Source organism: Primulina eburnea, chromosome 15 (genome assembly GCF_022965805.1).
Source record: "Primulina eburnea isolate SZY01 chromosome 15, ASM2296580v1, whole genome shotgun sequence".
In the NCBI taxonomy this organism is placed as follows: Eukaryota; Viridiplantae; Streptophyta; class Magnoliopsida; order Lamiales; family Gesneriaceae; genus Primulina; species Primulina eburnea.
In genome coordinates, this window is record NC_133115.1 from 34511390 (window position 1) to 34634643 (window position 123254).

The window sequence follows — 123254 nt, forward strand, 5'->3', positions numbered from 1 at the left end:
GAAACGACCACACAAAAAAGACAACCTTTGTTGTTAATTATATATATAATTTCACATGTATTCTATTATATACATATACAATTATTAATTAATTTTTATTATTTGAAAATTTTCACAAATTAAAATTTCAAATATATATTTGATTTAATATTATAAAAATATTTAAGATAATGAGGTTAATTATTGTGATATAATGATATTGGATCCTTAGGGCCCGAGATAATTAAGCCAGTCGTAAACGGAGAAAAGGAAAAAATAATAATAACTTAAAATCCAAACACCACCACATGTACGTCGGATATATGAGGTATGGACGAACAAAACTAAGGCAACGACATCAAAATATGGAATGTAAACTTAGGCACCAAAAATATCGAAAGAAAAAGTGCACGATGACTCTGATAGTAACGCTTAAAGCTGAAACAATAGCTAGAAAAGATGGTGAAGATTGAGAGTAATTCTTGACTGGAACTCACCATGTGTACTACTGCGGTAAAAAGCTACTGACAGAGCTGCTCAACTGCGGTTACAATCTGCGGCGGTTGAACCACGGTCCATTCCTCCAAAGTGCCAGCATAAGGAGTGGGAACATCCTGTGAGGAAAGGCAAACAATCGGGGCATCCAAATAATCATGGAAATTCTCATTTATAGCTGCAGTAAGGCTGGCCCCTATACCTCCTGTTCTCATGCATTCCTCAACTATAAGCACTCGGTGGGTTTTCTTCACAGAGTTCCCAATGGTGTAGAGATCAAAGGGTTTCAATGACCTTATGTCAATCACCTCAGGATCATACCCTTTGTTGACAAGAGTCTTCGCTGCTTGCATCACATGGTATCTCATCCGAGAGTATGTCAAGATCGTAACATGCTCACCAGGCCTCACCATTTCGGCCTCTTCAAGTGAAAGAACATATTCTTCGTCGGGAATTCTCTCCTTCAGGTTGTAAAGAAGTACATGCTCGAACAAGATCACAGGGTTCTCACTACGAATGGCTGCTTTCATTAGACCTTTGGCATTGTATGGGGTTGAACAGGCAACCATCTGTATTCCAGGAACTGACTGGAAATAGGACTCGAGCCTCTGTGAATGCTCTGCCCCAAGTTGGCGCCCAACACCTCCTGGTCCACGAATCACAGTTGGAATCGTGAACTGCCCACCTGAAGTATAGTGTAGCATGCCACAGTTGTCGGATATTTGGTTGAAGGCCAATAAAAGAAATCCCATGTTCATGCCTTCGATAACTGGTCTTAGGCCTGTCATGGCTGCTCCAATAGCCATGCCTGTAAAAGAATTCTCCGCGATTGGGGTATCAAGAACCCTCAGATCTCCAAATTTCTTAGCAAGGTCCTTGGTGACCTTATAGGAACCTCCATAATGGCCCACGTCTTCACCCATGACACAAACTCGAGGATCTCTTTCCATTTCTTCCCGTAGTCCTTCTCCAAGAGCTTCAAACAGCAAAAGTTCATGCCTGAATACGTAAAGACATTGGATCCATGAAATATTAATTGTTAATATTGAAACATAAACGACATGCCAAATTTTTTACATGATATATATTCAGTTTTATGTGATTAGAATTTTTTTTCGCACAATGCTCTGATATATAACACCAAAGAATATCATAGGGCCATCATATATCGAGAATTCCTACAGAAAATATGAGATACATATTAGTTAAAAATCCAACCACATCGCTGATACCTCCAAGCCAGGCCAAAACAATTCCTCTCCTTTTCAAGGAGGGTCAAATACAAGTTCAGCTACATGTGTATGTTTCTGTAACTGAGATATCAATCCACTTCGATTCTGATGTATCACCGTGGATCCTTGAAGAAATGTCTGAGTTTCATTTTTCATGCAAGAAATATGAGTGCGCATACCTACAGGCTTAACTAAGTTTATTCCTAGTAACTAAGTGAGACTTTACTGCAGAATTTTTATAGCATCCATTCCCAAGTAATATATCTTTAAATATAAGCTATTATCGAAACTCTTAGCGAGATAATGGTACAAAATAACAAACGAAAACAACCTTATACCTTGTCTAGAACTCTCATGAAGTAATTTCAATTTTCCCGTTGTTTCAATCACCGTCAATAAATTTATAAAATTTCAATTATCCATAACTTCTTTGAATGCTTTCTAATTATCTTTAAACACTTTAATAATGAACATAGGGACTTGATATTGATGTGTTGCATATGTTCTCTTTCTCCATGTTTGCACCTGCTCCAGGTGTAATTCACCACACAAATTTTTAAGATTTTGAAACTATCTTCATAGAATGACATCTATGTTTAACTTTATCAACTCCCCAGGTATCATAAAAGTAGCTCAACCTTCTGGTAAAATAAAGGGGATGGACGGAATAAAATCAGACAGTTCTCCAGAAATTTATATCACTGCAAAACTAAATGTCCAACCAATCATGCTCTATGAGTCAGAAGAAAAAAAAAAGAAAGATGGTGAACCTCTTTCAGAAATAAATAAATGATTTAACCAAACTACCACAAAAATGCATTAATTATCTTAACATGCCAAGAGGAGTAGCCTTCAGATCCTGTTAAAAAATATTCATAATCACGTCCTTAAGTTGGAATAGGCTCAAACACAGTTTAAAATTTTGATAGGTTCTGGTTGAATGAAATGTGGAATAGGAACCAAACCACTTGGTTTCAGTTTCGGTTCCAGTTCCTGACGGTCTCAATTCTGATTTGGTTATGGTTTGAACTAATTTGAACTAAAATTTATCAGTTCAATTTTTAGCAATCTGGGGAAAAAAACTGCAACTCGTGAAATAATCAAACTAATCAAAGTTAATCATTTAACAAGTATATTATAAAATATAATGAATATTTATTTTTTATCAACTAAATAAATTAAATAGAGGTTAAATTTGATTTACATAAATTAAGGTTGTGTTTGGTATGGGTGACAATGTTGAATAAAGTGAGAATTTAAGGCTTTGTCCCATGCTTGGTTCAGTTTTTGGTAAACTTGTTTTCTTCTTCAAGGATGGACAATCTTATATCAAGACTGAATAATTAAACCCACCAACAATCAATGACTAACAATCCATATTTTAATAACACCACTCTTATTCCCAAAATACCCTTTGCCTACCCCAAAAAAATGTTGGTTAGAGTTGTAATTTTAATATGTTCGAAGGGTAATTTGGTCCAAAAATACAAAGATTCTTAATTTATCCCACCCAAAAAAATCATATCAAACACAATACTATTATATAGTCATATATTACATTTCTCTATCAATCATTCATTTACTAATCATTCCATATTCGCATCATCCGAATCAAGCATGTCCCAAGTAGTTTAATCATATATATAAAAGTTGTTTGTGCTTGCTATAGAAGACCTTAAAATTTAAGAATAATTCATGTCTCAGTTTATGGTTCTATATTTTTCTGTTTCCGATTTTTTTTTTAGGAACTGAAACCAGACTGTGAGTCTTCGGTTCCGTTCTAGTTTCTATTTTAGAACCAAAAACCAGTTTCTGTTTTTGAAAGGCAATTCAGTTCATGGTTCAAAGAGAACCATGGTCTAGCCTACTTTGAAGAACATATCATAAACTGAATATGGCATTCAAAGCATTTACACATTATCATCTAAGTAACCCACCTGAGCGAGCACTCATGTTTTTCAAGGTTCTTTACACAAATAAAAAAACTGATTTCCCAAAAGCCATGCAATCTCAAGCCCAAATCCTGCTTTCTAGGGGTGAGCAAAACCGAAATTGGTTCAGTTTATGATAAAAACTCGAACCAAATCAATGCTATCAGTTTTGAAAAATTGCAAACCAAACCAAATCATTGATAATTAAAAACCAAACCAATTTGGTTTAGACAATCAATTTTAATTTTTGTTCAAATAATTTTTTTGATTATTTTTAAACATAATTTAAAATTTCTAAACTAGCTATTATAAAAATATAAATATCAATATGCATGCATATATTAAACAATGTAACATTATAACGTATGAGAATGACATTACAAATATCATTTCAAAAAAATAATTCTCAAAATGAAGTAGTTCAACTTAAGAAAAAAATTCACCATCATTCATTATCACACTAAGGAGATATATTTAACTTCTATGTCCATTCAACTTTAGTTTAAACGACTGGAAAGCCTAAAATTTATAAAAGGAAAATCTATTATCAAAATTTTAAATACTAACGATATGATATAAACTAAAAATCAAATAATCTATATACATATATAATAAAAAAATATTATGTATTGATGAAATCGGTTTGGTTTGGATTCTTTTAATCAAAACTTTGAACCAAAGCAATTTTTTCGGTTTGGCTAACTTTAAAACCAATCCAAACCATGATCTACTAAAAACCAATCCAAACAAGCCGCTTGGTTTGGTTTCAGCTCACCCTTCTGCTTTCTAGATTTCCAAGGTAAAGTTAATATTTTCTTGCGAAAACGAAGACTCTAACAGTGTGACCTACCTTGATGTATATTTGGTCATTTTATTGTACATTTATTAGTATATACCGTGTTTCCCAAATTCATGCATTATCTTCATCATTATTTCACATACTATCAAAGCTGGGGACTGGGACCAGTCGCAAACATCACAAGTTCTTAAAGATATAGGCACCAAATAGACTGCTGTGAGACAGGATTTCACTGTTTTAGCCTTGATCTTCATGAAGCCTAGATCTGAAGCAGAAGCCACTATATTCAAACGTAGTAAGGTTCCAAGCTACTTCAAAAGCTACAATTAGTTACTATCGACATCATTACTAGAAAGGCCAACTGCTCTTTATGCAGATATAATTCATCAATAGTCCTATCTCTAATAAGCAATAAAAAAAAAAACTCAGAGGACCTTTTATTCTATGCAAAAATACACCCGCTATTTCCTCACACGGGGAATCAATCCAGTTGTTGGGGGAAAAACGTGAGTAGTTTATAATCGAATGTATCATCATATTCTTAAAACCTTATAAGCATATCAACAAGGGTATACTTACTAAAGCCAGAAAACAAGGATAAACCCAAAAAAGAACTGAGAATCAAGTTTTATATTAGATATTTTACCCAGTTTTTGAAGCTGCTGACGAAGCATTTTCCGACGGTGCCTGAGACCCAAAAACCAGAAACATAGGTAATGAGGAATTTCAGTAAGCAACAGCCACATAAATTTTATTATAAGACGGGTGTAACAGCACACTGACCGCAACTGCTTTAGCTGTGATTTTTCCTGCCTTGCGGGTTCCCCGAATCCAACCCGGGACTGAGCTTGCATCAAATCTGATAACTAACAAAACAAAAAAAAAAAAATTGGGCACCTTCAATATAACGTAGATACTGAAAAATAAAGCAGCAGGTATAGAATCATGAAATACAGTTGATAGTAAGATCACGCGAGACCCAAAAGAAACTTTTAATAAAGGCTTAAAAAAAAGTAAAAAGCCGCTGAATGAGCAAAAAAAGCTGAATAGCGCATAATTTCCCCGAACAGTTGCCATCAAAATCTAATTTTTTTTAACCTTTTCAATAAATTCTTGGATTTAGTCAGCAACCATGATTCAACATATGTAAAATCGAAGTCTAGAATACAACACCTGGAACGGAACAACGAACAGAAAATTTATCGGAGAGGTCAGGGAACGTAGCCGAGATTGATGCCATTCCAACTGACTGCAACATGACGGCCATGATTCCTGTGCGAGATGAGGAGCACGTGTTCGTATGGATGCGTGAAAGAAAGGGAAAATAAAATGGGTCAGAATCAGATGGTGGGATAGAAGAGACAGTGCTTCTATAATAAAGGGAAAGTTGGGGCGGAGATACAGATGCGAATTGGTGGCAATGGCGATGAAACCAAAGAGGATACACACCCGTATTTTTTGCTCTCTATTTACTTTGCCGTGCGTGTTTAATTGGGTTCAACTGTCACACCAATTAATTAACCAACTCATCACCTTTTGCAAGTATCTCTCTATTTAGCCTTTGTTCCCGATTTCTCATATGTATTTTCATTAAAATGTTTTTTTATGTACAACGAGCTGAAATTTCTGAAAATCTGTGGAGATATTGATATGAGGGACAAATTTCGGATCAATCAAATTAATATTTAGAACCTACAAATTCTAGTCATCCAATTCTTGGTCTAGTGACACTGTCGTCCCAATAAGAAGTTGGGTTCTTGAATCAGAAAATTTTAGTCACCTGTCTCTTAGCCTAGTGTCACCAGCGTCCCTGTTAGATTATTCACCGATTGATCACTTTATCAACACACACAAGAATGTAACCCCTTTTGTCACAACTCACGCGAACACGAGAGATTACGTGGTTCGGTCAATCGACCTACGTCCACGGGAGGAACAAACCAAATATTATTCACCACACTTGAGTGTACAAAATACAAGAGTTCTTCCTATCCGAGCAAAAGTATTTTTCCTATCACTCAACAACATACACTTTCTTCTTCCTTGCTACACTCGTGTATTCTGTTTGGTTTCTTAGAGCTAGAATTGATTTCCCTTGCACGCATGTGAAAATCCCTTATCCCCATATATGTGTAGCCTCTGCCTGTTAGTTTCCGAACAGATCTTAAGCTGGCCAACCGTTCCCAACTGTCTTCTAACTTCCGGTAGTTGCACACACAGACACCTACAATCCACCTCTTTAGTGTTTTGGTGACACATGCATCCATCAATCTTCACCTTGTGTCCAAAACAAGCTTTCCTGGTTGCTCCTCCTCAATCCCCCGAAAGGGAGATTTTTTTTTTTCTGTCAAGTTTACCAAGTCTAGGCATTTCCTAAATTTGGTTTGAGGTAAAGCTTTGGTTAGCATATCTGCTGGATTGTTGTCCGTAGATATCTTCTGGACTCCAACATTTCCCTTTAAGATTATATCTCTCACAAAATGTAGCTTGACATCGATGTGCTTACATCTTTCATGAAACACTTGATGTTTCGTGAGATGTATAGCACTTTGACTATCACAATTCACCACTATCTGCTCTTGCTCCATACCGAATTCTTCCACTATTCCTTTGAGCCAAATTGCTTCCTTTATAGCTTCTGTAAGGGCTATATATTCTGCTTCTGTGGTTGACAAGGCAACCACTGATTGTAATGAGGCTTTCCAACTTATGGTAGTCCCAAAGAAGGTGAAGACATAACCTGTTAATGACTTCCTTGTGTCTAGGTTCCCAGCATAATCTGAGTCTACGAAACCTTCCAGTGGCTGGTTTACCCTTTCTTGTTTTCGGAACACTAGACCTAATTCAGTAGTTCCCTTCAAATATCACAAGATCCACTTCAGTCCTTCCCATTGCATTTGCCCTGGATTAGCCATAGACCTCGATATTAGGCTTATTGCATATGAAAGATCTGGTCGGGTGCATACCATTCCATACATTACACATCCCACACCATTTGCATAGGGCACACTTCTCATTATCCTTTTTTCTTCTTCTCCGTGCTCATGAACGTCTTCCAGCACCAACTCGACAAAAAAAAATACATTCCTTCATGTAAAAGAAGAAAAGCTTTGGGTATGCCCGGTATGCTGATGACATGCTTTTTTCTATCAAAAGGGGAGAAGATTCCGAAAGAACATATCGCGTGTTTAGATCCTTTTTTCAAAAAGCGGTAACAGATTTAAAGCTGTTGATCCATGGATAACTTGAAGTGTTGTCCTATTGGTGTAGAGACTTGTTTGGACTCATGCATCCTAAACCTTTCTAGGACCTTTCTGATGTAACTTGCTTGATTGAGGAACAAGGTTTTCTCTCTTCTGTTTCTGATATTTCCATGCCCAAAATTCTTCTGGCCTCCCCCAATTCCTTCATATCGAATTCAATGTTCAAGAGCTTCTTGAGGACTTGAAGTTCTTTAGTGTTGGTGCTTGTTATTAGCATGTCATCAACGTATAGTAATAAGAAGGTAGTGGTTTTATTGCTTGTCCTTTTCATGTAGACACAGCTGTCAAAAGAGCTTCTGATGAAATTTATTCTTGTCATAAACTCATCAAATCTTTTGTACCACTGTCGAGGACTTTGTTTTAGGCCATAGAGTGATTTTCTTAGCACACAAACCTTATTCTGGTCCTTTGTTTCAATAAAACCTTGGGGTTGATCCATAAATATGGTTTCCTCAAGATCACCATGAAGGAAGGCAGTTTTTACATCAAGTTGCTCTAATTCAAGATCAAATTGTGCCACTAGTGCCAGCAGCAATCTTATAGACGTATGTTTGACAACTGGTGAGAAGATCTCATTGAAGTCCACCCCTTCGACTTGAGTGAAACCTTTGGCAACTAATCTCGCCTTGAACTTTGGTCTTTTGTCTTCCGTGTTAGCTTCCTTGATTTTGTATACCCACTTGGATCCCACCACTTTATGTCCCAATGGTTTATCTACCAGCTGCCAAGTTTCATTTTTTATTAGAGAGTCGATTTCTTCATTCATGGTTCTCAACCATTCGTGCTTGAATTTTCCACTTACAGCTTCATGGTAGTTGGAAGGTTCGTGTAGATTCACACTTTCAGCTGTAACTAGTGCATAAGATACCAGGTCAGCTTGTCCATACCTTTGTGCTGGTCTTATGATTCTCCTCTCTCTGTCTCTTGTAAACATGTATGTGCTGGTGTCCTCATCACAGTGTATTCCCAAATCCGATTCCTCAGTTTCAGTACTGTCATTAGGTGTTGCTTCTTCACTTTTATCTGAAGGTTCCTTTGGATTCTTCACCTCAAATTGTGAGCTAGGATTTGGACTAAGGTTTCTCTCAGGAGTGTCTTGCATTTGTTCATATCCCACTTTTGATTCTTCAAAAGTGATATCCCTGGTATTAAAACATCTTGGTCGAGTAGCTTCAAGATTCCATACTTTGTATCCTTTAATACCATCGGGGTATCCAATGAAGATGCACCTTAGGGCCCTTGGTTCAAGTTTATCTTGTTTTACGTGGGCATAGGCAAGGCAGCCAAAAACTCTTAAGTTTGAATAATCTGATGGGGATCCACTCCAAAGTTCCATTGGAGTTCTGTAATTCAATGCTGTAGAAGGGCATCTATTGATCAAGTATGCTGCTGTTGCTACAGCTTCCCCCCAAAAGGATTTTGGTAGCTTTGCATTTAGTAGCATACATCTGACTCTTTCAAGCAAGGTGCGATTCATCCTTTCGGCTGTCCCATTTCCTGCGGTGCACCCGGGACTGTCCTATGCCTCGTAATTCCCTTAAGTTTGCATAGTTGGTTGAACTGATCTGACAGATACTCAAGGCCTTTATCGGACCTTAGATGTTTCAGCCTTTTGTTCAGTCTGGTTTCCATCAATTGCAACCACTCCTTGAATTTTCCATAAGCTTCACCTTTGGATTTCAAAATATATACCCAAAGTCTTCTCGAGTAGTCATCTATGATGCTCATAAAGTACCTTCCTCCTCCATGTGTTGACGTTCTTGCAGGCCCCAGAGATCCGAGTGTACATACTCAAAAGGGCCACTAGTTGAATGTTTTCCTGTCTCGAACTGAACCTTTTAGATTTACCAAGTATGCAATATTCACATGATTCTAAACTTTGGATTGAGTCACCACAGAGAAGATTTTGTTTAGCTAGCTCAGTCAATCCTTTTAAACCCACATGACCAAGTCTCCTATGCCATAATTTTGTTGCATCTTCACTTCTATGGACGGCTGATGAAGATCCTATCACTGTATTTGCTTGTAGAATGTATAATGAATTTTTCCTGACTGCTTTCATCACTACAAGTTGTCCACTTGAGACTTTAATAGTTCCTGCATCAGATTTGAAGGAGTATCCTTGTGATTCGAGAGTTCCCAAGGATATTAGGTTTCTTTTGAGTTCGGGTACAAATCTGACTTTATGTAAAAGTCTGTCCACCCCATCATACATTCTTAATCTTATGGACCCAATTCCTTTTACCTGGCATGACTTGTTATTTCCCAAGAGAACAAGGCCTTCCTCTGAGTCAGTAAGGTGTTCAAACCACGATTTTGTGGGGCACATATGGAATGAACAACCGGAATCTAAGATCCATTCATTCTCTGACTCTAGATTAGTGACAACAAGTGCTTCAGCTTCTTCATATTTATCCAATACTACTGCTGCCTCTCCGTCCCCTTTTGGTTTCTCATGTGGTATGTACTTTCTTTCAGGGCAGTTCCTCTTGAAGTGTCCTTCTTTATGACAATGAAAACACTTGTATTTTGTTTGGCTTTTCGATCTCGATCTGCCCTTTAGATTAGGCTTGTGGTTTCTTCTTTCCGGTCTTCCCCGAACAGAGAGTCCTTCACCTTTGATTTCTTCATTTTGGAGTTTCCTTTGAAGTTCCTTGGCATTTAGTGAAGCCTGAACTTCTTCAAGTGTAATGGACGATTCTCTTCCATACAACATTGTATCCTTGAAATTCTCGAAGTTCTTCGGCAGGGCATTCAACAAAATCAAAGCCTTGTCTTCATCTTCTAACTTTACTTCAAGGTTTTCGAGATCATCAAGAATCTTTATAAACTCATCAATTTGGTCTCCAAGATTCTTGTCGTCCCTAATCTTGAAGGAGTAGAGTCTTTGTTTCATATACAAGCGGTTGGCCAAGGACTTTGTCATGTATAACTTTTCAAGTTTCAACCACATAGCAGCAGTCCTTTCTTTGGCCACTTCTCTCAGTGGTTTATCTCCAAGACACAATATTATGGCACTCTGGGCTTTAGCAAGAATATCATCACCTACGCTGGCTGAAATTTCTTCTTTTCTTTTCAAGGCTTCACTCAGCCCTTGCTGCACGAGAACGGCTTGCATCTTGATTCTCCACAGTGAGAAATCATTCTTTCCGGTGAACTTTTCTACATCAAACTTCATGGATCCCATTTTGCGAAATTCTTGATTCGTGGTTTCGATTCCCACATACGGCGCCACTTGTTAGATTATTCACCGATTGATCACTTTATCAACACACACAAGAATGTAACCCCTTTTGTCACAACTCACGCGAACACGAGAGATTACATGGTTCGGTCAATCGACCTACATCCACGGGAGGAACAAACCAAATATTATTCACCACACTTGAGTGTACAAGATACAAGAGTTCTTCCTATCCGAGCAAAAGTATTTTTCCTATCACTCAAGAACATACACTTTCTTCTTCCTTGCTACACTCGTGTATTCTGTTTGGTTTCTCAGAGCTAGAATTGATTTCCCTTGCATGCATGTGAAAATCCCTTATCCCCATATATGTGTAGCCTCTGCCTGTTAGTTTCCGAACAGATCTTAAGCTGGCCAACCGTTCCCAACTGTCTTCTAACTTCCGGTAGTTGCACACACAGACACCTACAATCCACTTCTTTAGTGTTTTGGTGACACATGCATCCATCAGTCCCAATAAATAAATGTGATCTCGAACCGAAATTTTAGTTACCTGTCTCTTAGCCTAGTGTAGGAATTAGTTCAAACAATTATGGGATTCTACTCATATTATAAGATATCTGTACAACGTTGGTTCCTATCAAAGTATCCTATAATTATAAACCAAGGAAGAAGACAGTGATGTACAGCTACTGCGAACCTTTGAGTAGAAATAAATCAATCAATCCATCGTCACAAGTACATCACTTTCAATATTTATGCAACTCTTGGTCATGATAAATTAAACGAGCAATCAAAGTGGGCTCTTAAGAAAATATAGTATGAATATTAAACTGCCGCTGGCATGGGAGGCAGTTGCCCGAGTATGGAGCCACAGTTCTACAACCTGGGCGCTAGAAGAGCACGAGGGGAGTCCCACTCGGTGACGATGTGATTACGGGTTATCTCACTGAGTGAACGACAGCCGGACAAAGCCATAGTCAGCTCAAATTCATCACGTAGCATTTGGAGCACTTTTCTCACACCAGCTTCTCCGTCAGAGGCCAACGCAAAAACTACAGGTCGGCCGATCTGAGACGAGCCCAACAAATATCTTAGAATCGTTACAATGACACTTTTGAGGTTGGGCCAAGAAAGAATCATGGTTTTTGTTGGCTTGTGATACTTACAAAGATGCCGGAGGCTCCCAACGCCAAGGCCTTGAATACGTCTGTTCCACGCCTGACGCCTCCATCCAAGAAAACTGGCACCCGTCCTTGTGCAGCTTTCACGACCTGAAAGTGCAACGGATAATTAGGAAAACACAGATGGGTCGTCATAAAGCCTCGTAAAACAGGAGGATACCTCTTCCAGAGCCATGATAGTGGAAGGGACGTAATCAAGTTGGCGAGCGCCGTGATTGGATACGATAATACCAGCTGCTCCATTCTGAATAGCGATACTTGCTGTGAATTGAGGGTTAGGAAACTTGTTTTCACGAGTATTGGATGAAGAGAAAGATCAAAATTTGTAGCTTCTTACCGTCCTCAGCAGTGAGTACGCCCTTAACCAGGATAGGCAATGAGGTAATGGTTTGCAGCCACTTCACGTCCTGTCAATATTCAAAGGGAAGCAATTCTATTAGTATTATCTGTGCTTGCTTGAAGTTGAACAACGCAAAACCGGGCCATGTAAGTTGCTAAAAACTAGAACCGTTACTAACAGGAAATTAAAACTACTTATTCAAATGCCATGTTTCGAGCTCTTGACTATAACTCGACCCATGCACCCACCAGGATTATAGCACAAGGGTCGATGGTAATATAATTTACCTTCCAGCTCAAAGAACGATCAATTTGGCCAGCAACGTATGAAGCTAAACCAGAGTCATCAGCCTACACCACAGAATGAGAGTAAGTCGACATTTAAAACTCGTCAATAAAGCATTCAGCTAAACAATGCTGTTGTGCCACTTGCTTTGTCCATCTTCCCTAGATCCAAACCTTCGAAATTCTTCAATGTCAGAAAAGGTGGCAAAGTAAACCTGTAAAAGACAGAAAAATAAAGATTCTTTTGAGACACCAAAGCTCATAACCTTATGCTTCTGTTTATTATGATGTTTAAGTTAGAGCTCCAACCTGTTCTTAATATCAGCTTCTCTGCGTCCCAATCTTGGGGTATCCACCGTAAGTGCTATGGCCTTAAAGCCTGCCCTTTCTGCTCTTCGCACCAGTTGAGCCACAACGTTCCTGTCCTTATAGACCTAAAACCAAAAGTAGTATGTTTAACTCATATGGAAAGAGAATTTGGAAAATCTCGAATTGCAAATTCAGACTTACGTAGAGCTGAAAGAATCTTAAGCCAGGTCCGGTTGAAGCAACTTCTTCAACACTGGAGGTGGCCCATGAAGACAATGTCTGAAATAGAAATCAAGATTCATAAGTTCACCATCATATATTTTCTTATTGGTGAATAAATGAAAAATTGGTGTGCAATGGGAAACATGTATCTTTGAGAACTGTTCAAAGTACTATTACATGGTATTATCAGGGATAGCTTCCCATGTTTTCCGACAGAATATGACTTTTTTTTAAAAAAAAAGAAAAGAGCAGCATAACCGTAGTGTTTTCATGCTATTTAACCCAATTTGTATCATATTTTCCATTAAAAAATGCACCATGTCTGGGGTTCCAAAGACTGTTTCTCTAGTTAAAATCCTGTTTGAACATAATATTTTCATGTCCTGCTGTGCGGAAAACAGTGGTAGAAAATTTCAATAGAACTTGATACGAGAGAGACCAAACCATGATTGTTCCAGCTGATGATGCGGCTCTAGCGGTTGCATACTCTCCTGCATAATGGATGACCATGTTATCAGCACCATTCACGGCTAAATGAAGGTACAGACATGGGAAATGTGGTCGAGCTAGCATCTGATCCATGTAAGTGCCAACAAGCTTGTGATAATCAGGATGCAGAAAAGTAAAATAAGCAGAGCCGCAAATCGGCCAAGATTGAAACAAACATGTGATCATAAGGATTCCGAAAATTAAAATCACCTGAGCATCAACTTGGCCAATATATACCATGTCCCAAGAAACACCTCTTTCATGAATAAATTAAAGTCCAAATGATAAATCTTGGACATAAACATCAACTTCAGCTCACACATTTTGAATTATCTTAATAAATCATCTTCAAATCACATATCTCCAAGTACTTTCCACGATGAATTGTCCATTAAATGCAAGAAATTACTTTAATCATCATTGATGATAAATTCCAGTACATAATGCTTACCTTCGGGGTGAGCCATTTTTTGCATAGCAGTTGGGGCGATCATTATGGGCATTGAAATCTTGAAGCCCAAAACAGTGGTACTCACGTCAATCTTGGTTACATCAATGAGAATCCGGGGCCGAAACCTGAATTTAGGTTAATGGTGTCTCATTACAAGGAATGACCATTTCATTAAAAGCAAGTAAAAAAGAAGGAAAGAAGTAAAAACTCAAAAGTCGCGCTGGTATGGGGCCGTTTGATAGATGATACGAAGAAACATACAGAATTCTCGAGAAGGCATTTCTGTTCTCAGCCAGAGTCCACTGGTCCTCGGCACCTGATGCATAGTAGTCGTACACCATTTTCGGCAACTTCTCCTTGGCAATAGCTTGATATTCGGTTACATTTGCTACCTCTTCCATCTCGGTAGATGATGAACGTCACAAGTTCCCTTCGGATCTTGATTAAAAAAATGGAAACGAAATACATATCAGATCATCGATATTGTATTGGTTTTTAAGCCAAAAATATATTTCTCCAAACATTTATTACTGCCTGGTGGGGAAAAACGAGGACACTATTATAGTCACAGTACAAAATCAGCAACACTTTCATCTGAGCTATTAAAAACTTGTCCCAGGTTTCCTTACAACTACCGAAAGTCAGATATATGCTCAAAAAAAAAAAAAAAAAAATCGTGCACGAACCAGAATTTTGTTCTTGAAAACTCGTAAGCGTCACTGTGACTAACAAGGCATAAATACAATACTCATGCATCGGAAAACTGTGATATCTCTGATCTTAATTAGCTGGTTAAAGGGGTAAGCATTTCTTATGATTCAGTATTGCCAGAAACAAAGACAGACACCGATTCTTCAAATAGAATTGATCAAGTCAAACAAGAAACTGACAAAATTAAATACACCAAGCTCAATGTTCACATGAGATAAATAACTTAATCCGATAAGAATCAAATTCTTGAAGTAATAAAGCCCAAAACCAGAACTTAAACAAAACATAACAACACTCTTCACTTCCAAGAAAGAACCATTTCACCAAAAACCCACCACTCGAAATAGAAACATTCTGTAAATGAAAGAAGAGAGAAACAGAGGAGCCAAGATTAGCAGAAACAAACCTTTTGACTCAACAGTAATGAGATGAGTGACTGCAAGGAAACCAAATAAGGGAACTCTAGTACCGTAGTACTGGATAAGCTTGAAAGAGAGGAACAAGGAAAACACCGATAAATAATTATTATATAAAATTCACGAGAATCTTATATAATATTGATGATGAAGACAAATTGGGTGAGGTTCACAGAAGGAGTGGCACAAAATTGAGGATGAGTATTTGGAGGTAAGAATTCGAAACCAAATCCCGTCAGGACCAATTTCTGCCACACGCTTCATTTGTGCTTCAAAGTCTCTCTTCATAAATCTTCCCTCTTTGTATTAATTTTTTCAACTCATTCGCGATGCTCAAACACATCATGCCTCATAATTATATAGATCATCTCTTTACTTGTCTCAACCTCCTAATTTTGTAAAATATCAACTGTTCCTTCTTACGACACACCATTTTGGACAAAAAAAAATCATATGAATTGGAAACAATTAATGATTTTGAAGAATGTAAACGCGTAAATCTGGAAAGCAGATAAAGAAAGTTTTTTTTTTTTTAAAGCAGATAAAGAAAGTTGCGAAGTCCGCGAACTCTTAGGAATGAGCGCATTCAATCTCCAACAAGCGAAACGTGAACTGAGAATTATGCGTGGCAAATGAAACTGGTCTTTGCGTAGCAGGAAACAGAATAGGCGACGCAGTTTTAAACTACCCATTTCGATTGGCGGGTCGCCTCGTATCATTCACAACAATATGCCATTTCTGGCGCAAAGGAACATCCTCTGAGAGGTCACCAAAAAATAACGCATGTACGCATGTCGTCGCAATTGTCATTAATACCAAATACATTTTGGATGAGGGAATTTTCATATTCGAAGGAGACGAAATACAGGTTTTACAGAAAACATTTGCATTTTTATTTTATAATCCTTTTACGTGAAGAGATGGCGACCCCTGCTGGTCCTGGAAAGTGCAATGGCAAATATTTAACATAAGACCCCTCGTGAAAGAACACTGACATGAATGGAGACGAAGCGTTTCATGTACGGATGCAATTTGGTTGCACACTAAGCTTAACGCATGTCTTGAAAATTCACATAAATAATATTTTGTTGATGCTGATATAGGATAGGTGACCTTTCATCTTCCCACTCAGTACCCAACTCAATGAGCTTCCTCTATTATTCCTTTATTCTGCACACAAAATCGATTTTGAGAAGTGAAATATAAAATTATTATCTTCTGGCAGTATAGATTTCGTCTACATCTTCGTTAATCGAGCTACGCAACAACCTACGCAGATGATGCGAAAAAGGCTTCTTTTTATCCAAGCTTTTCTGATTTGTGTTCCGGAGTTTGGTCAAATCAAAACTTTCGCAGACCGATTTCCAGTCGAACATGTGGTGAAATTCTTCAAGAAACATTTGCAACTGCAAGTGTAAATGACAGTAGATTCGCGGAAAAGCTACGGTTCAGATTATACTATCAACTATCAAGGGCGTGCAAACGAACTCACGAATAAGCAATAGATAAAACAATCACTGTGTCACGTTTAGAATTTTAATCTCTACAATTTTTAAATATATTAAATTGATATATCCAGATTACTATCATATTATTTTAAAATTATATAAAATTTACCTGTAAATTTTTTCAAAAGAAATTGGAGCACCTGGGCTTACAATCTAATGTCCCTCCGCCCCTGGTCACGTTTCGAGCTAGCTCATGGTTAGTTGACACTAATATTATTTAACAACCACATAATTGAAAACGACAAGACTCTTATATAAGAATGTCTAATCAACGAATTTATAAATCATAAATATTTTCTTTAAAACGTAAATATTTCAAAACATAAATAAACTTGCGGCGTCTAACAAATAGAATTAAAATAAAAACTTATAAAGAGCCCTAATTAAATTAAACTTCAGGGATCATCTCTATCACCGACCTCAAAAAATCTCTTGTTACTTGTCCTCAACTTATTCTTCGGACTTGTATGAGGAAGTTAGAGCAAGAAATGTGTTATACGATCGTCACTTAAAAAGTGAGGATCGCACATGAACAATACATATATACCTTCAAAATTTTCGAAAAACATGTCGCAACACATATCAAGGCATAAGTTGAGCAAAATTCGAAATTTAGCTTCATAACAAAACATAACACATAGATATAACGTTAAAATTCATCTCACTATATGTGGCTTACAGATTAGTTCTTTATATATAATCTCTCTAAGTGGTGAGTTCATAGAACGATTTTTGTGGCCCACCCTATCAAGGCCATAACTTATAAATTATCATATTTCAGAAATTTATTTTCTGACAAGGAGATTGAATAATAACATTTTTTTGGACTCAATGGACCGAATCCCAATTAAATATATTGTTTTTTTTTTTTGACTGTTTTTTTACCTAAGACCCCACCATTCTTTAAAGATCAAATCCTCCTCCTCCCTCCTGGACAAAATCTCCTATATCCCCAATAATAAGTAAAAACAAATGGCGAATCGGGTGATCCTGCTGGACGTCGAGTGCAGTATGTTTGGCATGAGGGCTAGGCTTGCATTAGCTGAAAAGGGTATTCAGTACGAGCGCAAAGAGGAGAACTTAGCCGACAAGAGTCCACTTTTGTTGGAGATGAACCCGGTTCACAAGAAAATTCCCGTTTTGATTCATGATGGGAAACCCATTTGTGAATCACTCGTTGTTGTTCAGTATATTGATGAAGTATGGAAGGATAAGTCTCCGGCGTTTTTACCTTCAGATCCTTATGGCAGAGCCAAAGCTAGGTTCTGGGCTGATTTCATTGACAAAAAGGTATTTATCATTTGATCCTTATGCCAACTCGGTGGTTAGTTTTATATATCATTTCGCTGAAACTCATCCCCCTTTGGGCTAGTTTAGATCCTTATTCCGGGGCCAAAAAGCTAGGATCTGGGCAAGCTCTGTTAGATATACAAAAACTTACTTGAAATTCATCCCTTTAGATATACAAAAAGTTACTTGAAATCCACCCCTTCAATTAAACATACAACTCCATCCCAATGTAACACCTAAGTGTTCAAGATTTAAGAATAAACACGGGATTTTAAGCTAATTGATTTTTTGTGGGGTAAATGGTATTTTTGCATTAAAACAGAACATCAGAACGGTTCTTTTAGATTTACCTCATGCTTCACACCACTCTGTTTGGGGTGAAAAACACACAATAGACCATGGAGTTATGTATATAGCTTCGTTCAATGAATATCCTGATCATGCATGCTCAAGCAAATTGACGAAGTTGTCTTACAAGAGAGCATGGGCATGAACTCGACATTCTGAGATGTACATTTATCATGGTTATATTCCTTGTTATATTGTTGAGGTATATGATGCTGGAAGAAGAATATGGTCAACAAAAGGGGAAGATCGAGAAACAGCCAAGAAAGACATGATGGATGCCTTGAAGTTGGTCGAAGTTGAGTTGGGCGATGATACTTACTTTGGCGGTGATAACTTTGGGTTTCTCGATATAGCCTTGATCACATTTTGTAGCTGGTTCCATGCGTACGAGGTTTTTGGCAATTTTAGCTTTGAAGATCACTGCCCCAAACTGATTGCGTGGGCCAAAAGGTGCATGGAGAAGGAGAGTGTTTCCAAGTCTTTGGCTGATCCCAACAAGGTTTGTGAATCTCTTTTGCTTCTGGGGAAGAATTACGGCGGCGTTGATCAATAGAGTATTATATGCCGATTCATATTTGGCCTTAAGATGGTTTATTTGTCTTTAAGGATAGATAATTCTGCAAAAAATATCACTTTTCTCTGATACTCAGAGCGATGACGCAACAAACTGCTTCTTCCAAACATAACAGATTTGAATAGCCCACTCGATTTAAATCTATCTAAGAAAGGAAAAAGGATTTGGTATTAAAAAGAGAGAGAAAAGGAGGAGGAGGATTCCACGTAAAAGCTAAGTCATTCCGACACTCATCTAAGTTAAGGAATAGAAAAAAAGAAAGAAGGAAATGATGGTATTTTGCATAATCAGTGATGCACTTCAATGAGGCTTACGAGCTCGTTATTTATAGAAACAGAGTCTTAGTTCATGTGAAATTTTTGATAATAATGGTACTAAGATCGCGATATATCTTTAAAATATAAATAAAGATTTGATAGGATTTTATCCCGTCATCACTTTTCCCCTGAATGTCACAGGATGACGAATGAAATGAGTGAGTAAGTTGAAGTTTCACAGAGGATGTAAGGTAACGATACGATTGCATGATATGATATCATTTGAGCTGCTGAGATGGAGTGGGCCTTTCTTGAGTCTAGCCAATAGGTAGAATGGTCGATATAGTGGATAGGAAGAGAACCAAAGTAATATAAATCTGCGACTTCCTACACGCTGCATAGTGCGGGCTTATGAGAAATACAGGGTAGGCAGGCCTTAGGAGAGTGATGCCTCAAGTGCTATATATAGCGGGCTTACGTGGGATGTGATTGTGCTGCTTTATAGAGAGCTGTGAGAGTTGTCGCGTATCGATATTCAAGAGCGCTGTGCCCGTGGTTGAAGATACTTAAAGACTTACTGCCCTATGCATGATTCATTAGGCGCTGAATGAAGTCCGAGCACGATGCTCTAGAACAAAAAAAAAAGAAAAAAAAACTAGTAATTCGATACTCCATAGTGACTCAACAGAAAATTTTAATATGAAATCTATGAGGCCCAAGCGAAGAGCCTGGTTCAAGAAATTTAAAAAATTCACAGATTTTGTGCTACCACCTCAATCCGGGAAATTCAGTAAGCAATGGAGATGATTCAAATGTGAGCAACGAGCTTCAAACAACCATCCCAATATATCTGATAAAGACACTGATGACAAAATTTTACGTTCTTCTGGACTGTTTTTTTATTTTTATTTTTTTAAAAAAAAAAACAGTCGAGAAGAACGTAGAATTTGTCTGAAGTGTTTGTTATATTTTCATTCTCATTACTTGTAAAAAAATAAAAAATTAAATCTGAAGTGTTGTATTTTCATTATCATTACTTGTCTATGATAATTTTCTTACATGAATGGATTCTTCATTTTTACACGATCGCTTTTCTTTGCACGGTTGCACCTTAAAAAAAAAGAATTTTGAGATTTAATCCTACTTCTTATTTCAGTCCGAGCCAGGCACAATTTGCGATTCGTCACACTTCATCCATGTGTTGGATTGAAGGTTTTTATCCATTTTGATGGACGTTGCTTTGAATGATATTTTATAATGAAGTTTGGGTGGATCCTAAAAAGTGTCGAATGGGTGGAGTAAGTGGACATTTAACATTTTTTTTGGATGAGATTGTCAGTTGTCACATATGATTTGTCTAATATAGTTTACTTAACTATCGCAATTTGTAGGGTTAACAGATCTCATGTCATAAATAATAATAAAATTGCATTAATTTTTTAGATCAAATTGAAACACATAATTACGAAGATATATTATAATAATTATTGTTAAAATTACCCAAATGAAGTTTCATTAACGGTCACCATCTCGTAAACGTGTCATGTCTCAAATCATATAAACAATTACTCCAATAAAATTATCTTAAAATTAGAAAAACTGATACAATTAATAAAATATTATTTTTAAAATACCGATTATTTGAGGCAAGCAAACAATTCGATAAAATATTATTTTTAGAATACCGATTATTTGAGGCAAGCAGAAGGAAAATTATATTTTGGAAAATAAAATAAAAAATGAAATTTATGATAAAATTATTCTCGGAAAATTAAAGAAGCGAGCCCTTTGTTAGTAAAGAATTAAAATATAATAACCTTTTAAAAAAGTTCGTTCTCGGACAGAGATACTTTATTCGAGTATATCCTATTATGGTAAAATAAAAAAAAAATCATTTTCCTAAATAATAATAATAAAACAATCATTCCAAATTTCCCACCTAGGGATGGCAATGGGTAGGGTATGGGTCGGATTTCATACATCCATCTTTAATTGAAACGTAAAAGTGAAAGTGAAAGTGAAAGTGAAAGCGAAAGGGAAGAGAAAGTGAAAGCGAATGGGAAGAGAAAAAAAAAATATCGATTTACTTGAATTTGAGAAGATGAATCTTTAATATAAATAAATATAATTACTATATACATATATATATATATATTTAATTTAAACGGATATTCGGGTCGGGTGTGGTCGGATTATATCAAACCCGTCTCCATACCCAAACCCGAAAATCCTCATACCCGAATACCCATTTATTTAATCGGATCTAAAAATCTTATTATATCCGACATCGGATTCTCCAACGAGTTCGGAGGAAATTGACATCCCTGATCCCACCTCAAAAATTTGAAATTCTAGAGTGTTCCTCTTCCATGACGCACCGCTTTGCTTTAATTCAGAGATAAATTCGAATACCCGGCTCACCCCCTCTTCACATATATTACCCATAATTTCTCGAAAAAGAACAATGGCGGACGAGGTGGTTCTGCTGGATGTCGAGTATAGTATGTTCGGCATGCGGGTTAGAATCGCGTTAGCTGAAAAGGGTATCGAGTACGAGTATAGGGAGGAGAACCTAGCTGACAAGAGCCCACTTTTGTTGGAGATGAACCCGGTTCACAAGAAAATTCCAGTTTTGATTCATAATGGGAAACCCGTCTGTGAATCGCTTGTTATTGTTCAGTACATCGATGAGGCGTGGAAGGATAAGTCTCCGACTTTTTTACCTTCAGATCCATATGCCAGAGCTAAAGCTAGGTTCTGGGCTGATTTCGTCGACAAAAAGGTGATATTTTTGTCCATACATTTGACATTTTCCAGTGTCCTAGCCTTCGGGTTCTTGTTTCTTGTTAATTTTGAAGTATGCTTTCTCTGCTTTTGTTTAAATTAAACATATGTTTTCAGTTATACGATTAAAATTAGTAATACATTTTTCAAAATGACACGACAGATGTCCATGGGATTAATTAGGCACGAGATATCATTTCAAAAGGTCGAACTGAAATTAGCCACCATAAGTAGTTCCTATCACGAACAGAGCCGTAGAACACGAGAGGCGGAGGAAAATATCTTCTCTGTTATTATTTCCAAAATGATCAATCATTAATATATACAAGTGAGATTAGTACAAATGTCAAACTAATTAAACCAACTTAAACTAACTAAACCAACTTAGTACTGACTAATCTAACAAATAAGTACATGTGCTTAAAACTCCTCCTCAAGGTGGTTTGTAAAGGTCCTTTATAGCCATCTTGGACGTTAGAGGTGCTAAACGAGCAATAGCTAAGGACTTGGTAAAGATGTCTGCCAGATGGTGTTGTGAGCGGATAAACAAAAGTTTGAAATTCCCTTTATGTACTTTGTCTTGGACAAAATGACAATTGATTTCAATGTGTTTTGTGCGTTCATGTGAAGTTGGATTTGACGCTATATGCACCGCAACTACATGGTTGCTGAATAAGTAAGAGGAATCGAAAAATCTGAGAGTAATTGGGTCATCCAAACTATCTAACTGGCTGTTGTAGCAAGTGCTCTATACGAGCGAGACATGGTTGTTAGTTTCTTGGCTTTCCATGACACAAGGGAATTTCCAAGAAAGATACAAAACCCAATAACCGATCTCCGAGAGTCCTCACAAGCAGCCCAATCACGTGTCACAGAAGGCTTTCAGCTGTAGGGGAGATGATGATGGGAAGAAAAGTCCTTGACCTGGATTCTCTTTGATGTATCGAAGAAGATGATGGAGAGTTTGTAATGGGGTGTGCGAGGTTGAGACACAAACTAGCTTAGTTTGTGAACAACAAACGAAAAATTTGGCCTCAAAAGTGTGAGATATAGTAAACGACCCACAATATGCATGTATTGGGTAATATCCTCGAGAGGCTCACCATCAATTAAACTTAGACGAACCTTAGGATCCATGGGTATCACAACATGCGTAATAGCCAAAAAGCCTGTGTCAGCAAGAAGTTGTAAAACATATTAAAATTGTTGTTGCGAAACCAGTCAAGCAAAGGAAAATCCGAATCATCTGGTTGAGGAATAGAACCATTGATGAACCCTAGTTTGTTTTTTACTGAAAGCGCCATACACATCGCCTGACTCCAGGAGGCATAGTTTTCTCCGGTGATGGGCTGAGATGCTAGTGAAATGCCTGGATTATCAGGATGACGTAAAAAAATTGGGATTGAGCGGATCATCGATTGCATATCTTGATTGCGAACTCTGATCGGATGGCGCCATGATCACCGATCAACATCTGATTGCAAGAGAATGAAGAATCAACTATGCTTCCCCACCGAATCAAGAATATCAACAACAACGACATGCAATTTCTTCTGATACCATATTACAAACAAAGCCGTAGAACACGAGAGGCGGAAGAAAATATCTTCTCTCATTATTTCCAAAACGATCAATCATGAATATATACATGTGAGTTGAGTATAGCTGTCAAACTAACTAAACCAACTTAAAACTAAACCAACTTAGAACTGACTAATCTAACAAATAAAGACAGTACATGTGTTTAAAAGTTCCAGAAAAATGCTCACGGTTGAGGGAGTTATAAATTTAATGATACATTCGTTCAACAAATATAAATTCTCGTGCTTAAGCGATGGACATGAACTGACATTATGATGTGTGCGCTTATCATGGTTATGCCTTGTTATGTTGTTCATTTGATAACTAAGGTATATGAATCCGGAAGAAGACTATGGACTACAAGAGGAGAAGAACTAGAAACCGCTAAGAAAGACATGATTGATGCTTTGAAGTTACTCGAAGCTGAGTTGGGCGATGATTCTTACTTCGGTGGCGACAACTTCGGGTTTCTTGATATAGCCTTGATTACATTTTATAGCTGGTTTCATGCGTACGAGTATTATAGCAAACTCAGCTTTGAAGATCACTGCCCCAAACTGATTGCATGGGCCAAAAGGTGCATGGAGAAGGAGAGTGTGTCAAAGTCCTTGGCTGATCAGAACAAAGTTAACGAATTTGTTTTGCTTCTGAGGAAGAAATTTGGCATCGCATAGGAGAATTTTGTTCATGCCGGCCGGCGATGTGCTTATGAACCATGTCTGGGCCATAACATGGTTTATTTGTCGTAAACCATCACGGTTCGACGCCTCCCATATTGTCTTTTAATATATTTTTTTATTGCAAATAAAGGTGTTTGATCACCTAGAAAATGTGTAATTCACCAGGTGGTGAAGAGGAATTATGTGATACAGTTTTATATTGGGGAACATGTGTATGTTTGTGTTTGGTGTGGCCTTGCTAATCTGCATGGAATCCGTGTAAAATTGTTTTTACTTGCTACTTCAATTGTCTGCATATGTCAATGTCATTCTGGATAGTAATATTTTCTTCGTTTCTTTGAATTCTTTCATATTAAAAAAACAATTAATAGCCGGTAATTAACATGATTATTTGAATTTCATTTCATCACATGATCTTCACGCCTAAAGATTTTCTTATGCTAAGTTTTCATATACTAAGTAAATACTCCGATCCCATTAATTTGTGAGCCAAAGGTGTTAATAAATCTGAGCAAGTGTGGCAAGAGACCGAGTCAGCAACTTAAAAGTTAGTTGAGTCAAGAAGATGGAATCTATATGCTTGGACTTGGGTCAGCGGTTGGGGCGAATAACCATACATATTACTCCATTCTCCTCTGTTTTTTTGAAAACCCCTCCGGAGAACAGCTTAGAGAATCGATTGTTCAAGAGTGTATATGCTTGTTCATACTCAAGCCATACAAGAGTGAAGCCGTCATTTTCTTGTGAGCGTTGTGAATAGCTCGTGAGTCTTGTATATGGAACTCATATTCCAGGGAATTGTTTCTTCCTAGTTACTCCCGTGGATGTAGATCTTACAAGATCCAACCACGTGATTCCGGTCTTCCTAGTTACTCCCGTGGATGTAGATCTTACAAGATCCAACCACGTGATTCAGGTGTTCTTACTTTTATACGTTAGTGTTCTGTGTGATAATTCTTGATCCGTATCAAAACTTGATAATTTCTTGCTGCTTGTGTTTGTGCTCTGATCAATAGAAGTGGCTTAATTCTATTAATATTCACTGTAGTAATGATATTAAAATTTTTTATATGCGGGCAGCGGGATGCCTACGCCCATGGGTGTTTATATGTTGTTCACAAACAGGTGCTAGGATAACATAGCGGTTGATTTTTATATTTAATTATATAAAAACTTTTGTAAACGGTCTCATAAATCAATTTTGTGAGAAATCTTCTATTTGAATCATCTATAAAAAAAAATATAATTTTTTATGTAAAAAATTTATTTTTATTGTAAATATGAGAATATTTGATCTGTATCATTAAATAAAAATCCGTAAAATCGTCTCATAAAAGATTATTTATTAATTATGTGTATTATATCAATTACTATTGTAAATCATTTTGTTTCCAGAAGTAAGAATAACAAATGATTAAACGATCATAATTTTAACAGGAACACCTTATACATACATCATGTTACAAAATGACTAAAGTTAAAAAATTTCATTTTCTTTTTTTTCCCCTCATATCAATATCATATTTTCTAATGGACTAGAGAGTTTATTTAATTTCTTGAATAGAAAAGAAAAGGATTGATTTTAAGAGTACACATAATCTATGTATCTAACTACGCCCCACCTCGGTTCTCACAAACCTTGGAACCAACATCATAATCCGGAACCAAATTCGGAACAAGAATCATATTCAAGTTCCGACACCGAAACCGGATCGAAGTTGTAGAAATTGTAGAGACATTTTTATAAATCGTTCTATAAAGGCAAAGTTGCGTTTACTAGGCCTACATCTGTATCATACTTTTAGCACTTCATTATCATGTTAGTGTTGTGTCATTTGTTTATTTTTATTAGAAATTGTTGATGCCAAATTTATTTTTTCCGAAATGAATAATGAAAGAGTTTAGATTTTAGTATAAAAAATCCTTCATCTGTCAGACATTTTAACTACTTGAAAAATGAAAAGTTGGCACATGGAGGCTGATAAAAAAAATTTATGGTGCTACAGCATTATCCAAGGTTGCCAAGCTCAACACCTAACAAAAGTCGTAAAAGTAGGAAATAAATAGAATAGATGAAGTGAAAGATAACTCCAATGCATCCACTCAGGAGAGCCGCCTACTCTTAGTCTACCTGCAAATCATCACATTTTGGACTATTTATTCTCAGCAGCTTCAAAAAGCAAAGAAAACAACAAATAAGAGAGAGTCAATCTAGAAAAAGAGGATGAATGTGCACAATTTATTCAGTCAAATTTTATCTCCTAATATTAGGTACAAAAACAATGGCAAAGATTGTAATCCTAGTATTCCCACGTCCCATCTCCATCGCTGCCTACAATCCACACAAACATACATAGAATAAAGCAACAGATGATTTTTTTTCCGATCACATATTGCATACAATAATAGAGAGTGATGATGATCTTGAGAACAATCAAAAGGAGGGAAAAAAAGAGGAAAAACGGGTGTGGAGTTTCAGAATACAGCACTGGGAACTGATCACATGCAGCACACAACTCAATCTCGCTAAGATCACTACTTTAAATTTATGGTTGACTCTTTCATTGTGTGCCCTTGTTCTGGATTGTAACCTTCACGGTTCATTTCCAGCTTCTTGCCTTGTCAATCAGACCCCTTTTTTCACATTTTTTTCTTCCCCTCTGTCAAATGATATAGCCCACGCACAAGCCTGACACATCGCTCTCTGTGTTAGGACCTTTGGTTTCCCTTTATTTTTGCTTATTTAGTTTCAGCATTTCTAAAATCGAGTAGTCCAAGAAATAAATCCCTTTCCTCTGTATTAGTTTCTTGATCTTCTGCATGAAGTTTTGAGTTTAGATTTTTTGGAATCGTCCCTATTTTATCGTTTTCTTCAGTGATCAACCTTAGGTAAGATATGCTGTAATCCAGCGAAGAAATTTTGAGCAATTATTGGTCACTTCCGAAATGCGTTGCTGTTGCCCATATACCTGTAAGTAATCTTGACAGCCCTTTCTATCATATTTTTTCTTCTTTCCATATTTAAAAGGTCCATCTTTCAATATTTGACTGTTACATGGCCTCACTGGACTGAAAAATTGATCTTGCTTTATGGCCTTTTATGTTTTGTCCTGATCTTATTTCCTTGTTAAATCCCCTCATATTTTTCTGTCAATAATGGGAGAGCGAAAGATTTGGCATTGGACATTACTATTCTGTTGTACAATTGTTTTGGTTCTATCATTGAATGACGAGGGAACTATTCTTTTGGAGTTCAAAAAATACCTTAGTGATCCTCATCTCAATCTTCAAGATTGGGATGCTTTGGATTCTAGTCCCTGCAATTGGACAGGTATCGGTTGTAGCTTAGATTCCAAGGTAATCTCCGTACATCTTAGTGGCCTGAATTTATCTGGGAGTTTATCTTCAAGCATTTGTCAACTCCCATTCTTGACCGAAATGAACATGTCAAAAAACTTCATATCCGGCCCATTCCCTCATGATTTCAATTCCTTTCACAATCTTAAGGTTTTAGACCTCTGCACAAATCGTTTATATGACCCATTCCCTTTCCAACTTTGCAATATTACCTCTCTTAGAAAGCTCTATCTGTGTGAGAACTATATGTTTGGAGAAATCCCAAATGAAATTGGAAACATGATTTCACTTGAGGAGCTTGTGATATATAATAATAATTTAACGGGGGTTATCCCTTCATCCATTGGGAAACTGAAGAATCTTGGGATTATCAGGGCTGGTAGAAATTTTTTATCAGGTCCCGTTCCTGCTGAAATTAGTGAATGTGAGAGTCTGACTGTGTTAGGCTTGGCTGAAAATAGGCTGGATGGTGGTTTCCCCATTGAGCTGCGAAAGCTTGAGAATCTTAACTCATTGATTCTTTGGAGCAATCTTCTTTCTGGTGAAATTCCTCCTGGGATAGGTAGTTTCACTAGCTTGGAGTTACTTGCTCTGCATGGGAACAAGTTTACGGGAATTATTCCGAAAGAGATTGGAAAATTGGCTCAGTTGAAGAGACTGTACCTTTACACTAATCAGAGTAATGGGACCATTCCACTAGAATTATCCAATTGTTCAAATGCCATTGAAATTGATCTTTCGGAGAACCGTTTGATGGGATTCATCCCAAAACTTTTGGGTCGGATGTTCAATCTCCGTCTGCTCTATCTTTTTGAGAACTTCCTCCAAGGAAATATTCCGACCGAGTTAGGGCAGTTGAAGCAGCTGACAAAGTTAGACCTGTCCATGAATAATTTAACTGGTTCGATCCCTTCAGCATTGCAAAATCTCCCACTCTTGAAAGACTTTCAGCTGTTCCACAATCAGCTTGGTGGCATTATTCCCCCGTTTCTTGGAGCTTCTAGCAACCTCTCCATTCTCGATCTTTCCAAGAATAATCTTGTAGGCAGCATACCTTCACAAATTTGCGGGTTTCAGAAATTGACTTTTCTTAGCCTGGGATCGAACAAGTTGTCTGGAAACGTTCCCCATGGCCTAAAAACTTGCAAGTCTCTTGAGCAGTTAATGTTGGGAGACAACTTGCTTACAGGGAGCCTTTCTGTTGAATATACGAAACTTCAGAACCTTTCTGCTCTCGAGCTTTATCATAATCAATTCTCGGGACTGATACCGTCAGAAATTGGGAATTCCAGGAACCTAGAGAGACTGCTTCTGTCACATAACCATTTTACCGGGCACATTCCTCCTGAAGTAGGAAATCTTGTCGAGCTTGTTGCCTTTAATGTTTCTTGGAACAGGTTATTTGGTAGTATACCCCAAGAGTTGGGTGACTGTGTAAAGCTCGAAAGGCTTGATCTAAGCAACAACTTCTTTACTGGATCTCTTCCAGATAAACTTGGAATGCTAGTGAAACTGGAGTTGCTGAAGTTATTGTTGGATCCCGGTTTTCTACACGCCCAAACGCAGCGGAAGTTTTAAAATTTTTATTTTATTTTGACAATCAAAATATATTTGATTTGGACGCTCGTATGATTTTCATAACATTCATAGGGAGTTTAAAAGTTATACATTTGGTGATTAAATCACTGGACACCAACTGATCCGGTATAACAGATCTAGCTCTTCATGAATCCCAACGAACTTTCTTCAATGAACTTCTTTATTTCCTTCTAATTAGGTCCACGACTGAATCGTTTGATCCTCTTCCAAATTGCACTAGAAAATTTGGAAGAAGTTTTGCGTAGGAGATAAATTAATTGAGAGATGGCTCAAATTTTCCTTCAAAAAGGGGGAGTGGCCGATTTTCTCCTTTTTGAAAATGGGTCTCTCGAAAATTGAGGTAGGTGGTAGGCTAGGGTTTTGCTTTTCAACCCTTTATTTATAATTAGATTATAACCTAATTACATAATTAACATTAATGGGCTTGATTTAATTAATTAGGCTAGTCCAACTAGTTTAATTAATTTAATCAAAGTCCATTAAAACTTTAATTATTTAATATGTTGGACTTGTACCCTTACAAGCTCATTAAACATATTATCCACCATATTTAATTTATTAATTAATTAACTCAACTTTTGAGCTTAATAAATTAAATACATTATAAATTCAACATTTGAATTTATTATTTAAATTATAAATTCAACTACTTGAATTTACATCACCTCCAAAATTTAATATTTAATAAACCCAACATTTGAGTTTAATAAATTAAATTCTCAAATTTTATAAATTCAACTCCTTGAATTTATTCTCTCAAAATTTAATTATCATAAATTCAACTCCTTGAATTTACTATATAATATAAATTCAACTTTTGAATTTATTCTATCTACGGGAACAAACAATCCAGTACTTGTGTGACCCTCAATGGTTCAGGGATACAGCTAGCCGTGGGTTCACAACTCTTTGTGATTCAGGACAGAATCCTTTATTCGGGCTTACCCTAGTTAGCCTCATTCTTTCTATCAACACCTTGATCAAGAATGTTAGAACTCATTTCTGATAGCACCCATCGGATCATGGTAAGAGCGTCTAGTAGCATCGTCCCATGATCCCCTAGGTATAACTGATAGTGCCTGCAAGAACCAGTCGATTATGATTAACGTACAGTACGGTCCTTTCATCTCATATATCCCGATCGAATCTGCAACCATTGGTTCATCGAGAGTTGCATAATAATTCGATAACTATGTGATAACTATAAATAGTGGCATCGCATGTACCATTGGAGAACTCCTTCTCTAATGTACATCTCATACTCTGGCCAGAGATTCCACGCACTATAATTTCATTTGATCGCATAGGATATCCACACCCGTAGGTGAGCGGTGAATCCCCGACTACAATGCACTGGCTCCTATATGTGTCGCAACTGTACCCAACCTCGCCACCTGATGACTCTCCTGGAGCCGGTAAACGAGTCAAAGCACAGCCCTAACATATAGAGCCTCAGTGTTGTCCCGGGTCGTAAGGACTAATGGTGTACAATCATAACCACGAACTTATCCTCTCGATGAATAATAACCACTTGGAAAGTCCGAGGGAAGGTTGTTCGGTATAATCATCATATGACTACTCATCTGTATGTTTGGACATCTCTATGCCCTTACCAAGAAACGCAGTACACAACATCACAGATGCTAGTCTCGAGCTCAAGCGACCTTTATCCATGTTTTAGGCGGCTGAATCGACTAGGAACGAATTTAGAATATGCAGTGTTTACAAATGAGTTTCAACATCGAATTACGATTCATTTGTATTAAAGCATAATCAAGGACTTTATCTATGCTGCTTGCATGGGTATACAGATAAAGTATAACGAAACTATTAAAAGTTAAATTATATTAAAATAAAGATTGTTTATTTCACTTGAGTCAATAAATTCCCTAGCCAACCGTTGGCTTGCAGGGCATCTACTCTAACAGTTATCTGATAATGTATTCACAGGTGCAATTCCTGCAACTTTTGGGAGCCTTGTTAGGTTAACCGAATTGCAAATGGGAGGAAACTTGTTTTCAGGGTTTATCCCTATTGAGCTAGGACGGCTCACTTCCCTTCAAATTGCTCTCAATATCAGCCATAACAATCTCGCTGGCTCAATTCCAAGCAGTTTGGGTGACCTGCAGATGCTTGAATCACTTTTCTTGAATGATAATCAGCTTAGTGGTGAAATTCCTGACGTGGTAGGGGGAATGCGCAGCCTCTGGATATGCAACCTTTCGAATAACAATCTAGTTGGAATGGTACCAACAACTCTTGTATTCGAGAGGATGGACCAGAGTAATTTTGTGGGAAACAAGGGGCTATGCATATTAGGTTCGGATCATTGCCATGCATTTCAAACTTCATCAGTTCCTTCAAGATCAAGCTGGTTCAAGAAGGGTTCTTATAAAGAAAAACTAATCACCATTCTCTCACTCTGTGTCGGACTAACGTCGTTGGCTCTCATTGTTGGGGTATGTTGGCATATGAAACGACATAAACCTGCTATTGCTTCACTCGAAGACCAACTGGAGAGCGATGAGTTAGATAACTACTACTTTACCAAAGAAGGTTTTAGTTATCATGATCTTGTTGAGGCAACGGGGAACTTCTCAGAAACATCAATTATAGGAAAAGGTGCCTGTGGAACTGTGTACAAAGCAATAATGGGAAATGGTCGAGTGATTGCAGTTAAAAAGTTGAAGGCCTACGGTGAAGGAGCGAGTTCAGACAACAGTTTTCGTGCGGAAATATCAACTCTTGGTAAGATAAGGCACAAAAACATAGTAAAACTATATGGCTTTTGCTGCCATGAAGATAGCAATGTCATCTTATACGAGTACATGGCAAATGGAAGCCTCGGAGAAATACTACATGGGAATGAAACGGCATGTATGCTCGACTGGAATGCGCGATACAGAATAGCTCTTGGGGCTGCTGAAGGATTATGCTATCTCCACCATGATTGTAAGCCTCAAATTATTCATCGTGACATAAAATCAAACAATATCTTACTAGATGAATATTTGGGGGCACATGTTGGAGATTTTGGCTTAGCGAAGATGATCGATTTCCCCTTGTCAAAGTCTTTATCTGCTGTAGCGGGTTCATATGGCTACATTGCTCCTGGTGAGAACTTATTCAATAAAGTTTTCAGTACATGCATGGTAAGCATTATACAAAACTAATATTACACATTAACTTGAATCACATTTCTCCTCATTTCAGAATACGCATACACCATGAAGGTGACAGAGAAGTGCGATATATACAGTTTTGGGGTGGTTCTATTGGAATTACTCACTGGTAAATCTCCAGTTCAACCGCTCGATCAAGGAGGCGACCTGGTAACAATGGTGAGAAGATCTCTTAAAAAACTAGAGATAGAACCTCACATATACGACCAGCGAATCGATCTTACTGTCAGAAGAACAGTCAAGGAGATGTCTCTGGTTCTGAAAATCGCTTTGTTTTGTACCAGCATGTCGCCTCTCAACAGGCCAACGATGCGAGAGGTTACTGCAATGTTGAATGATTCCAGAGAGGGAGTGAGTAATTCTCCACCTTCTCCAACATCAGAAACTCCTTCAGATAGGGAAGATAGTTGCTAAGCCATGTATATATAATTAGTACACTATTTTGGCATCTCCCTAATTTCCATACATATATACTTGAAAGTTGAAACAATTAACGTAGAATTTTCAGGTCTTATGGAGAAATTGACTGGTTTTCTTCCTACTTTTCTTACACACTTCAGTAATAATAGAACATAACTCATATACTAATTTAATCAAATAAATCATCATTATACAACATTTAAATATTTTATCTTTTTAATTTTTTTCTACTTTTTTCCTAGTTATTTTATTGTAATTTTGTAAGTATATTTTTAGTTTAATTTCTAATTAAATAATGAATTATAGTATTACAAAGAGATAAATGAAAATTTTATAATTATATATACAGTAGTAGAATAGCTCACATATTTTATTGTTTTTTTAATAAATGATTGAAAGTAAAGAATTTAATTTTGATTTTAAAAGATAATACGATTTCAAAAAAAAAATATGAAAAAACATATATAACGAAGATATTTTAAATTCTATATTTAATAATTATTATATGAGTTTATTTGATATTTATCATATAATCTTATTTAAATGTACATTTTTTTATATATACTGATTAAAAATCAATTTTTTTTAAATTTTTTATAATATAATTAATATTACGTGCAATGCACATACGTCTTGTTAGTATGAATATCTCTATCGATCATGTTTACATATATAGTGGACACAAACGTATCATGCAGTTGGATTCTTGGTATTAATAACTACCGATAATTATTGTACCCCCAAATTTTTTTTAATGTAGAGATAATTATGAATATTTGCAAAAATGTGGAATCTTTTGATTTTTATATATATTTTTAAAATAATATATTCCGTACTAGGTGAGCTGTGGCACAAAAATGTGTGCCATTTTCGAAAACTGTCGGAAGATTTGGGTGAATAAATTAGAAATTATCATGTACTCCTTAATCCTCATTTTACTGTTGATTAATTAAAAGTCAAATATTTCCATAAAACGAACTCCCCCATGTTACTCCGCACATAGCATGTGTTCAATATTAAAGAATAATGTTCTGATCTCTGAGTTTTTGCAGAAAATTAATAATTGAAATTTACTATAACAGTAACAATGGCATAAAATTTTACTCAAACCTGAGATTTATTTAATTTTTTTACAAGAGTATATGAGTGTTTTTTTTGCCCATGGAACCAACAAGAATTGATATATTATTTTTGTGTATAATTTAATAATACCCGTATTTTTTACGAGAAATTGGCCTTCAGTCCCCAGTCATCGATTTTTTTGTGTTCAGGTCCCTAGGTACTTTTTTAGTACCACATTTCACATGAAATATACCACATTTTGTATAACATAGTACCACAATTTTGTGGGTATGGAGTGGACCCAAAAAAATATTTTGATTGAGTATTTTTCACCAACTTCTCTTTTTTAATAGTGCCAAGCATAAATTAATGAATAATAATATATAATGAGAGATGAAAAACTAATTTGTCTAAAAATAAAAAAAAGATTATAAAAATATTGTTAATTATCGAAAGGAATATAATTTTTTTTTAAAAAAAGAAGCAAACATAAAGAGGATTTTTACTATCATTATTTGAGCATGGACGGAATTTAAAAGTATCAAAATTTGCCTAATTGTTTGCCTTACAATGGTATACATGAAATATAAATGTCATATTTCACAAAACCCAAACCTGAATTACGGTAAGAAAAATAAACCTTAATTACATTTAACATGATGTGAATGATAATAGTTGTAATTAGAATTTAAGCTATGTTTAGACGCTTTAATGCTTATCAAACAAGCAAGCCTCTTCCAAAAGCAGCGCCGCCGTCTGGGGGACGAAAGTCTGGTCATGTGCTCCTTGCTTTTACTCCGTTTAACGGCGAGGCCACGCACCTCCGGCGGTCGGTAGTTCCGGATCAGTGGCCATTTAATCCCGTCGAAAAATGGGTGGCGTTTGATGTCCGTCGCACCTTTTGCGCACCCTAGCCTCCTTCTGGGGTCCTTCACCAACAGTTTCTCGATCAAGTCTCTGGCCTCCGCCATCCCGGACTCCTTAATAATATCTCCTTCCACCTCGTGGAATCTCACCTCTCTTGTCGATGCTATATTGCGCAGTGTTGACTCCTTGCTCCTACCCTTGAACGGCGTCGTGCCGTACAGTAACTCATAAATCAATACCCCGAACGCCCACCAGTCTACTCCGTTTCCATGACCGTATCCGGTGACCAGTTCCGGCGCCAAGTACTCATGAGTACCGACACACGATCTCGAAAACGCTGCTGTTGGCTCCGCCACGAATTCTGTAACCCGTTCCACCCGTTTCCGATCTATGAGACATGAATATCTAGTGGACCTGGCCTTAATCTGTGTCCTGTTTTCCAGTTTCAGAGAAACGTCAGATTGGAAGCACAAATCAAAGTCGGATAACATAATGTGACCATCCTCACGGATTAATATGTTCTCCGGTTTAAGATCACGGTACACAATGCCCTGTGAATGTAGATACTCTAGAGCCAAGAGAACTTCAGCTGTGAAGAACCTGACAGCCTGAACCGATAACCGGTTCGTGGGTTGCTTACGAAGCAATGCATGTAGGTCTCCGTTGGGGCAGAAATCCATGAGAAGGCAAGTGTAATGCGAGACCTCCAAGTGGGCGTATAACGTAGGGAGAAAAGGGTGGTCGAGAGAGGAGAGAATTCGCGCCTCAGTTTTCACGTGAGAAAGTTTCTTAGAAGTCAAAGAATTACGATCGACTACCTTCAGAGCAAAGTTAGCATGATCATTGTCTCTCAGGCGACAGAGGAAGACACGGCCAAGGTTTCCAGCCCCAACGAGACGTAGCAACTTGAGGTGGCGGAGGTGGAGCGAACCATCATATGACAATGTGGTCGCAGCCTTAATGGCAGCCCAGTTGGGATTGTCGTGGAGGCGGTGTGGGCGGTTGTTAGCATTTTTTATGGCGGTGGAGGGAGTAGTGGTACTGGAAGTAGTAGATAAGCGGGACTCATAGCAGCTCAAAGCTAAGCTGCTGCGGGCACTAACAGTACGGTCGGTGGTCGTTGTGGTGGTGGAGACGGAGGTGAAGCTCAGGTCCAGGTCTGAGTATCCTAAATTGTTGTAGTAAGCAGATTCTTCAAGCTCCATAATTTTTATTTTTATGTAGATGATCGTATCACCAACTAGTGTGTGTATATATATAGAGTAGAAGAAGGGATGGTAACGGGGGACAATGTAATTAATTTTAGTAACGTGTTTGGTTGACAATTATAGAGGAACGGATCGGAAGAATAAAATAGGTTAGGATTAGGACAAAAATTTGTGTAATACGGTTTCACGGGTCGTATTTTGTGAGACAGATTTTTTATTTGAGTCATCATGAAAAAGTATTACTTTCTATGCTAAGATTATTACTTTATATTGTGAATATCGATAGTGTTTTGTGAGACCGTCTCACAAAAAACATACTCTAGATTTAGAGAGACTGACCACAGTAATAACAAATTATTTGTTGTTAAACAAACAGTGATGCATGGATGAAGATTCGCAGAATTAAATGATGTTGGGATACTCTTTTGATTCTTCAGACAGGATTCTTTGTTTTTGTAACATCCCATCAACAATTATATGTATATCCAAAAACAAAAACTAATTTTGCTATATAAATTTTCAATTTAATTTAATTTGATTCATAGAAAAATATTACATATTACTTTTAACTTTATATATATATATATGTTAAGAGATAATATTTTAGAAGAAATTATTGTAATAAACTTAATTATTTATTCAAAAATAATAATAATGTAATTAAAGTTGAACAAGTGGTCCAGCAGCTATTACTGAATAAAATCTTTTGAATTTAAGTTTAATAGTAATAATAAAAATGTTACATGATTATCATCTGTCTCCGGGATCATAAATTTTAATAAAATATAAAATAAAATTGGTGTCTCTCCAAAAGTCATTAAACCGCGTCATTTTCTTCCTAATAGTTTAAATTTATTGGCTATTTGAATGCATGGTTCTCCCTATTTTAATTTATTATTATTATCATTTGAAATATCTCACTATTTTACTATATTCATTCAACAATATCTACTTCCCCCATATCATTTTGTTTTTCGATCCGGACAGAGTTACATACCAACTCGTGATCATTCATGCACCAAAATTAATAGATATATTTAAATTATCATTTTTTAGTAGGTTTCTTGTGAGACGGTCTCATGAATCTTTATCTGTGAGACGGATTAATCATACAGATCCGTCTCATAAAAATACGATCCGTGAGACCGTCTCACACAAATTTTTACCATCGTTTTTTTTTCCAAAGCTTTCTCTGCTCAGTTATATAACTTAATAATATCACATTAACTCTTTGTAAGTAGATTTAAAAACGTGAAAGTGACAAAATTCGAAATTGACCTAATAAAAAAAGTAGGAGGCTTAAATGTGATAAAGTGGGGGTGGATGAATAGCTAGCTGATCAGACCTATGGACTGAATCAGTCTCCAGCTCTGGCTAGCATGTAAATTAATGCACTCTCTGAATTCTGAAATTTCCCATCCCAATAATAACACAAACTATGGGATTAATCCTCCCAATTTTCGAATTCACAAATTTATTTCAGTCATGATATTTGAGCTGTGGTTAAAGCCACACTGGACCCAACAAAATTTAAGTGCATATATATATATATATATATATATATATATATATATATATATATATATATATATATATGACAATATTGCATGCCTTATTCTCTATACTAAACTAAAAAAAACAAATTTTTTTCTTGAATAATTTATAGACCTGAATTTTAAATTTCAAAATTTAGATTTTTAATTGATATTATTACCAAGATTGACAATGTGTACACTTTTTTTCTTCAAGGATCACAGAATTCATAGGTTGTTTGATTAATAGGCTTTTAATGTTTGTCTTTTCATTCATTGTCATTCGATGAATCAATTGTACTTTTTTAATTTTGTGTCTTTTTTGCGATCATGAACGAATTCATGTATATTTTCCGACTGTATTAGATTTTATTTTGATTACGGGTTTTGTACTTGTTGTTCTTCGTAAATTTTCTGACGTTTCTCACCAACTAACAAGTGTTTCTAATCTTGTATAGCTTGTGTTTAAATCTTATGACATATTATTTATAATTATCGATTAATTAATCGTTTTTTTTTAATTTTATTAAGTATAGTATATTGTTGATGATTCTGGCTTGGTCAAAGCATTGGTGGGTTTTCCAGAGTTGAATTACTTAAACATTGACCAAAAGTAATCCATGCAAGTTGTATAGGTCCAACTGGCACGTCTCTGTATTTAATAATAAAAAATATTTTAAAATATACATGTTACGTACGGTATGTAACTCAGAAAATTTACTTTGAATTAAATTAAGCATGTGTTTATTCATTCACCGAGTAGCCTATACAAAATCGATCGCCACCTTCAGAGCCTGAACAAATTGAAGTCACAATTCTTTCTTCTTTGTTTTTAAATGTATCATACACTCAAAATTTTGTAGATCTGGATCATCTACTGTATTGAAAACACAACACTAACTTTTAAAATTTATCTTTTATGGTGTGATGTCTACAAGATGATCACGTAATCATCTCGTGTAAAAAATGCACAGCATCAAATATTGTGTTCTCAACACAGTAAAAGATTCAAATCCAAACTGTGTTGGATACGTAAAGAAATAAGTTTGCATAGACAACTTTATTTCAGTAAAAATAAATTCTTAATCAATATCATTTATGCAAAAATATTAGCTCCATTTAAGTGCCATTTTTGACTCAGTATGCATGGGACCCCACGTGGATGCTGCCAGCCACGTGGTCGACACCGGCCATACTATGTCGCTGATTCAAGTAAATTTTATGATTAAATAATGTCAGATGCATATATATGAATCAAAGTAGTGGAGAGTATTCGTCAAACGATGCCATACCAATCCACTTAATGCGTATGATTAATTCAGTCTCGTTTCAGGATTATTAATTCTAATTTTCTTATTCTCACTAATCTTTCCTCGCGATTATTTATTTTTAGACAAAAACTTATGTGAGACGGTCTCGTGAGTCATATTTTGTGAGCCGTATATCTTATTTAGGTCATATATGAAAAAATATTACTTTTTATTGACCTATCTCACAGAAAAAAGTTTATGAGACCGTCTCACGAAAACCCTAATCTTAGTTTTATGGAAGTTTCGATCGTTTTATTTGGAGACAATTAAGGTAAGTTAATTAGGAGAATCCGATGCTAGCTGTCTTAAGGCTAAATCCAACGGCCTAAATGGTCGTTCATGCTCCCGATAGTATGAAAGTCAAATCAAGATTCCAAATCGAAGCTTGCTAAATGCTAAGGGCGTAGACGCGTAGTTTTGGCTGATCCAATCGTAAAACTTCCATATATAATTAAGTTTCAAATTATATATCTAACTTCCCGACTCCTAAAATAAAATCGTACGTGTATCAAAATTTTAAATTTGAGATGATGAAAAGTCGTCATTTGAAACATGTCACGTATACACATGGCTTCAAGCATAAACAATAACTAAATGCATAGGGTTTCCCAATGAGCTATGATACAAATGAGAGGAAGATTTTGACAGGATCGAATATTTCCACATTTGCGCTGTATCATTTTAATCGTGGTTTGGATTTTAATTAAACATTTTTAAATTAGACAAACTCCAATAAATAATATTAACGTTTTCAATTATTCTTGCTACTTGTCTCTCCACTTCTCCACATTGTCACATGCATAAACGCCTCCATTGTTCCATTACCTCGTCCAGACCGAACATAATCATACACTTTATATTTTATACTCTCAGCGATATATATACACACTCTTTTTTTTTTTTTTTTTTTTTTATAAAGATAGTTGTGTTACAATAAATATAAGTATACATCTCAACAATGAAATGATATTGTGTTATTTTAAGTCTATAAACTCTCATATATATATATTAATTTTGGACATTATCTAAAAGAGTTCATACTAATGAAGATATCTTTCATCTTATAAACATGTGATCTTCTCATATATATATATATATATATATATATATATATATATATATATATATATATATATATGCATGTCCAAAATTAAATATGAGGATTTTATATTGATAAAGACAAGATTAAATAATTAGTTGCTCATATGTTTAATAATGTATGTTCGTATATACAAAAGGTTAAGAAAAGGGATACTGTCGAAAATACAGATGTGACTGGCTCCAATTTGTCTGCTGACCCTCAGGATTGTGCACATCAAACATCAACATAGACAAGCCATATATGATCAGCAGCAGGAGATCGATAATCTAATATAATATAATACGTAATATATATTAGGTGGAGGTTGTGAATAAGACGAAATATCCAACACTAGATACTTTTTCCGTTTCAATTATACAATTCATTTTTTTTATTTGTCCCAAATATATACTCATATATCTATATTTAGAACTATTCTTCTGATAGTTTCATAAATACTACTGTTTAATTTGAGGTTTTGTAATTAACTACTTATTGGAAATATGACAATTTATTTATATAAACACTCATTAAATAAAGATGAGATTAGAAAATTGTTTGTATAATGGATATTTTCAATGAATTTCTTAAGTTGTCTGGAAAAAGAAACATACCGATATAATTGAGACTAATGTAATAGTATTATCGGGATACACATACACATACATCGTGACACAGTCTCACGAATTTTTATTTGTGAGACGTGTCAGTCCTACCGATATTCACAATAAAAAGTAATACTCTTAGTATAAAAAATTATAATTTTTCATGGATGACTAAAATAAGATATTCGACCACAAAATTGATCCGTAAACCTTCTTACAAGAGTTTTTAAGAAATAAAGTTAGCCCACTTTTATTGGGGCCTGGTTAGACTAACAAAACCACCACCTTAATCGGAAGCCCAGATACATTGTACCGGCCCTTACATATCCAATTCAAGATGCGCTATCCCCAGTGTACGTGGTGAAACCTTCATTTCCTATTGGTCCGATTATCGTCATTTCGTAACGGGTATATTCTTACAATTTACCTAGCTTCATTCGTGTTTCCAACGCGCTTTGTGAAATTGACACGTTTCCTATCGTACTCTCACGCGCCAGTGCGCCGATTGCGGGATCCCGACACTTACCGCCATACGCCAAAACCCGTTGGCATAGAAATCAGTATGTCGTCTCCCGCCGTCTGCTTTGACCCAAACCCAAGACCTTTTTTCCTCGACGAGTGTAATTCTAATGCCTTGATCGCTTCTATATATTACTTTCCATAATGCAATATTCATGTATAAAGCTCCAGATATTGGCCCACAAAATTGTAACGCGTTTGCTTATTAGAGGTATTTTGTATTTCTTGGCGGTTTTTTTTTTTGTCGATAAACACATACCGAGAGTATTCACAGCGGAACGAACTGTATGTTATGAGTTGATTTGGCATGGCGGAAGCTAAGGTCCTTGTGGATAATAACAAGAAGATAAAGAATTTAATAGAGGTGAAAGGGTGGTGGAAGAGGAAATGGGCTATAACAGGAGCGGTGGTGGTGTTAATGGTGGCGGTATCCCTAACAGTGAAGCATGATCGTGACCATAAATCTTGTAACTGTTCTCAGGTCCCTTCTTTTCCCTTATCGTTTTTCTTTTTCATTTTCGTTTTTCTTTTTCATTTTCCAGTCGTGCAGTTGAGCTCCTCTCTTGTTTATTATGGGATTCAATGCTTGATTTGTTCTCTCTCTCTTTTGCATTTATTTCTTCTTACGGCTGCTTGATTGTATTTCTGTTATACAAAATGTATACGCAGAAACGGAAAGGTAATCGAAAAAGAGAACAGTATTGCGATAAACAAAACAGCAGGACAGTGCAACAAGTAAAGCAAACCGAGGCTTGTATGAAATACAGTGTTCTTAAAACAGATTTATCCCCTCCTGTGCGTGCTGCGAGGATGAACGTGGACGTCTGTTTCCCAGGATACAACGGAAAACCAGTAGTACTGTAGCACTAGGCACGACCACGGCGAACTGAAAAAGTACCTGAACTTTTTCACGAGAGTAGAACAACAACAGGGGAACAGCAACCGGTGAAGCAGCAGCAGCCGAGACAGTTGGAAGCAAAGCTACGAAAATCAGAAAGCAGGGGAGTGTGTTGGATGATCTGAATGACTTGAGGCTGCACCTATATATAGGCACTCATATGGACAGTTACGGCTGGCCATTCGAAAGGCCAAAGGTCAGCAGCTGGAACACCAAAGGTTTTCAGGTACAACCCCAAGGGTCAGCTGAATCAGTTACAACACCAAGGGTCAGCTGAGATACCAAAGGTCTTGGTCCATAATTCCAATTTTCGAAAATTAAAAAAAGCCAAGTGAACCTCGGTGGGAAATTTTGCTTTGATCGGTCCGACATTCGACGCCCCAGGTCGCGTACGTACGCTTGCACACAAGTCAAGCCTTTTCCACTGCAAATCGGGCCCATGATTTGGGCCTCCCCTACGCCTGTGCGCGCGAGAGAGCCTCTTGACCAATCATTGTTACACTTCCACAAAGTGCAACTCAATATAAGTTCACCAATGCTATGTTCATTTTCCAATGTGAGACATTTCTCACTTGCCATCTATTAGACCTTGCTTGCTTATCTAATTTCCCATCCAAAGATCAAGCACAAAGCCCAATAACCTCTAAGTCCAACAATTTCTTCTTACGGCTCTTTGATTTGTGAATTTATCAATTTCCCTTGCTTCCGGTCGGACAGTAAGAAACTTTTTTTCTCAATATTTTACTCGCTTCTTGTGCAGGATTCCCGAAAATATACAGGCATGGTTGAGGAATGTTGTTGTGACTATGAAACAATGGACTCTATAAATGAGGCAGTTCTGCATCCTTTACTTCAAGAGCTCATTAAAACTTCATTTTTTCGATATTTTAAGGTTTGGCATCAACTTTTGTTACCAAATTTAGAATATTCTGAATGGTTTGATTCCAAAATGGTTTCTGTTAGAGATAAAACGATAACTTACAATTTGTTGGGATTGATTTGATGAAAACAAGATCAGAATCGTTTATTCACTAAATTAAAAATATCCATTTGATACTGCAGCCCGAGTCCTTAATCTAACGTAACTCATTAAATATAACAGGTTAAGTTGTGGTGTGACTGCCCTTTTTGGCCTGATGATGGCATGTGCAAGTTACGTGATTGTAGTGTATGTGAATGCCCAGAAGATGAATTTCCTGAACCCTTTAAGAAGGCGATCCTGTATGGTCTTCCATCAGATGATTTAAAATGTCAAGAGGGGAACCAACAGGATGTTGTTGATCGGACAATGGATTCAAAGGCCTTTACAGGATGGATTGAAGCGGATAATCCGTGGACTCATGATGATGAAACCGATAACCGTAAAATTTCTTTATCCTTTTCCTAGCATTCATATTATAATTATGTATTGCTGTTACTTGCTTTACAAATTTTTAGGGTCTGACCATCAAAAATAAATTGTGGTTGTCTCTTTTTTCTGTTAATCATGTTTATATTCCTCCGTAAATTCGAGTTGAAATTATCTACACCTTACAATAATAATTGAACCATTTGGATGCTTGCTGATTACAATCACTTTGTTTTAGTTGCTTATACTTTTTTTCAAGTGCATGGAGAATTAAGCTGATAATAAAGAATATTTTCTCTATTTTGCAGGTGAGATGACATATGTTAATCTGCAGTTGAATCCTGAACGATATACTGGCTATACTGGGGCATCAGCCAGGAGGATATGGGATGCTATATATTCTGAAAACTGTCCTAAATGTCCGTTTCTTATATCTTCGTTGTTCTATGGTTTGGATGTCTGAATTTTCGCAAACAGATTATAGCAGTTGCCTCATTAATCGAAGAGTTTTTTTTTTCTTGTTTCTCAGTCCTATATGATGCCAAATTGCCAATCATTCTGTGCGATGCTTATTCTTTACTTAATTTTCTTCTGGAGTAAATAAAGTAATTTTATTTAGCTGATGCTTTGTATAGTGCACAGATCAAGAAGTTCCTACACGTGCGTGTCCGATTCTTTGTTTCTTTGTTATTTTTTCGGTGGCTACCAAACCTGATTTCTGTGGCTGCACGCCGATTTTAGAAACAGTACTTGACTACTTGAGTAATAAATAGAAGTTCTAGATAATTCCCAAATTGTACTTGGACTGAACTTTCTTTTATTTATTTTTATTTATCGAAGATTCGTCTGGAGAAATTTGCCCGGAGAAAAGAGTGTTATACAAGTTAATATCAGGGCTTCACTCCTCAATCTCAATTCACGTTGCTTCAGACTGCCTGCTTGATGAAACTAAAAATCTGGTTTGCTTCAACTTCCCCTAGTATCGTCAAAAATTTAATTAAATTCTTGTTTTTCTTTTGTTATTTTTAGCAAATCTTTATCGAATTTCCTGTAAAAGTACACAGTTGAACTTTTGTGGCATTAAATTTTGCCTTAAAACTGGTTTTGAACCATTATTTCAACTCCGCGTAGACATGTAACCATCCTACTTGGACTGTGCTAACCGAAAATCCTTTTTTTATGTGTGCAATGTCAGTGGGGCAGGAATCTGGAGTTGATGTATGATCGCGTTTTTCGATTTCCGGATCATGTTAGAAACTTATACTTCACTTTCATGTTTGTTCTCCGAGCTGTGGCAAAAGTAAGCCTTTAATTTTTCTGGATTTATAACGATTTCCCCTAGTTATACAGGGTGTAATGTTCATTTCTCTTTGTATTTGATCTAGGCCGCAACTTACTTGGAGCAGGCAGAGTACGATACTGGTAACCTTGAGGAGGACCTGAAAGCACATTCTTTAATGCGACGACTAGTTTACAATCCCAAACTGCAGGCTGCATGTCCACTTCCATTTGATGAAGCTAAGTTGTGGCAAGGTCAAAGTGGACCTGAACTGAAGCTTGAGATTCAGAGGAACTTCAAAAACATCAGGTCTGAATTTAACTTCTTGTCACTGTATAGAATTATCATATATTGATTTTCACGAAATTTGATGCTTTGTTATTTAATGGATGATGGGTTTTTGAGTTTTAGGCAAATGAATTCAAAGATCGTGATATCTGCTTTAAAATTTGGCACTTTCTGTAGCATGTGTATAGTATGTCATAAATTCTATGAACGATTTGTAGTTTAGTATTTTTTGTGCTTGATTTTTATAAATCTTGAAAGCGTTGCTTCGCCTATGTTCTTGATATTACAGTGCTCTGATCAATTCTATGAACGATTTGTAGTTTAGTATTTTTTGTGCTTGATTTTTATAAATCTTGAAAGCGTTGCTTCGCCTATGTTCTTGATATTACAGTGCTCTGATGGATTGTGTTGGATGTGAGAACTGTCGTCTTTGGGGCAAACTTCAGGTGCTCGGCCTTGGAACCGCATTGAAGATTCTCTTCTCTGTTGATGGCAAGAACCAGCAAAACCAGCCTGTAAAGTTTCATGTGAAAAATCTAATAATCCCGTATCTATCGAAAACAATTTTCACAATCGATACATGCATTTCTAAATCTCTATCTTCTCAGCAGCTGCAGCTGCAAAGGAACGAAGTAATCGCCTTGGTGAACCTGCTTCATCGTCTGTCAGAATCTGTGAAGCTCGTCCAAGATATCGGCCCTTCAGTCGAGCAAACAATGGAGGGGTTCATATCATCACCGCCCGCAACAAGAAAGAAACGCGTGTTTGGCAAAGAATTCGCCAAGCAGTGTGTATAAATCATTGGCTGATACTCTTATATGAAATATAAATTACGAATAATTTTTTTTTAAAATAATAGAATATTTTGTGATTATGAAGAATTTTTTTTAATAACAAAATAGAATATTTAATAATTTGAGAAGAGTGATATTTATTTTTGGCTTATTGCAAAATACCGTGATTTGCATATTAGTTACTCTAAAATCATCTACTGCAATAATGTAGTAGTGTCTTAGTGCACACATTGCTATTTGTACAATTGATTTTTTTTGTGAGATCTGTGATTATTTTTTTTATAAATTTTTATTTTATAATAATGATGTAATTATATTAACACAAAAAGTAATGTGAGATGGTTTCATATGTCAAGTTTATTAGATGAATCTTTTATTTGGGTTATTTATGAAAAATATTACTTTTTTATATCAAAAATATATTTTTTTTATTGTAAATATGAGCATAGTTCATAAATAAAGATGAGTTGGTCTCATGTGAGGTGATATCACGAATCATTATCTGTGAGACGGGTCAACCCTACCAATATTCACGATAGAAAGTAATTTGGTTGAGTGAATTAAATAAGGATAGATTAATAGTCAAATATTTATCGTTAAAATTTTAAGTTGTTTTAATAATCGTTTTGACCCGATTTAAGATCCAATTTTATGGATAACTATTTGATTAATAAAATTGGATTTTAAACCGGGTCAAAATGATTATTAAAACATCTTAAAATTTTAACGATAAATATTTGACTATTAATCTATCCTTATTTAATCCACTCAACCAAACACATCCTTAGCATAAAAAGTAATATTTTTTTTCATGGATGACTCAAATAAGAGATCCGTCTCACAAAATATGACCCGTGATACCGTCTCACACAAGTTTCTTTCAATAAAAATATGTGAGATCGTATCACAGGAGACTACTTTTATATTAAATATGTCGTTTATAGATCATACTGTGTGGATATTTGAATTTTAGAAAGTGAGTGATGGTAGTTATGGGTAAATAATATATTTACTAAAATAAGTTTTATTGTATTTTATAATAAATGTTTTTTAAAAAAAAAAAAATTTTCAAGGTTGATATATGAATTTTTGTAAAAGTCGATTAATATCATAAAATCATATCACCATAGACCTTATAAAATTGATCTTCCATGGGTACTCCGGCCGCTTCCATGGGTACGTTTGTAAGTGTCAAAACGTCGGGTAACGTCCACTTATTGGATATAGTTTAAACGTTATCTCAATATGTGTCTGCGGAATGGCGTTAGAAATGTCAAACAGTGGACATATATATTATTAGATATAAGATATATATATTATATATATATATAGACACACAAAACATTATTAAGAACAAACAAAGCTCTGACGGCAACATAGATTTATGTTAGACTATGTTAGTAAAGTTGACTGACCTTGGAAGTCATTAAATTTTGGTGTTATAAGATTATTTTTTATTTATTAAAAGCCCACATCTTCTCAAATTAATAATTTTTTTATTATAAAAATATCATAAAAATTATTATAAAACTTTTTTTAAAAAATTTTCGAATTTTATTGTTTCCTCTATATTTTCTACACAAAATTTGTTTATATATATTATACATGTGGTGGCGAGGTATATAAATTAATGTAACGGAAGAAAAATTCAAAGGCGTAAAAGTAACGGTATGCCTCTAAGTTAAGAAAAGGCCTCAAGTCAAAGAATTTATTTATTTATTTATTTTTTTTTGAATGAAAATATTTTATTTTAGGCTTGATGTGAAGCACTGAAATATCTGGGAACCCCGTGGCCTCAAAATTTATCGTTTGAATCAGTCAAAAATAAATAAAAAAATATTATTGATTGAATCTTCAACACTGATTGTTTTAAAAATAGATCAGCCATTGAAAAATAAGCCACGATAACAAAAATCATATTCTATTTCAGTCTTTCCATACGTAATAATAGAAAAGGTTTTTCCATTGTCTCGATCCTAAAAATGAATGATAAAAAATACCACCAAAACCCAATACTTCAAACGAAATTGAATAAAATACTTCATATATAAATATGAAGTATTAAAAAGTATCTATAATTTCTCTTTCAAGACTTGAGTAGATTTCTTGTGAGACGATCTCACGAATATTTATCTGTGAGACGGATCAACCCTACCGATATACACAATAAAAAGTAATACTCTTAGCATAAAAAATAATATTTTTTTATGGATGATCCAAATAAGAAACACATCTCACAAATACAATCCGTAAGACCGTATCACACAAATTTTTGCCTCAAAGACTTATCCCCAACCTAAAGTAGTTAAGACCGTCTTTATATATATATATATATATATATATATATATATATATATATATATATATATATATATATATATATATATATATGAGACGTGTCAATTCAATATAAATTTAAAATAAAAATAATATTTTTGACAAAAAACTATTTCAATACTTTTTTGGATCGAATCAAGTTGATGATCAATATCCTAATGTATATATTCATATATTTCTTTTATTAATAATAGGCGTTCCACTTTCGAAAAATACAGTTCAAAATTCTGACCGGACTTTTCTAACCGGACGCACGTATGTAATGAATTATAAATAGAAGGTTGTATATATATTTTTGGTATAATTTAGTGGTAGTAGAATAAAATAGAGAAATTAATTTAATTTGCTAAAATCCTTATATTTAAATAATATTTTTTGATCACAATTTGGTGGGACAGGTACAACCTTTGCAGAGTTCAAATGATATGCCTGAGCGACTTCCCATTTATTGGTCGAAAATCAACCTTTTAATATCCCTTATTCAACGATTCTAGATGTTATCCTGCCATAAAAGTCGGCCTAACCAAATATTACCAAATTACCAAACCTCCGACGCTATAAATGACAAAGAAACTAAACTCGCCTTTTTGCAAAAAATCTTTGACTCAAAACACAAACCTTTTTCTGCACTTCAACATGATCAGTACCATGTCTTTCCTTCTCCTAGCACTATCTGTCTCGATAATTTTCCTTTTCAATCTCTTTAGACCAAAAAAATCTAAGGCTCGCCTCCCACCAGGTCCAAAAGGGCTCCCGTTGATTGGGAACCTGCATGAATTCGATCCCATGCATCCCCACCTCTACCTCTACGAACTCGCCAAGAAGCATGGCCCGCTCATGCGGATGAAATTCGGTTGTCGACCCGCGATTGTGATTTCTTCAGCCAGAGTAGCTAAATTAGCCTTGAAGAATAATGACCTAGCCTTCTCAGGCAGACCACCACTTATTGGCTTCCAAAAATATTCTTACAATGGAAAAGATATTACTCTATCTAATTACAACGAGACTTGGAGGGAAATGAGGAAACTGAGCTTGATTCATCTGTTTAGTGTCAAGCAGGTGGTTTCGTTTCGTCCTCTTCGAAAAGATGAAGTTTCTACCATGATCCAAGATATGATCAAGAAATCTGTTTCGTCCGAGGTGATAAACTTGAGCCGTGCTGCGTTCTTTTTAACTAATAGGATCATATGTCGAGCTGGATTCGGGAAGAAGTACGATGAGATGGGTAAAAGAAGGTTCGACGAATGTCTGAAAGAAACTCAAGAACTATGTGTAGCCTTCTTTTTTGGTGATTATTTCCCTTTCTTGGGTTGGCTTGACAAATTGACTGGGATGAATTCTAGACTTGAAAAGAACTTTAGGGATCTGGATAATATTTATCAAGAAACTATAGACGATCATCTTGATCCAAATCGGCCCGAGTCGATGAGGGGAGACATTCTTGATTTGCTGATTCAGTTGAAACAAGAGCAAGCCGCTCCAGTTCCAATTGAATGGGAAAATGTCAAGGGAATTCTCATGGTATGACTTTCAAATCTAGATTTATCTCAATACATATTTCAAAAAATTTAGAAAGCAAGTATTAAAATATTATATTATACCAAACTAATTATGTCCCTTGAACCATTTTCTACTATTACTGCGCATTAATTGATGACTCTTTAAACGATAATTCTCCGAGATTCTTGATTTTTTTGTTATGTGTGCTGAATTTTTATCACAGAATGTATTCATAGCTGGAACCGATACAAGTGCATCGCTGATAGTTTGGGCTATGACCGCTCTCATCAAGAAACCCGAAGTAATGAAGAAAGCACAAGAAGAAATCCGAAATGTGTTGGGAAACAAAGGTACCGTGGATGAAGATGATATCCAAAATCTTCCTTATCTAAAAGCAATCATCAAAGAAACACTAAGATTGTTCCCTCCGACTCCGCTCTCGGTTCCAAGAGAAACTATACAAAAGTCCACTGTAGATGGGTTTGAAATCCCAGAGAAAACCATGGTGTATGTGAATGTTCATGCAATTGGTTTAGATCCTGAATATTGGGAATATCCGACTGAATTTTTACCAGATCGATTCTTGAATAGTGCCATCGACTACAAGGGGCATGATTTTGGGCTACTCCCGTTTGGATCGGGTAGAAGAGGATGTCCCGGAATGAATCTTGGTCTCGCAACTGTGGAGCTTGCACTCGCCAATCTTCTTTACTCCTTTGACTGGGAACTGCCTCATGGAATGAAGAAAGAAGACATTGACATGGAAGTGTCTCCTGGAGTTACAAGTCACAAGAAAATAGATCTTTGCCTTGTGGGCAAATGCTACGAATATAACAATTAGTAAGATGGACTTGATATGGCATTTGAGTTACAGAGATGCATAAATGGCTGTGGTTTTCATTGTAATATAAACTGTGCGAGAAAATATCATTAGCGTTAGCCGTTAAGTAACCGCAATAAATATGTATCATCGTAATTTTCTCAAGTTGTCAACTCTTCCACTCCGTTTCATCGCAATTTCAGGACTCACAACTGAGACTCAAAACTACCCTTCCCTAGTTCCCTTCGTTACAAATTAATTTATAATTTTGCAGAAGTCGCTTCACGGAATTCTGTAAGTTCATGTTCAGCAAATTTGATACCATTTTAGATTCATGAACTAGAATTCATGAGCTAGTTTCTTGGCCAATTCATTAATTGATCTGTTCACAATGTATCAGAATTCAGGATTATATGAAGCAGCACAAGACTGTAGACACTACTCAAGAAAAATAAGCACGCAACAATTATTTCTACCTTAATATTATTATCCGTTGCAACCATTTTAGTATTTTACATATGGCTCTAACTTGTCAGATTCAGTCCGAATCATGGGTAGATCTCATCAAGTCTGAAAGGTGGCGATTTCAATCCCTTTATTAGTGTGCACCACGGGTGCGTCGAATTTGCTGAAAAGCCTGTAGGAGGAAATGATTGAAAGGCCAGCATAACAAAGGGTTACGATGAACGTGATGGCTATGGATGCAGTGGCTTTGCGGCAGAACCCGCCGAACGAGCTGCAAGTTTCACTCCATGTTATGGTCACGTCGCCTTTGTATGCTAAGTACACCACTTCAGTAGATATGGCTCCCGCGACAAGGATGATGTAAGTGAGCAGCTGCACTAAGCAAAGATCAAGCCATGGACATTTTCTTTCTGAATAATTTCATCAAGGGAAATGAGACTACTACTTAAATTTCAAATGAAAGAAAATAAAATTCTATACGTGAGAATTTTTAGACTAGTATAAGTTTTGCTCCGAAATTACATCAGATAATTCAAATTGACTAATTAAAAGACGTTTTTTGTTTGTATTCTACAAATGGTATCTGTTGGAATAATTTTGTTATTATAACATATTTTCTGAAAAAATCATAGAAATATTGAACAACGTCATACTTACTAGGGATTATTTTCAAACTTAAAAACAGAGTGCTTAAACGTGATTCTTCACTTTTCACTTGAATTGGAAAAATCAGACTCCATTTAATTCAAATCATTAATCTCTAAGTCAAAATTAGGTAGTATTTGCAAACTAAAGAAACGGAGTGCTTAATCACTTTTTTCCCGAGGTAATTGGATCCAATCAGTCGCAGGCAAACCTGGTCGAGGAGAAAGAAAACCCACGCCATGGACAAGTTGGACGGCCGGGGGACAGCCGCTGCAATAGCCGAAAGAAGGGAATAGCCGGCACAAATGCCACTCGCATGCACCAGATATCTACAAAAATTAATTGATTGATTTTACCATTTTATATACAACACATCCCAAAATATATCTAATTTCAAAATTTCCAGAAAATTACCTGAAGGCTCCAAGATCGGAATAAGACAAGGAACCATACTCGTTACTCTGTGAATTCTTGAGCATGACAACTAGCGCCACCACGCAAAGCCCCATCGGAAGAATCCTTAGCAGCGTCTCCGCCGTGCGCATGGTGGATCTCCCGCCGCTTCCATCAACCTCATTCGCACCCATTTCTGACGGGGAGGAACCTACCGGAATCGCACTATCTTTACTCATAATAACTCGAGAAATGGCCCTCTTTTTGACAGAAGTATACTAACTGGTGCAACCACACTTATAAATGCGAATGGGTGAAGTTTGGTGGTAAATTAAATGCCCATTAATGGAGACCACGCTTTCCCATGTAAGTAAAATTTTAGCTGATCCATGGACAAGTACTCGACATATAAAATCTTGAACGTTGTCATTTGCCTCGATTGGATATATTATGGTAAAAGTGACGAAGATGTGAGGATGCATGCATGAGTGCAGTGTCATATAATATAATTATATATATTATGTGTCTATAATTATATATCTTATTATGTGTGTCTATAATTATATATATATATATATATATATATATATATATATATATATATATATATATATATATAGTCCTATATATTCGAATTTTTTTGCAATATACCGAAATTTTTGTATTTATTGTACATACAAAAACTTTCGATATTGAAAAATTATACCAATATCGTATCTAAAGTTAATTTATATCCTCGATTTAAATAGTTTGCTTCACTAATTCCAGTGTTCACTCCTCTCCCAATGCTCTATATATGTGAGAATAATTTAACAATTTGGAATTTGAATAAAAATTATATGTCATGAATGTGGGAGTGCCTTTTGGTTCTCCACATTTTTGAGTTGGTTGTGGCTCATTATTGTGGAATGTCTTTTGACTTTCCACATTCTTGAGTTACTTGAAAACTTGTGGCTATTCATATTCTTGAGTTAATGGGAAGATTAATTGAGTTAATTAATCTTGCATGACTCTTGGTATGCTTTTTGGGGGCTTATAAATAGTGTGCTCATTTCCCCATTTCAAAGTGCATGAAAATCTTTTCTCTTTCAAGTATTCTCTTGCATTTCATATTGTTAGCTTTTCTTTTGGCCTCCGTTAAATCTCGGTGATAAAGTAAAGGTACGCTTTCAGTTCGTCATAGTAGTGTCTCGTGCTAAGTCACTGCTGGTTGTTTCGTTGTATCCTGGGAAACAGACGTCCAAGTTCATCCTCGAAGCACATCCCGGAGGGGACGAATCTGTTTTAAGGACACTGTATTTTCATACAGGCCTCGATTTGTTTTATTTTAAGCATTGTGCTACTGTTTTGTTCATACTACTAGTTCGTTGGTTTTAGTATACCTTTCTGTTTATTCCATACATTTTGCATAACAATCTTAAAACAGATTACTCATTACGTGTTGTTTCAGATATGGCTACTGAAACCAACGTGCAAAGGGAAACTGGTCATGTTGTCCCTCCTCAAGTTGTCCCTCATGGTACCCCACGTGCTGCTGCGGTTACTGTTTCAGCAAGTCACGGTGAAAAACCTGAGAAGTTTACTGGTGTGGACTTCAAAAGGTGGCAGCAGAAGATGCTGTTTTACTTGACGATGCTGAACCTGGCTAGATTCCTCACGGAGGATGCTCCTAAACTCAACGAGGGTGAGGGAGATGTTGAATCTGTTAGTGCGGTTGAGGCATGGAATCATTCTGATTTCTTGTGCCAAAACTATGTACTAAACGGATTGGCAGATTCGCTCTACAACGTGTTTTGCGAAAAGAAAACGGCTAAAGAGCTGTGGGAATCCCTTGACAGAAAGTACAAAACCGAGGATGCCGGGGCCAAGAAGTTTTTTGTTGGTCGCTTTCTGGACTTTAAAATGGTGGATTCAAAGCCGGTTATAAGCCAAGTTCAAGAACTCCAAGTGATTCTTCACGAGATTCACGGTGAGGGGATGACTTTGAGCGAATCATTCCAAGTGGCTGCTATTGTTGAGAAGCTACCATCAGCTTGGAAGGATTTCAAGAACTACTTGAAGCACAAACGAAAGGAGATGAATGTTGAAGAGTTCGGAAAGACGATTATTTTCTCCTGTTGCCGCTAAGGCAAATGTTGTCGAGCATGGCCAAAGCTCGAAAAAGAGAACATTTTCCTCCTCCAGCAAAAGGTTGAACATGGGACCCAAAGGAGGCGTGTCAAAGAAAAAGTCCTCCGGAAAATGCTACAACTGTGATGGTATGGGTCACAAGGCATCTGAATGTAAGAAGCCGAAGAGAAACCGAGAGGCGAATGTGGTAGAGAACATTGCTCATGAGGTTTCGAACATGAATCTCTGTGCTGTAATATCAGAGGTTAATCTGGTGGGTTCGAACACCAGGGAGTGGTGGATCGACACTGGTGCCACTCGCCATGTTTGCTCCGACAATGAGATGTTTGCTACTCTTGAGGAATCTGAGAATGGTGAAAAACTATTCATGGGAAATTCTGCCACTTCTGAAATCAAGGGTCAAGGGAAAGTTGTTCTGAAGATGACATCTGGAAAAGAACTGACTCTAAACAATGTGTTGTATGTACCGGACATTCGCAAGAACTTGGTATCCGGGTCGCTTCTTAACAAGCACGGTTTCCGCATTGTCTTCGAGTCAGATATGGTGGTTTTGTCAAAGAGTGGAATGTTTGTTGGCAAAGGTTATGTTTGTAATGGTTTATTCAAACTAAATTTAATGGCTATTAAGCCCGTGATGAATAAAGTTAACACTTTTGCTTACTTGCTTGAGTCTTCTTGTTTATGGCATGGTAGACTTGGACACGTTAATTATGATACAATTCGTAGATTAATTAACATGAAAAGCATTTCTGCATTCCAAATTGACAAACAACACAAATGTGAAACTTGTGTTGAGGCAAAACTAACGAGATCATCTTTTCGAACTATTGAAAGAAATAGTGAACCACTTGATCTAATTCACAGTGATGTATGTGATTTAAAAAGTGTACAAACTCGTGGTGGAAATAAATACCTCATTACTTTTGTTGACGATAGCACAAAATTTTGTTATGTGTATCTCCTTAAAAGTAAGGATGAAGCTATTGATAAATTTGTCCAATATAAGAGTGAAGTTGAAAACCAACTTAGCAAGAAAATTAAGGTGCTAAGAAGTGATCGTGGAGGTGAATATGAATCACCATTTGCTGAGTTTTGTGCTCAACACAGTATTAAACACGAAAGAACTGCACTTATTCTCCTCAGCAAAATGGCATTGCAGAGAGAAAGAATCGCACATTGAAAGAAATGATGAATGCGTTGCTATTAAGTTCTGGTTTACCACAGAACATGTGGGGGGAAGCTGTTCTAACAGCAAATTACCTTTTAAATAAGGTGCCCCGAAAGAAGCAAGATAAAAGTCCATATGAGTTATGGAAATGTAGGAGTCCTTCCTACCAATATTTGCGAGTGTGGGGGTGCCTTGCCAAGGTAGCAGTACCTACTCCAAAGAAAGTAAAGATAGGACCAAAAACTGTGGATTGCATTTTCATTGGATATGCTCAAAACAGTAGTGCGTATCGTTTTCTTGTATATAAATCTCAAATACCTGATATTCACAAGAATACGATAATGGAATCAAGAAATGCTTCGTTCTTTGAACACATGTTTCCATGTAAATCTAAGGAAGAACCAAGTTCATCCAAAAGATTATATGAAACAATTGATGAAGAACAAGAGCTTGATCAAGACATTGAACCTAGACGTAGCAAAAGAGCTAGGACTGAGAAATCATTTGGTCCGGATTTCATCACTTTCATGATGGAAAGTGAACCTCAAAGCTTCAAGTAAGCAATTAGTTCATCTGAGGGACCTCTATGGAAAGAGGCTATCAATTCCGAAATGGAATCAATTTTACAAAACCATACGTGGGAATTAGTAAATCTTCCTCCGGGAAGCAAACCACTAGGCTGTAAATGAGTTTTCAAAAGGAAAAAGAAATCAGATGGAACAATAGATAAGTATAAAGTCAGATTGGTAATTAAAGGTTACCATCAACGTGAGGGGTTTGATTACTTTGACACATATTCTCCTGTATCGAGAATAACCTCTATCCGTGTGATACTTGCGATTGCCGCCCTGCGGAATCTTGAAGTACATCAAATGGACGTAAATACTGCTTTTCTAAATGGAGATTTAGAAGAGGAAATTTACATGGAACAACCTGAGGGATTTTTTGCGACCGGTCAAGAAAATAAGGTATGTAAACTGGTGAAGTCTCTGTATGGCTTAAAACAAGCACCAAAGCAATGGCACGAAAAATTTGATAAAGCCATGATGGAAAGTGGATTTAAATTCAGTGAATGTGACAAATGTGTATACATAAAAAACACTGAAAATGGATATGTCATTTTATGTCTTTACGTAGATGACATACTTATCATTGGTAGTAATGATAAGATGATCAAATCCACTAAGAAGTTATTGAACTCAAGATTTGACATGAAAGATTTAGGCTTCGCCGATGTGATCCTTGGAATTAAAATCCATAGAACATCAGAAGGGATAGTCCTAAGTCAGTCACATTATGTTGACAAAATACTTGAGAAATTCAATAACGATGACTCTGCATTGGCTAGAACCCCGATAGATACCAGTCAACATCTATCAAAGAATCGAGGTAAGTGTATGTCTCAATTAGAATACTCTCGAGTCATTGGAAGTCTGATGTACCTAATGAGTTGTACAAGGCCAGACATAGCCTATGCAGTAAGCAAATTGAGTAGATTCACGAGTAATCCAGGAGTTGAACACTGGAAAGCAATTATCAGATTGCTAAGATACTTAAGGTACACTCGTGATCATGGGCTGCACTATACAAGATATCCTGCTGTTATTGAAGGATACAGTGATGCTAATTGGATATCTGATATGAAAGATTCAAAATCTACAAGTGGATTCGTATTCACTTTAGGAGGTGCAGCAATTGCGTGGAAATCTTCTAAACAAACTGTAATAGCCAGATCCACAATGGAATCTGAGTTTATAGCTCTTGACAAGTGTGGTGAAGAGGCTGAATGGCTGCGTCACTTCTTAGAAGATGTTCCAGGATGGGAAAAACCTGTGCCGGCTATATGCATACATTGTGATAGCCAATCTGCGATTGGAAGGGCACAAAATAATATGTATAATGGTAAGTCTAGGCATATACGTCGTAGACATAATACCATTAGACAACTACTCTCAACTGGAGTTATCTCTGTGGATTATGTAAAGTCAAAGGATAATATAGCGGATCCGCTAACCAAAGGGTTAAACAGAGAGTTAGTTGCAAAATCGTCAAGGGGAATGAGGCTCAAGTCTATAAAATAAATTGGTGCGAAGGAAAACCCAACCTACGCTGACTGGAGATCCCAAGAACTAGGTTCAATGGGACAACCTAATCGCATTAATTTGGAGAATCACTGTGGGGGTTATCCCTAGTCCATTCCTATTATGAAACAGTGAATGTTGAGGATAAGCTTACGGCTTTTAATGATTCTGATGAGAAGAATATAGAATCACCTATGTGAGAGAGAAGTGGGGCCGCTTCGAAGGAATTGCAAGGCTCAATTCTAGACCCTCTCGCAGAACCAGGCGTGTGTTCATGGCCAAAACGAACACAATCATGAGAACTGAATAGTATCAGGGAGAGTCTTGTGTGAAATATATCTTAATTTACATAAATGGCAGAACAGTTCAAGGACATCATGTCTACTGGTCAGCTAGTAAAGCAAATATATTTCATGAGGGAAGGTTCAAAGGATAACACCTACCTATCCTATGCAGGATTCAACTGTAGAACTTTGTCACCGAGATTTATATCAATTTTCATTCATGTGGGGGATTGTTGGAAATTTGAATAAAAATTATATGTCATGAACGTGGGAGTGCCTTTTGGTTCTCCACATTCTTGAGTTGGTTGTGGCTCATTATTGTGGAATGTCTTTTGACTTTCCACATTCTTGAGTTACTTGAAAACTTGTGGCTCTTCATATTCTTGAGTTAATGGGAAGATTAATTGAGTTAATTAATCTTGCATGACTCTTGGTATGCTTTTTGGGGGCTTATAAATAGTGTGCTCATTTCCCCATTTCAAAGTGCATGAAAATCTTTTCTCTTTCAAGTATTCTCTTGCATTTCATATTGTTAGCTTTTCTTTTGGCCTCCGTTAAATCTCGGTGATAAAGTAAAGGTACGCTTTCAGTTCGTCGTAGTAGTGTCTCGTGCTAAGTCACTGCTGGTTGTTCCGTTGTATCCTGGGAAACAGACGTCCAAGTTCATCCTCGAAGCACATCCCGGAGGGGACGAATCTGTTTTAAGGACACTGTATTTTCATACAGGCCTCGGTTTGTTTTATTTTAAGCATTGTGCTACTATTTTGTTCATACTACTAGTTCGTTGGTTTTAGTATACCTTTCTGTTTATTCCATACATTTTGCATAACAAACAAAAGCTGGTGTTACACTTGGATAGATAGAAAGACTAACTTTCTGTGTTTCCCTTTTTTTCTTGGCAAGAAGAATTCCACGACAATACTACTTTGATGATCAATTCATCTTCTTGTATAAATCCAGTACTTCAGCTCAGCCAAAAACCTGGTGAGCTGAAACTCTTCGAAATAAGTGAGTAAAAGAGACAATTTTGATCCTTTTTTAAATATATTTTGCTTCCAATGTCAACATTTTCTTGAACGACATACAATTTTAACATATAGCCGACAATTGTACAGAGAATACCACGTGTCCTTATCTTCATTAATGCAATAAATATTCTTGGACATGAACTAGATTCGAAAGTAAACGACTCTTAAAATTCGTGAGATGATAGATAATAATATGTGAATAATTTGTCTTTTTTTTCTCATGACATTGTCACAATGGTTTGACATTGATGCAGTGCACATATGTAGAGTCGGACCTCTATATATAAGTTATTGATGTCCCAATGAATAAAAGCTCAATAAGGCAAACAAATCAATGAGACCTTGCTTCACTTGCCCTTGCTCTCTCATGTCTCAACTCTCGCGTTAGATGTGGCTCCTTCACGTTTCATGGCTGCAGCATCTCTTCCCACTGCTCGCTACTTGTCGGCCGCTCTCGCCTCTCTCTGACTTATGTTCTCTCTAGTAAGGTAAATATTTTCATTATTTAAAAAAAAAATATGAGTTTGATTCTTGTTTTAATTTGTATAATTTATGGATTTTGATGAATGTTGAGCTATTTCTATTGTTTTGTACATGTTACTTGAGAATGATTGATTTTGTTTGAGGTTTTTTAAAATTTTAATACATAATTTAATATGTCGTTGATTAAAATTTTTGAGAATTATTCTATTTTTTAATCACGTATAGGTACAACAAAATAAAACTAAAAATGCCTCCTAAATATCGGTTTGAAGCTCGGAAAAGAAAAAAAAATAAAAAAAAGTGACATTAATTCAAAGTCAAGCTGGTGATATTAAGTATTAACAAATATTTTAGCAGAAGTAAAAGAAAGAGATGAATTAGTGGATAGTTTTGTCATTTGTGATTGAAGAACAACAAAACCCCATCAAGAGGGCTCATTTTTCAATTTTCGCCTCAAAAATCATTCAACACGAGTACGGTTTCTGCACTTATCTAATGTCACATCAGCGCTCTCAATAAATAAATAAAAAAAACCAAAGTTAAAAAAATCGAAAAATACATAATTAATATTACTACAAGAAAACACTGAATACACAACACTTAAAAGACAACGATATTTTGAAAAACCGTTATCTTTTACTTTTTAACAACGATTTTAGTGAAAACCGTTGTTAAAAAGCAATTTTTTTATGCAAAGACAAAACATAAAATCGTTGTGAATTATCGTGTTTTTTTTACAAACAACGACTTTGTTAAAACTGTAGTTTTATTTTAAAATAGCAAGTAGCAATGATTTTAAACAGAAATCGTCGGTAATAACGACAGCTTTATAAACAGCGACGGTTTTAAAAAAAACCATGGTAATATTTTAAATATCGACAGTTTACACATTTCTCATCTATCGATTACAGTCAAGACTCATTCCTATTGATACATTACTACCACTAATAGATAATTGACAAGTGGAACAAATCCGCATAATTGTTACAACCCAATAACAAACTAATATTCCTCCACAAAAGAATATATCTATCTATTAAATTCTCTCGATTCTTCTGATTAATTGGCCTGGATCATTCTTGCAAACTTTATGGTGGTAAAGATTAAACCTTGGTATAACTTAAATTAAACCTTGGTATAAAAATTAAACCTTGGTAAAAATTAATTAACCGTCACTATTACCAATTTTTTTTTTACAAAAAAAAACAACATATATACAAGATCAAAATTTTAATTTTATCATGTTTTTATTGACACTGTAGGGTGTGTCTTGCATTTCATAAATATGATATTGTGGTAGTGATGACCTCCGAAATTGGCTGTAAACATGATCTCAACTCACAACTAACTATATTGTACCGTTGATGATTTTATGATTCTTCAAAATCATTTATATATTATTAAAACGCATTCGATGTATATATATATATATATATATATATATATATATATATATATATATATATATATATATATATTCTAACTCTGACATTTTATAACTATTAACTATAGAAATTGTCTTAGTTTAATTTTGACCCTTGATTTCATAAATTAGAGAGGTGAGAGGAATAAATAGAGAAAGTCAAAATATTTCAACGAAGGAAAGGATTCTGTATTAATTATATATATCGAATATATGCTTCTAAAAATAATCACTCGAGATTTTCTTATAAATTCAGTCTTTTGATATTTTATGCTATTTACCATCACTTCCAAGAATATACCGAACATGTTGATCGCAAAGGACAACAGCACCACCACGTTGAAGAGGAAGACCACCCAGGGTCGGAAAAAGATTGAAATCAAGAAAATCGAGAACCTGAGCAACCGGCAAGTAACCTTCTCCAAGAGGCGGGTGGGACTGTTCAAGAAAGCGAGCGAGCTCTGCATCCTCAGCGGCGCAGAAGTAGCCATTATCGTCCACTCGCTGGGGAAGCGCGTGTTTGCGTTCGGACATCCCACGCCGGATGCCGTGGTCGACCGCTTCCTGAAAGACATGTCGGAGCCCGGAAGCGGCGGCGAGAGTTGGGAGAACTGCGCCTCCACAGCAAAGGCACGGGAGTTTAACAAGCATTATATGGATATGTGCAAGGAGCTGGAGGCGGAGAAGAAGCGGAAGGAGTTGATCGAGGCGCAGAAGAGGACTGCGGAGGGCTATGGGTACAACGTGGGAGGAGGGTTCTGGTGGGACGATCCAGTGGATTCTATGGATGTGGAGGAGTTGGAGCAGTACATGGCAGCTCTTGGGGAGTTGATTAATAATGTAACGATGAGAGCCAATGATTTGATGCATGCACAGAGTTCCAATTCTCTGTCGGTGCAGCCTTTGCCGATCACCACCTTTGCAGGCCTTTCAAGTCTCGACGTGGAGGGGTGCTCGACTTTCGGCGACACCACGTCGATTTTGAACCAGAATCCGGCTACTGGTAGCTTTGATTACGGTAACAATAGTAATTGTTGCATGTTACCGAACCTTGGTGATTTTGGACAAGGGATGGGGTGAACGCAACAAAGTTTCTGCTCCATTACTCGATATGAGTTTCAAATTAGTTTATGCTATAATTAATTTCGTTTAGGTACATAACATATTATGAATCTTTCCAGTTAGAGCCTTCGTTTTTATGTGGAAATATTGTTTAATTATGGGTTTACAGGGTCGACGAGTTTCATAGTTATTATCGAATTTAATGCCACACTTCCTCCAATCAATAGATTAATGCTATCTATCATATGAAATTTAAACAAGATTATTTATGTACATAGGAATCCCATAATCTATATTAATTATATGTGGAATTTAATTAGGTTGTTCGTTTGCAATAAAACTTTTGAATCAGCTGCTCATTTTTTATCGAATTAATTCGAGACTAAGATATAAAGAGTATGATTGATTTATTACCATATTTAAATGTGATTGCGGATAAGTAGTTATTTTTTATTTAAGATTGGATTAGAACTAAATTAGGACATAGATTTCTTTGTCGATTACATAGAAGGAAACACTTAATCCAATCTTAAAGTAGTACCTTTTAATTTTGGAGTATGTCTCACCTACATCTATATTCTTTGTTAATATTTGTCAACTCGTTTATATAATATTTTTGACATAAAAAATATTTATGTCACAAAATTGATTTGTATATCATAAGATCAGTTTTTGTGTTAATTTTGATGTCCACAAAACTTTTCTTTAATTTATTAATACTTTCACCAAATCAAAAGGTTAAATTCCTTGATTAATATGGATTAAAGTTTAGATCCTTAGAATTTTATCAGTGTATTTTTAATATAATTTTTATCAGTATATTTTTAATATATACAATCCCTTGTTTAATATATTTTTCAGTATATTATAAATTTATGGAAAAAAATTAAAACACAAACTATGCAATCAAATTAGATAAAAACTAAACAAAAAACTATTTAAGAATATATTTATTTTTATATAAATATCCAATATATAAAAATAATATACTCCAAATATGCGTAATGCATTATTCAAATTAAACACGAGTACAACGCCCATTTTGAGTTGATCTTTTTTCTTTGATTTGAATTAAGTTGATATTTTTCTCAGTTTTCAAAATAACCCCAAATATAGCCAATATTGCACAACATGAACTTGAACTTCATTGTCTCGTATAGGTTATTGTCCAATAAAGTGTGATATCAGCTACAGAAATTGCTCGAGAATACCTGTAAAATCTGCTGTTTCTTTTGATGCCACTTCAGTCAAATAAACATCTGCAATGGCAAAGACTTTGCCCCCAACGCCTTTTTCCATGAAGAGATTGATCTGACTCCATCAAGAATCAACTATATGTCAGCATATACACCAATCATTTTATCCGTCTCAAGTTAAATTTCGCCTTTTGTTCAAGTGCCAACTTGAAGGAACTAGATCAGGGTAGACATTGAAGATTTTGAACAGCTTCAACAGCCTTCTTTCTTGCCAAATCTTGTGCCCTTTCAATCCCACCACAGTTCTTAACAATATCAATGGCCTCTTCAAGAGAACCAGTATCGGAAAATTCGGATTCGATTATATCCCTCAGTTTTGTTTCTTTCTCCAATGCAAAGATCACGGGTGTTGTCAAATTTCCCTTTACTAAATCACTTCAGCAGGTTTACCTAGTTGCTCTGCTGATTCAGTAAAGCCTAGTATATCATCCACAACTTGGAACGACAAGCCCAAATTCTTCCCGTATTGATACATCTGCTCAATTGTATCAGCATTGACTCCACTGAATATGGCAGCTCCTTCCGTGCTAGCAGCAATCAAGGAGGCTGTTTTGTAGCAACTCTTGATTAGATATTCGTCAAGATCAACTTCACAGTCAACAAACCGGATGCCTGCTTTATTTCACCACTAGCAAAATCTTTAATGACCTGCAACACAATTCATCAAGTGAATTATGAACTTATCTCATGAGTTCACAAAAGCATATCAATTAGGGCAGTCTGGCCTCCCATTTGGGTCTGTCTGCCTTGTTATCATAGATAATCATAATAATTTTTTCTTTATATTTGCCTAAAAAACTCCGACTTCAAGAGATAAAAATTCATAAAAGTGGAATAGTATTCAGTACACCTGGCTGATAAGCTTCAAGATTTTCAAGGTGGTTCAAGTACCATGACGATTGTGCAAACATGAAATCTCCAGCCAACACAGCTATTCTTGTACCGTAAAGTTGATGGGCGGTTTTTCTCCCTGCACAGGAATCAGCAAATCGGAAGCATTCAAAGAACTTGGAATAATTCAGTGACCAGTGTTATACTACAGAATGTAAATGAAATATATCTACTGAAGCAATGCATAGAGATGGTCAGTGATTTAATGAAGGGATATGCCACAATTTTCTCAAGGAGTTGAGCTTAGCAAGCTAACCTCTCCGCAGGTCACTTTCGTCTAATACATCGTCATGTATCAAACTTGCGGCGTGGATCATTTCAATAATTTCTGCCAATCTTCTATGTTCTTTGGTGAGATCCTTGATTCATCAATGGTAAGCTATAAGCGTGTGGACTTTAGTTTTGCCATAAATTGGATGCCAAATTCTGCTTACTTCATACCAGCAATCCATGCTGGTTCATGAAGGCAAACCCCAACCTCTACGTATAAGAATGACAAACAAGAGGGGATCAAACATTAACTCTGAGATATATTTCTATGCAAAGGAAAACATTAAACTGAAAGTTATAATCCAGAAAGAATAATACGAGAATTCTATGAACAATTTCCTCAAGTCACAAATATCCACATTCCAAAACAAATAATCACATATGTAGATCAAATATATACCAGTAAAATCCATCTTTTAACAGTAATACCAAGGTTAACCACCTCGAAGAAGAACATTGACGAACTAGTATCTGTAGGAAGAGCAATCAAACTTCTCCGACCACATTTTACGTTGTAAAAATTACTTTGGGATGTTTTGACTACCTAATTATTACAGTCTTATACCTCTCAAGGGGATATCCGGTAGCAAGTAATATACACTGGTATTGCCCCATACATGAAACGATAAAGCACGTTCACCGTTAGTTGGTTCCGGTACATTTTGTGCCAATTTAAGAATGCGAAATATAAGTGGAACAAGAAATGCCACACATATATGAAGTTCTGATATTTTGCAGCACACAAAGGGCACCAAATTTTCTCCTTAATTTTATAAAAATACTTAAATACCTGAACAGAATTATCAGAAGTGGTGCGCGCGGGACAGTGATGTTTTAAGACACATTTTTTTTAATGAAACTAGGAATGTTCACGTGCGATGCACGTGGATGACTAATATTAAAAATATAATCACGATATTAAATAATGTTTAAAATCGTTTAAATAACATATTGTTTGTGAGCTTTTGTGAATCTAAATAATCAAAACACAATAGATATATAAATTATATCATGACTATAAATCATATATATTCATTTATTCACATGACATTTTTCAATATTATAATGACAATTTTCTCAAATTAACAAATATATTTTTCATTCAAATATAATTAACAATGGAAAAATAATAAAAATAAAAATAAAAGAATAGTTAATTTACCGAAACCAAAACCACAATATACTCAAATTGAATACACTTAGACAAACGATTGTCAAATGAAATTCTCTTATTTAACTAAATTGTCATAATATTATTAAAATAAAATCACTAATCTTGTTATTAAGTTAAATATCAATTGTGATTTTGCTAATTTTTAATTTTGTTTACTTTCTCTGTTTGTTTTTAGAATACATATTATATATAGTTAATTTTATATCAGAATAGATCATTTGTAAATCAATAATGATTTTAATAATTTTATGTGAAAGAAAATTTTAAAATAATATCATTCAAATATATATGTATATATAGTAAAACACATATATAAATAAAATAACATAAAAAATTTATGAGACGATCTTACGAGTCAATTTTTTGAGGCAAAAATCCTAATTGAGTTATTAATAAAAAAATATTACTTTTTATGCCAAAGTATTATTATTTTAAATATGACAAAGTCAATCTGTCTCACGAATAATTTTTCTTGAGACCGTCTCACAAGAGACCAATTAATAAAAAATACGTAGTACTCAGTTAAAAATATCATATATAAAAATTTTATATCTAACAAATGCTAATAAAGTATCACTATAATTCATATTTATTATAAGGATTATCTTGGTTAAAAAATTATAAGGATTATTTCATAAATATAAAGAAATTTCCATTATTTTTAATTTCTCATTAATTTATCTTTATATGAATAAAGTTGAAATAAATCAAACTAATCAAATTAAATTACAAATAAAACATTAGAAAAATTTTCAAAAGTGCATATAGAATCTACATACTCTCAGTGTATAATTTTTTTTTGTGGAAAATTACCATGAAAAAAGATATTTACTGACATGTTTTAATCACACTTGTAGAAAAGCATAAGCTTGATATATATACTGATACAATTATTTAATATCACAATGTAAGAAATTAAAAATAAAAATATAGTATCATATTAAAGTACTTTTGTAATATTTATCTTATTTAAGGTCAAATATTGTTATAAATTATTCAATAAAAGTATAATGAGATTGAAGTTGAAAATGAGAATAAATTTCTTTCATTATTTAGTTGAGGAGAGTTCAAAATGGCTATCAAAATAAATCATTAGAAACTAATATAATTTATATCAGAACCGCAAAAATTGTTTAAGAAAAAAATGGATTCAAAACACTTACCATTGATTAATTAAACTAATTAAATCAAGGAAACCAACGTAAAGTTAAATAACTAAGTAAAAAAACTCATAGAAGGAGAAAAATAGATAATCACTAAAATAAAATAAAACCTTAAAAGATCCAATGCATTAAAAAAATTAATGTAATAAAAATCAAATAAATATAGACTAATATATAGTTTAGATTAGGGGAGCTCAAAATAACCAACAATAAATCCTGAAAAATCGATATGTAAACTTCAAATTTTGTGACAAGTTTCAAATATATTTTACTATTTAATTAATAATTAACCAAACTCTGAAAAAAAAAACAAAAAGAAGCCACGTAGAATAACAAGGAGGGAAAAGTTAGGAATAAATTCAATGTATTAAATGAATAATATTGCTCATATATATAATTCGGAAGAGAAGAGCACAAAATTACTATCAAAATAAATCTTTCCAGACTACTATAATCTCATAATTTTGTGAAAATAATAGATATATTATATAAATTAATCAAACCGTAAAAAAAAATTAAGAAAAAGAAACGGAAACAAAAACGAACCATCGATAAATCAAATTAATTAAATCAAAAAAACCAACATAACAATTAAATAATTAAGTAAAAAATAAAATTAGATAATCACTAAAATAAAATGAAACCCCAAAAAATACAATATATTAAATAAATTGATGTAATAAAAATAAAATAAATATATACTAATATATAGTTGAGATGAGGGGAGTGATATATTTATAATAACCATAGAAATAAATCCTTAGAGACATAGATGTAATTTTTAAATTTTGTGAAAATTGACAAATATATTTTACTAATTCATAATTGGAAGTATTATATTTTTATGTGTAGATTAATTAATCGGGAAGTAGGAATAAATTCAATGTATTCAATGAATATTAAGACACACACGCACACATATATAAGAAATTACAAGTTAACCCATATAAAAAAACAACTTGTTAGGCTAAATAAATAAATAGAGAAGGACAAACATGGAAATTCATGATTGAAGTAGGAATAAATTCAATGCATTTAATGAATAGTAACAAATATATTTTACTAATTCATAATTGGAAGTATTATATTTTTATGTAAGTAGATTAATTAATCGGGAAGTAGGAATAAATTCAATGTATTCAATGAATATTAAGACACACACACATATATAAGAAATTACAAGTTAACCCATATAAAAAAACAACTTGTTAAGCTAAATAAATAAATAGAGAAGGACAAACATGGAAATTCATGATTGAAGTAGGAATAAATTCAATGCATTTAATGAATAGTAATCATCATATTTTAATAATTAGTTAATTAAGATAAAAGAAGTAAATTACAAGTTAACCCATACAAAAAAACTACTTGCTAAGCTAAATAAATAAATAGAGAAGGACAAACATGGAAATTCACAATTGGAAGTGGTATATTTATATGTAAGTAGATTAAACATTCATTAAAGTGGTAAGAATATGTTTGTGTAGAAATACACTTGATACTATAAAGATAGTAATATAATAACATCGAACCAACTAAATCAATGCATGAAACATATCACTAGCTCCTGGAATACACACGAAGATGTGGACTTTGATCTTCTTGATAATTCGTACAATGTTAATTTTTTCCTCTTCGCATATGATTGTATTCCTTAAGCTCCAAATGTGCTAGACCGTAGCGGCTAGCGCTGCGCTTCGCTTCTTCGATAGTGTAGAGTTGTCTCTATAAACCGTTCTAAACGCTTTTAGAACTGCTGAAGGTGATCCCATAAGTTTCTTCATGTCACCAACTCAGAGAAGCCTCTGCTTGACGCACTAACGCACACAAGGCTGTTGGTTGCGGGATAAGGTCTTTCATCTGTGCTTTCATTCATTGCCTCTCGATTTTCTCTACCCATTCGGTGGTGTGTGCATATGAGAACCAAGAAAAATTATTACTGATTTTTTTTTATTACAAAATTATTACTGATTTGACGACAAAAGAAATCTTGGATTAACCACACGTGTGATAATTATTGGATTGTACGTTTTGAGTTCCGATTATTAAAGAATTACACATTTGATTTGTATTTTTTAAATAAATAATTGTGTCACGATATTAATACCCCGATCAATTATAAATTTTCAAAGTAAGTAATAATTCTGTAATTGTCTCAATTATAAATCATCAGCGCCAAATCCTTAATTTGATCACGATTTAACATAGGAATATCCACTTGACAAAAATATATAAAGTAGTCAGCACCAATTTATTGTAATATCACGATATATATCTTGTAATTTGTACGTAGTAACCATCTTCTTTACACACTAAGTACTAAGTAGCAGCATCTGTATGATTACTTAAATTTCTGGTATACAAAGCTTCTAGCTAGAACTGTTTCCCAGTATCATTGTAGCTGCAGCTTCCATAGCCTGCATGCAACCCAAGAAGATTATTTTGGGGCCAATTTCTGTATTAAAAACTGCAGATTGTTTCTTTATTACAACATATATAGAGGCGGGGACTTACTTGGATCAGTGATGACACGGAGTCCAGTGCCTCCAAATTCACAGTTCCAGTTATTCCTGCCCCTGGACTGGAAATACAGATTCATGACTACGGAAGCGTGGTTGATGAGATTATTCGGTAAGTAGCAAGCACCACCCGGCTGAATCACCCTGCAGTCGGCCAGATTGTTGCAGGCGTATTGGATGTTGTCATTCAGCGCGGCCTGCTCGCTCGAAGGTTTTGCCACGCACCAAGTCATCTGCAAGAAAATATATGTGTATATATCTTATGTATTGCTTGTCTTTTACATTTTAATTTGAGCTGAATATTATAAGTTTTAGTATTAAGCACACCTCCTGTCCTCTGGCCGATCTCATTTGGAATAACGCTGCATGCATGCGGATAAATGAGAATTTTAGATGTAAATATGAGCATTTTCAAAGCTCTGAATTGATTGGAAACAAAACCTACCCGAGACTGAAAATAGCAGGAAGAAAAGAGAGACGAATGCTTTAGCCATTGCTGCGATATCTACCAGATTAAGAGTTGTACGAGGATTATAAAGAACGGACGCCAACTGCTCATTCCTTAAACAACGAGACATGGCATTTAAGTATATCTGGCGAGGAAAACAAGAATATTGCCTAGAAGGGAAAGTTACGCAATGGAGTATTTCATATTTAACTGCAATAAATAATTGCCTTGGATCGGAGGCGTTTCTTCATTTCATATATGTAACAATTTTCAGACATTAACTTCAAATTCCAACTACCTTGAAAAGCCTAAACAAACGAGGCGAAACGTATGTTTCCACCAAGGCCATTTGAGGTAATTAACCCGTAGGAGCCTTCATTTTTTAATTTATTTTTTGAATAATAATAATAATAACACGTTATGTTTATGTGATGAATATTATTTTTTTAAAAATAATATATTCTTGTTATAAATTTATTTAGTAGTTTGTCAAATTAAGTTTTTGTTTGCGTCATTTTCATAAATAGATTCTTAATTTGAGATAAAATTATTTCATGACTTGATAAAAATTAATCAATAAAAAAATTGTATTTCTAATAATTTTTTACACCTTATAGATAACAAATCGTCGTAGAATATACTTTTAAGAATTTTTTTATATAATAAATTTTTTGCATCGATCATAGTACGTTGAATGCATTTAATTCTAATACAATGAATCCATAGATGCAAGTGGTATGGTAGATTTTATTTGGTAATTTGTAATGAATATTATTTAATAATTAAATATTACTTTGTTTTATAAATATATATGTGCAATGCATTTTTAAAATTTCAAATTTGACAACATTTAATTTATTATTGATTTTTCACCATTTTGTTTTAAATAGACATAAATATATAAATTATGTTCAGTTTTAGAGGGAGAAAAACTTTATACACGAGTGGAAAAGGTATATTATAGATTTTTTACATGATAAAATTATAAGTTGGATAGAGAAATAATGGTTCTTTTTTTTAAAAAAAATAATTATGCTTAAAATTCAAATTTATTTTGAGCAGATTGGAGATTAAAATTTTGTTGCTATATATTAATATCCACCTATTATCCATATCTATATATATTATACTCCGATTGAATTTCACAAAATATCCTCTTAAATATCAAAATATTTTATTTAAAATAAAAAAAATTACTAAAATTTTTCTTAATACTTATCTATATTTTATTTTTAAAAATAATATTAGTTTTAGTAATAAGTTCTCAAGGACAGAATGTTTGACGCTATCAAAAACTATAACAGATCATGATGTTATAAATCAAATCTTTTTAATCATACAACACTTCAACTAGCACATTTCAATTGGTTTGACATAATGATTGTATATTAACAATCTATCTCTCAATAATTATATTTTTGGTAAAAACTTGTGTGAGACGTCTCACGAATCGTATTTGGATAATCCATTAAAAATTATTATTTTTTATGCTAAGAATATTATTTTTTATTGTGAATATGGGTAGAGTTGACCCGTCTCACAGATTGAGATCCGTGAGACGGTCTCACATGAGACCTATTCTATATTTTTTTGCTCTCAATAAAAATCGAAGTCATAAATTTGATTTTGATATCGATTATAGGACCGAACATTTACGAGATATCAAAATTATATTCGATAACAATCGTGTAGGTCAAATCTTTTAAACTTATCGACCAGACACCAAAAGCAGGGCCTCATTCTGTTACAGTCTGATATTGACACTAGAAGATGTACACTGACTTTACCGTCCGGCGGTGGAGATTTGTACAAAGACACCAACTTTGTTCAAGTTATTATCACTAGAGTTAACCTACGAGTGATTTATACATATTTATGGCACACCTAATCCTAAAGTCTAGCATACATGCGTCATATATTTTCCTAAATGCAGCTGGGATTAGTAATCCAACTCCTTCAGACAATCACATTTACAGAAAATGGCTTCAATGGCGGCAATGCCCACCCAACTTTGTCTTTCCTCGCCCACCAAAATCAACTCCCTTGATGTGAAACCCAGAATCTGCTATCTTGAAAATACTCCAAGCAAGCCGTTATCTTTCTTGAACAGGGGCTTAGCCTTTTCCTACTTATCCACATTTACGATTGTCCCTATCAAGAGGAATTCCAGACTTCACACTCACGTCTCACCAAATGCTGCTTCTTCTTCTTCTGGTAAATTATTGTAATTATTGTGTTTGTTCAGGAAATTCTTGTGGACCTGTTAGTTTATTGTCCTAAGTAAACACAAGAAAAAGGTATCCTTTTTGTTGACTTGTTTGGAATGCGTGCTTTGCTTTCTCAAAGTCCTGGCAGTTCCCTTTTTCCTCCAAGTATCTGATTTGGTTGGAAGTGTGTGAGGTTTACCTTTGATGGGCCTGTTGCTCCAATGAAAAAAAATATTTTATCTGTAATTTTTCTAAAATTATTAATGTCGTCCCCCTCACGGATTAAACTCGGTCCTCGACTTATTTTACAATTATTTTATACGACGATGAGTTGCCAGTAATATTAATCATGATTTTGAATGTAGATTGTGATAATCATGGACATGTTAATCTCAAGTGGTAATTTAGTATTAAAATTGAATGCTTAAGTAGTGTAAATTGCACTGTTGTTGTGAAACACTTGCAGGTTAGTATAGCAATCTTGATTTGATGTTCAAATCTGCTTAGAGGAGAAGCTAAATGGATGGATTTTGCTTATATTGAACAGGACTTCGTGAAATTTGTAACATTAAAGATCTAACGTAAAATTTTATAATGATACTGCATGGCTGATCAACATGAAATCTTTGTCTTCTGGTGAAAATCCTCTATAGCCTGCTGGATAGTTAAGCCTCATGAGTTTATAAGTCACTCTTTAATAGACTAAGGGATCCAACTTATTCTGTTAATACTCCTCGCAGATTTAATAATTTGGCATATGCTAGGACAAAGATTATGAGTTGTTTTATAGCAAATGACTACTGGTACATTTATACGCATAGACATAGATCATACTTACTGAAACTTGTTTTTAAAAACATGTCTTCTTTGTCACGTTCAGCAGTCTTGTCAATTATCTAATAACATTAATGTCTTGACTTCAGTTGTGGATCCAGAATACATAGAAGAACCTGGAACCAATGTGAAATTTCAATCGTCACTTAGCCTTCCTGGCTGCTCCTCTTTATTGTCCTTTCTAGGAGCTGGTTAGTTGCTTCATCTATTCCAAAATGTAACACATTGTTGCAGAAGCTTTTCGAAATAAATTATCTTTATTTCTCATGCTTTTATGGGCTATAAAATCTTTGTCCTGTGTTTTATTTCTAGGATATAGGGAAAAAGTCTTTGCAATAATCGGAGTTAAAGTCTATGCTGTGGGACTATACGCAAATCCAGCAATCTTTAGTAAGTTAAGTGACTGGAAAGGGCGTTCATCTAATGAGTTACAGCAGGATTCATTGTTCTTTGATGCTATTTTCCAGGGTAATTATCTTCAAAATAAGCATTTTCAGGTAAGAGAGAGAGGGGAGGGTTACCAAAATTGACTCTGTTCATTTTATAAAGTGCAGCTTCTCTAGAGAAATCACTTCATATTATTCTGGTTAGAGATGTAGATGGTAAAACGTTTTGGGATGCCCTCAATGAGGCTCTCTCTCCCAGAATCAAATCACCAAGTCCAGCAGATGCATCTGCATTATCATTATTCCGTAGCATTTTCCAAGGGAGGCCCTTAAACAAAGGAACTTCCGTATTTTTGACTTGGTTGGACCCAACCAAAATACTTGTGAGTTTGAAATCTTTTCTGTGCAATAAATTTTACCTATTTTGGCACTGAAAATAGGCAGTTCTTTCCTTTGAGCGGTGTTGGATAGCAGCTATTGCATCCATTCCCTTTGTCACATGTGGCACCCAATGTGATATAACAATCAAAACATGATGCCTACATTTGAGTTATATCATTACAACTAGTTAGAAAATGGCGATGAAGATCAAAGCAGAGATGAGTTGCATTATGAAAGCCAAAGTATATTTCTCATCTATCGATTATGGTCAAGACTCCTTCTTATTTTACACTACTACCATTAATAGATAATTGACAAGTGAAACAAATCTGCAGAACTGTTACAACTGAATAACAAACTAATATTCCTCCACCAAGGAATAAATCTATCTATTAAATTCTCTCGATTCTTCTTGGATATGGACTGGATCATTCTTGCAAACTTTATGGGCTAACTCGAGTATGTTTTGTCAAGGGTCTGGACTTCGTATTTCTTTGGCTAGATCCTTATCTCAACTAGTTATAAATTTTGATACAGGTGCTTGGTTCTTTGAGGTGACTGAGAAAATGATATATTTATTCTACTTAATCAGTAAACCTCCCATTCTAACATATCTAAATTATTGAGTTCTGGTTTTGTAGGTTTGTGTGTCTTCTGAGGCTATGCCTTCTTCAGTTGATGCTACAATTGAATCGTCAAATGTTGCATCTGCTCTCTTTGACGTGTTTCTAGGAAGCAATCCAGTTTCCCCGTCATTGAAAGATTCAGCTTCTAATGGATTAGCCGCAGCTTTAAAGTAAATGAACATTTTTTAGTTCAAATTTTAGTCGGTTTGTTCCCATGTTAGTTTGGTTTGACAAACCGGAACTTTTGTCATTGAATCAAGTTTTGATGTATCTATTTATGTAAACGTACTTGGTATCAATACATTCAATGATACAAGGCTTCATATATCTTAAGAAGTTTGAGTACAGTTGCAATCCTGATCTAAATTATTCTGGTCTTATCTGCACTAGAATCTTCACTACTTCAGCCATTGTGGGTCGCTGGGTGGGCTCTGACTCAAGGCACATCAGTGCTATACCAAACACATGGTTAATTTCGTCAGCTGGACAACCTTCCAAAATGCTGTCTAGTACACATTCTTCTCTCTTTTCTTGGACAACTGTCTTAACCTGCAAAAATATGATGTTTGACCAAGTTTATCCTTGAGAGAAGATTGAAAATATGTACTTCGGGAGATTCGAAAAGTTTTACCCAGGTCACCAGCTTTGTTCCCTCTTCTATGAATGATTCATCCGTTGGCTTTTTCCCCGTTAGAAGCTCTAGCAACACAACACCAAAGCTGTAAACATCTCCTTTTGCTGTTGCTTTCCCCGTGTCAAAATATTCTGAAGAAGAGCGAGCAAAAGATCATTGAACATTTCTGAAATGAATAACGTTGATGACGTAGTATGTGACTATTTAGCATACCAGGAGCCAAATATCCAAAAGTTCCTGCAACTAATGTCGATACATGAGTTTTATCTGGTTCCATCAAAGTAGCTAATCCAAAATCGGATATGCGCGCCTCCAAGTTATGATCCAACAATATATTACTCGACTTAATATCTCTATGTATTATGTGAGGAATACAGTCGTGATGGAGGTAGGATATTCCCCTTGCGGCTCCAACTGCTATTTTGTATCTTAAGGGCCAATCAAGAATCATCTTGTTCGTAGATTTTCCTGCATAAAAACGGTACAACTTTCAGCTTTATCATATCCTCCAAAATCCTTCTGAAGTTTATTCGTTCATTCCTTCTCGACATTTTAGAAGCTAATAACATTGATTTAGTGACGACTTTTAGCAATCAATTGTAGGCCTAACGGCGATGTTACACCAAGAACTACAGTTGCTAATAACTATGTAACTTAAAATCCAAATAACAAAATTTTAAAAGTTTGATCTTCGTATGCATACCGTGAAGAAGCATATCCAAACTGCCGTTGGGCATTAGTTCATAGATAAGAAGATTGTACTGAGGAGCAGCATAGTAGCCATGAAGGGTTACAATATTGCGATGCTTAATATCCCCCATAGCTTCCAACTCCCTCTCAAAACCGCGATCGTGCTCAGCACTGAATCTGTTGAGTCTTTTAACAGCAAAAGATATGGATTCATTTACCATCAGTTTGTAAACTGTCCCGTAACCTCCGGATCCAATGACATCCTTGTTGCTCAGTTTCATTGTCTTCTTTAAGAACAGTTTTGGTTCCAAAGAATTGGCCCTCTGTGATCTAAACAATACTAGTTTCCCACCTGTTTCCAGACATGACAACACATTTTTGTTTCCAACATGAGGATCACGATTTAGATACCAAAGATTAAAGGTAATAAGAAAGAGTCAGTACCTGTGAAACTGTCTTGGAAAACCATTTGTTTTCTTTTCCATCTACGATAACAGAGGACTGCCATGATGATCTTTGAGATAACAAAAGCAACAACTCCAATTGTGATGTAGATCGGTAGCATTTGCGTGTTTTCCATTTTCAGCGATGGCCTGAAACTTCGAATATTTGAACCAGTATCGTGTATATTTTGATTGGCTAGGATGTAGTAACATGGACTAGATACTGCTGGATCAATTATATAGTCCATGCAGAAGCTAGCTTAAAGTTTGAACATACCTGTGTTATGCTCTCAATTGAAGAACATCAGTTTTTTGAGAAGTGCAAACATAACAATGTGAACCATGAGTTGGACGGTCGTTGTTTACAAATTAGGCTGTTTCTTTATAGTGTTTTCCACACTGAAACAGGAAAACTTTGGTTCATATATAAAGAAGATGTCGGTTCACATTGGGGTCTATGAGTAATGATTACTACAATTTTTTTTTTATTTTTTTTCAACGTGGAGAATTTATTATAACTGGGTTTTGAAGTTAAAACTTTGTCTCTACCTTATTATTGCTAGTATTTTCAAAATCAAAGCTTGTGATTTCAACAGATGAGTTGAAATATGCATATACATATGTATATTTTAAAGAATTGCCAACCTGTTGTGTTGTCCACATCATTAATAAGGGTGGTTCGTTATTAAACCTTTATTGGTCCTATATGTACATTACCAAAACAGCAGGTCTCTTGTGAAACAGTCTCACGAATTTTTATCTATGCGAGTTGGGTTAACAATGCTCATATTTACAATAATAAGTGATTTTTTATAGGTAACCAAAATAGGAGATCTGTCACACAAAATTGACTCGTGAGATATTCTCACGAAAAAAAATTGTGTGTTAAAAAAAAGAGTTTACATAAAAGAAAATATTAAAAAAAATTTACACGGGCATGTCTGCATGATCTGTCGATTAATATATGACGGGGAGGATAAAATTCAATTTCAAAACAGCATTAGATTTGAGATTACAAATGAGCTCCCATACCATCTCATCTTTCATGTGATTAAGATTTAAGAAAGCCTTCTTTTTATCTTTCATAAAAAGTCATGTGATCCCAAGCTTAAAAAGTTGATGAAATTATTTTATTTTCATTTGTCAGATTGTTAGATATTCTCAATTATTGAGCAATTACACACATAGGGTGGATCGAGAAAAAATGGAAATTGAGGGAATTTTTTTTCTCTATAAAAATCGAGATATTGTTTATGCAGTTTTAACAAACTTAAATCATCTAGGTCTCTCTCACACTCACACTCACACACACACGCGCTAAATTTGCAAGATTTAGTGGGATTTTAAATTTTATTAATGAAATCATGAGATTTTTTTTAAAATTTAAGAGCTGACCCTTTCTTGCCCATCCTCCTATAATCCTATTATTATTAATAAAATTCTTAAAGGTGATTTATTTAATGTTTGCATGAAAGAATCATGTGAAGATTTGAATGTCTCCTTAGGGTTAGGACCAGCTGTCCTTATACTTATCAAACCAGCTGGATCTCTCCTTTTCACAAAGATATCTATATAACAAGGTTGTCAATTTCAAAGTGCCCATATCATTGGACTCCTTTAATTAAGACTGGCCATATTGCTCTATTTTTTTAGGGTGTTTCTCTGGACCCGTCGGGTCCATTTCCAATCTTGCCTCAAAATTTAGCCCAGAAAACCAAACATGACAAACTCAGTCTACCAGGCTGATTTGGTATTCATTAATTGAATGAAAGGATAAATATCAAATCTTAAGTTTTATGTCATAATCCAATGATGATTTGTTTTGCTCTACAGATAGATAATAAACGAAAACATCATCATAACAAGCCATTAAACAAAATAATTAATATGTTTTTAACTGTGAAAATAACATTCTTTAACTTTTACCAAAAAAAAAAGGTATTGTAAGAGGATATGGTGGGCAAAGTTTTCTCGCTATCTACTCTTAGTAACTCACAGGGATCAGTAGCTTGTGCATGCTTCATTTCAGTCACTCGGTCCAATCCTTCCACCAACTGTATACGATTTGATATACATATATATAATGGCAGAATGCTGAGGATTTAGGAATATAAATTACGCGAGCTTATATGCACACTGATAAACGACCCTTCTGGTGCAAGCAAGACGACCTCGTTTAATCTTGAGACGAGATGATTATGGATTGAATCTTAAGTACCTAATGAACTCTTCGTACCCTGTAAAATGTCGACAGATCATTCACAGACCAGTGGTAGGTACAAAGTTGAGGCTAACAAATTAGTTCCACCACCAAATTCATAAAAATAATTCAAACTTAGAAAAAATGGAGATAAATCTAGGCTTTGTACCTTGCCAATCGCGACAGCATAGGCTCTCGAAGTAGCATATTTTGCAGTGGCTGCATTTCTTCCAAGGAAGAACTATAAAAGACGTAAGCCAGATTACATTATCAGTTGACATAAAAAGTATTCTCGCAAAGACAATTAATCGACAGTGTCCTCTTGGATAAATGATTAGAAAAAAGTACAGGACTCGGAAGGATTTCTTCTTCACTCGAGCCACTACTACCAGGTCTCTTTCTCAAATTGTCAAGAAAGGAATATTAGGCCATTCTTTTATTATTATCTTTAAAATGTATAGAGTTTAAGGTAAACTCACTGAGTCGATGACGAGAATACAGGAGGATAAAAAATTTCCCTTGACAACAATGTCATTTTCTTTAGAAACGTCTAAACGCATACTATCCTCATTGTGATTAGGATTGAAACAGCAGGAGAAGAAAATAAAACCTGTGCATAGAATCCAGGGATAGCAGACTGTGGTGAATAGTGTGGTCACTACCAACATATGTCACGAGCAGATTGCCAGCATCTGGATGAGGCCAGCTTCTTGATGTAGGGAACCGCAGAACAAATGTTCCAGGATCTTGAAGACCTCCTTGGCAATGAAGCGTAAATTCTGCATCTTCCTTTGAAATGAATCCTTCGATCCACAACGGGGACAATGAATCCCACATCACCGTCAGCACTTTTTTCGACAAATTAAAAGCTACTGGGTATAGCCAATACCACATTCTCTCAAAATTGTCTAGCGAAACAAAGTCTCGGCAGCCGGCAATTCTCCTAAGACACTCCAAGTCCTGTAAATTTATTATTTCCCCAACAGTTGGTGCTAGAAACTTATTTTTTACATGTAGACTAGAAAACGAGGTAATGCTATCAGAGAAGGAAGGTTAAGTATAGAGGTAATGAAATATCAGTTCTCCGGCACTCGAGATGTAAAACAAAGGAGTTCAATAATCACCACAATAATTCATTTTTATTATTGAAATTCACAAAAAGTATGCGATGGCTATCTGTGGCTTTTTATTTGGCTGGTGACCAATAAAGGAAGAAAGGAAGGAATCATAGGAGCAGCAAAGACAATTGGTGACATGGTTTTAAATTAAGAAGCTTGTTTGCAAATTAAGAACAAAAGAAATTTTTACACACATAAAGTTACATATCGTATAATCTATTGAAATGTCAACAATGCACATGAATACATCATTATACATTTTCCTCTATTTATCCTTGAAGGCTACGCCCATACGCATCTTAAATATGAAACAGGCTGTTTCCCATAGGCCATAGATAAAACTAAGTGTGATAATATATAAAGTGTGTGCACCTGATCTGTCAAAGAACGAGCAGAGCGGGATATCTTCATGAAGTGTTTGTTAATTCTGAGAACCAAAGTTTCCCAAGGAACACGGTCATTGTTTCCTGATATTGAAGTCCAAGCTTGTTTTCCTTCATCCAACAGTCTCTTTGCCATTACAATTTGAGGCCTGAAACCATAAATTTCATTAACAGAAAACAAGACTTAATAGCAGAACGTACACAAGATGAGTGACATATAATGGTGGGTTTGGGAAATTATGAAAATGAGCAAACAGCATAAAGAAGAGCAATTTGATTGCCATCCACCTAGTTACAATCTCCCACAGACAATTATCAAAAAAAAAAATTCATTCCCAATAGCATTTATCTAGGAGGGTAATGCAAATTTTGATACACGGTATAGATGGGTGAAGTCAGAGAAAAAATCTTGTATACAAACAAAGAAGAGAAGAAGCCTGGCGTATAGTTTCATTGAGCAGGATTAGATCCTAGCATGATCAGACTTCATTTCATTCACAGCAGAACAGGTTTCAGCTCAACCAATATCAGATTAAGAAAATATTAATTCCTGGACACGAATAGTAAGATAAAAAACTTCAAGCAAAAAATAACTTGTGAAATTAATTACCATAAACACTGGAATTCATTTAGCATAGTTCATAATTCTTTTCCATGTGACAATAAGGATATATGAAGATCGCCATAATGTTAACTAACGACGATTGAGTTTTTAGTTACATGTTAAAATGGCATCCACAACAAGGGGATTTTGACCAGTCTTGACATGCTTGGTAGTAGTCAAAAGGCCTAGCCTAATTGGGCAGGTAAAAAGGTCAGGTACTGAGATGAAAATCCAGGGCAAGAAAACAAAACTTGTGGCCAAATTTACTGTTGATGGAGTAGTTGGTTTTTCAGGACTCGGATCCTTGGTTTAGGCCACCCAATGCATACATTTGTAACAATAAACAAGTGAGCAAAACTTACTCTCCATGACAATAAATTAGAAAGAAAAAACTTATTTATGAATGTGCAATTTATTAACACATACTTTCTACATCCTATAGTTGAATGTCACCTCATCGATGCTCACATAAGTGTGTACGGTGGGTGTGCAACATATCAAAATTATATATATATATATATATATATATATATATATATATATATATATATATATATATATATATATAGAGAGAGAGAGAGAGAGAGAGAGAGAGAGAATAAGTTACTTGTGATGAAAACATCCAGAGTACAGAGAAACCTGATCTGCAAAGTATAACATGTTATCTTCACTAGCTGATGCTGCAATTTCCTTGAGCAGTTGAAATCTATCTGCTGGGCCTCCCATGCAGTATTTGAAGACAATCGAATCTGAAATTGGACTTGAAATGTTGTTAGGATCAGAGTTTGTCGCTTCACTACTCTCAGATGCAGATGAGTTCTGCTGTGCTCTGTTATGACTTTCTAGTTTCATGTCCATAGTCACATCATAAGCATTGTCCTAAATTCAACATTTCATGGAGCAAAGCTAGTGAGGAAGGATATAAAAATTGAGAGTCGTTCATTCAGATAAACTATGAGCTGTACAATTCACATATAGTCGACAATTCTATATCAAATGGAATCCTTATGATGTGTCCATAATACAGATCAATTGCCTAGAGTCGGAGGTTCAGAAAGAATAATTTTTGCACGAGTTAGTGGAATAAGAAGACATAAAGAACGAGCACCTATTCCCCCCAAGGATGTAAAATTATACAAGATGCCACTGCAACATATAATTTTCTTATTTTATCCTAAAAGAACATAAATCAGATAGGTTTATTATAGAGCTTACATCAGATGAGCAGGAGCTACATTTCTCTTGTAACTTATTTTTCTTTAATTCATTGGTATATTAGAATAATCAATCAGTCATGCGCTGCACATCCATTTATCATCCTACGGCTAAATGCACATCCATTTCGAAATTCCTATTATCATGAAATAATATGTTACTCAAAATAGTTAAAATTCTTTCTGAACTCTCAACACCAACCTCATTTGTAAGTGGAAGCATGAGAATCGATTTCCTTGCTAGACTGCTGTACTGGGAAATATTCTTCTTGTGCTGCAAATGGTTTATCATGACCTAACTTTATTCGTTTAGATGACGGACTAGGTTTGGCTTGACGTATAATAGTTGAAATATGTTCCGCAGATCCATCATCGAGATCAGAGGATTCACATCCATTAATATAGTAAGTTTTATTGGATGATGTCTTTCTCCATGACAGCGACGCCGTCGGTGTATTCCGATAACGTGAAACACAATGTATTGGAAGGGTGAGGGCCTCGAGAAAAGGATATCTTCCAAGTTTTGGAATGTCAAACCTAATGCGGAATAGTCTATTCTCGCACTTTGATGAGAGCTGAAATAGAAAGACATAATTAAGTAAAGCAATTTATTCATGTAATATTAATCATTGACTTTTCACGAGTTGTTTTACCAATAAAATCTACACAAAGTTTGTCTTCCTAATTGTATATTTGAACAAAAATATTTCCACAAACTTATGAGTGGAAAGCGATTAATATAAGAAGCCTGAAATCATACATGTTTGATTATTACTAGAACCGAGGCACACTCAAGGCATTTCAAAGTAGGAGAATTTACACCTACTACAACTGATAAAATTATTGTATGTTGTATCATCTACTCTCTATACACTATATAGTATCTCAAATGTGGAAGGCAGTACAAAGTTTAGGCTCCGCCATAACTGAACGATCACCATTGAGAATGTCTTCCACCCTATAAATTAAATTAATAACATAGTGACACGATATGCAACCTCCTTGGTAACTTGGAAAATGGACATGGGAGAAAGCAAAGGATGCAATGCATACCTGAGATATCTTGAGTTTAAAAGAAGCACGCCCATTGATGAGTTTGCATGGTCTATCAGGAGAAGCAAATTCAATCCCATCATAACTTATAAGAAGGGGAGGTTCGCCATCGTTGGTATTCTCAACAGGAGCCCCATTGTCAGCATATAAGAGGGAAGCAACGACCTGGTGAACAGATTAACATTATCTTAAGTACCATATAAAGGATAGAATGTTGGTAACAAAAAGCATAAAGAAAATTGGATATTAAAACCTCCAGTTCTTTGTTCACAGAACAACCAAATGCATCCAACAATACAATATCCAAAGAAAATATCCTGCGACATGATGCCTGCTCTCCACAACAAGCGAAAAATGGGTTAGAATGATGACAGCGAGAATCTCAAGATCTATACAGAGATAACTAAGGAATTCATTGTTTGCATGCGGAAAGATATAAAGTCCAGCAAATGAGATAAAACTTAATATAAGGAGCCAAGAGTGCAATTACAAAGATGAAAATGCAGTAACATAAGTAGGAGTCAGACAAGCTCAAGTTTCCTACACAAAGTTGTTGAGTGAATGATCATTCAAAACTCTCGAAAATCTAATTAATGTGAGAATTATACAACAGGAATAAAAGGTAAATTATAGAGATTGCAAATTTTTTTCGAAGGTAGCATCCATCACCACATTTAGTCCACAAATAATATAGTGTTACAATTTTGTGTACATCTAAATGTCAATTCAACATGTTTTCAGATAGAAGTCACCTTATAATAGTGATATACCAAGATATGTCAACATGGATCTGCAAAAAACTTAAGCCAAGGGTAATATAAATGTTTAACCTTTCCACCTACAATGCTCCACACACCATCAATGTCTTCTTCAATCTCAGATGGAATTGAATGATCCATAGACAGTCGCAGTGGACAATCCTATGCCAGGGAGTAAAAGGTCACCAAAAACAGGGGACAGAATAACTTTAAAAAAAAAAAAAACCAGAACAAACCTTCAGAAAGTGCTCTTTGATGGTTGATGCCGGAAATGAGACGTCCATCCCATAAACATAACCATTAAATGTATCCTCGTTTCCTTTAGGACATGTCAAAAATATTCCTCCCAAAGCATCTGCGAGCAAGTCTTTGTTAATTGTGCATGGCAAAGACTTCTCTCCCACAATCTCCCCATCAATGTGAAGCCGCACAAAATCTTGTAACACCTGCAAAATGAATTTATGCTGAGAGTTTTACCACAATAGATATGAACAACTTATGAAGATTTAAGAAACAAACAAATAGGAAAAAGGGGCAAATAATTGATAAAAATATATCTTGGTCTTACTTCAAATGATGAGTTAGCTGTTTCCAGCAATCTACTTTCATCTGTTCTCTAGCTTAACATCTTAACCAATCGTAAATGATATTATTTATGAATATTTGTTACATCATCAGATCAATAAGTCAGATCATTTCTATAAAAATGGTGTGAGAGCCTATGCAAATCGTTAATAGGACATCTGTCAATTCAAAATAAAAACTTTATATAGGAAGAAATTTTATTGAAGGATGTGGACAGCAAGGATTTTCACATCAGCACGATTTAATATTTAGTATGTGCGTGTCTACAAAAGTGCCAAGTGAATAAATTAGAGATAAAAAATGGCATGGCGAAATGAACAACAATCATGGTTCAAACAAATCACTCAATGATGGTGCTCAAGATACACTCAATATGCACAACTCCATGTCCCAATGACCATACTTCTAAGTCACATTGCAATTACTACAATCTTGAATTGATTGATTCACTGTTTCTGTACAGGATTACCTGTTGTTCACAGGTGAAGCCGTCCTTGGCTCAAATTATAGCCACTAGATGAATAGTTCAGTAGGTTTAGATGATTCAAACTATCTAACTTACAAGAATCCAACATATTGCATTACACTGAGAACGAACACCAATTTCATAAACTAGACATTTCTCAGTTATAAGGTCAATGGATGAAATTACAAAATTCTGAAATATTTTAGTCAATTTGAAAATGTGTTATTTGCTGGAAATTTCAATACCTCACATCCAACATGAACCCATCTCTTCAATGAAAAGTCAGTTTTGGAGGTGGCACATGGAACTCCTTCCATGGAACAGAATTAGCAGGATCCAGACCCCCTTGGTGCAGAAAGAGTAATGGAAAGAGCGTCAGCTTCTTCTTCTCATCCAAGCAAAGAAAAGGCCAGCAGCCAGATGTGATATTCTGGTATTTCTGAATAATGCGCAAGCAATCAAAGTAAACCACCTGACTTCAATCCTGATTGGGAAAAAATATCCATTTTCCATACTATATAAAAAAAAGTTAATATCTTGGATGACCCATTACAATCTACCATCAATGAGTTTCGAAGAAAGCTCTTGAGAAGCTGATTAGCAAATTCAAAGTAAAAAATCAATCTTTTTAGCATTATTGGTTAACACTAGTCAAGCATCTGTCTATAATTACAACATCGGAAAAAAATATCCTCCAAAATCCAAATACCATAATGCGAATAAAGAAATTAAAATTTAGACCTTCTGACTACGATCTTACGAACCCAAGTTAAGAGGGAGACGACCATGAAAATCCAAGGCGCGAGAACTCGGAACTCACTATCTACTGACGATGAACAAAACCTATTGCTCAAGAAAAACACTAAAAGAAAGAACAAATACAAGATGCACCGAGAACCTCAAGGATTACAGCTTCCTTAGGCTAACTCAGTAACCCTATCGCATTCTGAATATAAAATCAGAGAAACAAACGTGCAAAAACACCTCGCAATGCCCATTAAACAGAAGCAAAGAAACAAGTGGACCCATTTCACACAAATACACTCACCAAAAATCAGAAAGGCAGTTAAAGAAAAGGTGAAAGATAGTAAAGATACCTGCTCCAGAATCACAGAGGGGAAGGAAGAACAGATGTTAATGTAAACCCAAAAACAAAGAATGCAACCCCCATTTCCATCTTCCATGTAATCATGTGTTCTAAATTCCACTTTAAGATCTTTCAATAACACATAATTTTTCTCCCCCAACCCACCGTCACCCTTCATCTCCCCCAAACTTTTCTTGATCACAACAATAGAATACCCCACAAAAATCAAAACCCCTTTCAAACTTCCCAAGATATGCAGATTTCACCGCTTCCAGCACCGTTTGCGCATCCCACTTCTTGAAGGATGGCAAAGATCCTTGCTTTTTTTCAGTTTCGTGCTTTTTTATGTGGGGGAAGTTGTTAGTGAGCGTGACGGCTGTTAATTGACGGTTGGTGGAGTCTTCGGCAATTCGGCTTCTGGTCTTTCTCCCGCTTTAAAATTTGGGCTTCGATTCCCTGTTTTGAGCGTACTATTGAAAGATAAATATTCATATTCAGTTATATAAATAATTTTTTAAAAAAAATACATTGGAATTGGTTTAAATATATGTTTTCTTGAAATTAAATAACCAAGGCATGAGGATATATCATGTAAATTACATAACCAAGGTATAAGGATATATAATGTAAAATAATTTAATTAAACAAGAGTTGGTTGTTGATTTATTATTAAAATAATTTACTACTTAGCTTCATTTTCTGAAATATTGTTGTGTGGGAACCAAAATATAAATATAAATGAATTGAATGAGCCATTCGAATAAATGGCTACATAATTAATACAAACAATAGCATGTTTTGAAAAATAAAAGAAATCTTAAATTTGAGCTTCTTCTTTTTTCTTTTAACTCCTTATGTTGCACCATCACAAGAAAGTGGGGAGAATATTCTAAAAAACAAAGAGGAAAAAATAATAACTCAAAGTTTAGAGTTTGTTCCATTACATCCATCCATATTACATAGAATTATAAAGAACATCTTTCTAAAAAGTAGGTACATAATACATGAACATCAACCACCATTTTCAACATGGAGTTCATCTCGTTTATACAATCAACCGCCAGTCGTATAAGGGAGCACAACTCATCTATCTTCGGAATCATGTTTCCAACTCCTACTTTGGCTTAAGTTTGAGGGAAACGCTGCAAATACGGAAATGTAAAAGATCAGTAGAAAGCAAGAAAAATGGTGATACAATTATGTGGTCATACCTATTTATACAATAGCGTTTTCCTGTGGGAGGCGGTCCATCATCGAATACATGACCAAGATGAGCGTCACAAGCAGCACATAGAACTTCTTGACGAGGCATGAAAATGATAGACATGTCTAGCTTCGACTTCACATTGTTTCCTAGTGGCTGATAGTAAGAAGGCCATCCAGTTCCACTATCAAATTTAGTTGATGATCTACAAAGTGGTGCAGTAAACTATCAGATAAAGGCAAGGTTGGAGCAAAATAGATAATCAAGAAAAACAACCGTAATTATTCAGGAAAGTACTCACTCAAATAAAGGAGTGTCACAGCAGATGCAGTGATAAGTTCCAGGAGTTTTCGTATTCCAGTACTCACTAAAGACACAAACATCTATAAAACTCATCATATGAACAATGAAAAACTGATTTTGCTGATGATATAATAAACATCGACGATTAGGTTCACACAGTAATTCTATTTCACAGTGTTCCAATAAAGGAAAATAATATACACCCAAATTGCTCGTACCTCCATTCAGAATCTCATATAAATTCTACCTTCCATAAGCTTTCTGTTTAGGTCTATCAGTTCTCAAGTTTAAATGTTAACATGTATCTCCACGACAAATAATAAAACAAAATTACTGAATACATCTCAGGCATCAAGCTAACTACATGGTCATGGTGTTTGAATGCACAACCCAATATACAACTTCCCTTACTTAAAAGAACTTGAATTACAAGTGCTTACCAACTTCCACAATTTGACACCACTTGTAAATTGTAAAATGGTTAAAAATTAAGGATCAGAGCATTTTAAAAGTGCTAGTACCCGCTGAATGCCCTTTCAGTACCCTTCTGCCGAGTAACATAAAATTGTGTCTGGGTTAGTTGCTGTTTCCATTCTTCATCGCTGATGGCGCCATAGTTCATGGCTCCTGCCTCTGCACAACAGTTCATGAAACAGACATTAAGTCGTGAAAAAATGGAGAACAAGTTTAAGCTAGACGACGTTAGGCTAGTAGCAAAATCAACAGCAATTTGCAGCATTCAACGACTAATCTAACATACTAGTTCTGTGACACAGTTATCCCATAAATTTAATTCATTTTCACAACTAATATTGCTTAAGAGACAAGGTCTTCTTTGCCACTTGAAATGATAAAGAAGGCCCTGGACTGTAAGTGAATTTTATTATCTAGATCTAAAAGTAGTGCGCAACCTATTGCTAGCCTGAAATGTTATTTCTGATCATGCTCGTAGAAATGCTGACATGTACCAAAATTTAAACATACACATGCACCTAACAATTTTCAAATCCATCCAATTACTTCAACTTAGTAATGCATAAAAAATACATCAGAAGAAAGCATTAAATCCATCGATTGTTGAGAGTAGCCGCGGCCTCAGAAGTTTGGTTGGATTGAAGGTCAAAAGCACCTTTTTTATATCATTTTTTTGTTAAAAGAAATTAATCAAATGTTTAACTCGGGTTGTAGCTAGAAGTGACTAGAACCATGAAACCATGTATCAGTATGACTCATCCAATTCTACCTTCTTCCCTGTTTCCTTTCCCCCCTTTATGTGACGTGGGAGGTAGTAAAAACATCATTCAAATCAAATCACAAAATTTTCCAAATACGCAGCATAAAAACAACTACACAAGCAAAAATTAACATCCAAAGATCAATAAAAACGGAAGTTTTGAAAGCAACTGGAAAGATACCTTGAGCGCCGTCCTTCCGCTGCGAAGAAGATGAAGAGCCCATAGCAGAAACCGAAAAAGACGGGCTGTGCCTGAATTCGTTTACAGTTTTTCCACCAAAAGCTACAGAAATCTGACGTTTACTGCTAAAACCCAAATGGGAATTCGTTGAAAAATATGTCAAACTAATACTGCATTGATTAACGCAGCACGATGCCATGAGTGATTTGACAATGCGGAAACTTGATAAATATTTTTTGATTTTATGGATAATACGAATTGTTAGCTAAAATTCATACATTCTTTTATTTTCTAGCCGCACGATCAACAAGGACTTTCTTGGTTCTGATGATCATTATTTTGACCAGAAGATTTTAATTGGTTCAAATTCCTTAATGCCAGAATGTTCTTTTATCACGTCAATTTAAAATTTATCGAAAAATTATATACAAGTTTTTTTTTTCGATTTTCTCTAGTTTACTTTTCTTATTTTTTACTAATATATTTTTAAATATTAACAAATATGTTATATTTTTTTAATAAATTAAGTAAGAATAAAGTAGAAAATTTGTTTGTAAATTTTACTTTTCAAAGGACTTTTTTTTTAATCTGAGTGACAAGCAAACAATATCTATACATCTATACTTTATTTTAAGGCTCATCCGATAAGACTGACAATTAGTCTCATGGCGCGTTTAACTTCCGTCAATTTTTATTGTTTATAGTCTAAACATTTTAACTCCAATTGTTTTAAAACTCGAGTCAAACGATGGACGAGACAAGAACTTAGAGTTTTCATTCTTTATACTAGAAATAATATGGAAATAGAAAAATAAAACGTGAATCATTCATTATGTTGAAGGTATGAAAGTAATGAAAAATATTTTTTTTAAGGAAAGAAAATGAAAAAGATTGTTTTGGGGAGGGAGACGAAAACCAACTAAACCTAAAATCTCATTGTCCTACACATAACTAAATAGCCTCAAAGAAAGACAAAAGAAATCCTGTCCATGACGCATGAAACCTTATTACATGGTAGGAACTAGGAACACTTGTATTGAAATACTTGTTCAGAATTGTCGACAATTTTTAGGCACAATTATGTCGAAGTTGCTGACAGTACCACTCTGCCATGACATTCGCGCTGACATATATTTCAGTTCCTAAATTAACAGATGGCCAGTGTCTCTCCACGGGTTTCGTGCCAGCTTCCTGCGAGAAAACGATCCCCCTTATAACCATTATCATGCTGAAAAGGAATACAAGCTAGAGAATTGTAACTTAGAGTAGCATACCTGATAAAAGTAAAGATTCTGAGAGAGCCTTCCGACATCAAGTTCCCAAGTTCTTGGATCTCCAACCCAACCTTCACCTTTCTTCGTGGGATACCCGTATTCTCCCCAAACGGGATGAGGTAATATCTGCAAAATTTCTTGAGGCTGTGGATTGCTATATGCATCACATAAGTTAAAGGGTTCCTCTAATTCTTCACCATTACCTGGCGAGCAGTAAACATGGTAAGCATCATAGGGGAAATGTGTCTGATTCGTTCGGTGTACTTGAGTTCCATTAGGAAAGGTGTGGTAAGGGGGACATAGCCTGAGATCTGTTGGTTTGCACCATGGCTCCGTGTCTGGATTTATAATCATTTCGCTGTATCGTGTAACGTCTGAGGTGACATCTCCATCACAAGGGTCACCAGTTGTTCTTCCAACAGCTACCGATGTCCATTAGGTAGAACTGGCTATTGGGACCTCCACCACTCGTTATATCCAGCGAGAACCTCACTTTGAAATTTGGTGACTTGGGAATCTGAGCAATACATCATCCCAGACAAGTTAGTACTGTTTAGAATTATTATTAATTTATTATAAGAAAAAAATCTGATAAAGAAACTTACGATTTTCGACATTCCTCTGGTCATGTAATGATACCCTCCTGAATATCCTGTTGTAGCATCTGATCTTAAGTACAGCATGAGCCATGGATACTTCGGTGATGTTTTTAATACATAATGAAACTTCCAACTCCCCTTTCCCAACTTTTTCTCCCAAACCACTGAATAATATGAAGTATTTTCCTTAGTTTTTGCTTCTTCAATAGGAACATCTAAATCCCATGTCCCATAGAAACTTCCCTTGAGAGTTCGGTTGCCATGATAATGCTGCACGCTTGTGTAGTCATGGTAGATCCGTGGCATGTTCATGCAGCCTTCTCCAAAGCATGGAAACCGAGATTCGGGTGGGAATGGCTTCGATTTCTTACCATTTTCGGGACATTTAGCAGCCCATGTGTCCATATTGCCACTCTTGAGCATAAGCATCCAGAATTGCCACGGCCCGGGGTTGTCTTCGACTTGGCATTTGTAGCCCAAGTATCTCTCTTTCCAAGCTGCAAATTCATCCACGGTTATATCATTCAAACCATAGCTTCCTGCATCTGCTATTCCTAACTTGTTGCTTTTCTCTGTCACCCTGTGTGCCAACTTGGCTGCAAAAAATGTAGTGCCGATTTATGGTTTGCACATAGCTCATATATCTTTATCAAGATCCAAGAATATCGCTAAAAAATTTAAAATTTATCGTAGGGTAAATTCTAATCTTCCGTGAATCTCGGTTTAATTATCACATAATCACCTTCTGAAGTTTGAAGGATTACGACCAAATTCACCAGTACTGATTGGTTAATTAAAACAAATATTAAAATCCATTTCAAATATAAAAACCAAAAACTGAAAAGGCCAAATATTTTGTCTCTGTTCATCTCATTTCATTTATTCATATTCACGAAGCATCTATACCGTAAAATCGATTTCCCACGGTTTGAAAAAGACATAGCTTAGTATAACAAACAAAAAACAAAGAGAGGAAAAAACATACTGTATGCTTTAGAATTATGTACAATATCAAAGCAATCCGCGTGCCTTGGACTTCCCATATCTTCAGTCTCATTATGGACTTCATTGCATTGACTCCATGCTTCAATGGCTACTCTAAGATTATCCCTTCTCATCCCAGGATCGCCGATTGCTGATACATAATCCTCGTGTGCATATACAAATGATCCAAACAACAAAAAAACAACCAAAATATGGGAAAATACCCACTCCATCATCTTCATATTTCGGGGTTTCAAGAGTTTCATAGACTGATATGATGAAATCATAATGCTTATCAGGTTGTTAATATTTGCTTTCTGTATCTATATATATTGATCAAGTTCGTTGTGCTATCATGATTGATATCTTTAAATCTGGGATTTTTATCCATAATTTGAATATCTAATCCTTATTTGTCCACAATAAGCTGAATCTGTTTCACATTTTGTTGAAGAAAGAAACAATCTTAAACACTGCTAACCAGGGAAGGCAAACAACTAAAAAAGATTGTGTGAATCGTAGTTGGCGTACCTAACATGTGTGCGATTACATATATTATTATTATTATTATTATTATTATTATTATTATTATTATTATTATTATTATTATTATTCAGTAAATAAATATATATTGATTAATCAAACAAGATACAAAGTACTTAGTATATCCAGTTAAATACAAAGTGACAACATATTGGATTTTATTTTTGAGTCTGGATAATGTACCAGGTATGTGTACGTAATATTATGATATGAGCAAAATATTAACAAAAAAAGTTATATCAAATTGGGATAAAATGATTATGTTGGAGGTGTTTATTTGTAAAGTTATTTATCTATCCATAGACTAAAGTGTATTATAAATTGGAGTGGGTATCATGTGAGACCGTGTCATGGATCTTAATATGTGAGATGGGTCAACCCTACCGATATTCACAATAAAAAGTAATACTCTCAGCATAAAAAGTAATATTTTTTCATAGATGACTCAAATAATAGATCAGTCTCACAAATACGACCTGTGAGACCGTCTCACACAAGTTTTTGCCTATAAATTCTAGATGCGTCTTTTTCCAGTTTAAATGTAAATATCATTGCTACACTTTAAAGAGAATATAGAAACTTTTATAAGACTATCTTATACATCAAATTTGTGAGAAATATCTCATACTCGATTCAACCTATAAAAAAAATATTACTTTTACACCAAAAAGTTACTTTTAAGTGTAAATATAGACGTTAAATCATCTCGACATAGATTTCGTTGAAATACTTGATTTCGAATGGGAAAAAAAACTTGTGTGAGACGGTCTCACGTGTCGTATTTGTGAGACGGATATTTTATTTGGGTCACTCATGAAAAAAAATTACTTTTTATGCTAGTAGTATTATTTTTTATTGTGAATATAGGTAGGGTTGACCCGTCTCACATATTATGATCCGTGAGACGGTCTCACATGAGACCCACTCTTTCGAATGATTCTATTAGAAAACACAAACTAATAAACTTTTCTTTAATTAATAATACTGTTCTTATTCGAGAAGATGACAACTTCTCCGAGGTTTGTTCAGATAATGTCGTTACGAGCTTGAATTCAAATTATATGATTTTTTTCTTCATTTTCTGCTTCAAGTCTAAAAAAATATATTAAGTGCTTAAATAGGATTCGAATCATCTTAAGAAAATTTTTGAACAATTTGTTTATAAATTTAACATTCAGTATATAATATAATAATTATTAAAAAAAATTGAAAGTATAAACCATAACCTAATTTTTGGGAAAAGTACTGATAATCGAAATATACTTTGTAAATTGAATATTTTACATGTTCTCATATTAAAAATTCCTTTAGGAGTTTGAGAATTTTTCTAATCGACTAATAAATCTTGTAATCATGGACTTTGACCATTGTCTTAAAATACAAGTTTTAGGGTAAAGAAAAAAACACTAGGTTGTTTTGTTTGATTGCTTTGATGCTATATGTGGGTTACTCCCTCATATGGTTTGGATGGATAAAATCCATACACATGTATGATTTTAAAAAAATTAGTGGACTTCATATATGTGTGACTAAATTTGGACCCTTGATTATATCATAGGATAGTACCCCTACATGTAAAATAGAATCAACCTGTTTTGAGATACCAAAATATTAAAAATATATATAAACGAAATTTATATCAATTATATTAGAACAATCTTTCTTCTATATCATTGAATTCAACATACACTCGATACAGGTATATTAAATTAGTTACTCTGCACATGTGATATGTGTACAATTTTTTGGCAAAAACTTATGTGAGACGGTCTCACGAGTCGTATTTGTGAGACAGATCTCTTATTTGAGGTCACTCATGAAAAAGTATTACTTTTCATGCTAAGAGTATTATTTTTTATTGTGAATATGGATAGATTTGACCCGTCTCACGGATTATGATCCGTGAGACGGTCTCACATGAGACTCACTCCAATTTTTTTTGTCATTATCGATAGACTAAAGTGAAATTTGACAAATTATAACGGAACTAAATTGATATTTGAATGGTTGAAAAAAAAATAAAATGTGTGTTGAAATTTAAAAAAAAAAACCAAAAACAAAAATGTAATATTAATATCATATAAAAGTAAAATTGATATCTTCTTTAAGTAGTTATTATTATGTCCTCACACTTAATAATATAATATAGATAACAATACAATAAATACTTTACATGTATTAAAATTTAATGATATTGAAGTAATATTTTTTAATTATGTTTACAAAATATAAATTAGCGAGTTTAAATTCAGTACTACAAATATTCATGAATATTACAAAACTACTTAAAATCTATATATTTAAAAAAAAAACCACTCCATTTCCGTCATGTCCGAAATTAAAAAACTAACAAATTCTCCATTAAAAAAACAAAAACAAAAAACAGAGTAAAGTTTTTTTCACGACAAGAATTCACAAGCTCTAACTTCCGTGGAAAGCTTCTGAGTTAACATCTGCAAATCATGCTAACTGAAAAACGACGAACATTCTTCGAGACTTTATTGAAGTTCTTGATATTACTTGTGGTCATCTCTGGCCACGATCTTGAATTTCCCAGTCTGCACTTGCTGCAAGTAACCATAATATTAATCATATTTCATCAACAAAGACGAAAAAGTAAACTAAAGAGGCGGCCTACAATTAAAATGTTCGAATCAGCAAAGAACATCGTTACCTTCTTCCAGAGATCAGTATGAGCTGCGCAAAATGCGGCAACAACAGCGCCCCTGTTCTTCCGTTGCCTATACTCGATGCAGAGCTCCGCCTTCAACCCACACGTTACGTGAAATGCTAACTTGCAATTTGGCTCGGAACAGTCAATCACGCACCCCTTTTTCGATTCACAAACGTAACACTCTTGCTTCCATCTTCTCTCCGGTATCTTGCTGCAATCGATGCTTTCTCTGCCGTCGGGGTCGCTGAAAAACACTTCCGGCACGTAAATTGCACAAACTAGATGAGCCCATTTGCTGTCAGCTGTGGGCTTCAGCGCCCCACCAGACAAAGAACAGAGGCAGCAACAAATTTCTGGCTTGCGGGAGAAACTCTGGGACGACCTTGTAGCTAAGCATTGGGCGCAGAACCATTCACCGTCAGGTACGCCGTTAGTGAAAGGATGACCGTAGCATGTGGTGTGAACCATTAGATCACAGCCGTCACATAGCACGATGGGGTCCTTTGGATCCCCATCTGTGCTTTCACACACAGCGCAAACAATCCCGTCGCTTTCTTCATGTATGCAATTTGCTTCTGTTTCCACATTTTCTTCCTCAATTCCAACGTCGTGGTTGATGCTTCCAGGTGACAACTCCTGGCTATCAGGCAGGATTTCCTGTTCATCAAAATCAAAGGATGATTTGTATTCAAGGTTGAGGTCAAAGGGTTGAATTGCCCAGACCCTTTTCTTGGCTGGCAAGCAGAACTTAGCATTGTTGATGGAATCGAGAAGAAAAGGGGGTGAATTTCGGCATTCTTTACGCTTTTTCGCGGGAAGGCATGAATGGGTAATGGGATTTTCAATTTTCTGATTCAGGCGAATATTTTCTTTTTCTTCCTCTACGACTTGCTGCATGAGCCTGAATCGTTTGAGAGGAGGTAGGCCATGAAACTTGCCTTCCATTTCAGGGGATGGAAAGAGAATTTGGTGCTCGGAAATTGCAGAAAGTAATCGGCGGGGAGTATTAAATCTTCGGGTGTTTCGTAAACTTTTTAGAGATTTTGAAGGTAGCCGAAAGCAATGAATTCGTGGTGGGGTCGAAAATTTGGCGGTGGTATGAAATTTCATTTGAAAAAATAAATTAATTGGTGTGTTTTGAATGGGATTCAGGCCAAGGTTGCTCCATTTTCATTTCGCGTCAAATTAACAACACTTGGCGCCTAAATTTAATTTGAGTGAGAGCGAAAAACATACACACTTAGTCCTTTGCAATTTTATAATCTAATAATATAAGGCATTTGCTTAATGTTAAGTTGGGGTACCGTTTTTGTTTGGGGAAAAAACGGGTAAATTGCATACAATGAAATCATAAAAAAACTAATAAAACAAACACAAAATATATTATGAGACGGTCTCATAAGTTAATTTTATAAGATAGATTTACTATTTGGTCACTCATAAAAAAGTTTTATTTTTTATGTCAAAAATTTATTTATTATTGTAAATATGAATAGGGTTGACTCGTTTCACAATAGACTTATTATAAAATAAATAAATATATGTTTACTCCTATGTTTTATTTAAAAGCTCAAGGAACTCCTACAAAATTATTAATATGATTGTAAATCATTTGTTATATATAAAATAATTTGTAATCATATTATATGCATATATTCAAAATCTAATCAGCACAAATGAATATAATCTCGTTATTTTTTTCTTTTTAAATTTTGTAGTCAAGTTGTGATATTTTAATTTTTAATCATTTTATAGTATCATCGCTGTCATGTTGCAAAACTATTACATTTATTATATGATTTTAATGACAATTTTCATACATTCAAACAAAAAATATGAATGATATATTGTCGGAAGTATTAAAAGTACATACATATAAAATTGTGACATTGAGATTATTTGAACCATTTTTTTTTAAAAGCATAATAGGTCAAGAGTGTATTTATTTTGACAAGTACTTATTAGCTATTTTGATATTTTATAAAGGTTGTAAGTAATTTACCCAAAAAACAAAAGTTGGGTTATGCTTGTTGAATTCTTGTACTTCGAACGGTGAAGCCATTGATTTCATAAAAACGGTGAAGCCATTGATTTCCAACGGCTAATAATAACCTAATAATACACTATCATGGCCCACAGATCATAATCCAACGGCCCAAACCGTCGGTGATTCTCACATGGAGCCTTCATGAATAACACAAAGTCTACTTTAATTGTTTTTTAAGGATCCCAACAAAGAAAAACATCTTAAAATTACATTAAAAAAATCAAAACAATCGTAGAATAAATGGAAGCACTGTGGGATTTGGAAGATAGGTGGAAGCTATCAACACAGAAGGCTATTGTATTGTTTTCATGCATTTCAATCTTGGTGATCACTGTATGTGTAGTGACAGCACTGAAGAGAAGATCGCAATGTAGGCAAAAAGGGGTTAATATTTCGAATCAAGAATCATGCGGGGATGTCTCGGCGGCTGAGCCTCCAGTATACAGGCGGTGGGACTCAGTGAAGAGGACTCTAATGGGATCAGTAAGGTGGAGCGGGCGGAGCAAATGGGAGGAGGACAAATATTTTAGAGGGAGTCAAAGAGAGACACCGACTCCGTTGCTCGTGGGAAGAAATCTTGAAGGATCGGATGTAGGGTGGCAGAGTCATAACTCGACTTCCGCCGTGTGGCAGAGGCCAATTCTAATGGGTGAAAAATGCGAGCTTCCGAGATTTAGTGGGCTTATTCTGTATGATCAGAGAGGAATGCCACTGCATCAGTGTGAAGAAGAAAGTAACATACACATTCAGGTACTAATACCTTTGTTCTCAGTATCTTTTCGAGGATCGGGGGTAAATGTTTTATCGGTCGATTGATACGTTTGTTGTGACATATAGGAGCTGAAACAGCCAGTCAGAGTTGAGAGAACTACACTGAAGGACTTGCTATGACAGTGTGATTACTGAGTTTGTTCTGAAGTCGAGTGAATACACACACACACATATATGATCGTTCCGCGCATACTTTACTTCTTGGACTATGGTATATTCACAGTTACAGTCTTCAAACATAACATGGATGGATTTTTGTTAAATCACTGCGCCATTAAAGTGCTCTGCTCAAACTAGCATGGAATCGCATGTGCTACAAAGATGGGAAATGGAAGTAATTAAGAGAAAAAATTACACGAGCTTGGCTTTTGGGGAGGTCATCTTAGTTCTTAGATCACATTATGTTTTAGCTTTTCATTTATTTTGTCTTCCACATAGCACATCCTGCATTCGTACTCAGCTTTAGCATAATCTGTACAAGGTATTCTTGATGTGGAAATTGCTTCTATTTTAGTGCTCTTGCCTTGAGAAGAAGTCACGCAAGAAGGTGTACTCTAAATAAATTTTTTTACCCACTTTTTAGTGTGACATTTTCATTCAAAATGTAATATGAAAACAGACTATTTATCTATCGATATTGATCCAATAACTGCAATTTTTTGTATCATTTTTTTTTTACCGTTGATATTAAGCAATAAGCCAAAATTGTTGTTATAAGGGGTGTTTGAGTTGGTGTGGTAGATTGAGCTTGTTTAAGTACAAGTTGTTACTTGGGTGAACATAAAATATACGTCGTCGTAATCACAATTTAGAACAGAAAATCAGTAAAACCAAAATACTAAAAAAATTCATTTGTTTACTTTTTTGGGAAGTTTTTTTTCTATTGGTAAAATTTTATACATATGTCTATAGTATCAAGACTATATTCTCATTCAATGAATCATTTTAAAATTACGCAGTTAAATGTCTTTAATCCAAGTCATGAAGCAAGTTACATCAACATTCATAAAATTGCCACATTGAAACGCATCAAATTCAATTCAACTCAAATATATTCGTTAAAAATTTCAACAATACTCCACATGAATTGAAATTGACCGAAATAAAAAAATTGGGTGATAACATTCAACAGTTGAATCTTGCATATAATATCATATAATATGTAGGAGTTCACTTTGAACATTCTCTTATGAAAGTATTTTATTTTATTGGCTGATCAGTATACACAATGTCATTGAACTATTTTGTTGTTTGTGTAAACTTTTATATATCTCATGCAAGATTCTCATTCATACACTTGTGTTCTCATTGTTGTATTTGTTTTGACCATAAACACACGTCTGGTTTGGTTAGAGGGTATAGAATTGAGCCATATAATTTTTTCGAAGTGGTCTCACTTTTCTCACACATAGATGATGCTTCGTAAGAACAATTTGCATTGTTTCATCAATTTTTTTTTACATATAAATAATATTTTTTATTAGTAAGATAAAATAATATTTTTATGAGTACTTGTGTTGGGTTAGAAATCTGTTTCACGAAATTTACCTTTTGTATTCTCTCAAACAGATAATTTTGGACATGATTTGCATCTTAACAATCGCTATGCTTCAAAATCTTTGGTTTCACCAAATTAATGAAGCACTAGATACCACCACCTTCCGCTGACATCCAGCCACTACCGACACCAACCGCGTCCGTAGATTCACCTACCGGTCAAAGGGCAATATCGTCAATATCTACTAACATTTAATGACTTGAACTTGATGATCAGCTCCCTAGCTGATTCAATTATGTGGGGAACATTGGTTATTATTATTTTAAATGATAGTATGTTTTTTTTTATAGAAATTTTCATAAATTTTTATTTGTAAGATCAGACAAAATTATTAGTTTTTAATATGCAATCCAAATATAATATATGTTTCACAAAAAATTCAATTTTTGTCATTAAATTTGATTTATTTGAGATATTTGAATTTGTTTATTGTCGGAATTTCATAAACGATAAAAGTTTTATATGCGTCAGATATCAACGTTGTCTCAAATATTGTAACACATAGTAACAACACTCAACAAAATAATATGTAACACAAATCTAAAACAATGTGCCGACAAACTGGTGCAACAAAACAAAATATAAATGTTTTAATAGTTTTTATTCGTCAAAGACATATACATACTACAATGTCTATATCTAGAATCACCGATTGAAGACATTAATTGTTTCCAACAAATTTTTATATCATATTAAAACACTCATTAAATAAGTAAAATGAAAAATTTGTTTGTGAAATTTGTTCTTTCTATATTTTTTTTTTATATTAGAACACACAAATAGACTTGTATATAATGTATAGTAAGTTTCTTGTGAGACGGTCTCACAAATCTTTATCTGTGATACGGGTCAACTAGACCGATATTTACAATAAAAAGTAATATTCTTAGTATAAAAAGTAATATTTTTTTATGGATGACCCAAATAAAATATATATCTCATAAAATACGATTCGTGAATCGTCTCACACAAGTTTTTGTCTATAATATCATGGCGAATAATAATTTATCATAAAACAATTCAAATAATTATAAAATAAATTCGGACATGAAAACTCGTGATAATAATATGACTTATTCAACTATTTATTATGTTATAAAATAAAATAAAAGATAACAAATAAATCGTACGCGCCGCGTGCTATATATAAGGCAGCACCTCAAACATTTCTTCTTCGTTCTCTTTTCCTTCCATCATTTTAATTACTTCCTCTGAGATTTTGGTCTTTCTAGAGTTGGAAGTTGAGATCTTCTCCGGTATCTTGCTTTGTCGGTGAATACCGATCTGATAATTGAAAATTCGTGAGTTCATTTAAAGATCCCGTTCTGTTTACCTTAATTCTGTAGATCTGATCAAAATTACGTTGTATTTGTTGTTGATTTGCTGTCATTTTCTCGGAACATCGTATATGCTCTTCTATAAGTTCTATGTGTTTATAGTTGCTTTGTGTGCGTGTGATGTGGTGTTTCCTATCGTCGGTGCTGTTGAAGCTGGATATTTACTGATTTTTATTGATGGAAATAATTGCTATTGTGCGTGTTTAATTGGAATTGGGACATTTGACGATCTCTATTAAAGCTTTGCGTGCGATCGTGTTGGTTTAGCTAGCTTTTAAGTTAGAATGTTAATTGCTCGAGCAACGGTTTGATATTTTCTTACCGACATGTCTGTTTAATGACGAAGCTTTCATGTTCGATGATATGAATCTGGATTGGGATATTTGTTTGGTCCTCCAGTTACGTTCTACGTGAGACATGAATCGGATAAAATAAGTTGGAAGGGATCAAGGTGTTTTCTCTTTTAAATAATGGTTCGATCGACTGATATTTAAAATAGTATGTGCAGGCCCTAGTTGGATGAATTTCTTGATTTACTCAGTAGTATTAGTCCGAAAAGGCGGGAAAGAAAATTAGAAGATTGAAATCTTTCCGTAATTTACTGTTTGTTTATCTGCGCTTCCTGTTCTTCAGTTGACATTCGTGCTTTTCTGGTTATAGGACATTGATTTTAATATATAGATTATTTCCTTATTTGTTTTTCCTTGCAGAAATTAACTTGCGATGTCAACATTTACCCCCAAGAATATCCTTTTAACTGGGGCTGCAGGATTTATTGCGTCTCATGTTGCAAACAGGCTCATCCGGAACTACCCTGACTACAAGATTGTTGTCCTTGACAAACTTGATTACTGTTCCAATCTCAAAAACCTTTTCCCCTCCAAAGCTTCTCCCAACTTCAAGTTTGTCAAGGGTGACATTGGCAGTGCCGACCTTGTCAACTACCTTCTCGTTGCTGAGAACATTGACACTATAATGCACTTTGCGGCCCAGACCCATGTTGATAATTCTTTCGGAAACAGTTTTGAGTTCACCAAAAACAATATCTATGGCACCCACGTGCTTCTGGAAGCCTGCAAAGTTACTGGCCAGATAAGAAGGTTTATCCATGTTAGCACGGATGAGGTCTATGGTGAGACTGACGAGGATGCTGTTGTTGGAAATCATGAGGCCTCACAGCTCCTGCCGACAAATCCATACTCAGCCACAAAAGCTGGGGCTGAAATGCTTGTCATGGCTTACGGCAGGTCTTATGGGTTGCCTGTGATTACCACACGAGGTAACAATGTTTATGGTCCAAATCAGTTTCCTGAAAAGTTGATCCCCAAGTTTATTCTTCTAGCCATGAAAGGTAAAACTCTCCCAATTCACGGTGATGGTTCTAACGTACGAAGTTACCTTTACTGTGAGGATGTTGCGGAGGCATTTGAAGTCATTCTTCACAAGGGAGAGGTTGGTCATGTCTACAACATCGGAACAAAGAAGGAGAGGAGAGTCATTGATGTGGCCAAAGACATCTGCAATTTGTTTAACATGGATCCAGACAAGAGCATTCAGTTTGTAGAGAATAGGCCATTCAATGATCAGAGGTACTTCCTTGATGACCAGAAGCTAAAGAATTTGGGTTGGTTTGAAAGGACCACATGGGAAGAGGGGTTGAAAAAGACCATAGAGTGGTATGCTAGTAATCCTGATTGGTGGGGCGATGTATCCGGTGCACTACTTCCTCATCCTAGAATGCTGATGATGCCTGGTGGAATTGAAAGACATTTTGATGAAGCTGAGAAGTACGAATCTGGCAAGTCTGAATTTTCTGGAAATTCTAATCAGACAAAGATGTTGGTTCCGGTCTCCAAAACCAGTCCACCTCAAAACCCGGCCTCGAAGTTTTTGATATTTGGTAGGACTGGGTGGATTGGTGGTTTGCTGGGAAAATTGTGCGAGAAACAGGGGATCCCATATGAATATGGGAAGGGGCGACTGGAGGATCGCTCGCAGCTTTTGGCAGACATCCTAGCTGTTAAGCCAACACATGTTTTTAACGCCGCAGGGGTAACAGGTAGACCCAATGTTGATTGGTGTGAATCTCACAAGACTGAAACAATTCGAACCAATGTTGCTGGCACGCTGAACTTGGCAGATGTATGCAGAGAGCATGGACTCCTGATGATGAACTTCGCCACTGGGTGTATTTTTGAGTACAACGATTCACACCCTGAAGGGTCTGGAATCGGATTTAAGGAGGAAGACACACCCAATTTCACCGGTTCTTTCTACTCCAAGACCAAGGCCATGGTAATTTTCTTCTTTCATCAATCAAAATAATGTTAAGCATGATTTTTATTTTTTTTTGGTTTATGCCTCAACGTGGTTCTCAATATTTCCTTTATTCATTGTGAATCAGGTGGAAGAGCTTTTGAAAGAATATGACAATGTATGCACTCTCAGAGTTCGAATGCCAATATCTTCTGACCTGAGCAACCCGCGAAATTTCATCACTAAGATTTCTCGGTATAACAAGGTGGTCAACATTCCCAACAGTATGACGATCTTGGATGAGCTTCTTCCGATTTCAATTGAGATGGCGAAGAGAAATCTTAGAGGCATATGGAACTTCACAAACCCTGGAGTTGTCAGCCACAACGAAATCTTGGAAATGTATAAGAAATATATCGATCCGGATTTCAAGTGGGCGAACTTTACGCTTGAAGAGCAAGCAAAGGTCATCGTTGCTCCCAGAAGTAATAATGAAATGGATGCGTCTAAGCTGAAGAAAGAGTTCCCTGAGTTACTATCGATCAAGGAGTCATTGATCAAATGCGTTTTTGAACCCAACCGGAAAACTCAAGTGGAGTAAGAGAACTATATGAACCTTTGGGATACACCGTTGATGTGGCATGGGTGGTTAGGCGTACGTGTTTGATAAGTTCACCAATTTTTTAGTTAGAGGTAGTTTTCAGGTCCCCTTTTTTCGTTAGATACAAATAAATCAGTTGCGTGGAGATGCGGCTAGTCTGGTTTTTACTCTTGCATGTCTTTCGAGGTGTAGCACGTTGTGAACTTTAAAATGAATTTATTCGTGACGTTGTAATTCGTCCCTAAACCTAGCTGTTACTCTAGAGTCAAGGGGACAAATCAAAATCGCGCAAGGGAATCCTCAAAGCTACCTCAGTTGACCAGGGGTCAGCCAACCACCGTCGTTTATTTTACTGCACTTTAAGCAATGAATTAGTGGGTATTACCATAATATTACCCTCAAACTAATACGATGTAGAGAATCAAATACAAATTAGAGATGTAGGTAACGGGAAAAAGTAGCAGTACTACTAAATTTAAAATAAAACTAACATTTTACAGGCTCACACCACCACATTGGACACCAGAACATAACTTTTTAGAATCACGAACTCAATGGAAGGATGAAAAGTTCAAGACGGAAGGCTCCGCCATGGCTTTCAAGAATGCCACCACATCGTCTGGGGTGTTGAGAAGATATCGAGCATTTGTACGAGGTCGGCCAACAGCACAAGAGAAGTAGTTTTCCTTCTTCAGATCAAGCACGTTCCAAGAAGTATTTTCTGGTGATGACCGCCGGCTGCTCCCGGAGGAGCTCCCATTTGATTTCTTTTCTGAATTTGGACCATTCAGCTGAATGCTGCTCTGAGATTTGGAGCTGCTTCTGCTGGCTGGAAGCTTTGAACTTGGCCTTTTCTCGACGGCGGGCTTCATTGTATCTGTTAGTTTCGTTCTTTGTAGATTCATGACATCGGGGGGAAGCTCTGGTTCGAAAAATGTGTAAACATCCTCATCCTGAAGCAAAGAAAACAAGGTCAGAGGGAATTTGAATAAACATTGCACGTGCTTAGTAATTGTCATTCTCTTTGCAACAAGTTCATATCCCATAGATAAATATTGGCATTTATTTGCCCGTTATAAAAGCCAGGAGGTACGGCATCCTGAGTAGTCTTTTTTTAAATGTAGGTTTTGTTCTCAGCTAGAGTTGGACCTTTGAAATTTACACACCTCACAAATTACATTGTTTATAGATGGATCAAATATGAAAAAGTTGCAGAAATGAAATTTAGAGCTCCAGAGGATTCTTTTCAAATTTTCAATTTTAAAAATAACAATATATATACCTTTCCCAAGAAGTGCCCAATGCACAAGACATAATCAATGGGTGTACATATGGCTTTGCTGTGAACAATCTCTCCCAGTATTCTGTCAATAGCAGCTCCCTGTCCACAGAAGGGAGGAAAAAACCGAATATTAATGCGTAAAACCAGAACCTAAAGAAGCACATTTTTAATCTTGTAATCGATCAAACATTTAAAATAATCGAGTAATATGGCTACCTTTGTGACACCCACTGCTCGCACCTCAACGGAGCGGCTTCCTTGGACAACATCGACAGATGAATTAGAAATCGGACCAGTCCAGAGATGCTGTAGCATGTCTCTGGCTTGCAGTCTTCCAAATTCAACATCTAAAATTGCAGCGGAGTGAGTAAACTGGAGTAAGAGCAGTTAGAAAAGGTAAGGCGTGAGAATATCTTCTTAGCATACATCTCACTAAGCTTCTTACCTGAATACTTGTAATTCCATACAAGTGAAGTTTCACGGCGTTCAAAATGCGATCTCGGGGTTCTTTCAGTGAAATACTCAAAAACATGCTGAAATGGTCGTCAGTAGCACCAAATCATGCAATAAGTTAAGGGTTGGATGCAGAATACAATGATGATATTAGTAAAGTTCCAATTACCTTAACACTGTCGACCCAATCCATATTTAAGTGTTCAGGCATCGTTGTCATCCATTCTCCTTTTGTCGATCGTAGAAACATCCCATTTTCAGCTGCCAACCACATGTTGTACTCCTCAAAGTTCTGCAAAAGATTTATTTCAGAAGGTATATAGAGTAACAAACAAGGGAAGATAAATATATTTACATCGTCAAGGACACTTCTGTCACTTCCACTGAGGACCACTATTGTTGTATTTGGATCGCTGCAAAGTCTTGACAAAGGTCCTTTCAACTCAGGATGCAACTTAAGCTCCATTTCTTTGATTTGATCCCCCCTCCTTCCAGGAGTGTCGATTGGTTCAGTTAGTGCAGCGTTGAAGCCCTATGGATAATGGTAAATAATAAACGAGCACCAAATAACAGATTTTTAGCCCCTTTCATTAACAAAAACCATGTACCATTGGTATTTTGAGATATTAAAAATTAGGCTACACCTAAAAATTAATGTGAAAATCAAAAGTCAACAAATAAAAGGAGCATACCAGTATAAGTAACCGATTTTTAGATTGCAGGTAACGCTTGATAGCATCACTGACGACAAGTTGAGGTGGAACTTTTCTTATTCTTTGCTGAGCTTCAATAACGGTATCATTCAGTTCACTGCAAGCGTCAATGACATTATGGTTAGGCTTTGGGTGATCACTGATCGGTAGCTATAAGATTTCTACTTTTGGACGTGTTGGACTGTTAATTCTACAGCAGCGTAAAAAAAGACCTTACAGCAACTCGTCTCTTTAAGAACTCAAATCAAGCAGTGAACAAATTGACTTGGTTAAATTCAAACAAGAACATTGGTTGTCACACTATGGTATAAAACGAAAAGGAGCTGCAACTGTATAACACAAACCCATCACATACAGTGCCAACACATAAACTTGCTACTTTCACATAGAGCAATTTCTCAGATTTACATTTTCCAGTTTAAATTATTTTCACCCAAATAGACAATTCCAAGTGACATGAATGATATGAAATAGTGACATAACTTGGACATGTAGTCAGATCTCATACATCTTCTATAACCTGATTAGAGGCTATGGCACGGCGTCATTGTGGTTGAACATTACCTGATATTTTCATGTCCTCATTCAAGGGAGAACATAAATAGAGTTACATTGATTTCTTATGTAAATTTGTGCCCACTTCGCAATTGTATCACCGTACGTAGAAGAATTGAAATAAATCCACATATTTCTCCCAAAAAAAGAAGAAGAAGAAACGCTCTGCGAAAGCAAAATATTTGACAATATATTGGGAATGTATAATCCCCCCCAAACACTCATGCAAAAGCAAAAGAAAAAGATTTGACAACATATTTGGAATGTACCAAAATTTAAGCCTGGGTATCAACCTCTTGAATAAATCATTTTGAGACTAACAGGGGCGTATATGATGACCAAATAGCCTGAGTGTCGACCTCGTGGTTAAATCATTTTGAGACCAACAGGGGCGTATGTGGTGACAAAATGAATGATGATAACACTCAGTTTCTTTCATCAGTCTAACCCAGTGTAAGTTGTGAAAAAAATCAGCAGGGTTCCGATGTAAATGAATAGAGAGGCTCACATGTTGATCATTATCATGCAACATCCTGCAAACTGCTAATGGTTGGACATTTTTGCAGGATAAAGAGAGATGTCTGTAAGACTGGAAGAAGAATAGAAAAGTTTTCACTTTAACTACAGTTCCACTTAAAAATCTTCAAACTATTTCAAATGAGAAAGATGTTACTCTATGGTCACTGAAAATGAGATGCACAATCCTAGAAATTATAATATTATTCTGGACAGAGGATGATGAAAGACAGAAAACCCACGCAGTCCTCGAGTTACTATATATAGTACACTATCAATTCAGCAGGTGTATATTCAAAACAACTAGCTAACTTACACACCTCACAAAGAGTTCAGCCCATTGTTGAGCAGTATGAGTTGTCACATGCTCAAAGTTATGCCTGTGGCGTTTCTCTCTTTCATCGGTGTGCATGTTCAGAGCTTGGCCTATAGCTTGTGCAACTTCTGTAATGTTCCATGGGTTTACGAGAATTGCACCAGCACCCAGCGATTGTGCTGCTCCAGCGAACTACAATAATACCCAAAAGGATTTATCATAGTGGCAAAAGCAAAGAATAATCAAACAACATAAATAAATAAATAAAACGTTGAAAGGGAAAAAATTCATGGTCCGACAACAAATTCCCGATGATAAATGAACTAAGAAAGGTGGCTCCACTAGAAAAAAAATAGAAGTCTGGAGTTTGAGAATTACTTCACTGAGGATGAGAACCCCTTTTCTGGAATTTTGGCAAGCCACGAACTCATAACTGACAAGATTCATTCCATCCCGCAAAGAAGTAACAAGTGCCACGTCTGTCAACCACCAAAATTATCAGAAGATAGCATCAAATCAGCAGCAATCAACCCCACATTTTCAGTAGTTAGACAATATTGCTTTTGCAAGGAATAGGAGTGTCCTGTGAAGTATAAATTTGAGGTGGTATTCAATCTCATCTAAGTTCCTCTTGCTTACAGTTTGATCTTATGCAGAAATACTGTACCAGAAGTATCACTGTATTGAAGATCCAACTCTTTTTCCATATACACCAAGTTTTAAAGAAGAGAGGTTATTTTAAATGTATCATGGCATCAAAATTTGCAGTCTACCACTTTCAAATGATTAAAGAAAAACACACAACATATCAAAATTAACTGCGTATTTGTTGCATGGTTTAACATCAAGGTGGTTGCAAATTAAAGCTATCAGTTGCATAGTTTAATATCAAGGTGGTCAAGAATAAGTGGTGGCATGACATTTGATATCTTAAAATAAAAGGAGAAACTAGGAATTGACAATCAAGCCACATCAATTATTACCAGTGACAGCATATAGTGCACACAAAGCATAGAAGTCGAGAGAACGGTCCTGCATAATGGGAAAAAAGATATTGCATCGGATATTTTAAAAACTATAAGAACATTTAAAACATTAACAGCATCATGTATGCATGTGTCTGGACTCTGGACAGATTACCAGCATGCCATAATAAAAAGAAGAACCTTAGAAGCTGGTATCTTCCCGGAACCCTCCGTGTTTAGCATGGCATGTAGCATGATTTTAGATCCTTCTAATGAATGCCATATTCAAGTTCAGATATGTTTTTTCCATTTAACAATTTAATAGATTCTAGAATCATGTTATTTAGAAATGGACTGTCAGAAAAATTAAATGCTGGTAGACGAGGAAATTTGTAGCCATGAAATGAAACACAAAATTCCTGAATAATAATTCATCATAGATATTAGATGCTGGACACACTGTGAAGAGTTAAAAAAGAGAGAAAACATGGGAAATATGAAAATTCAGCAGAAAGGGGAAATCCATTGTGCTTAAATATCTATGTGCTTATAAATGCATGTGTGGGCAGCGTAAACACTGTAATTGTTGGGTGAATGACAGGAGAAAGCTAACCAGATGATGAATTGGAACAGCTGCCAAAGTTCCAAATCTGCCATTGATCCGCCCGACAATTTCATGAACCTGGCTTGTAAGCTTTTGATCTAGGTAAAACAAAAGAGAGGAACAAAATGAAATGTCATCATGCAGAGAGAAAATCCATATGACCTTTGCATAAGCTAAAATAATTAAATTTTAGAAGGAAGTAGGTGAAACCACATCAGGCCATACATTCGGGAACATCAGTTCTTGTTGGCACTGCAATTTGGAGCAAAACCACCTTATCCCGCCAGTATGAATTCTCTTCCAGAAATTTTTCAAATGCTAGAATCTTTTGAGGGATTCCTTTTATCATGTCAAGGCGATCCACACCAAGCATTACCTGTAAGATTATAAATAGTTTAAAACTAATCAGCAAAAACCGATAAACTTGTGCAAAAAATTAAACAAATCACAAAGGACTAGCATAAATTCTTTGAAAATTTTGTATCAGATTGGTTAGCTAATCACCTATTCTTAAATTCACTAATATAGAAAGGGAACTTATCAAAGTACAATCAGATCAAATGTGATAGTCAACTCGGGGTAGGGGAGAATACCCTTCCGAACACCTAACATGTTCAGTATGGAGTAAGGGAGATAAGGAACAAACTTTTCTTCCAGAAAATCTTTCTTTCAATTCTTTGATGTGTTCTTGGACTTCAGGAACTTCAAGAGCACGGATGAACCTTTCTGAATCAATGCCTATGGGGAACTGCATCAAAAGATAAACAGATGACCCAAGTTATGAAAGAGTAATGTATGGGGCAATAAAAAAGCATGTTAAACGTGTACGGAGCATTCTAGATAAAATCATGTGGAGATACCGCAGCCACGCGAGTTACTCTTCCTTGATCCTCTACACCTTCAGGAGTACCTTCAAGACCAAGAATACGAGTACAAGCACTACCGAAATGTCTGGCATAATCATATGTGTGGAAACTGGAAACAAAGCCCCCCCAAAATTAAGTTTGTAAATTATGCAAAGAATTCCAATAATAAATCGGCATAAGTAAAATCACAAAATGCAAACAAAGAAATCCTGGAACAAATATATGGGAGCCATATCTTACTTTATAAGAAAGCTTAATTTCGAACATGTTGAAATAGGTAAAATAAATGTGCTTATACAGAAGTCTGACAGAGATAACATACAGAGGTAAATCCGGAGGAAACTGTCGGGGTATCAAGAAAACAACATGTGCCATTCATTATACACATCCACAAGCATAGAAACCCGGCAAATAAAAAATAAAAGACACGATGGAATATTTCAATATAACTAGTACACACTTAAAACTAATTATTACATCATTGAAATATTGCAGTAGTTAACACTTAACAGTAAGGAATTTATATATTCAAAAAAGTATTATGATTTATAAAGAGAAACAAACATATTACCCAACCAAATCAGCAGCTAGCACTGCATGAAGTAGCTCTGATCGAGATGGCAGAGTCCGGTGGATTTCAGAAGATGGAAAAGGGGTATGTAGAAACCACCCAACTTTCATTCTGCTATTATATTCTTTCAGGCATTTGGGGAGGAACATGAGATGGTAATCGTGGCACCAAACAACATCCCCCTCTTCATAGTGTTGGTTAACGACATCAGCGAACATTTGATTTGCCTTCTTGTATGCATCAAACTGCGACTGAAAACTCCTGGTTGTTGCAAGACGGTCTTCTTGTGGAAGTCCAAGATAGTGAAACAGAGGCCATAATATGTTGTTACAATAGCCATTGTAATACTGGTGAACAATCTCTTCATCCAGGAAAACAGGGATACACTTCTGCAGTAATTAGAACAGAATAAGTCAACAGCAAGATCTTGCATGCTCACTGTTAAGACACTTAAGTGTATACCTTCAGAACCAAAAAGTTCAAACAAGTCGGAAAAGTTTTGCAAGCTAGACCAAAATCACGTAAGTATTTCACCTTCTCAGCTAGGGCTTTAGTAAGAGCCTTCTTCCCAACCTCATCCGGCACATTAACACCAGCCCAACCAATCCATCGAGCCTCAAATTCCTTTACACCTACATCAAGTAATTGCATAAATCAAACCAAATACAAGCTACTTACTGATGAAAATACTGTCAAATAAAAAGTGGCGGGAATAAGAAAATAAGCGCACACCTAGAAGAGCGCTTACTAGACCGCCGGCACTTATCTCCAATGACCAGGAATCTTCACCTCTCCTCACTGCTGATACAGGAAGTCTATTAGCAACGACTAACAATCTCTGTTTGATAGACCTCACCTCAGGCCTTTCCCGCCCTTCATTGAGTAGTCGCACAGCTACTTCCTGATATGGTTCAACATAGGGAGATCCTGAGCTATAATGATCAGAGATCTCAATCCCTCCATTGCTATCAGTTACAGACGGAAATCTGTTGTTTCTTCTCAGTTCTCTTTCTCTCAAGAGCCTCCCAACTCTAGTGTTGGGAATTTGTAAGTTGTCGTTATACTTGTTCCCGGGCATATTTGCAGTTTTCCAAAATGGGCTTTGTTACAGTTTAAGTCAGACAGAAAGCAACTGCCCTGCATTTTGATTAGAACAGATTGAGAAGTAATCATTCCAGATAAATTCTCCAATACTATGATACTCGGGACAATTCTCAATCGCACAATTTTTCTGTACAAACCGTAGATTACATATTTATATCAGTAGAGGAATTTTTATACCCGCTGAACATTGATGCGAAGGAAAAATTGCATATTCACCAATCAAAACTACAACTACAGGGCAGACAGAGAAAGAGATAGCAAAGAAAAAGGGATCCACAGAATTGTGTGGGGGAAATGAGGACAAAGAGGAGTCTCCAGCATCAATAACTCGTTTCATATTCACCTACGAGGTCAAAATTGGTGTAACATCCGAATAAAATCGAAAATAAATGGAAAATAAATCTTCGTAGCATATACTCACCCTCGAAGTTCAACAACATTGGGGGAAAAAAAAGACAGCTCTAACCCTGAGAGGTAGAGTTCAATATCAATTTCAAACACAAAAATATTTCCCAGTAAAACCACGTAAGAACTCGCAAACCCATATCAATATCGGACCAAGAAAGCTTTCGGAAAAAGAAAAAATAACTACCAGACTGCAAAAGCAACGACTGCGGCCAAGAACAAGCCACGGCGCTTACTCAATTCGGTTCAAAATCCTCTGAAGAAAGCTCCTGAGAAGTATGCTAAGCTTTCAACAGCTCGTATTGAGCTTTGACAACGAAGAATCGATACATATACAGAGACGAGTAAAGGGATGGTGGTTGAAATATTCTCCGGGTGGCAGAGAAATAAAGAGAAAGTGAAGCCGCATCCTCGTGTCAGCTTACAAGATATGTAGAGCCTCACCGCCATGCAGATGGAACCAAAAAGACCTCTCCCAAAAAAGATTGTATTTTGACGTCCTAAATCTTTATCGCTGACAGTTAAATAGCTGAAAACCTGGGGGCTATTGTTTACCAATTACAAGAGAGAAAAGAGCCAACTTTCTGCTTTTGCGTGTGCTTGGCAATTGACTCATCATCCATATGAGTCAATTATATGTATTTCTACGATAAGGGTGGTGCTCCAGCTGTAATTAATTTAATCGCGTAGATTTATCATCCATGGAACGCTCGCACAGAGACGGGCCTTTTAGCCAGCGGGTCCTATTTTACTTCGAACAAGGATATAGATTTATATGAATTATAGAGCTTCAATCGAATCGCTTACATCTCGAGATACAAAATCACTGTCTAATATTTTTCGAAGTTTAAAATGTAATTTCATACACTAAAACTTATTTTTTTGTTACAAGTACATATGATTTTATATGTACATTAACCCAATTCTCTATCGCACTTGAAAAAATAGTTAAGTTCGGAAGTCAACCACATGAAGTAATAAAAAAAGGGGCGAGGGTAGTAATTAATAAAATAGGAATAAATTGTCAGTGCAAGAATTTTCGCATGTTACTATCAACTTAAGTTTTCTTTTTTCTCTTCTTCCAGAAGTTAATATATATGAGATTAATTGTACGTGAAACGTCGTTCAAGAAACTGGCTGATTTAGAAACAATGAATGGTCATGAAATTACGGTCCATAAAGGAATTCAAGCAAGTGCACACCGAATTCACGTGAATGACAAGGTCATACGTCTCAATCGTATGCTAAATTCGGTGTTTCATATTTTATTATGACGTATTCATCCTCAAAAATTCAAATCAATATAACAAAGAATTGAAAATTAAAAGGACATTTTGCGAAGATAAAAATTCACATACAAATTTTGGTTTTCCATTGCCCAAAACGGAAAAAGAAAACAAAATGATAAATGAACATCTAAATTTTCTAGTAGCTATCGATACTACCACCACATAAAATAATCACAAATTTTGATAGAAATGCTGACAAATATTTCTTTCAAAACATAATACTGTACTTCACAATAACTCATGCCCCCCCCCCCCCCCCCCCCAGCAGTCTTTTTTAGCTAAACTATTCAAAAGTAAATAAAAAGTTAAAGACGAAGAGAAACATAAATATTTAGAATTTTTTTTTTACATTTCCATACCGCATTTAGTAAGTGGGAATTCTTTCAGCTTTTGATTTGTGGACGACATTTGATCCTGATACTTATACACAGACAATGACAGCTTGCTACGAATAAAAAGTGGACTTCAGTTATTGTTACAACTTACAAACAAATTATATCCCAGAATGACCATGTTTCGAGGACGTAGATACATGCAATGTGCAATTGAATCTTCGAATCTAGCTCATGAATACTACTATACAGCGAATATGCTAGGTGACAGGAGTTCTTACAAAAAAAAAAAACAAAACAAAAGGCAAAGTCATAATCCATAGGAAGGATGGTTAAATGGAAAATAGCATGTAAAGCACAAGCGTGAATACTCTATACGAACAGATGTAAGCTACCATTTGAGAAAAGTTACGCGGATATAATGACCCTGGCTATGGCCGAAGTGCAACTTACGCAGAACAATCTTTGGTCCCATATAAAGCCACATAATCTGTTATGTTTAACAAAATGATCTATCTGTAATATGTGGTTTTATTTTTTAAAAAAATGGACCTATATATTCGATCTCGTGATTTAGGCTCTACAAATTAAGGCATGCATATTGTGAGTGCATATGCTTACCATAAACGGATAGAGAAACTGTGTGGAGACTTCAAAAGTGTAATAGCCGAGCCCGGTGTATGGTATGGTTTAAGATTTTGTATGATTATTGGCTATTTGGGTAAGTTTAAGTATAGTTTGGATGTTAAGAGTTTCGAGTTATGATTTATAGTATGGTTGGTTATAGATGATGTGCAGTGTTATTGTAGCGGCGTTACGATTAAATTCATGATAAATAGTATATTGATCCAAATGAGGTGAGGCCAATTGGAGTGGTTAGATAAGACATAAGGCTATAACTTCCTTATTTTGAGTTTTGTTCAAATCATTGTGGAAGGTAAGCCAAAAGTGTCCCGAAGAGTGTTGTGTGTTTCGACGTTCCTCCAGTGACACAGGTTGGGAGATTTAGCATAACTTTTTACTCAGACCTCCAAATGATCTGAAATTTTGAGGGAGTCAAGATAAGACATAGAGCTACAACTTTGTAGTTTACCACTTTTTCCAATTCGGACGGGAAGAGGCGTTTCTGAGGCGATCTTTGTAGAAGCTGTGCGCAGAGTAAGATTTGGTCCGAAGGTAGAGCGCACCCGCGGTCATGTAAGGACCGCACCCGCGGTCCCAGTGGTTCAGAAATTGATATTTGGTCGTAGGCTTGGCGCACCCGCGGTCCTTGTGTTGCCGCACCCGCGGTGGAGGTATGGGCGAGATATTTAGCGCTTTTTGGAGTGGTTGGCCATCACTTTACCTTTTTCTCTTCTCTTTCATTTCGAATTCTCTCCATTTCTTAGGGTTTTACCTCATTTCTTTCATTTCCTATCTTCAATCCAAGCGTTTAGTTTGCGATTCGACTTGAGATCGACGTTCTCCTTGGTGCTAGGAAGCTTAGGTAAGCTTTTGGTGCGATTCTTTTAAGGTTTTGAGTTAAGAGTCGACTTGGGTTTGTTATTCTTGTGGATTTATGGATTTATTGTTATGGATTCTTGGATATAGAGTTGATGTTGGTGTTATTTATGGATTATTGTTGTAGGTGGTGAACCAAGAGCTAAGTTTGAGGTGTTCTATTGGTTGTAAGTGGAATTTCATCCTTTTTGCTCACATGATATTATATGTATTGTGTTTTAAAGGTTTCAAAGTGTTATTCCCTTCCATTGATCCATTGTTATGTATTGATTTCATTGATTATCTATTGGAGGTATTATATATCTCACTATTGTTAATAAGGGAATACAAAAGAAAATATGAGATTGTGAAAGGACGGCTTTAAATGTTATTCAGAGTTCAAATGTTTCTATTGGATTGATAAATATATAGCCAGAGAATTGCATGCAATTAGTTGATCAACGCCCATAGGCTTGTATCCCTCACAGTTATCGATTTATATCGATGGGATATTTGCACCCACAGAGCAGAGATACTATTGATATCAATCCAACCAGAGAAAAGAGAAATACCATCGTATTGCTATCTATTGCTATCTTATTGATATGTTATTGCTACAGTATTTACGTTTCAGAGTTGATGATATTTATGATTTCAAAGCTATGTTTTCAGAGTATATTGTCATTGTTATGTAAGAGTTCCACTTGCTGAGATTTATTCTCATTTCAGTTATTTCATGTGATGCAGATCAGAGTGGCGGCCCGGGACGTTGACTGTGGATTGGGGTCATATGCATACACCGTTGGAAGGAATATTTTGGCCATGATCATAGCAAGGACGTTTTGTATTTTGCTTTATCCATTGAATGATCATGTATTGTTATTTTGTAAAGACGTTTAAAGAAAATTTATTTTGAAACTCCTTCCATATTTTAAAGAAAATTATTTTTATTCCGCTGCGTATTTTATTTAAAGAGGTCAGGGGTGTCACAAAAAGTTGCCAATTAGCAAAGGTGAACGCACGGATGCTAGACCATGTTTTTTGAAATATATTTTTTGATGATGTATTGAATAATGTGATATACTTAATTTTATTTTCAGGAGGAAAAATTATTGAATATAATATTTTTTAGGATTTTGTTGGGTTATTTAATTTCTATTGTTTTGTAGAATACGTCAAATTTTTAAAATGTAGTGCATGTACAATATTAAAATAGATTATATAAATATATATATATATATATATATATATATATATATATATATATATATATATATATATATATATTTTTTAAATTGAGATTTTTTTTAAAAAAAAAACTAATCAAAAGTAATGATATTGTGGAAGATATGAAATAAACCTATATATTTTTCAAAAGAATTGAATTTTACTTTATTTTATTTCAGGAGATGTATAATACTTTGTGTAACGCACCCAAACAAAATCCAAGCCCTTTTATCAAAGTTCACAAGAATAGGATATCATTATCCTAGTGACCTACCTACTTTTGCATTATGATGCAGCTTAAGAATCAAGAGCATGGAGGAAAAATCTTATCTAAGCTTGATTCATCGACAAGCATCTTGAAATGGATATATTATAGGGGATGATACCCTTGTAAGAGCCCGGGTCATGGATGACCCGGAATATCAAATGGATTCTCAAATTCGAGTGAGTCTGCAGATGAATTCTTCTGGAGCCGGGCAGGTGAAAGCCCATGCTCTACTCTCCGGGCAATCTTAGGCTCGGGCTCTTGTATAAAGCATTCTACCCGGGCACCTCGATAACAGTGTCGTATTCAAGTGGTTCAGAAGATAAGATCTTGTCTCGAGAAGCGCATCCAACATAATCCTATTGATTGATGTAATACGATGGGAAAATAGGGCGGCTTGACAGGAAGTCAACATCAAATGCTATGAGTGGTAGGTGTACACGCAAATCGAGGTCATTATTACTTCTCCTATTATAAATACCAGGTTTTCTCTTTACATTTACATGGATTCATTCATTCATTCACACCAATCACACAGCCATCACTTGGCTACATTGGTTTTATTGCTTGAGTACCCTGCTGACTTAAGCATCGGAGTGGTCACGCCGGACACCCCTCCGGCGCCCATTCACGAGTTCCTTTCATTGTGTGCAGGTTACAACTGAAGCCATATTACGGAGATATATCTCATTGCTCTTATTCCCATCATTACATTGATAGCAGATCCGGTGGAGCTCCCGACCCGGCTCACCCATTTCACCAGGATCGCATCATTGGCGCCGTCTGTGGGAAACTTGAGCTCAAGACGTAGATATGGTTTCCATTCGAAGCAAGTCCGACCTTGCTCGGCACCACAGTAAGCCCAACTCTCCTTGGCAAACATAGAAGTCCGACCTTGCTCGGCACCACAGTAAGCCCAACTCTCCTTGGCAAACATAGAAGTCCGACCTTGCTCGGCACCACAGTAAGCCCAACTCTCCTTGGCAAACATAGAAGTCCGACCAGCTCGGCATTCAGATCTTATATGTGGATTTTATATGAGCTCGAAGCTCAGCAGCTATTCCGGATTGACGTGGAAGAGTATTTGCTATGTACTCAGTAGCATACAGCTGTAGTCTAGCTCAACTAGAGAATTTCACTCTACCGAAAATGAATTCGGATTCAGTATTTCCAGGTTAGTGATTTGGTTTTTAATAAAACTAATATAGCAGGAGAAACAAAATCTTTTAAGTCCAGGAGATAGGAGGACCCGGCACTCATATTCAGAGCCCGGGAGGTATGAGGCCCCGGCATCCGGCACTATATCTTAAGTCTGGGAGGTATGAGGCCTCGGCATATTATATTAAGTCCAGGGATCCGTACCCTGGCTCGGGGCTCCGTACCTCGACCATTCATGAAGCCCAGGCTCCGCGCCTTGGTTATCTATTAAGTCCAGGGATCCGTACCCTGGCTCGGGGCTCCGTACCTCGACCATTCATGAAGCCCAGGCTCCGCGCCTTGGTTATTTATAAGCCCAGGGTTCTCAAACCTGGCTCGGGGCTCCGTACCTCGACCATTCATGAAGGCCAGGGCTCCACACCCTGGTTATCTATTAAGTACAGGGATCCGTACCCTGGCTCGGGGCTCCGTACCTCGACCATTCATGAAGGCCAGGGCTCCGCACCCTGGTTATCTATTAAGTCCAGGGATCCGTACCCTGGCTCGGGGCTCCGTACCTCGACCATTCATGAAGCCCAGGCTCCGCGCCTTGGTTATCTATTAAGTCCAGGGATCCGTACCCTGGCTCGGGGCTCCGTACCTCGACCATTCATGAAGCCCAGGCTCTGCGCCTTGGTTATTTATAAGCCCAGGGTTCTCAAACCTGGCTCGGGGCTCCGTACCTCGACCATTCATGAAGGCCAGGGCTCCACACCCTGGTTATCTATTAAGTCCAGGGATCCGTACCCTGGCTCGGGGCTCCGTACCTCGACCATTCATGAAGGCCAGGGCTCCGCACCCTGGTTATCTATTAAGTCCAGGGATCCGTACCCTGGCTCGGGGCTCCGTACCTCGACCATTCATGAAGCCCATGCCCCGCGCCTTGGTTATTTATAAGCCCAGGGTTCTCAAACCTGGCTCGGGCTCCGCACCTCGACTATTCTTAAGTCTGAAAGATATGAGGTCCTGGCATCTTATGCAAAGACTGGGAGGCACGAGGCCCCGGCATCTTATCTCAAGTCCATGAGACACGATACTCCGGCATTTCTTCTCATTTCTGGGAGACATGAAGCCCCCGATGCTTTTATAGAACAAAATTGATTGTCTCTTTGGGAATCCAAGCATGACTGATCGGGACAGCGAGTATGACTCTAGCCCGACTATTTAAGGGATGTGTGATGATACCCTTGTAAGAGCCCGGGTCATGGATGACCCGGAATATCAAATGGATTCCCAAATTCGAGTGAGTCTGCAGATGAATTCTTCTGGAGCCGGGCAGGTGAAAGCCCATGCTCTACTCTCCGGGCAATCTTAGGCTCGGGCTCTTGTATAAAGCATTCTACCCGGACACCTCGATAACAGTGTCGTATTCAAGTGGTTCAGAAGATAAGATCTTGTCTCGAGAAGCGCATCCGACATAATCCTATTGATTGATGTAATACGATGGGAAAATAGGGCGGCTTGACAGGAAGTCAACATCAAATGCTATGAGTGGTAGGTGTACACGCAAATCGAGGTCATTATTACTTCTCCTATTATAAATACCAGGTTTTCTCTTTACATTTACATGGATTCATTCATTCATTCACACCAATCACACAGCCATCACTTGGCTACATTGGTTTTATTGCTTGAGTACCCTGCTGACTTAAGCATCGGAGTGGTCACGCCGGACACCCCTCCGGCGCCCATTCACGAGTTCCTTTCATTGTGTGCAGGTTACAACTGAAGCCATATTACGGAGATATATCTCATTGCTCTTATTCCCATCATTATATTGATAGCTAATCCGGTGGAGCTCCCGACCCGACTCACCCATTTCACCAGGATCGCATCAGGGGACATACAAGACCCTCGTGTACCTTTTGTTCTTTTTCCTGCCAAGCAGAGTGAGGTGGAGAAATATTTTATTCGTGCACTAGATTACTTGAATACCAATAAAATGTATGTTACGACTTACGGGATACAAAAAGAAGCAGACGGGAGTGCCTTATTCATAGAAATAATCCTAACATCAAAATTCGTATTTGAGAAAATATCTGGATGTGTGGTCTTAGGCTTTGGCGGGCAAACTGTTAATGATGATTTTGAGGAGATGGAAAACCTTAAATTCAGAGAAGTGTTCGACCTTTTCATCGCTTTCATTTTTGTTGAAGTAACGCTATTGCCACAATAATATATATGTGGCTGGCAAGAAGTCATCAGACTGTTTCCGAAGGGCTACGATTCTTCAGGAATCTATGCTACTCTGGGGAACCCCTACTTTATTTCAAAAGTTTAAAGTTGTTGCTTCATAGATATGTGAAATTAAGTCTTTAATGGGATTTCACTGATCCAATAATCAAGATTACACACAGGCAGAACATGTTCTATTTCCATCATTTGGTTGTAAAAACTCAAAGAAGACAGAGCCATTCCAATCGACATTCTTCAGGTCGACATTCCCGAGCTTGTATGTGCTCATTCTCATATTTACCTATAGAACCAAAGTTTTCTTAAAATTCCTCTATGATCGGGCAATCCTTGAGAATACATAAATGTGTGTATTTACATATCCACTAGTAAATTCGTGTATCCTGCTTCATGTCTTTTTCTCAGCTGCCTTAATTGTGGTGGCTAGATCAACTCGGCTTTAGAGGGAATTCATTGCATTTAAAACAGGATTCATAGCTCCACATCTTTTCACAAATTTAACATGATCACTTCAAACAAAACCCCACCCCCGAAACAAACAAAAAGAAAGATCTAAATTTAGTTGAATAAAAAGCAATTATATCACAATATTGTGACAACAAAGAATTGCACATTATGGCAGATTATAAAACCTTAACATCTACGCACAGTTTATGTTTTCTAACTCAGACTTGAGTATTTTAGATAGGAAGTTCCTCTAACCCATTTGTATCGCCAAAAGAAAAAAGATACTGAGTAGATCCCTAGCTTGCAATAAACTGATGACCATTTAAGTTTTCCTACCTATTGCAGAAGGAAATCAAACCATATTTTAAGCATTATATCTCCATGGTGAAAATAATCAGTTGATGCTAAATATCACTCACTCCGCTTCAAATCAAGTTAAACCAACCGGAATTACTGGAAAAAGCTTTCTCCATATAATATAACTAATCAATAGAAATTTGAATTTTTGTTTGGCAAATGGCACCATTTATTTGATCCGCAGACTACTCTATTTTCAACACAGATTATAATCCATTTCCTTCTTTGCTCATTGATTTTGTTACTTATAAGTGAAATTGTTGATTAGAAGGGAGTTATAATATACTCCAACATTCCTGGACCTCGAAACAAAATCTACAAACAGAAACACCACTACTCCACAACAGCAACAATACTCTCAGTCAATTCCAAACTGATACAAACGCTAAGCAAACCAAAAGCTAAATCCGATCGATCGCAACTCCGTGAAACAACAATTCACACGGGAACAAGCATTCATCAAACCACCAATCAGACAACTTCAAGCGCGCAAAAAACAACAAACGATCACGTTCTATTTTCAGTGGTACCAATTGATCGCGGTGCGTGAATACAAAAATAAGCAATGAAAACTGACCAGAAATGGGAGAAATGCTGACGTCAGGCGTCCATTCGCCTCTGTCAGTTGCAGTGGCTTTTGGCCTGGGCAGAAGGCGTAGAGGTCTCGAGAAGAAAGCGAGAAAAGGATCGAATCAAAAGGTTCGCTTTAAAATATGTGTGTGTGATGCGCGTACATATATATAAAGGTTGGGGTTTGTGTGCATCTATCCCATGCCAGAGATAGTGAAAGACAACTGTACCTGCGTTGCCCAATCATTTGGAGGGAATTTATTCCCCAACTTCCTTTTTTCAAAATTATTATTATTTGCATTTACCACTCCAAACATTTATTTTTTCACCGTGAGTTATTAGTATTGTATTATAACATAATATTTTTAAAATTTTAAATCACTTGAAGATCGAAACCCAGTTTTTTCGTTTTTGCTTTTGCTTGAATATGTTTAAATGCACACGGGAGTGTCATTTTTAAAAAAATTATTTGACCAAGTTTATTTTGGTAGTTGCCTATAATCCATTATAATTCAGTGCTTCTGGTAGCACGTGGTCTGTAAACCAGCCCAACAAAATTTGTGCGATATAATTGACCTATAAAATGTCAATAGAAAAAAGAGAATTTATGATCATTTGACCATGGGTCTTAACACAAACTTCTGTTTTTGTTTTTTTGCTTATACTCAATTTATTTCTAATCCATAAGTTGGTCTCATGTTGATTCTGAATCTTTAAAAGTGATTATATTATTTTGGTAAATAAGTGAAAACTTTTCTTGATATTCACACCTTTAATATTTTTTCTAATCCAAAACTATCTTTTACATTCATTTACTGTTCACAATACCCCATACGACTATATCTTTTGCAAAGAGTCGAATAAGTGTATTTTTTATATACCATAACTTATGTACTAAATACTTACCTTAATTTTTTTTTCTTCTTTTCGATTTTTTACTTTTATTTCTAAACATTATTCATTTCTTCATAATCTATAATCGCTTCTATCATAAAACATATATTTTTACAAACACTCGCTTATCGTGGTTTGTATATTTAATAATTTTTAGCATTAAAGTATGCACAATCGATATGACAAAAATATTATCCCAAATAGATTTAACATAGATCTCATTTATAAAATTTCTAGAAAAACAATTATTTATGGACGTCTGACAATTGCTCATCAAGCTTTGAGCGTCCAGAATGCTCGTTCAACTTCTTTTGTTTCAACCTCTCGTATTTCCTTAAACAACCTTCACTTGGATCCTCCGAGCAAGAAAATCATTCACAAAAATAGCTCATTCCAAATATATTTCATATGTTAGATAATACACATACGTATATCAAGTTTCGTTGACGGTGATTAATCTCTAGGATATTTTCTTGCAAGATGTTATTAATATTGGAGATTCGTACAACACATTAATATCATTACGTGAACTGGCGACACCAAATAATGTATGTCATATCCAGGGACGTAGCCAGGAATTAAATTGACACTGGGCTGAATGATAGCCCTAGTAGCGACGGCTTTTCTAAAAACCGTCGCCGACCTAATCGGCGACGGTTTTGATTAAATCCATCATAAATCAGCGACGGTTTTTACAAAACCGTCGCTATATAGCGACGGTTAGAACAAAACTGTCGTAACTTTCGCGACGGATTTAGTAAAACCGTCGCTAATCCATCCATTTTTTTTTTGGTACTGGGCTATGGGCTAAAATTTTTAACAAATTCAAAAATTTTAGCGACGGATATGGTAAAACCGTCGCTAATCCGAAAATCTAGCCTGGGCTACAGCCCACCTTAACCTTTGCGGTGGCTCCGTCCCTGGTCATATCTACAAGTCTTGAGATGTGATTGCTTTAATCACGATTGTTGGTGACCCATGACCTCTTGTAAACTGGTCTTTTCTAGCAACTGGACAATTTTTTCTATTCTCAGTGCATGCAACCAAGGCTGCCCAACATTCAGCATTCGGCTTTCTAAAGTATTGTTCAAATAGTTCAACAACATATCCACCTAACTTGAAAAGAAACTTGATATCAGTTAATTCACCCATACGTAGGTATTCATCAAGATGATCGACATGGACTCCATAAGCCAATTGATGAATCGTAGTCACACATTCTCTCAAGTGCAATCACTATGCGAAAGAATAACTCTCTTCGCATTCGAAACTGTCTTCGAAATATTTGATCTTGATAGACTGGGTTTGTGGATAAATAATTATTGAAGAGCCTCATATGCTCGACTTCACAAATGTGCCCCTGCATGCCACGTGCCGGAACGAAATTCGTTAAACATGTAACTTAGTCTTTCAAACATATGAACGTATTAACTAAAAGTTGGTTTGTGGGTGAGTAATTAACACTCACCCACAACTAATACATGAGTTTGAACACCAATATAATTTTGAATTCATTGAAATCTGATTCAATTGGTCTCCGACAAGATGTAATCGAATCCAATGACACATAAATGGCCTTTTTGCTTTAGGGCAAAAACTAGTATAAGACAGTCGCACGAGTCGTATTTTATGAGACGGATCTATTATTTGGGTCATCCATGAAAAAATATTATTTTTTATACTGAGAATATTACTTTTTTCATGAATATAAGTAGATTTGACCCGTTTCACAGATAAAGATTCGTGAGACCGTCTCACAAGAGACCTACTCTTACTTTAGATCAATCCACAATTTCGCAACATGTCTACTCCAGGTGCAGTATAGCCTTTGGATCAATATGGATCCTACATGAAAGATCAAAGGTCGTGACAAGCATAGCCTCACCAGTTGAATTGGTGTGAGTGGAGCCCATTATTCGAATTTTGGTGAACTTAATCATCGGGTGAAAGACAAAATAAACAATTGTCTAAGAAAGTGTGACATCCAAGATGTAGAATTATTATGATACGTGCATGTAACATGTTATTACCCCATGTGGCTGTGTATGGTGGAAAATGCTCAGATTTTCTTTCTGCTCAGATTTTCTTTCCCATTTGGCTGTATATGGTGGGAAAATGCAGATTTTCTCTCATGCATGCAAATTTCATGTGTCAGAGGTCTACAACAATAAATAAGAGAATTTTGATTATTTTTTTTTGAAGTAATTTGAAACTAATTT

The 123254-nt window shown here is 35.7% G+C and overlaps 20 protein-coding genes, 1 long non-coding RNA gene and 2 pseudogenes across 28 annotated transcripts; 11 read left to right on the forward strand and 12 right to left on the reverse strand.

Annotated features, from left to right (window-relative positions):
• Positions 1–236: 236 nt before the first annotated feature.
• On the reverse strand, positions 237–5981 carry LOC140814589 (pyruvate dehydrogenase E1 component subunit beta-like). The gene is made up of 4 exons (XM_073173616.1): positions 5610–5981; positions 5220–5302; positions 5083–5123; positions 237–1473 (listed from the first exon to the last, which is right to left on the reverse strand). The coding sequence occupies exons 1-4, from the start codon at positions 5701–5703 to the stop codon at positions 501–503; spliced, it is 1191 nt and encodes a 396-aa protein (XP_073029717.1). The 5' UTR covers positions 5704–5981; the 3' UTR covers positions 237–500.
• Positions 5982–11565: 5584 nt separating this feature from the next.
• Positions 11566–15451, reverse strand: LOC140814590 (glycolate oxidase-like). 2 transcript variants are annotated; one of them, XM_073173617.1, is made up of 12 exons: positions 15280–15451; positions 14424–14600; positions 14163–14287; positions 13667–13713; positions 13202–13279; positions 13001–13125; positions 12840–12906; positions 12695–12757; positions 12405–12474; positions 12228–12328; positions 12053–12157; positions 11566–11954 (listed from the first exon to the last, which is right to left on the reverse strand). In XM_073173617.1, exons 2-12 carry the CDS (start codon positions 14561–14563, stop codon positions 11763–11765), a joined length of 1113 nt encoding a protein of 370 aa, XP_073029718.1. In that variant the 5' UTR covers positions 14564–14600; positions 15280–15451; the 3' UTR covers positions 11566–11762. The 2 variants fall into 2 exon arrangements, with proteins under 2 accessions (XP_073029718.1, XP_073029719.1); XM_073173618.1 differs by having other exon boundaries at positions 14424–14592; positions 15280–15360.
• Positions 15452–15702: 251 nt separating this feature from the next.
• On the forward strand, positions 15703–16529 carry LOC140814591 (uncharacterized). The gene is made up of 2 exons (XR_012114129.1): positions 15703–15809; positions 15841–16529. It is a non-coding gene; the product is annotated as an uncharacterized lncRNA (long non-coding RNA).
• A 1165-nt stretch (positions 16530–17694) lies between these two features.
• On the forward strand, positions 17695–19358 carry LOC140814740 (probable glutathione S-transferase parC). Its single transcript, XM_073173825.1, has 2 exons — positions 17695–18087; positions 18638–19358. Exons 1-2 carry the CDS (start codon positions 17770–17772, stop codon positions 18986–18988), a joined length of 669 nt encoding a protein of 222 aa, XP_073029926.1. The 5' UTR covers positions 17695–17769; the 3' UTR covers positions 18989–19358.
• Positions 19359–21600: 2242 nt separating this feature from the next.
• On the forward strand, positions 21601–24647 carry LOC140814357 (probable glutathione S-transferase). The gene is made up of 2 exons (XM_073173305.1): positions 21601–22048; positions 23961–24647. Exons 1-2 carry the CDS (start codon positions 21731–21733, stop codon positions 24303–24305), a joined length of 663 nt encoding a protein of 220 aa, XP_073029406.1. The 5' UTR covers positions 21601–21730; the 3' UTR covers positions 24306–24647.
• A 1792-nt stretch (positions 24648–26439) lies between these two features.
• On the forward strand, positions 26440–32988 carry LOC140813899 (uncharacterized). The gene is made up of 4 exons (XM_073172697.1): positions 26440–29194; position 29624; positions 31196–32381; positions 32481–32988. Exons 1-4 carry the CDS (start codon positions 27468–27470, stop codon positions 32861–32863), a joined length of 3297 nt encoding a protein of 1098 aa, XP_073028798.1. The 5' UTR covers positions 26440–27467; the 3' UTR covers positions 32864–32988.
• Positions 32989–34477: 1489 nt separating this feature from the next.
• On the reverse strand, positions 34478–36081 carry LOC140814635 (serine/threonine-protein kinase WAG1-like). Its single transcript, XM_073173673.1, has one exon. The coding sequence runs from the start codon at positions 36001–36003 to the stop codon at positions 34573–34575; it is 1431 nt and encodes a 476-aa protein (XP_073029774.1). The 5' UTR covers positions 36004–36081; the 3' UTR covers positions 34478–34572.
• A 4896-nt stretch (positions 36082–40977) lies between these two features.
• LOC140815309 (endoplasmic reticulum oxidoreductin-1-like) lies at positions 40978–45713 on the forward strand. 2 transcript variants are annotated; one of them, XM_073174435.1, is made up of 9 exons: positions 40978–41534; positions 42712–42843; positions 43054–43312; positions 43608–43718; positions 44140–44258; positions 44495–44599; positions 44685–44887; positions 45258–45381; positions 45475–45713. In XM_073174435.1, the coding sequence occupies exons 1-9, from the start codon at positions 41361–41363 to the stop codon at positions 45661–45663; spliced, it is 1416 nt and encodes a 471-aa protein (XP_073030536.1). In that variant the 5' UTR covers positions 40978–41360; the 3' UTR covers positions 45664–45713. The 2 variants fall into 2 exon arrangements, with proteins under 2 accessions (XP_073030536.1, XP_073030537.1); XM_073174436.1 differs by having other exon boundaries at positions 45478–45713.
• A 2830-nt stretch (positions 45714–48543) lies between these two features.
• On the forward strand, positions 48544–50514 carry LOC140814088 (cytochrome P450 83B1-like). Its single transcript, XM_073172958.1, has 2 exons — positions 48544–49518; positions 49721–50514. The coding sequence occupies exons 1-2, from the start codon at positions 48559–48561 to the stop codon at positions 50336–50338; spliced, it is 1578 nt and encodes a 525-aa protein (XP_073029059.1). The 5' UTR covers positions 48544–48558; the 3' UTR covers positions 50339–50514.
• A 257-nt stretch (positions 50515–50771) lies between these two features.
• LOC140814089 (CASP-like protein 2A1) lies at positions 50772–52100 on the reverse strand. The gene is made up of 3 exons (XM_073172959.1): positions 51842–52100; positions 51639–51756; positions 50772–51154 (listed from the first exon to the last, which is right to left on the reverse strand). Exons 1-3 carry the CDS (start codon positions 52057–52059, stop codon positions 50882–50884), a joined length of 609 nt encoding a protein of 202 aa, XP_073029060.1. The 5' UTR covers positions 52060–52100; the 3' UTR covers positions 50772–50881.
• Positions 52101–53207: 1107 nt separating this feature from the next.
• LOC140815676 (uncharacterized) lies at positions 53208–53947 on the forward strand. The gene has a single exon (XM_073174745.1). It carries the CDS (start codon positions 53273–53275, stop codon positions 53945–53947), a length of 675 nt encoding a protein of 224 aa, XP_073030846.1. The 5' UTR covers positions 53208–53272.
• Positions 53948–60723: 6776 nt separating this feature from the next.
• On the forward strand, positions 60724–61497 carry LOC140815677 (agamous-like MADS-box protein AGL29). Its single transcript, XM_073174747.1, has one exon. The coding sequence runs from the start codon at positions 60724–60726 to the stop codon at positions 61495–61497; it is 774 nt and encodes a 257-aa protein (XP_073030848.1).
• A 1336-nt stretch (positions 61498–62833) lies between these two features.
• On the reverse strand, positions 62834–63502 carry LOC140815678 (solanesyl diphosphate synthase 1, chloroplastic-like; annotated as a pseudogene).
• A 4905-nt stretch (positions 63503–68407) lies between these two features.
• On the reverse strand, positions 68408–69396 carry LOC140815123 (major pollen allergen Ole e 10-like). Its single transcript, XM_073174235.1, has 4 exons — positions 69198–69396; positions 69080–69114; positions 68748–68985; positions 68408–68650 (listed from the first exon to the last, which is right to left on the reverse strand). Exons 1-4 carry the CDS (start codon positions 69328–69330, stop codon positions 68607–68609), a joined length of 450 nt encoding a protein of 149 aa, XP_073030336.1. The 5' UTR covers positions 69331–69396; the 3' UTR covers positions 68408–68606.
• A 1561-nt stretch (positions 69397–70957) lies between these two features.
• LOC140814552 (fatty-acid-binding protein 3, chloroplastic) lies at positions 70958–73954 on the forward strand. 2 transcript variants are annotated; one of them, XM_073173573.1, is made up of 5 exons: positions 70973–71414; positions 72331–72432; positions 72554–72709; positions 72796–73010; positions 73650–73954. In XM_073173573.1, the coding sequence occupies exons 1-5, from the start codon at positions 71180–71182 to the stop codon at positions 73806–73808; spliced, it is 867 nt and encodes a 288-aa protein (XP_073029674.1). In that variant the 5' UTR covers positions 70973–71179; the 3' UTR covers positions 73809–73954. The 2 variants fall into 2 exon arrangements, with proteins under 2 accessions (XP_073029675.1, XP_073029674.1); XM_073173574.1 differs by lacking the exon at positions 72796–73010 and having other exon boundaries at positions 70958–71414; positions 72554–72738.
• Positions 73885–75858, reverse strand: LOC140814550 (receptor-like serine/threonine-protein kinase At1g78530). Of its 3 annotated transcripts, none has more exons than XM_073173572.1 (6): positions 75679–75858; positions 75403–75557; positions 74972–75310; positions 74482–74736; positions 74266–74399; positions 73885–74183 (listed from the first exon to the last, which is right to left on the reverse strand). In XM_073173572.1, the coding sequence occupies exons 2-6, from the start codon at positions 75536–75538 to the stop codon at positions 74001–74003; spliced, it is 1047 nt and encodes a 348-aa protein (XP_073029673.1). In that variant the 5' UTR covers positions 75539–75557; positions 75679–75858; the 3' UTR covers positions 73885–74000. The 3 variants fall into 3 exon arrangements, with proteins under 3 accessions (XP_073029673.1, XP_073029672.1, XP_073029671.1); XM_073173571.1 differs by having other exon boundaries at positions 75403–75551; positions 75679–75857; XM_073173570.1 differs by having other exon boundaries at positions 75403–75858.
• A 1402-nt stretch (positions 75859–77260) lies between these two features.
• On the reverse strand, positions 77261–85318 carry LOC140813717 (SH2 domain-containing protein B-like). The gene is given in 13 exon segments (XM_073172370.1): positions 77261–77638; positions 77771–77842; positions 78212–78561; positions 79092–79251; positions 80314–80583; positions 81122–81495; positions 81974–82138; positions 82227–82304; positions 82804–82893; positions 82968–83177; positions 84028–84098; positions 84101–84221; positions 84880–85318. Coding segments are annotated over 13 exon segments (2148 nt in total). The 5' UTR covers positions 85048–85318; the 3' UTR covers positions 77261–77619.
• Positions 85319–85783: 465 nt separating this feature from the next.
• On the reverse strand, positions 85784–88078 carry LOC140813716 (peptide methionine sulfoxide reductase B1, chloroplastic). Its single transcript, XM_073172369.1, has 5 exons — positions 87792–88078; positions 86898–87009; positions 86375–86440; positions 86081–86278; positions 85784–86011 (listed from the first exon to the last, which is right to left on the reverse strand). Exons 1-5 carry the CDS (start codon positions 87988–87990, stop codon positions 85984–85986), a joined length of 603 nt encoding a protein of 200 aa, XP_073028470.1. The 5' UTR covers positions 87991–88078; the 3' UTR covers positions 85784–85983.
• Positions 88079–88815: 737 nt separating this feature from the next.
• Positions 88816–91123, reverse strand: LOC140814612 (uncharacterized; annotated as a pseudogene).
• Positions 91124–93572: 2449 nt separating this feature from the next.
• On the reverse strand, positions 93573–94945 carry LOC140814559 (uncharacterized). Its single transcript, XM_073173580.1, has 2 exons — positions 93866–94945; positions 93573–93758 (listed from the first exon to the last, which is right to left on the reverse strand). Exons 1-2 carry the CDS (start codon positions 94808–94810, stop codon positions 93708–93710), a joined length of 996 nt encoding a protein of 331 aa, XP_073029681.1. The 5' UTR covers positions 94811–94945; the 3' UTR covers positions 93573–93707.
• Positions 94946–96080: 1135 nt separating this feature from the next.
• Positions 96081–97298, forward strand: LOC140814778 (uncharacterized). The gene is made up of 2 exons (XM_073173872.1): positions 96081–96662; positions 96750–97298. The coding sequence occupies exons 1-2, from the start codon at positions 96153–96155 to the stop codon at positions 96801–96803; spliced, it is 564 nt and encodes a 187-aa protein (XP_073029973.1). The 5' UTR covers positions 96081–96152; the 3' UTR covers positions 96804–97298.
• A 2070-nt stretch (positions 97299–99368) lies between these two features.
• LOC140813701 (trifunctional UDP-glucose 4,6-dehydratase/UDP-4-keto-6-deoxy-D-glucose 3,5-epimerase/UDP-4-keto-L-rhamnose-reductase RHM1) lies at positions 99369–102681 on the forward strand. The gene is made up of 3 exons (XM_073172344.1): positions 99369–99542; positions 100289–101873; positions 101983–102681. Exons 2-3 carry the CDS (start codon positions 100302–100304, stop codon positions 102433–102435), a joined length of 2025 nt encoding a protein of 674 aa, XP_073028445.1. The 5' UTR covers positions 99369–99542; positions 100289–100301; the 3' UTR covers positions 102436–102681.
• A 200-nt stretch (positions 102682–102881) lies between these two features.
• LOC140813699 (alpha,alpha-trehalose-phosphate synthase [UDP-forming] 1-like) lies at positions 102882–120306 on the reverse strand. 3 transcript variants are annotated; one of them, XM_073172341.1, is made up of 18 exons: positions 120149–120306; positions 110009–110413; positions 109811–109908; positions 109277–109665; positions 108700–108814; positions 108486–108587; positions 108065–108215; positions 107849–107937; positions 107254–107302; positions 106649–106749; positions 106275–106462; positions 104863–104980; positions 104526–104702; positions 104340–104462; positions 104163–104250; positions 103934–104064; positions 103718–103816; positions 102882–103388 (listed from the first exon to the last, which is right to left on the reverse strand). In XM_073172341.1, exons 2-18 carry the CDS (start codon positions 110352–110354, stop codon positions 102987–102989), a joined length of 2766 nt encoding a protein of 921 aa, XP_073028442.1. In that variant the 5' UTR covers positions 110355–110413; positions 120149–120306; the 3' UTR covers positions 102882–102986. The 3 variants fall into 3 exon arrangements, with proteins under 3 accessions (XP_073028442.1, XP_073028444.1, XP_073028443.1); XM_073172343.1 differs by lacking the exon at positions 120149–120306 and adding an exon at positions 111022–111471; XM_073172342.1 differs by lacking the exon at positions 120149–120306 and adding an exon at positions 110973–111471.
• Positions 120307–123254: the final 2948 nt, after the last annotated feature.

Excerpts from the sequence above, each read along its gene's own strand:
- LOC140814589 (XM_073173616.1), bottom strand. The coding sequence starts at position 5,703 with ATGGCCGTCATGTTGCAGTCAGTTGGAATGGCATCAATCTCGGCTACG. Across the intron at positions 5,303-5,609 it reads TGTTCGTTGTTCCGTTCCAG|TTATCAGATTTGATGCAAGC; the intron begins GTGTTGTATTCT and ends TTGTTTTGTTAG. Across the intron at positions 5,124-5,219 it reads TCACAGCTAAAGCAGTTGCG|GCACCGTCGGAAAATGCTTC; the intron begins GTCAGTGTGCTG and ends TTTGGGTCTCAG.
- LOC140814590 (XM_073173617.1), bottom strand. The coding sequence starts at position 14,563 with ATGGAAGAGGTAGCAAATGTAACCGAATATCAAGCTATTGCCAAGGAG. Across the intron at positions 14,288-14,423 it reads AATGCCTTCTCGAGAATTCT|GTTTCGGCCCCGGATTCTCA; the intron begins GTATGTTTCTTC and ends ACCTAAATTCAG. Across the intron at positions 11,955-12,052 it reads TGGGAGCCTCCGGCATCTTT|ATCGGCCGACCTGTAGTTTT; the intron begins GTAAGTATCACA and ends GGCTCGTCTCAG.
- LOC140814740 (XM_073173825.1), top strand. The coding sequence starts at position 17,770 with ATGGCGAATCGGGTGATCCTGCTGGACGTCGAGTGCAGTATGTTTGGC. Across the intron at positions 18,088-18,637 it reads CTGATTTCATTGACAAAAAG|GTATATGATGCTGGAAGAAG; the intron begins GTATTTATCATT and ends TATATTGTTGAG.
- LOC140814357 (XM_073173305.1), top strand. The coding sequence starts at position 21,731 with ATGGCGGACGAGGTGGTTCTGCTGGATGTCGAGTATAGTATGTTCGGC. Across the intron at positions 22,049-23,960 it reads CTGATTTCGTCGACAAAAAG|GTATATGAATCCGGAAGAAG; the intron begins GTGATATTTTTG and ends TTGATAACTAAG.
- LOC140813899 (XM_073172697.1), top strand. The coding sequence starts at position 27,468 with ATGGGAGAGCGAAAGATTTGGCATTGGACATTACTATTCTGTTGTACA. Across the intron at positions 32,382-32,480 it reads ATATGGCTACATTGCTCCTG|AATACGCATACACCATGAAG; the intron begins GTGAGAACTTAT and ends TCCTCATTTCAG.
- LOC140814635 (XM_073173673.1), bottom strand. The coding sequence starts at position 36,003 with ATGGAGCTTGAAGAATCTGCTTACTACAACAATTTAGGATACTCAGAC.
- LOC140815309 (XM_073174435.1), top strand. The coding sequence starts at position 41,361 with ATGGCGGAAGCTAAGGTCCTTGTGGATAATAACAAGAAGATAAAGAAT. Across the intron at positions 44,600-44,684 it reads TTCTCCGAGCTGTGGCAAAA|GCCGCAACTTACTTGGAGCA; the intron begins GTAAGCCTTTAA and ends TATTTGATCTAG. Across the intron at positions 45,382-45,474 it reads AGAACCAGCAAAACCAGCCT|CAGCTGCAGCTGCAAAGGAA; the intron begins GTAAAGTTTCAT and ends CTATCTTCTCAG.
- LOC140814088 (XM_073172958.1), top strand. The coding sequence starts at position 48,559 with ATGACAAAGAAACTAAACTCGCCTTTTTGCAAAAAATCTTTGACTCAA. Across the intron at positions 49,519-49,720 it reads ATGTCAAGGGAATTCTCATG|AATGTATTCATAGCTGGAAC; the intron begins GTATGACTTTCA and ends TTTTTATCACAG.
- LOC140814089 (XM_073172959.1), bottom strand. The coding sequence starts at position 52,059 with ATGAGTAAAGATAGTGCGATTCCGGTAGGTTCCTCCCCGTCAGAAATG. Across the intron at positions 51,757-51,841 it reads TCCGATCTTGGAGCCTTCAG|ATATCTGGTGCATGCGAGTG; the intron begins GTAATTTTCTGG and ends TAATTTTTGTAG. Across the intron at positions 51,155-51,638 it reads TTTTCTTTCTCCTCGACCAG|CTGCTCACTTACATCATCCT; the intron begins GTTTGCCTGCGA and ends TGCTTAGTGCAG.
- LOC140815676 (XM_073174745.1), top strand. The coding sequence starts at position 53,273 with ATGGCTACTGAAACCAACGTGCAAAGGGAAACTGGTCATGTTGTCCCT.
- LOC140815677 (XM_073174747.1), top strand. The coding sequence starts at position 60,724 with ATGTTGATCGCAAAGGACAACAGCACCACCACGTTGAAGAGGAAGACC.
- LOC140815123 (XM_073174235.1), bottom strand. The coding sequence starts at position 69,330 with ATGTCTCGTTGTTTAAGGAATGAGCAGTTGGCGTCCGTTCTTTATAAT. Across the intron at positions 68,986-69,079 it reads GATCGGCCAGAGGACAGGAG|ATGACTTGGTGCGTGGCAAA; the intron begins GTGTGCTTAATA and ends ATTTTCTTGCAG. Across the intron at positions 68,651-68,747 it reads CCGTGTCATCACTGATCCAA|GCTATGGAAGCTGCAGCTAC; the intron begins GTAAGTCCCCGC and ends GGTTGCATGCAG.
- LOC140814552 (XM_073173573.1), top strand. The coding sequence starts at position 71,180 with ATGGCTTCAATGGCGGCAATGCCCACCCAACTTTGTCTTTCCTCGCCC. Across the intron at positions 72,433-72,553 it reads ATTGTCCTTTCTAGGAGCTG|GATATAGGGAAAAAGTCTTT; the intron begins GTTAGTTGCTTC and ends TTTTATTTCTAG. Across the intron at positions 72,710-72,795 it reads CTTTGATGCTATTTTCCAGG|CTTCTCTAGAGAAATCACTT; the intron begins GTAATTATCTTC and ends TATAAAGTGCAG.
- LOC140814550 (XM_073173570.1), bottom strand. The coding sequence starts at position 75,649 with ATGGACTATATAATTGATCCAGCAGTATCTAGTCCATGTTACTACATC. Across the intron at positions 75,311-75,402 it reads TTTCCAAGACAGTTTCACAG|GTGGGAAACTAGTATTGTTT; the intron begins GTACTGACTCTT and ends GTCTGGAAACAG. Across the intron at positions 74,184-74,265 it reads GAACAAAGCTGGTGACCTGG|GTTAAGACAGTTGTCCAAGA; the intron begins GTAAAACTTTTC and ends ATATTTTTGCAG.
- LOC140813716 (XM_073172369.1), bottom strand. The coding sequence starts at position 87,990 with ATGGCATCGTGCTGCGTTAATCAATGCAGTATTAGTTTGACATATTTT. Across the intron at positions 86,441-86,897 it reads ACTGAAAGGGCATTCAGCGG|TGAGTACTGGAATACGAAAA; the intron begins GTACTAGCACTT and ends TTGTGTCTTTAG. Across the intron at positions 86,279-86,374 it reads TGTGACACTCCTTTATTTGA|ATCATCAACTAAATTTGATA; the intron begins GTGAGTACTTTC and ends ACCACTTTGTAG.
- LOC140814559 (XM_073173580.1), bottom strand. The coding sequence starts at position 94,810 with ATGGAAGGCAAGTTTCATGGCCTACCTCCTCTCAAACGATTCAGGCTC. Across the intron at positions 93,759-93,865 it reads ATACTGATCTCTGGAAGAAG|CAAGTGCAGACTGGGAAATT; the intron begins GTAACGATGTTC and ends GGTTACTTGCAG.
- LOC140814778 (XM_073173872.1), top strand. The coding sequence starts at position 96,153 with ATGGAAGCACTGTGGGATTTGGAAGATAGGTGGAAGCTATCAACACAG. Across the intron at positions 96,663-96,749 it reads AAAGTAACATACACATTCAG|GAGCTGAAACAGCCAGTCAG; the intron begins GTACTAATACCT and ends TGTGACATATAG.
- LOC140813701 (XM_073172344.1), top strand. The coding sequence starts at position 100,302 with ATGTCAACATTTACCCCCAAGAATATCCTTTTAACTGGGGCTGCAGGA. Across the intron at positions 101,874-101,982 it reads ACTCCAAGACCAAGGCCATG|GTGGAAGAGCTTTTGAAAGA; the intron begins GTAATTTTCTTC and ends ATTGTGAATCAG.
- LOC140813699 (XM_073172341.1), bottom strand. The coding sequence starts at position 110,354 with ATGCCCGGGAACAAGTATAACGACAACTTACAAATTCCCAACACTAGA. Across the intron at positions 106,750-107,253 it reads TGCACTATATGCTGTCACTG|ACGTGGCACTTGTTACTTCT; the intron begins GTAATAATTGAT and ends GGTGGTTGACAG. Across the intron at positions 104,463-104,525 it reads ACAGAAGTGTCCTTGACGAT|AACTTTGAGGAGTACAACAT; the intron begins GTAAATATATTT and ends AATCTTTTGCAG.